Below are 144,179 nucleotides of genomic sequence, written 5' to 3'. Positions count from 1 at the left end.
AGGCACCATGAGCCTTGGAGAGAACCTGTCAATCATCCCCAAAGATGCCCAACGGAGAACATGCAGTTGCTAAACACCACCCAATTTCCGCCCCTAACCTACCTACCCAAATGACCAAAGGTAAGCCAATTTAGACTAATCGGGGAGCGAAGCACCCCCTAACCATCCATCCGTCACCACAGTGTGGAATAGGTGAAAAAATGGTCGCAGAAAATACCGAGACCACCAAAAATTCCTATTCGGCCCCCAAAGGGCTACCCACAGTGGCACACTGAAAGATAGGGAGGACGGGTGGGTGTTCGCTTGCTTGTCGTCGGGTCAAAAAGGAGGCCCCGAGCCTGCACAGCCTCTTATATAGGGCTGGCAGGCTCTGCCCCCCGACAACATCATCGGCCAAGGCCAATGTCCAGAAAATGGCCGGGATCTCGTGAAATTTCACGAGATCCCGGCCTACAAGATGGCGGCTGCGCCGGGGCTGTGTCTCCCTGGCCCAGCAGCAAATCCGGGCCAGGGATAAGTCACTGGCCGCGCATTATATTATACACATATTTATTGTGTATATGAATGATTCAAACATGACGCTTTGCTATGAGGGTAACACATTTTATACAGTGACCACAGGTAGTTGTTTTTATTCCACGGAGTGAAAAAATTCTACTGATTGTGACTTCTTTGGTCACAAGTAACTTCTAATTAATAGCAAAATGTATCCATGTAAATATATTTTTCTACAACAAAATTGAAAATAATTTCCAACCAAAACTAAAATGATCTGTTAATGAGGTAAAGAATACTGTTTTAAAAATGAAATGGATTTGTATGTACATGTGCCTGTTGTATAAAGAGAATATAAAAATTCAGTTCACCTTTTGGCTCTTTAGTAATATTTTTTCTAGAAAAAAATATAGTCCCCAAATGGAAATACTATTGGTTTACTATGAAGAAACCTAAGGTAATTTCTAATTGAATACAAAAGCAAACAAACAATGACAAATAATTGAGCTAGGACCCTGATTTGAACAGCATGGTCTCATATTTCAAATTCAGTCAATCAGATGCAATATACAAATAACAACAGAGGCAAATATTAGGACCTCCACCTGAAACATCTGCATAAGTACTAACTACTGGTTAAGAGCAGGTCATATCATTATGCCAATGGCAATCAAGCATCTGATCCAAGGATGAAATTCAAAATTTTCCCTTACTGGTTCTGTGGGCGTGGCTTGATGGTCATGGCAGGGGAAGGATATTGCAAAATCTCCATTGCCACCCAACTCTGGGACCAGCCAAAAGTGGCATTTGCCGATTCTCCGAACTACTCAAAATTTCTGCTACAGGTTCTCCAGGACCTTTCAGAACCTGTTGAATTTCTTCCTGATCTGAACCCAAAATATCCAGAATCCGTATGCCTAGATTTTAACCCCTTAACCAACGAATTGGCTTTTTATTACCAGGAATTATTATCTCCATTTCATCCCAAGAACAGAGACAATTCATAGTGCTAGCCTCTGTCTTTTTCAGTTGTCCAATAATAAGCTGGTTAAATGACAGAAGCTCATTAAACTTCAGTTTTTTCTAGTCTTCACTGGAAGATGAACTGCTAGCAGATGGATTCCGTTGCCATCAGAAAAGAGGATGCTTGCATTGCATAACATGAGTATAAGTTAACTGGGGCGATTTGGGAATATAGTAAGTCCAATCAAGGGTACATATAAACTGCAACATGCCTAGAATCTCCTATAAAACACAAAGATTTCACAGCACAGCTGTCAAATTTGGGATTCCCTGTCTTAAATGCATAGTTTTAAACCACTATTCTGAAATAGTATTCTATGCCCAATAAAAAGCTGAAGAACCATATGCTACCTACGAATCATTTCATACAGTGCAAGAAACAGCAAAGAAGTAAATGCAGGGGACATGCCTGGTGTACCAAAAATTATTGCGCAATTCCCCCATGCTGAAATGAGCATACACCCTACTATAGAAGTACCTTGTGAGGACTGCAACTTCACATTATGCTACTAATGCAAAGCCATTCATAGCCCCACTGTAACGGAGAAATGTTTAGGATTCCTTGCCTGGCCTTCTATACTGAACCTCCTTGCCCTTACTTGCCTCTTATGCCAAGCTGAAACCCTTGAAACTCATCCTACCTTTCTATTTTATTTAGCCAAAACTAATTGGACCCACCTGTTAACATGATTCAGGAATAATTATACTGCATCCTAAATGAGGAGATTTAGTATCCAACTCAAGGGTGACTCAATAGAAAATCTCTGTTATTACATCCATGTAATTTTATAACCAAGTTAAACAACTCCTGTTATCCTGCAGATAAATATTTTAAGACATTTCTAATAGAGAGTACATTTTAGTGAATTAATCCCAAAATTGATGAAAGGGAGAAAAATTCAAATGCAAGTTCACTGGAACATTTGGGGAGGGGGAGAAAAGAAAGGAGACTCTTCAGAGCTGTGATGGCAAAACTATGACACATGGAGCCATATCTGAAGGTACGCCAAGTGTTGCCCTATGTCAGCTCCAGTGCGCCTGCACGCTGGCCAGCTGATTTTCAGCATTGTGGAAGGTGGGATAGGCCATTTTCACCCTCCCCAGGTTTCAGGAAAACCTGGTGAAAAACAGAGCCAACAGGCCAGAAGCGGGCTACCATTCCCGGCCCTACCAGAATGGGCCGGGAGCGTGACCCTGCTTCCCCCCCTTGCACGTACATGCGTGTGTGCACGCGAGCATGATTTACCCAGAAACGGGCAAACAAGTAAGTGCCCGCTTGCCACTGCCTGCTGCCATTTGCCCGCCTCACTGCCCGCTTTCCGTGCTCACCTCTCACTCTTGGGGCAAATGGTAGCAGCACCGGTGTGGGGGGAGCCAGCGTGAGAGGCGAGCAAGGGGCAAACAGCGGGGGAAGGCAATGCTTGCAGCGGGGCAGGGCAGGCGTAGGTCCAGGAAACCGCCGGTGCACCTGCACGCACATGCACGTACATACACACCCAGTATCCCCACCAGTGCTAGCCTACGCACTACATGGCCACCACTGGAACAGCATTCCCCACTGTTGAGGCTGGGGCCCACCACTGCAACAGGCCTACCAGAAATTCAGCTGTTTTTTCACCCTCCCCAGGCTTCAGGAAAGCTCCTGAAGCCTGGAGAAGGTGAAAAATGACCCAAAGGCCCAACTAGAAGTTCATTTCAAAACTTCCAGCTGGAACTTACAGACCATTTTTTGCCATCCATAGGCTCCAGAGGATTTCCTGAAGCTTGGGAGGGTGAAAAAAGGCCCAGCAGCCCTACTGGAAGTGCAGAAGCTTCAGTTAGGTCTGCACACATGCACGGGGGGCCAACATTGGGGGGTGTTGTGCACACATGCATGGGGAGAATATTGCATCATGGGTGTGGGCACGCAGTTGTTTTGCACACACATGTGCCCTTTTGGCACCTGAGCAAAGAACGGTTTACCATTAGTGCTTTAGAGTATTAAGCTGAATTCTTGCAAAAAAAAAAGTCATCTCAATTTTGAATCATCATGAAACACTCTTATATGGTGCCTGCTGTTACACACATATGTAACTTTGAAAGATTCAGATATATCTTTGCATCGACTTTTTAACTATAGATATTTTTTGCTGGGGAAAAAAAGTGTCAGCATGCCAAGAATGAAACCTGTACTTTGTGATTAATGCATCTTCCTATATTCATTGTAAATGTAAGGAAATGTTCATAGAAATGTTTATCAACCCCCAACCCACTGTGGCTGTTTTATTTGAGGATTTCCTATGTTAAAGACTCCATTGAGATTCCCTCCGTGATATTGTGAGTGCTCCATGAAGAGGGGAAGTGAATAATCAGGTGATTCCTAAAATGCAATATAATTTGTACCCCAACCCTTTTTCTAAATTTAAGAGTTATGATGCAAAATGCCTGCTAAGGTAGTTAATAATGTTCTTTGGTGCAATCAAATGTGAATGGCAGCATCAAAAGTGTGACATTTGCAATTAGTGTTTAAGAACTAAAGGGAAGAGGAAGTGCTGGAGTTCGTACAATAGAACAACTGACATTGGATTGACAGAACGAAGCTAAATTTTAATTGGAATTTCAATTACAGTCATAAACAGTAATTAAAAATAAAAAAGAGAAAACCAGTACATGTACTTCCCACTATGAAAGAGAAAATAATGAAATGTTGCTATCAAAGCAAAAGTTTGCTTGTTGAAGAATAAATGACTTTATTATTTTTTTAATTCACTCTTCTTATACATACATGCATGCATACATACATACATACACACACACACACACACACACATACATACATGTTGTGGTTCAGCCTGAGGCTGCTCAGGGACCAGCTGTGTCTCTGCTGGCTCCATGCCCGGAGGAGGATGACAGCGAAGAGGAGGGGGCTGAGCAGTCGGACGGGGGAGGGGACAGCCAGGAATGGGATGAGGATGAACAGCATGAGAGCCCCGGGGGGGGGGGGCTCTCCCCAGCCAGTAGCTTGGAATCATTAGGGGATGACACACAAGCTGTCATTGACATGCGACAGAGACGTTCAGAGCAAAGAAAGGAGCAGTTAAAGAAATATTATCACCATTGAATTAGAAACAGCTGGGTTTGGGTGTGGTCCTCATCAGCAGGGTTTAAAAGGCAGGCAAGCCCTTGAAGCCATGTGGAGTGTTATCAATTGGAGTTACAGTGTCCTGCTTTGTTCTCCGCGTCTCTGTTCCTGGCTTGTGGCCCAGCACTTTGGAAGACCCGTGGGAGGTGTAGGTCTGCTATCTACAGCCTCGGCTTGGCAGCAAGAATCCTGTATTGCTGCATGGACTTTTGCCTTCGTGGATATATCTGAAGATACAGCATTTTCCTGTTTGTAAGGAAATTTTCTGTTACCTGTGTTTTTCTTGAATTTTATAAACTGCCTTTGCCTTTTACCGGTGTGTCTGGCTTCTCTTTTTGGGTTGGTATTGGCTTCCGGAGTGACCCAGACAGAACACATACATACATAGAAACAAATAATAACTCAATCACTTCTCTTCTCCTGACATTGCTCTACTGAGTGAATTTATCCAAAATTTGTGTAACTGTCCGATATATTCCTTTTATATCATGCTTTCCATTATTCTCAAGCCTTGTTGATTGGGCCTCCATTTCAGCCTGCAAAATGAAATTACATTGCTTCCTAAGGAAACTTAAAGCTCTAGAGTCTTCCTATAAATCTGCTGCTAACTACTAGTGCAGGCTTGCAAGTTTTCTTCCTAATAGTGGGGCTTGAATATAATGGGCACTCATGTAAAAAGATGGTACTTTTTTAAAAATTGGCAGAACCAAGGCAGGTGTAGTCTATAAACATTTACCATCTGCAGCAGCGGCTGCTCAGATTTTGTTTGTTTGTTTTTTTTGTAATTTTAGGAACTCCTCTGACCCCAGCTAATATGTAGAAAATAACATATAAATTGTAATTAAAATTTCTTTAAAACCTCATAATTTTGTCTCAAGTCCATGCTTTTTTCTTTAATGGAAAATCTGCCTTTGAAATGTGGATATTTTCTATTGCTGTGTATAAGTAAGAATAATTCTTCATTAATCCAAATAAATATATAACACCAAATTATATAGTATCAGTGTACAGAGGAGATCCCATGCAATACATTTAGATTTTGAAATTGTTTCCTTATACAAAGCAAAACTGTGGTTCCTGCTTAAGTAGTCTTCTTTTCAAGAAACCTTGCCTAGAGTAGTTTTGTGCCTATATGAATTAGGGATTATGGTGAAGAATTTAGTTTTAAAAATATACAGTACTGTGTTTCAAAGAATTTGACTTACATGTCATTTCAGAAACATGTGCCTTTTTAGAAAACATTTCCTTTTTTACTTGTTACATGTTCCCTTAAAAAAACTTTTGATTTTTGTTTCTTGCTTCTTGATTTTTCTGTTTGTTTGTTTGTTTGTTTGTTTGTTTGTTTTATTTAATTTATTTGGATTTCTAGGCCACCCTTCTCCAGGGGACTCAGGGCGGCTTACAGCATAAAAAGAATACAAAATAGACAGTTATAAGATTCAACTATAAACGCTACATTTGGAAATCCAAACATTTAAAACCTAATCTTAAAAACCCAAAACATTTAAAACCATTCAACCAACTTCATCCCATCACAGTCATACTATTCAGCCACAGCAGAATGTCAGCACTCAATGTCCACTCTGCCAGAAAAGGTGTGTTTTTAAAATCTTTCGAAAGGCTGGGAGGGTGGGGGCAGTGTGAATCTCTGGGGGGAGTTGGTTCCAAAGGACAAGAGCCACCACAAGAAGGCCCTTCCCCTAGGCCCCACCAGGCAACATTGCTTGGCTGATAGCACCTAGAAAAGGCCAACTCTGACCGGCCGGTGAACGCTGAGATACATAAGGCAGTCTCGTAGGTTTATGTATTCATTTAAAAAATTATGTTTACACTGTACATCAAATTTAGAAATCACTTATCTCATTATAGGGTGAATTATCCTTTCATATTTATTGACATTTTATTGTAATTTATGAAAAAAAATCATCCAACAGATTAGGAAAAGGAGTACACTGCTAATTTTTGATTATTTGTCTACAATAAATAGTCATTCAATGAACTCATGGCTTTTTCTCCTTGCTGGAAAGCAGTAGATATTTTCCTCTGACCACCATGTAAGAATGTAAATGCTGGTGAAGATATACTTGTGGTTTACATTTTATTTTATCTGTATCTTAATAACTTATATTTCCCGTTTTTTAGATTTTAGTAGTTCTGCTGGGCTCTCTGGTAGGAGCCTCCCGAAAATTCAAGGGTACAAATTTCAGACACACACATGTTTGAAAATTCAAAACAATGTTCTTTATCACAAAATTCAAAATAAACTAAGCACTCTTTTTGTATTGCAAAGAGTACTCATCCCCAAACAACCGGGTAGTCTGTACAATTTCCCTTAAGCAGCCATTAAGTACTTAGCTAACAGCTGTGAAGAAACTTCACACCCCTTCTTCTTCCAACAAAGTGAGACACACACACGCACAGTTGCTCTGCTTTGGTTTCAAAGGGTGAAAAATCAACAAAGTCCAGAAAACAGCAACACAGGATTCCTGAAGAACTGCGATCAGATACTCTTTCACAACGGCCAAACCCACACGCTGCTATTTATAGCAGCAGCCCTAATTACTGGAGCCCCACCCAACCACAGGTGGCTTCATTTTGTCTTGTAATAATCCTTCAGTTGTTGTCTCCTATGCATCACTCTACGCATGCGTGGATGTGTCATTAATTCTTGTTCAGAATCCAAGGATGATACAGATGATTGATCTCTTCCTGGGTTGTCTGCCAAACTCCCCTCTTCCCTGTCACTCATGCTTCCTTGGTCAGAGGAGGCTTCATCGTCAGATTCCATCAGGAGCAAAACAGGCCTGCGGCATGTGGATATCTCCCCCACATCCACCTGCACATTCCTTGGGGCAGGAGCTGAGCCAGAGCTAACGACAACAAGTACTATGATATATAACATTGTCATAATTATCACTTATAGTGAAAATATATAAGTAGTCATCCTATTATTATTTCACTAACATCCATAATCATCAAAAATATTTTATTAAGTTATATCAAATTCGTGAGGTAACCAACATTTACAACAATGATAGCTTAAAAGATTATACTTTCTTCAACCAGTTAATATATTGTTTTTGTCCTCTTGACATAAGAACTCGGGACTGATGAAACATTTTATGAAAATATTGAACAGGCAAGGTGAAGGTTTTCGTTATTTGAGAGAAGTGCGTTCAAGAATAACTGATGTCAAGATTAAAGAAGGCATTTTTATTTTTCCACATACCAGATACATCATCAATTAGAAGTTTGATGCATTCAAGAGATGTCATTGAGAATTTTGTTGGTTACTCCAGATCACCAAAATGAATTCAGCTGGTTGACAAACTTCTTACAGCATAAAAGACCATTTATTTATTTTTATTTGTTTTGTAAAGTACATATTGGTAGTATACAAAGATATAACAATGTTTATATAGATGATACTAGGACATTAGGACAGGAAACAGAAGGCACATTGGTGCACTTATGTCACCATGTGACATGTTAGTGAAGGTTCACTTCTGCATTGATACTTGGATTTCTTTCCCCAAAACCTGGATACAATCAGTGATGAATATGTTGAAAGCTTTCACCAGGACATTGCCACAATGGAAAAACAATTTCAGGGTAATTAGGATCTATCAATGCTGGCCGGCTAGGATATTGCAGGATATTGCAGGGAAATACATAAGATATTGACTACAAGCAAAAATCAGCAGCAAGACACTTTTGCCCCTGTTGAACTCATGCAGCCTGTCAGAAACATTATGCGATTAAATACATAATCACTAAAATTTAATTTTATATTTCTCAAGACTCCAGCAGGATACAGTCATTCTGAAATTTTTCTTACGTTCAGTTTGCAGGGGTCTACCATACTCACCAAACGTTTCAGGAAGCAACATATTTGGGGAAAAAATGTCTAGTTTTGGGTGACCAAAGTGGTTACCCCAAATTATTTGCATAATTGTTTTCTCTTTTGTATAGGGACTACATTTCCCAGTATTTTTAAAATACCTGATACATATGTGGACCGCTTCTCTAACTAATGAACCATACAAGTATTTGCAATGGTACTGTACTTTCATTATTCTCTAATTGCTGCATTTGAAAATGGTTATCATGAGCTTACAGAGTGCATGAGTCAGAGACCTCTCCCTGTCTCCAAAGAAGCCGTCTTGAAGCAGGCTGCCACGCGCCTGCTGCACCTGATTGTCTCATCGGCACATTCCAGCTAACAAAAGCGGACGAGCTGAGGCAAAGCCCAAGACACTGATACACTTGTTCTATCCCCACAGGTGTAGCAGCCTCCTGTTTTGAAAGCTTCTGGGTGTAGGCGTTAAGAGCTGCATTCTTTTTTAATTTGTGCTCCCTCCTTTTCCAAGCGGATGGAAAGGAAGCCAACAGCAACACTTAGAGCAGAAACACAGCCTTAAGTGTCAAAGGATAGAGTGGCATAAAAATCATTGCCCCGAATCAGTGTGTAGCTCTGTATAGCTCCCAATCTGACAGTTTCTTGACAGGTGGTCAGTTGAGGTCCCAATTAGCCCAAAGGAATTCTTCAGAAGAAAAAGGCTAACCTCATGAGTACAGTCAGTTTGGGGAGTGGATGAATCTAAATTGCTTCATTTACCCGTTTTAAATATAACCCAGTCAGATCCGGTGGTGAATGCTAGAGTCCTGTCTCTGTAGTGTTTTTAATTAAATGCTTTTCTCAAGCTGAGTCAAATACATATTTACAAGCATGTCTTGCAATTTATGTACAGGGAGCAGAAAAGGCATGAATCCTTAAAATTATTTAACTCCCAATCAGAATTGGTAGATACTGAAAGAGTAATAGATCCTTGGAACAAACTTCCAGCAGACGTGGTAGATAAATCCACAGTAACTGAATTTAAACATGCCTGGGATAAACATATATCCATCCTAAGATAAAATACAGAAAATAGTATAAGGGCAGACTAGATGGACCATGAGGTCTTTTTCTGCGGTCAAACTTCTATGTCCCTATGTTTCTATTTGGTTGATTAAAGTTGGTAGAGGTATCCCTAATTATTTGTCTGATAGGTTAACTTATCAAACTCATCTGTAGAAATGCTTAAAATTATAAAATTTTGCTTGAGAAATATAATCTATTTAAACTATAAATTCAACTGTTTTAGAGGCATATGTTCAGAAGTCCAGGGATTACTTTTGAATTCTTCCTGACCATGCAATTTTGCTTTAATGAAAATGTTATTATTTTCATGGATCAACTACTTTTATTTATTCTTTGGCACAAAACATCATGTGATTATAATAGTTCCACATCTAGTGCTGCAAAATGATGAGGACTAGTTGAAAATGAATAGAAATTACTATGACACCGTGTTGCAAAAGCATGTTAACACTCAGGCACAAAAATGCAAGCTGCACAGTTGACTCAAGAAATAGATGATATTTACTAAAACCTACTACTTATTTGGAAATCAAGCTGATAGGAATTTGTATATCATCACTTCTGATTTCTTGCTTCAGATTCCTGCATCTTTCTCTCTCTTTTAAATAAGTTCTCCAAAGTTCTTAATTGAACCAGAATGTGCTATAAAACAACATCTATTTAGTGCATAGATATGTTCCACTTACGGTTTAGGTAATTTTGTGTCCTGTCACAATTAATCCAATACTTTGGTGCAAGTTGGTAAGAGTAGAATGAGGAGAAATGGAAAGACAGACATCATAAACAAAATAGCTTATAGTTATAACAAATAACTACAATGCCATTGAAAAGTTTGATATGATATACAGCGTTCCCTCAATGTTCGCTGGTTCGAACTTCGCGAAAAGTCTATACCACGGTTTTTCAAAAATATTAATTAAAAAAATACTTCGTGGGTTTTTTCCAGATACCATGGTTTTTCCCACCCGATGACATCATATGTCATCACCAAACTTTCGTCTGCCTTTAATAAATATTTTTTTAAATAAACTTTAATAAATAAACACAGTGAGTAATAATCTAAATGGTTGCTAAGGGAATGGGAAATTGCAATTTAGGGGTTTAAAGTGTTAAGGGGAGGTTTGTGATACTGTTCATAGCCAAAAATAGTGTATTTACTTCCGCTTCTCTACTTCACGGAAATTTGACTTTCATGGGCGGTCTCGGAATGCATCCCCCGCGAAAATCGAGGGAACAGTGGATATTTAGCCTTTGGTATTAAAACCACACCAGAAGATATGTGTGCTAGAAGTAAGCTTCTATCCCTCAAGATTTTTTCTTCTTCCAGAGAAATAGGAATAAGATAATTCTCTATCTAGCAATGTTTGCTTTATAGCAATTGCTTTTAAACATCCATAACACCAACTAGATTTTTGCAGATTTAAAAAAATTAAATTCACTATTTCTAGATATATTATTTAAAATCATATTAAAATATATAGACATAGTTGGTTTGAAGCATCTTTATTAAATTTCACTATATAACAGTATTTAAGTATAGGAAGATATACATCAAAATATTTAATGTGCTTCTAGTTGTGAAGATAGACAAAACAGGGCAATAATTACACCTGCCTGAAAATTAACTTTAAAGTACACCTTTGACAATTTGGGAAAATACATCATAAATAACTTCTAATTTTCTACAGTCATACCCCTCTTATCTTGTACTCCTTTGATAAGTAACCTTCAGCTCATTTTTGCCTACTCTTGAAAAGAAACAAATCCAGCTTTGCTTCCAATTCAAGTTTAGACAACATGGTTAAATTAACAGCTTGAACATTACCAAAAAAAAAAGAAAAGATTAGGATAATTAATGCCAAGATTATAGAACTGGGAGTGTTTTATATTGTAGGTTGGGCCACTATTTGGGAGGCCAAATTAAACTTTTACCACCAACTCTAAACAGGTTCTGACAGTGAACTATGAAAAAGAAATGCTCTATGTCCTTAAAGGGCTTTTACCAAAGTTCTGAGTATTTTTAAAGGAAGCCTGCAGCTACACAGAAGAGCAGTTCTAGCCGTACTTGTTTAGAAATACAAACCACTGGAAGTAGAAGAATAATTTAATATGGTTCTACAACGAGCACCAGTAATCTTTAATTTATTTATGCATTATTTATTTATTTATTTATTTATTTATTTATTTATTTATTTATTTATTTATTTATTTATTTATTTATTTATTTATTTATTTATTTATTTATTTATTTATTTATTTATTCAATTTCTATGCCAACCAACTCCCCAAGGACTCTAGGCGGCTACTTATTATGAGTAGACGTTACTGCAGGTATATTTTCTAATTATGGTGCTAAATGAAAAACAGTAAGAGCTTCAATATGTTAACATGTTCAAAAATAGGGTCAGAATTGTACAATCTGATTTAATTCCCAAACATAAACTTGAGATTTGTCATTGATTGGGAGAATTAGCCACTTAGAATCAGATAGTAGTAAAAGAGGCAACTACATAAATCGATAAATAAAAAGAAGCAGAACAAAATTAGAAAATTATATAATTTATCCTGATCTTTTGGAAAGCTGGAGTTAGCTCAGTCTTTGGCAAGTGCATTAAAGATACTCTTTTTATCTGCACAAGAAATACTAAATATAATGTATTTTTCTTATAAATTACATTGATTACATTCTGAAAATTATTTTTGTGCATCCATGACTCTAATGTTTTTGACATGTAGACTCAGGGTGCAAAGACAAGCTTATATCTTCCTTGGGGATTCTGAAAGTTCTGATAAATGCTAGTGAAATCAAACTTTTCATCTATTCTTAAGATCAGTGTTTCCCAACCTTGGCAACTTGAAGAGATCTGGACTTCAACTCCCAGAATTCCCCAGCCAGCATTCGCTGGCTGGGGAATTCTGGGAGTTGAAGTCCAAATATCTCCAAGTTGCCACAGTTGGGAAACACTGCTTAAGATTATACAGTATACCATATGGCTGGCTGCAAAAATAAGGTTATATAGCAACTGTCGAAATTAAAGCTTTCCTTGCCAAAATCATTATGTTTTACAAAAAGGCAGCATCAAAGAAAAAGGAGCAAAAACTTAAATAGCCCTTCCATTCACTCCCCATGCCTTTGATTTTAGAAATATACTGGATTGAATGGGATTCCTTCTTACAGCACAACATATATTTATTTTTGCTTTCAACTATTTTCATCCAGGTAAATTTTCAAATTTCAAATGCTGAATCTGAATCTGAAGATGAAATATTATGTTGAAAACCCTGCTTCAAGTGTAACAATATTTCAATGCACAGTTGTTGTTTTTAAAGACTCAGCGTGCTTAATTTTATGGTCCTATTTATTAAAGTTTTGTGCGTAAATGAACTAAATGAAGTTATCAATTAGGTGCCCTACTACTACTAGCCATAATATGAAGCATTCAGATTGACTAGGAATTGCCTTTTATTTGTTGCTTGCGTAACTGCCTCTGTTTTAGGCTGCTCATTGATTGAAATAAAGATTGACTAAAGCTGACCAGGGTTTAATAATAAGGCTTATTGGAATAAGGTTGATGGGCTTTCCTTTCAGCTTTACCTAATGTTGTGGTTAGCTCTGGCCCAGCTCCTGCCCCAAGGAATGTGCAGGTGGATTTGGGGGAGACATCCACATGCCTCAGGCCTGTTTTGCTCCAGATGGAATCTGCTGATGAAGCCTCCTCTGACCAAGGAAGCATGAGTGACAGGGAAGAGGGGAGTTTGGCAGACAGCCCAGCAGGAGATCAATCACCTGTATCATCCTTGGATTCTGAACAAGAATTAATGACACATCCACGCATGCGTAGAGTGATGCATAGGAGACAACAACTGAAGGATTATTATAAGACAAAATGAGGCCACCTGTGGTTGGGTGGGGGTCCAGTAATTAGGGCTACTACTATGAATAGCAGCGTTTGGGTTTGGCCGTTGTGAAAGAGTATCTGATCGCAGTTCTTCAGGAATCATGTGTTGCTGTTTTCTGGACTTTGTTGATTTTTCACGCCTTTGAAACCAAAGCAGAGCAACGTGTGTGTGTGTCTCACTTCATTGGAAGAAGAAGGGGTGTGAAGTTTCTTCACAGCTGCTAGCTAAGTACTTAATGACTGCTTAAGGGGAATTGTACAGGCTACCCGGTTGTTTTGGGACGAATGCTCTTTGCAATACAAAAAGAGTGCTTAGTTTATTTTGAATTTTGTGATAAAGAACATTGTTTTGACTTTTCCAAACGTGTGTGTGTGTGTCTGCAAATTGTACCCTTGAATTTTCGGGAGGCTCCTACCAGAGAGCCCGGCAGAACACCTAATAGGATTGCCAAATATCGAATAGCAGATATTGGAATGACAGTTTCTCTTTCAGAAGGCTATTCAGAAGTAAAGAAGATATAATCATTTGGGTAAAGCAGGATATAGAGCAGGCCAGGGCCTGCCGCGAAGCACATTCACCCAGTGATTTCACTGACAGACAGAGACACTTGCCTATGGCAGGTGCAAAATTCAGGCAGTGCTCTGATTGCCTCAAGAAAAGAAAAAACCTGCGGTGAGTGTTGGGACACGTTCTAAGCTTCTCAACAATTATGCGTTGCTTTGTCTCTCTTCTCCCTGCACCTACCTCTCCCAGAAATGCTTTCAGGTTTGTCTTATTTTTTTTGGCCTGGAAGCACAGTTGTGGTTTACAAGGATGTGAGTAGTGGTGGCAATGGTAAAGAACAAAGTGAAGTTATAGAAAATCTTAAATGTTAGTCAATATTCCGCTTTCATAAAGTAGCTTCCATAACTTTGGAGATATGCTTGCATCTGTTAACTTTGGGCGGAGATGTTTAGAGGAGGGCAGGGAACTTTGAAAATGTAATACAGTGATCCCTCGATTATCGCGAGGGTTCCGTTCCAAGACCCCTCGCGATAATCGATTTTTCGCGATGTAGGGTTGCGGAAGTAAAAACACCATCTGCGCATGCACGCCCTTTTTCCATGGCCGCGCATGCGCAGATGGTGGAGTTTGCGTGGGCGGCGGGGAAACCCGGATCTTCGTCTGCTCGCTGCTGCTGCGGCCACCCAGCAGCTGATCTGCTCGGCGGCAGCAGCGAGGAGCCGAAGATCGGGGTTTCCCCGCCGCCCACGCAAAGGGGAAACCCCGGCTCCTCGCTGATGCCCCCGCTCGCCCACCCGCCCGCCCGCCGCCCGCCGCCCGCCAGCAAGAGGGGGAGAGATAGAGAAAGAGAGAGAAGGAAAGAAAGAGATGAGAGAGGGAGGAAGAGAGTGTGAGAGAGGAAGAAGCAAGATAGAGAAAGAGAGAGAGAAAGAAAGATGAGAAAGGAAGGAAGAGAGTGACGTCATCGGGTGGGAAAAATTGCGATATAGCGTTTCGCGAAGATCGAGATCGCGAAAATCGAGGGATCACTGTATCCTTATTTTCTTAAGCATTTCTGATAACCCAAGTATTGTTTTCTCTAACTTCTTGGTCTACACGTTCCAAAAGTGGGCACGATCTCCTTGAAAAATGGCATCGTACAACCGCACAGCATACCATGAAGGTAGGGAAGAGAATAGGCACAACTCAGCTTTTTCTTAACAACCACGTCCAAGTGCAATTTCAGTTAGCACACTAATATGCTAGAAATTTATAGTGAAATCTAATAAGCATTTTGTATTCCATATCTTCAAACTATTATTTGCCTTTGCTCTAAAAGTTAATATTAGTTACCTGGATATTTCAGAGCAATGGGAGTCCTCGAGTCCTCGAATAGGGGTGGCATAGAAATCCAATTAATAAATAAAATCTCTTGTTCAGTCCTGGTAAGAGAATGAGAAAATGTCCAATCTAAAGGGATAACTAATAAAAGGGCCCAATCCTTTTCTTGAAGTATTAAATTCAGTGGTGAACAATATGTGGTTTGAACAGGTGGTGTCCAAATATGCCCTTTCAAAGAACTCTTAAATGTCAGACATGGATTTTGGTTCTTTAGAAGCATCATATCCAGAGAGAATGCCAATAATTACCCTGGGACAATCTTGTCATACTAATCTATGCTGTACAGAACATCATTCAAGCTAATGTAAGGGGGTTGCAGGATTCTAACAATGGCCATGCTGGTTGGGGAAAACTGGAAAACAATATATCTGAAGATCATCCAAATGAAGAAAATATTTATTTATTAATTAATCAGATTTGTATGCCGCCCCTCTCCGCAGACTCGGGGCGGCTAACAGCAATAATAATACAAATCTAAACAAATCTAATATTTAAGTTAATTTAAAACCCCAATTTAGAAACCAATCATACATACTAACATACCATGCATAAATTTTATAAGCCTAGGGGGAGGGAAAGTCTCAATTCCCCCATGCCTGACGACAGAGGTGGGTTTTAAGGAGCTTACGAAAGGCAAGGAGGGTGGGGGCAACTCTGATATCTCAGGGGAGTTGGTTCCAAAGGGTCAGGGCCGCCACAGAGAAGGCTCTTCCCCTGTGTCCCGCCAAACGACATTGTTTAGTTGACAGGACCCGGAGAAGGCCAACTCTGTGGGACCTAACTGGTCGCTGGGATTCGTGCAGCAGAAGGCGGTCCCGGAGATATTCTAATTCTAGAATTGGTCTAATTCTAGCCAAGGGTTCCCTCTGTGCTAGTTATGCTTCTTACTTTTGGGCTGAGTCTGCTTTCAATTCTTCAACAGACTTTGCCCATCATATTTATTTCTTGCCGATATACTTGGGCTGCTGCTTTTGTCCACCTCTTCCTCCATGCCTACCACAATAAACTGTCTGAAATTCTTCTGCCTGAGACAAATAATGAAATAGCTGGCTCTCCTGTTCTGTATATGCTATCTGATTGGAGTAATACTTGAATCGTGTATCAACAGTGAGTAGGGGATAGTATCCACATTCATCAAAAAAAAATGAGTCAGAGAGGCTGAGGAGCCTCCATGGCTTTGCCTTCCGGCACCTGCCACTTGACACATTTGCCTCACCCTAACAATAGGGCCAATTCTTCCTCTTACCAATCCTTTCCTGTCATCTAAGACATAACAACACTTACTGTTTAAGCTGCTCATCTCCAGTACTCATATCAGCTTACTCCAAGCTGGTTTAAGAAAATCCTGTCCAGACTGAAGTACGGTGGCAATAGCTAGCAAGATATCCCTCCAGACAGAAGAATCCCATGTCTTCCTACTGAATAGTTCCCCCATCTGCTTTGCCTTTCCATCATTCTGTTCTGGAAAATGAATTATCAATCTCTCTTATTCCTTGGGAGGCTCTTCCTAGACATGTAACTTTATTTGTGCATATTTATGAGAATTTGTGTTCGTATATGTGTGTGTGTGCTTAGTTACAGTACCTGTTCTGTCAAGCTCTCTGGTAGAATCCTCCCAAAAATGCACAGATACAATTTCAGACACACACACGTTTGAAAATTCAAAACAATGTTCTTTATAATGAAAATTCACTTAAACCAAGCCCTCTTTTGGTATAGCAAAGAGCACTCGTCTCCAAACAAACTGGTAATTTGTACAAGTCCCTTATCAGTTCTGTGATACTTAGATTGCAGCTGTGAGGCAATTCACAGTCCTTCTTCTTTCACAAAGTGAAACGCACTTTGCTCTGTTTTAGTTTCAAAGCGGGGAAAAATCAGCACACAAAAGGTCAAAGTCATTAAAGCAGTCACAAAACACCACGATCAGATAATCCTCCACAATGGCCAAACCCACAGGCTGCTATTTATAGCAGCCTCACTAATTACCACAGTCACACCCAACCACAGGTGGCCTCATTTTCTTTGATAATAATCACTCAGTTGAAGGAGAATTCTTCTAAAATGGCCTTTGTGAAATAGTCAGTGAACTGCTAGGTTAACTTGCAACAAGTTGTTGTTGCCTATGCATCGCTCTCCACATGTGGCTGTATCATTAACTCTTGTTCTGAATCCAAGGAGTAGCTAGATAATTGATCTCCTTCTGAGCTGTCTGCCACACTCTCCTCCTCCCTGTCACTCATGTCTTTTTGGTCAGAGGAGCCTTCATCATCAGATTCCACCGGGGGCAAAACAGGCCTGCAGCATGTGGATGTCTCCCCCACATCCACAGTCCTTGGAGCAGGAGCTGGGCCAGAGCTAACCACAACAGTACCTAGATTACTTTGTGGGGGAAAGAGATGATATTGGTATAATAAGCTGAACAGCACATTGTTTTCTTTCTTTCTTTTTTCCTATATAAGAGGCTATTCAGTTTCATCTCCTAAATAGACAGGGAGTTGGGTGAAGTATGAAATCTTTCTTCTTCAAATAACTGGAAAAATAAAATAACTGGACATTAAAAAGAATAGAAGTGGGGAAAAATAGAAAAATTAAAACAAAAATAGTCAATAAAGAACATTATTGCTGTGTGCAACAGCAACCTTCTCTTTGCAAAGAAGGTGTTATTGTTGTCATGGTAAACTCTAAAAGGAGTAAGTGATCATGTTAAGTGTTGACTCAGTTGAAGGAGAATTCTTCTAAAATGGCCTTTGTGAAATAGTCAGTGAACTGCTAGGTTAACTTGCAACAAACTCAAGTATGCCTATGGAGATTTTCATACATCCTGGTCACGGTTGTCCCAAAGATGCTTTTTCAAATGGCAACTGAATTTTGTTTTTCCTTGAAGTTGTTTAGGCTTTTCATTCAAGAAGTGGGGGGGGGGGTTATTGAAGGTAATATCATTTGTTTTGGGGTGGTTTTTTATTTTTTGGTTTGGTTGCTGCCTCAATCTAGTGATTAAGCAACCAGGCAGTATGTATAAGTCTTTTGCATCGCAATAAAGAAGTGATGAAGCAGCATTGGTTGCATATCATATTAATACTGCAGAGCACACAAGAAGAACAACTGTAGATCTGGAATAAGTGCTTGGGCCATTTGCCAGCACAGCACCTTTCTTCTATTCCTTAAAAACAGCCACACCCTTTTAAGCAAGCTTGAAAAAAAAGATACTGCTGCTGCTATTTCAGTGAATAGCAGAGAGATGCTTTGATTGCCCAGGACAAAAGCACTTCTTCCGAATCACATTAAAATAGTCACCATCCTAATAAAAAACAGCACTCTACACATTTGAATTTAATACTCATTTTGTTTTTTAGAATACAGATATCATTAAGTACAAGGTTGTTAAGTACCATGTCTCACCTTTCTTTCCACCCAGTAGTGTTATCTAAGTCACTCAATGCACTTTTATTCTGAAATAGTATTATCACTGATAATCCATTCACAAACTCTGTTTTCCCCATTTCCAAGTACTCACTACAGTTTTCCCCCAGTTTCATCTCCATACTTTATTTATTTATGTATTAGATAAATTAGACAAACAAAAACAAGAGCAAGAATAAAAGAATAAAAATACAGTGATAGGGATGATAGGCAGATTAGTGCACTTAACCACTTAAGTATGACCCACGGAAGTCAATTTGTGACTCAAACTGTGAAAATTTATAGCTGAAACACTGAATCAAGTAAAGCATTCCAGACCTTGACAACTCTATTACAAAAATCAAATTTTTCTATGGTCAGGTTTAGAACAATTTGCATTAAATTTAAAGCAGTTGTTAGCATGCGTATTACAGTGTTCCCTCGATTTTCGCGGGTTCAAACTTTGCGAATAGCCTATACCACGGTTTTTTAAAAAAAATATTAATTAAAAATACTTCGCAGGGATTTTTCTATACCACGGTTTTTCCCGCCCGATGACGTCATACGTCATCGCCAAACTAATAATTTTTGCAAATAAATAACAAAAAAAAAATTTATTGTTAATAAATAATTATGTTTATAAATATCAGAATCACTAAGGGTCTTATTCCATGGTGAGTGCCAGTAAGAATGGTGAGTAAATGGTTGTTAAGGGAATGGGAAATGGTAATTTAGGGGTTTAAAGTGTTAAGAAATGGCTTGTGATACTGTCCATAGCCAAAAATAGTGTATTTACTTCCGCATCTCTACTTCGCGGAAATTCGACTTTCGGGGGCGGTCTCGGAACGCATTCCCTGAGAAAATCGAGGGAACACTGTATTGCAATTAAAACAAAAAAGGTCATTTACCTGTAAAACATTACTATATATATTTTTGTACGCAATACCTAAGTCTGACCACAAGCGACACAGTTCAAAGTTATTCAAACTGAGAATTTCAAGCCTAGTGGCCTAGGGAATTTTATTGTGTAAGGAAGAGTGCAAGACTTTTGTCATGAAATATTTCTGAACCCGCTCAATTGTACTGATGTCAGATATATAGTGGTAGATTTGTTCAAACAGTTGAACAATACTCTAGGATTGGTCTAGTGTAAATGTATAACTCTAATTAGCAATATGTCCATGTTTCTCAAGCACTCCGCGAGCTGCATTGGCTGCCGATTGGTCTCTGAACACAATTCAAAGTGTTGATTATGACCTATAAAGCCCTACATGGTGTTCTGCCAGGATCTCTGTTAGGAGCCTCCCAAAAATTCAAGGGTACAAATTGCAGACACACACATGTTTGAAAAGTCAAAACAATGTTCTTTATCACAAAATTCAAAATAAACTAAGCACTCTTTTTGTATTGCAAAGAGCACTCATCCCAAAACAACCGGGTAGTCTGTACAATTTCCCTTAAGCAGTCATTAAGTACTTAGCTAGTAGTTGTGAAGAAACTTCACACACCTTCTTCTTCCAACGAAGTGAGACACACACATTGCTCTGCTTTGGTTTCAAAGGCATGAAAAATCAACAAACAAAGTCCAGAAAACAGCAACACGGGATTCCTGAAGAACTGCAATCAGATACTCTTTCACAACGGCCAAACCCACACGCTGCTATTTATAGCAGCAGCCCTAATTACTGGAGCCCCACCCAATCACAGGTGGCCTCATTTTCTCTTGTAATAATCCTTCAGTTGTTGTCTCCTATGCATCACTCTACGCATGCGTGGATGTGTCATTAATTCTTGTTCAGAATCCAAGGATGATACAGATGATTGATCTCCTCCTGGGCTGTCTGCCAAACTCCCCTCTTCCCTGTCACTCATGCTTCCTTGGCCAGAGGAGGCTTCATCGGCAGATTCCATCGGGAGCAAAACAGGCCTGCGGCATGTGGATGTTTCCACCACATCCACCTGCACATTCCTTGGGGCAGGAGCTGGGGCAGAGCTAACCACAACACATGGTATGGGACCAGATTACCTAGGGGACCGTCTTCTGCCTTACATATCCCAGCAACTGGTCAGGTCCCACAGAGTTGGCCTTCTCCAGGTCCCATCAGCCAGGCAATGCAGTCTGGTGGGACCTAGGGGAGAGCCTTCTCTGTGGCGGCCTCAGCCCTCTGGAATCAACTTCCCCAGAAATTCGTACCACCCTCACCCTCTCAGTCTTTCATAATGCCTTGAAAACGCATTTCTGCTGACAGGCCTGGGGCCACCAAAGTTTTAACATCTACCCTGGCATATGAGTGAAGAATGATAGGATGAATGTGGACGATTGTTTAAAAATATATAGGGTTTTGGAATACAACTTAAGTTAGATTTCTATGTGCATTTACTATTGAGATTTTTAGAGTATTTTAATATTAGATTTCTTCGTGTTTTGTATTTGTTTACTGTGAGCCACCCTCAGTCCCAGGAGAAGGGCGGTATAGAAATCTGATTAATAAATAAAATAAATCTGATTAATAAATACAATGTTTTAAAAAAAAAACACCTCCTACACAAAATTAAATTTACAACTCTTAATGATTTTCTAACAATCCCACCTAGCATATGCTTGACATTCTGGTTATGTTTACCAATATGTAAAACAGAGCATTTTTGGATCAAAATTTGAAGTTGCCAAATAGATGACCATTCAGACACATAGATGAGATCATTTTGCAAAACAACAGAATTATCTGTATTGAATAATTTTACACCATCGACAAAAAAAAGGACCCAATTGCTTTTAAGTTGATCAGATAAATCATTGATATAGAGCAAGAAAAGCATGGGACCTAAGACACTGCCTTGTTAACTGATGCAGGATTGGACAGCGAGTTCAGTACTGATCTGTGAGGTAAATTTGTTTACTCATAATGGCACTGCATGCTGACCTCCCAGTAAAGTGTTGTCTTTCCTCCAAGAAAGAGTTATAGGGTTTGAGCTGTCTGCACTAGGCATGAGGGCTTAGTGCCAGGTCACACTGTGGTGCCTCTCAAGATGATTTGCCAGTTTGCCTACACAGAGATAAAGTAGCTAGATAATATGTTTGCTCTTATACTCACTGAGATACTATGAAAATTGTTCTGATGAAATAACTGTTAATAGTTGGGCTTTTCCCAACTATTTCATCAATTCATTAACAAGAAAGAAAGAACTTTTCCATATCAGCTGTAACTCTAATAATTATCAGCTTTTTCAGTGTTGGTAATGACCTTTAAAGCCCTTCATGGCATTGGACCAGAATATCTCCGGAACTGCCTTCTACCGCACGAATCCCAGTGTCCGATAAGGTCCCACAGAGTTGGCCTTCTCCGGGTCCCTTCGACCAAACAATGTCGTTTGGCGGGCCCCAAGGGAAGAGCCTTCTCTGTGGCGGCCCCACCCATCTGGAATCAACTCCCCCCAGAGATTAGAACGGCCCCCACCCTCCTTGTCTTTCGCAAGTTACTTAAGAACCATCTATATCGCCAGGCATGGGGAATTAAGACATCTCCGCCAGGCTTTCTTATATTTTATATTTGGTATGTATGTGTTGTATGGTTTTTAAATTGTTGGGGTTTTTTAATGTAATTTTATTATTAGATTTGTTCCATTGTTATAGTACTGTTTTTATTGTTGTTGTGAGCCGCCCCGAGTCTTCGGAGAGGGGCGGCATACAAATCTAATAAATTGAATTGAATTGAATAGATCTATTTGTATTTTTAAAAATATAGCTGCAGTGAATATGTTGGGTAATTTGTGCCTTACAAATTAATGTTAGTTATCTAATGATTATATAATGCCGCATTTCTATGAAGAAGGGGATGCATAGAAAAGAGGGAAAAGAAAACCCCCAGATCGTTTTACTGAAATGTACCCAGAAACATGTTTTCTACGATCTCACAAAAAGAAAAAAAAACGTGCATCTAAATTTGAGATATGTATTATTGCTCAAGCTCATCAGCACCTTGAGGCAGGCACTGACCTGCACACATATTTTCAGTCACTGCCCTTGCCAGCATGAGCAACAGACAGGAAAACAGATCTTTTCAAGTAAAGCAAAAAGTTGAAGGTTCAGTGGTTCAAAATGTGGCTGAATCATTATTGTCGGAAAACTGATAAATGTTTAGAATTCTATTCCTCATAAAAACTCTAAGCAAATTTATTCCCCTGTAATAAAGTGCCCTCAAGGTGTTAGCATTTCTTTGCTAGCAGCTTCAGACATTCTTATTAATGCACCTGTCTTTTCTTTTCTTTTCTCTCTCTCTCTCTCTCTCTCTCACACATACACACACACAGAGGGAGAGACAGAGACAGAGACACTAAGCACTAAGCAGAGAGTCTTTAGTAAAATACTGGTTCTGCCTAAAAACATCTTTCATGTCTACATTCACTCATCATTTCCTAGAATAATTTTAGATCATTCCAGCAGCTGTTCACAATTGATTGAAAACACATATCCACATACGTATCCTCCCTGGTGGGTATGGTTTTCATCCAGGAAGAGTACGCCTCAGAAACAAACACATCTTTGTTAGAGGCTCTTGAGTAGAGGCTAGATTCCTACCCAACAGGGATGCTGGAACAGTTAATTTCTTGCATCAGTAATAACTTGACGTGACTATTTCTGCAATCCCATCTAATTCATGAGAAATGTAATATCAAGCTACGGAACACTAAATGAACTGAAGCGAGAAGGTGAGACATCACATACTTCTCTGCTTTTATTATTTGTTAAAGTTTTTTCAGCCCTTAGATATACAAATGGTCCTTAGTTTTACATCCACTCATTTAAAATTAATTGTTCAAACTTGTGAAGACACTGAACAAGGAGGAGTTATGACTGTTCCTTGGAGTTCTAGCCGTTGCAAAATCTCACAGTCATTTAATCACAATCCAGGCTCTTGGTGCTTTGGTCACAATTACAACATCGCAACAGCACAGTCACATTATTGCAATTTGCAACCTTCCCAGCCAACTTCCCACAAACGTAGTCAACGTGGAAGCTGACAGGAGGTTGGGAATCAGAAGCCACAGTCATGTGAGGTTCCTGGTTAATGATCCACGCAGTCCTTGGTTAATGCCAGCAACCAGGACTACTAGAACAAGGAGCAATGGGTGGAAACTAAACAAGGAGAGAAGGAACTTAGAACTAAGGAGAAATTTCCTGACAGTCAGAACGGTTGATCAGTGGAACAACTTGCCTCCAGAAGTTGTGAATGCCCCAACACTGGAAGTTTTTAAGCAGATGTTGGATAACCATCTGTCTGAAGTAGTGTAGGGTTTCCTGCCTAAGCAGGGGGTTGGACTAGAAGACCTCCAAGGTCCCTTCCGACTCTGTTGTTGTTGTTATTGTTATTGTTATCCTTATCCTTATCCTATCCTTATCCTTATCCTTATCCTTATCCTTATCCTATCCTTATCCTTATCCTTATCCTTATCCTTTCCTTATCCTTTCCTTATCCTTGTCCTTATAGAATAGAATAGAATTTTATTGGCCAAGTGTGATTGGACACACAAGGAATTTGTCTTGGTGCATATGCTCTCAGCGTACATAAAATAAAATATACATTTGTCAAGAATCATGTGGTACGACACTTAATGATTGTCATAGGGATCAAATAAGCAATGAAGAAGCAATATTAATAAAAATCTTAGGATACAAGCATCAAGTTACAGTCATACAGTCCTAAGTGGGAGGAAAAGGATGATAGGAATGATGAGAAAAACTAGTAGAAATAGAAGTGCAGATTTAGTAGAAAGTCTGACAGTGTTGAGGGAATTATTTGTTTAGTAGAGTGATGGCGTTCGGGAAAAAACTGTTCTTGTTTCTAGTTGTCTTGGTGTGCAGTGCTCTGTAGCGACGTTTTGAGGGTAGGAGTTGAAACAGTTTGTGTCCAGGATGTGAGGAGTCAGTAAATATTTTCCCCGCCCTCTTTTTGACTCGTGCAGTATACAGGTCCTCAATGGAAGACAGGTTGGCAGCAATTGTTTTTTTTCTGCAGTTCTGATTGTCCTCTGAAGTCTGTGTCGGTCCTGTTGGGTTGCAGCACCAAACCAGACAGTTATAGAGGTGCAGATGACAGACTCAATGATTCCTCTGTAGAACTGTATCAGCAGCTCCTTGGGCAGTTTGAGCTTCCTGAGCTGGCGCAGAAAGAACATTCTTATTATCCTTATCCTTATCATTATCATTATCATTATTATTATTACTGCTGTCACTGAGCAGCATGGCCATGTGACAAAAGGAGGGAAAAGTTCATTTGCAACGTTTATTTATATAATGTATACTCTTTTCTTTTCAGAAGTTCAAGTCAGTGAGCATACAACTTCCTCCTTCAAGGTTTCTATGCAAGCCTTTTGTGAGACAGGTTAGACTGGGAATATAGATTGACCCTAAATGAACCTTCAGTGACTTTCCACTGCTGGTAATCTTGAATCTTGAATGTGAGTCCCACTAGGCCTAATCCAGCAGCTTAACCACTACTGCATACTGGATATCTGGGTCATTCGGTCTTCTGGAATGATCTTTGCCCCTTTTCTCCTTTAAGCTACCAGTATTTGGACTACAAAAATACAGTCATCAAATAGATGATAGAAAATGGATACCTTTATGCTGCCATCAAATATCCCTATTCTCTATTATAAAGCAAAAGCATGACCATTATTAAATATATTATTGAATCCACTGGGCTAGGGAAGTGTGAGAAAGTGATTCAGGCTTAACTCTGCCTTAATCATACAAAGCAAGAGAATTACTTTGAGAGGTTTTCAAGATTCTGTTTCAATCAATAAAGTTATTTCTAGAAATCTAAATGGTTCCTGTTTCCTGAGCTTCTCAGCTTGTGTGACTTCTCAATGAGTGATTTTTTTTTTTTTAGTGCCTGAAGAAGACTGGACATAAGATGAAATCTGTGAAGGGTCCTTAGTGTTCTCTGAGCAATAGCATTTAGACATATACTTCTTTACATTGCTTTCCCAGCCCTCTCTAAGTTGTTTACAGAGTCAGCATGTTTCCCCCAACAATTTGGGTCCTCATTTTACCCACCTGGGAAGGATGGAAGGCTTAGTCAATCTTGAGCCTGGTGAGATTTGAACTGCCAAATTGCAGCAGCCGGCAATCAGGAGAAGTAACCTTAAGAACTACTGTACATTCTAACCACTGCACCACTGTGGCTCCTGAGTTCGGTTGGTTTTTTGCAGATGTTTCATTGCCCAAACTACTGAAGGTAATATCGTCAGTACTAGTCAATGAACTGAAATCTGTCTGGCAATCTGACAATGAAATTTGCAGATTTTGTGTGTGTTTAGCACAAATATGTCTGAGTGCTCATGATTATTTAACTAAAGCAGTGTCATACCATTACTCTTGTTCCTACAAATAAATGTTCAATTGGCTACATTTGCTATTGTCACTGATATCCAAAAGAGGAATAACTGATCCCATCAGGTATAATGGGGGCCCCAGCCCTCTGGAATCAGTTCCCCCACAGTGATTCGTACTGCCCCCCCCTCCTCACCTTCCATAAGAGTCTGAAGACTCATTTATGCTGCCAGGCCTGGGGCCATTAGATCTTGCCCCCTGTCCAATGAATGTGTTGAGAGATTTGGAGTGAATGGAATGATTGTTTTTTATGGGGGGTGGGGGGTGGGGAGGGGGGTTAGATTTTTAATTAGCTAATTGGATTCAATATTGTATAGTGTGCATTTGTGAGCCACCCGAGTCCTCGGAAAGGGGTGACATAGAAATCCAATTATAAATAAGTAAGTAAGTAAGTAAGTAAGTAAGTAAGTAAGTAAGTAAGTAAGTAAGCAAGTAAGTAAGTAAGTAAGTAAGCAAGCTCACATTAGAGAAACATCTTTCAGCTGTGTTGAGGGGGGCGTTTGCCCAGGTTCCCCTGGTGCACCAGTTGCGGTCCTATTTGGACCAGGAGTCACTGCTCACAGTCACTCATGCCCTCATCACCTCAAGGCTCGACTACTGTAACGCTCTCTACATGGGGCTACCTTTGAAGAGTGTTCGGAAACTTCAGATCGTGCAGAATGCAGCTGCGAGAGCAATCATGGGCTTCCCCAGGTATGCCCATGTTACACCAACACTCCGCAGTCTGCATTGGTTGCCGATCAGTTTCCGGTCACAATTCAAAGTGTTGGTTATGACCTATAAAGCCCTTCATGGCATCAGACCAGAATACATCTGGGTCCGCCTTCTGCCACACGAATCCCAGCGACCGGTTAGGTCCCACAGAGTCGGGCTTCTCCAGGTACTGTCGACTAAACAATGTCGTCTGGCGGGACCCAGGGGAAGAGCCTTCTCTGTGGTGGCCCTGACCCTCTGGAACCAGCTTCCCCTGGAGATTAGAATTGCCCCCACCCTCCTTGCCTTTCATAAGCTCCTTAAAACCTACTTCTGTCGTCAGGATTGGGGGAACTGAACTACCCTTTCCCCCCTAGGCCTATACAATTTATGCATGGTATGTTTGTGTGTATGTTTGGTTTTAAATAAGGGTTTTTAATTATTTTAAACATTAGATTTGTTATATGCTGTTTACTACTGTTGTTAGCCGCCCCGAGTCTACGGAGAGGGGCAGCATACATATCAAACAAATAAATAAGTAAGTAAGTAAGTAAGTAAGTAAGTAAGTAAGTAAGTAAGTAAGTAAGCAAGCTCACATTAGAGAAACATCTTTCAGCTGTGTTGAGGGGGGCGTTTGCCCAGGTTCCCCTGGTGCACCAGTTGCAGTCCTATTTGGACCAGGAGTCACTGCTCACAGTCACTCATGCCCTCATCACCTCAAGGCTCGACTACTGTAACGCTCTCTACATGGGGCTACCTTTGAAGAGTGTTCGGAAACTTCAGATCGTGCAGAATGCAGCTGCGAGAGCAATATGGGCTTCCCCAGGTATGCCCATGTTACACCAACACTCCGCAGTCTGCATTGGTTGCCGATCAGCTTCCGGTCACAATTCAAAGTGTTGGTTTTGACCTATAAAGCCCTTCATGGCATCGGACCAGAATACATCTGGGTCCGCCTTCTGCCACACGAATCCCAGCGACCGGTTAGGTCCCACAGAGTCGGGCTTCTCCAGGTACTGTCGACTAAACAATGTCGTCTGGCGGGACCCAGGGGAAGAGCCTTCTCTGTGGTGGCCCTGACCCTCTGGAACCAGCTTCCCCTGGAGATTAGAATTGCCCCCACCCTCCTTGCCTTTCGTAAGCTCCTTAAAACCTACTTCTGTCGTCAGGCTTGGGGGAACTGAACTACCCTTTCCCCCCTAGGCCTATACAATTTATGCATGGTATGTTTGTGTGTATGTTTGGTTTTAAATAAGGGTTTTTAATTATTTTAAACATTAGATTTGTTATATGCTGTTTACTACTGTTGTTAGCCGCCCCGAGTCTATGGAGAGGGGCAGCATACATATCTAATAAATAAATAAATAAATAAATAAATAAATAAATAAATAAATAAATAAATAAATAAATAAATAAATAGGTAGGTAGGTAGGTAGGTAGGTAGGTAGGTAGGTAGGTAAGTAAGTAAGTAAGTAAGTAAGTAAGTAATTAAATGCAGTACTGTAGGCTAACTCACTGCGCACTCCAGGAGTTCAATTCTAACCGTGACTCAAGATTTACTAGCTTTCCATTCTTCTTAGGTCAGTAAAATGAAAAGCCAGTTTGTAGGGGGCAATATGTTGACTATGTAAACTGCTTAGAAAGGGCTATAAAGTACTCTGAAGTGGTATATACGGTAAGTCTAAGTAGTATTGCTATATGTAGAGGTTCCTTTTTGTTTTCTATTTTTCTACTTTTCTTTCACTATTTTATCTTTTTTAAGGATTAGCTTCCAAACATTTGGTCCCCTCACAATACATTTGGAATCTGCATCATTTTTGTAAACAGCATCAGAACACAGGCCTGCAATCTAGTCTAACTGCGAACAATACCTTCCAGACCATCTCCTGATATTACAAGGATGGGCTGAAATATCCTTGAACGGGCCAAAGCATAACAAAAGTGTTTTGCAATAATCTTGGACTTGGCAGCACATCTGCTGCAATTATGAGGAAATTGCACTTAACCACATGTTTTATAAGATTTTTTTTTTCAATTAACACAACTGTTTTGCATTAGTTTTTAAAATACTTTAAAATACTTCCATTGAAAGAGACAAAAGAAGCTAAGCAGATTATTTTTTGAAGCATATTGAAAGCTATGAACATTTGAACACTGAGGAATTCTTTATTAAACTATCCATTTTGGTGATCATAATTGGATCCTGCATCAGTTCATGGCACCTGTACATTCTGATATGTTGTCATAACCCTCAGAGCTATGTAAACAAGCAAGTCCTGTCGTGTTGTTGGCTGCCTGCAGTAATCAGACACAGACAAAGTTATTTCTGAGGGAGTCAGGAATATGTACATGAATTTGCGGGTGGTGGTAATAAAGCTGAAAAAACAATCTTTTAAAGGAAATCTTGAGGAGAACCTTAAACTTTAGCCTACGTAGTAACTTTAGCACTGATAATATAGAGGTGTTATTTTCAGAGTTGTCTTGATTCGGAATTAATGCATCACAGCAAAACATGATAGGCTTCTTCAAAATGTGCATGTAACAGAATGGATGTTGGCAAGTGATCTGACTTTGCCACACTGCACTGATGCTTCCTGGGTAGGAAGCTATTCCCACATCTGCCTGTCAAAAGAATATTGCACTAGATAAAGTTTACCATAGGAGGATGCTTCAGAACTTCTCTTACTATATTTTCTTCTACAGCTTTCCAAGGTGAAACAGGTGGATAAATAAAATGTAATAGAAAAAGCAGGTAAGGATAAATACAATTTACAATCATATGTGGTATGCAAATACTTTTTGTTTCATTCAGACACATAGGAATTTTGGATAATCCTCGTTTATGAATACAGGCTTTAATTGTATCGTTGTTACTGATGCAAGCCACTACAATTCTTCTATAAGCCAATGTTTCTCAACTTTGGAAACTTTAAGATGTGTAGCCAGATTTTTACATGCTGAAACATAGAAAGACTGACAAACACCTATCATGGATAAATGGTTGGTGAAGTTAATGGAACAGGTGGAGATAGTGAAATTGTCAACATTGATGAAAGAAGGATTTAACCAATTTTATTTCTGTGTGGAAACCATTTTTGGACTTTTTACAAGAAAATGAAAAAAATGAAAAGTTAATTTTGAGATTTGATGATTAAAATTATATGGGATTATGGAAATAACGTTAACAAATATTAACCCCACAGTATGAGTTTGATGTATTTTATATCTTTAACAAACAAAGTTAAAAGTCATTTTTCCTATTTTTCTTTTCTCTCTTTTGTTCTTTCATTTTCACCTTTCACTCCTTCTTTTTTTTAAATATTTTTCTCTTTTTTTAAACTTTTAACTTTGTACTTAAAAAAAAATAAGATCATATTTAAAAATGACTTCCTCAATCAGAACTGAAGTCTAACATCTTAATATTGTCCAGATTGAGAAACAATGCTATACATAAAAGAACTCTAGTCGTAATCAGAATAAAATTAATATACCATATTTTTGGAGTATAAGATGCACTAGAGTATGAGACGCACCTTAATTATGGGGGAGCATAATAGGGGGGGAAATCTGGCTAGCATCCTTAGTCCCTTCAGCATTAGCACAATATTTTATCCCCTGGTTAGGGCTGAAAAAGTCTTTTTAGAGGGAGTAGGAATTAAAGCAAGCCTGCGAAGACTTAGGACAGGAAAAAAGCTGCTTCAGAGGGAGTAGGCATAAAAAAATGCTGCAAGTCAAAAAGATCATTAGCACCATGTTAGGGCTGAAAAAGCCTTTTTTATAGGGAGTAAGAATGAAAACAAGTCTGCAAAGACTTAGGGCAGGAAAATACCTTCTTTGGAAGGAATAGGAAATCTGGAAGATCGTTAGCACCTGTTCTGCCAGCGTGTCTCAACCGCCCGTAATTACAGGGTAATTAGTCAAGGAAGACACACACCACACGATAAAAGGAAAACCCAAAAGTTTTTATAAACAGAAAAACAGAAACAGTTCCCTTTTTAAATGTCAAAGGGATTTTCTGGTACACACAAGGCACAGGTTAAATGCAATCCAATTGCTCACCCAATAACTGGGAAATTGAGTCCAATGCTAAAGTCCAGAGAGTCCCCACACAATCTTGAACAGCACAAAAACCACGATCTTGATTAAACAATGAATCAGATAAATTGCCATGAGGCTAAAACACCAAGCTGCACTTTTATCTGTAGCACTAATTACAGCAGCCCCACCCAACCACAGGTGGCCTCATTTTCTCTTGTAATAATCCTTCAGTTGTTGTGTCCTATGCATCACTCTACACATGCGTGGATGTGTCATTAATTCTTGTTCAGAATCCAGGGATGATAAAGATGATTGATCTCCTCCTGGACTGTCTGCCAAACTCCCCTCTTCCCTGTCACTCACGCTTCCTTGGTCAGAGTGGGCTTCGTCGGAGATTCCATCGGGAGCAAAGCAGGTCTGCGGCATGTGAATGTTTCCCCCACATCCACCTGCACATTCCTTGGGGCAGGAGCTGGCCCAGAGCTAACCACAACAGAACCTAGTTAGGGCTGGAAAAAAGCTTTGAAAAAGCTACATTTGTAGTATAAGATGCACCCAAATTTTTAGCCTATTTTAAGGAGGGAAAAGGTGTGTCTTATACTTCAAAAAATATGGTAACTAATATTTAAGTTCATTATTTAATATATACAATTATTGATCATTGAGATTATGGGACAATGAATTTATATTATTTTAAATAAGGCATATGTTTGAAATTTTTGTTAACTCTTTTCCATTTCATTCATTTTAGCACTGCCAAAGATATTCTTCAGCATACCACAACATGTCAAAGATATCCCCAGATGATTTATAAAAATTCAGCATCTTCTATAAAACATAGATGATCTAAATCTTCCTTTTAATTAAAAAAAGCAAAGGAAGAGAGAGTATATTTGCTTTCCAGATCTGATTTATATATTAGATTTATAATGGGTTCTCCAACAGCATCACTCAACCTTAAGTTTCCTTTGTTAATGTGGAAATATATAGCATAGGACCCTGATGGTGAACCTATGACAGGTGGTATGGGGAGCCATATCTGCCGGCACATGAACAGTTGCCCTAGCTCAGGTCCAGCATGCATGTGCACACTGACAAGCTGATTTTTGGCTTGTGTGGATGTTTGGCTTGTGTGGGCATTTTCAGCCTCCAGAGGAGATCTGGAGGGCAGAGGATGACAAGAAAACCTCTGAAACCTGGGAAGAGCAAAAAAATGGGCCTTCTGAGAAGGGCAAAAAACAGGCCTACTGGGCCCACAAGAAGTCAGAAAATGGGGTAGTTGGGGGATCATGCGTGTGGAACGGGGCATCATGGGGGGGTCCCATACTCATGCATAAGGGGATGGGGCACATGGGGGCATTGAATTATTGGTGTGGGCATGCTTGTCTGTGAGATAGCATATGTGCGCACACTTTCGGCACCTGAGGGGAGAAAGGTTCACCATCACTGGCACAGGAGGTATAATATTTGGTTTCCTAGCATTGAGATGACCATCCTATACCTCAGTGATTCTTAGCCATAGCCACATTAAGTATGCTGGTTGGAGAATTCCAGGAATTGAGATCTATCCATTTTAAAGTGGTTGAGGTTGACAAAAGCTGCTGTATGTGACTGTCTCTATTTAGACTAAATTTTAAATTAAATTAAATTTTAAAAAGACATAGCCAACCTATAGTCATAAGTTACATGTTGCTCTCTGTATCCTCTCCTGGTTTCATTTCAAAAGGCTTCCAGCCAATTTAGTTTTGTAATTGAAAACATTTTATTTATCTATCTTCAATGTTAAAATATTCCAATTTATTAAGCTATTTAATTATTCAAATCAAATTTAAATTTAATCATTTGATTCCCCCCCCCCACTCCACCCTTTTTGGCATAGGCCACAAGTATCAAGTTAGGTCGTAACAAACAAGGGGTTGCCCAGATTACACAACAGACCAATTTTCTGGAAGGCCTATTATAGTACTTATAATTATTCAAGAAACAGTATTTGCAATTACTCAAGAAACACCCTCCAACAATTACATTGCTAACACAATCAGAAGCCCTAGGATAGAATAAACCTCCCCAAAGCTTTTGGAAATGGCCTTAAGCCTCCCTAAAATTTGCTGCTAAAAGGATAGTTCTATCCTTTTTTTAAAAAAATCAGGAAAAGGAAAATATACAATTTATTTATTTATTTATTAGATTTGTATGCCGCTCCTCTCCGCAGATTCGGGGCGGCTCACAGCAAAACAAAACAATTCATGACAAATCTAATAAGTATAATTTAAAATATTTAAAAAACCCCATTTACTAAGCAAACATATCATGCATAAATTGTATATGCCCGGGGGAGATGTCTCAGTTCCCCCATGCCTGACGACAAAGGTGGGTTTTAAGGAGCTTACAGAAGGCAAGGAGAGTAGGGGCAGTTCTAATCTCTGGGGGGAGCTGGTTCCAGAGAGTCGGGGCCACCACAGAGAAGGCTCTTCCCCTGGGGCCCGCCAACCAACATTGTTTAGTTGACGGGACCCGGAGAAGGCCCACTCTGTGGGACCCAATCGGTTGCTGGGTTTCGTGCGGCAGAAGGCGGTCTCGGGGATATTCTGATCCGATGCCATGAAGGGCTTTAAAGGTCATAACCAACACTTGCCTAGGGATTAACAGTATTAGCTGTACACAATTAATTTGATTTCATTTACCTTAGTTTTATGCCAGCCTGAATACTAATCTATTCCACCTAGCTCATTTTATTTAAGTTTTGTGAGTATAGCCAGCAGCATAGCATTCAAAAGCTAAGTGCAGTTCCTAGTTGAATGAAAAATGACACCTTTGACAAAGTTAGGTATCTGTGTTTGGCCCATGACTATTTGCTATATGGGTCCAAAACCTCTCATGGGTTTACATCAATAAAATATAATTCAAAAGCCAACATCCACATTGGTGATTGTCTTTATCTATCTATTTTGACCTCATGGTCTCAGGTGCAAGTCTTGCCACACCCTAACTGGCAACCAGAGATAGAACTTAGCATAAACAAAGCAGATGCTCTCCACTGGGCTATGCTAACAAAGATGGGTGCAGTTTAATTTTTTTTTTAAATTGAAATTATCTTTATGTACTGTTCAGTTGCCAACTCCTAAGAAGATCCTGGCCTCAGCGTTGCATCAGGACTGATGACTAGTCATTGAAGGATGGCATTGTTTATGTATTACCCACATTATAAGAGTGAATAAATACATTATTTGTATAAAGGCAGTGACATTGCTTTAGAAAACAGATTGATATCTAAAGAAACAAAATGTACTGAGGATTACAGAGGAACAGAAACATATTATGAACAGACCTATAACAATAAGGAAACTTTCTTTTATATATATATTTATATATATATTATGAAAACAAATATATATATATATATATATATATATATATATATATATATATATATATACTGTATATATATTTATATATATGTTTTCGTAGCAAAAGAATTGTTTTCGCAGCAAAAGAATAATCATGGAAGCAATCGAGATAGAAAAACATCCCCAAAATATGAACAAGCGGGATGATACCTCTCGCTTACCAGACATCTGGAAACCAGCCCTCAAACATATCCCAGCCCTCAAACATATCCCAGCCATAGAAACCAGACTCAGAACACACATTGTAAAGCAATCAAGCAGCCTGCAAGTTCCAACTACTCAGGATATCACGCCCAATCTACAACCATTAACTAATCAGCATACCTCAGCTACATCAACGACCCCAATTGTTACCCCACTGACTCACCAGGAAGTTTCTACACAGCAGGCAATTGCTGAGCTATCAAACCACACCCAGCCACCAGTATTTATAGAAGGAATGCAGCTCAGGTCTCGCAGTGTTCGCCTGAGAACAAGGACAGAAACACCAGCCTGAAGATGACGAGTGAGACCTCGTCGAAACGTCGCCAGAAATTTCCAAATCCTACACGGGAAGAAACCCGAATATACCAAGACCGTCATATATATATATATATATATATATATATATATATATATATATATATATATATATATATATATATATATATTTTCTTATGTCCTGGTCTCCCTTAATTTTAAAATTCCAGCTATAAACATTTAACATATATATATATATATATATATATATATATATATATATATATATATACTTTATTTATAAATATAAAGAAGGGAAGTAGGGGGGGTAGGGAAGGATGAACAGAAGAAAAAGAAAAAAAGGGGGAAATGGGGAAGGGGAATACACAATCAAGAGGTTTGGGTAAGTAATAACATTGTACATTGTAGATTATAAATCATAGCACGTATATTTCTTAGTGTCATTATTGTGTTTCTTAAACAATGTAAATGAACAATATCCTTACTATTATCAAAGTTATCTTAAATTGTAATAATGAATCTTACACCTCGTTTCAATAATCTATCAATTTCTAATATTCGTATACAGTATATCTATATATGTTAGGTGATAGCAAAGGAATGAAAATATTTTATAAGGAAACTTTCTGAAGCCATATAAAAATGTAAACTAGAAAAGTGCATGGATGGTTGGATAATAAATTTTTTATTATAAATGTTTTGATAATGAACTTTTGCAAACTTGTGAAACATGATGAAGGCTATCCTACAGGGAGGAAAGATGCCAGAGTTGGAAAGAGACCAATATAACATTAATACCCAAAGAGGATCACGTTTTGACTTCAACAAGAAATTGTGGGCTGATATCATTACTGAATAAGTTGTTCACAATTTAACTTATAGACTGAAAATAATTTTGCAAGTGTTTATTCTTGGATATTAATGTGGGTTGTTACATACAAAAGACAATCAAAGGATAGCAGTAGAAAAGTGTTGAATATTTTAGAATATTTGCAGCAAATAATGAAAAAAAAAGTCACATTAGTCTTTTTAGATGCAGAGAAGATTTTGACAAGTTGAACTGGAGTTTTTTGTTCAAGATTTTGGAAGATAAGAATTTTCATGAGAATTTTATAAAATGGATAAGATTAATGTACAGAAGTAATGTACAGTTCACAGACAGCACAAATAATCGTTAGTGGAAATTTAACTATGTGAGATACAAAAAGGAATAAGAGAGGGATGCCCACTATCCCATTCTTGCTTATTCTGTTTGTCTAAAAATTGAATAAATGTATAAGACAACATAGGTGGAAAAGAAACTTATCAATTAAGGACTTTGTGCACATGGCTTGGTGTTGTTTCTGAAAGATCCTTTAAACATTGAATTGTTTTAAAATTTGTTGCATTAGCAAGTCCAAAATTTAATAAACAGAATTGATGGAAAAAATGTGTTTTAAGAGGTATATACAATGGTACCTCTACTTACGAACTTAATTCATTCCGTGACCACGTTCTTAAGTAAAAAAATTTGTAAGAAGCCATTTTTCCCATAGGAATCAATGTAAAAGCAATTAATGCATGCAATTGGGGAAACCACAGGGATGGTGGAGGTCCTGTTTCCTCCCAGGAGATTCCTAGAGAGGCCCCATAGAGGCTTCTCCCTGCCTTTTCTGGTTACAGTTTTGGAGGCTCAGGTTTGTAAGTGGAAAATGGTTCTTGAGAAGAGGCAAAAAAATATTGAACACCTGTTTCTTATTTAGAAAAGTTCATAAGTAGAGGAGTTTGTAGGTAGAGGTACCACTGTATAGGTATCACTATGCAAATACAAATTGTATGTTATTTCAAAATAACTGTGTTAAGACGTTGAGTGAAACTAAAAAGATATATTAAGATGGGAGAAATTACATCTATCACTGCTGGTAAGATTTTCTGTGCTAAAAATTAATGTCTTTTTTAGTATGGTGCTTTTTGATCCAGACAATACCTGATTTGACTCGTGTCATGCACCATTTAAACAATGACAGAAGGATATATCTTTATGCATTTATGGTATTATCTACTTACTTCATTTACTTGTGATAAAATATCTGTCTAAATCTCTGATTACTTGAAAATTCAGTGGTTTGCATGTCATTTCCATATCACACATTTGCTCCATGACCACTCACAACTGGAGACTTCTTTGGAATCACAAATCAGACAAGCTTTTGCAAAATATTGTCACTGAGCCTTGATGCACCTATCGGATTTTCACAGTAGGCAGGCATTCTAGTAGGCAAGCCGCCCCGAGTTTACGGAGAGGGGTGGCATACAAATCTAATAAATAAAATAGGGTTGATATTCCTGGAGGCATCTGTAATATGGTAAATGATTTAGCTTTACTAGATAAATGGTCAAAGCAATGGAAACTGCAGTTTAATGTTTCCAAATGTAAAATAATGCACTTGGGGAAAAGGAATCCTCAATCTGAGTATTGTATTGGCAGTTCTGTGTTAGCAAAAACTTCAGAAGAAAAGGATTTAGGGGTAGTGATTTCTGACAGTCTCAAAATGGGTGAACAGTGCAGTCAGGTGGTAGGGAAAGCAAGTAGGATGCTTGGCTGCATAGCTAGAGATATAACAAGCAGGAAGAGGGAGATTATGATCCCGCTATATAGAGTGCTGGTGAGACCACATTTGGAATACTGTGTTCAGTTCTGGAGACCTCACCTACAAAAAGATATTGACAAAATTGAACAGGTCCAAAGACGGGCTACAAGAATGGTGGAAAGTCTTAAGCATAAAACATATCAGGAAAGACTTCATGAACTTAATCTGTATAGTCTGGAGGACAGAAGGAAAAGGGGGGACATGATCGAAACATTTAAATATGTTAAAGGGTTAAATAAGGTCCAGGAGGGAAGTGTTTTTAATAGGAAAGTGAACACAAGGACAAGGGGACACAATCTGAAGTTAGTTGAGGGAAAGATCAAAAGCAACATGAGAAAATATTACTTTACTGAAAGAGTAGTAGATCTTTGGAACAAACTTCCAGCAGACGTGGTAGATAAATCAACAGTAACTGAATTTAAACATGCCTGGGATAAACATATATCCATCCTAAGATAAAATACAGAAAATAGTATAAGGGCAGACTAGATGGACCATGAGGTCTTTTTCTGCTGTCAGACTTCTATGTTTCTATGTTTCTAATAAATAAAAATAAATAAATTCAGAAGAGTGCAACCAGGATGGACATTCCAGCAACACATTTTCTGTAGATTTATCAAATGATAAAGCCATCTTCTGATGACTTTCTTTTTAACTAAGTACTGCTTAATCTTCAGATCAAATAATTTAAAAATGACAAATAGTTTTGATTGTTTGAATTTCTTAGAGAGCCATATTATTGGGTGTGCCATCAACAGCATACCTGGAAAAGATATGCTATTGGCAGCATTTGTTAATACGAGTGCCCCCCTGTGGCCCTGCTCATTTTTTCTGGAGAAAAATGCATGAATCTGCAAAAAGGGATCTGGTTTCGCAGCAAGGTAGCTTCCCTGTACAATATATGTAAAGTAATTAAAGTAAGCTGTTGGAATCACCCTTGATGAAGTAAAGCTGGAAATCCTACTAAAGGCATGGGAACGAAGCAGCAAAGCTCTTCACAGTGACTCTGACTAAAAAGTTAACAATGCTATTATAAGGATGGATTTAGGGTCTGCAGTGAATTCGTGATGGTTTACTTACTGTCAGTATTGTCTTGCAAGAGCTTTGAGGTGTGTGAGTTCGTGTATAAAATGACAATGCCTGAATTAATGTGGCTTTTCCTGTTTAATTCAAGTTCAGCTGAGGTTGCATCTTGTGCAAAGCTCTGTGTTCAAGAAATTCATTGATGTCTATGGCTCCCAACCACTTTGAAAGTGATTGCCTCCTTTAAGAACCATAGTTGCAGACAAAGTATAGCTAGCTGCGATGATTGTATATCTAATAATATGAAAACCTAGGTCCTGGCTTCTGCCATATTCATGAAGTTTCCACATTCACCTTGATTGGAGGCATAATGTTAGTAATACTATATGTATCAAAAATACTGTTAAACATTAAAACCATTAAAGAAAACAGCTTAAGAGAAATCTTTTTCCAACTTTGCCTTTGCTTTATTGATTAGTTGTAGAAAGCCTTCATAAAGACACTTGGCATACAGCATTAAAATCAGCACTAATCCTAATAATAAAAGAATAATGATGATACACCTGCAGAAGAAAAGCATTCAAACTAACATGCGGAATCCTATAAAAAGCTCACCTCCAAAACCAAAACAGAGATTATAAAATACTGTCAAGGCCTGAGCTTTTTGGATCTCTAGTGATGTTGTTCCAGAGAGCAGCACTGTGATACATCCTAATAGGTGATATTTTTTGATATATGGAGCTTGGAGGGTACTTGCTCTGTCTGAAAATATAGGGCCATGATGGGGAACTTATGGCATGCATGCCACAAGTCACAGTGGCATGCAAATCCATATCTTATGGCACTCGAGGCATTGCCCTATGTCAGATCAGCATGCATGTGCATGCTGACCAGCAATTTTTCAGCCTTTTGGAGGGTGGGAAAAGCCACGTGCTGCCCCCTCCCCACCTACATATGCTCAGGCCTCACTGAAGCCCATGGACTTCTGGTAGGCCCATTGGGCCATTTTTCGCCCTCCCCAGGCTTCAGGAAAGCCTCCAGAGCCTGTGGCATGCAAAACAAATGGCCCAGTGGGCCAACTATAAGTTAATTTCCATTGGGCCCATTTTTCACCAAACAGGGACTTTCCTGAAGCCTGGGGAAGGTAAAAAATGGCCCAACTGGCTACCAGAGGTCCGGAGGCTTCAATGAGGCCTGAGCGCATGTGGAGCGAGGCAGCACGTGGTAGTGGTTATGTATGCACATATGGTGGGAGAGCATTGCATTATGGGTGTGGGCACACACACGTGCGTCCTTTTGTCACCCAAGCAAAAAAAGGTTCACCATCACTAATACAGAGAATGTAGAAATATCGGACATCAATAGTCCTCAAATTGCACTGGAGTTCTCATGACTTTCATACAGAAAAATCAATAGTTCAGCAGCTGAACTATTAAAGATATTGTATTTATTGCAGTAGTGATAAGATATAATCAATGTGGCTGTCAGGCCTGGAAACCATCTTGGGCACTGGATCTCCAGGCCTGCTACATTTTGTGCTATGGGAAACTGGGAGGGGGGGTTTGTGTGAGTGGGGATATATAGTCAAAATAACATTACTTTCTTCGAGAGTCAAGGCCACACTGCTCTGCACCTTGAGGGATGTTCCTGGGAGGAATCCCCAGTTGGCACAGTGCATTGATTGGGTAATGTGATGGACATGTGGGTGCTGGAGCAGGGACTTGAACTTTCTTTTGGGTGTGGAAAACCAGAAGCTTTCAGATCTGGATTTTTCCAGGTATGCCAATATGACATCTCTAATAAAATGGAACTTTGAGGAAACTCAAGCCTCAGAGTTTTCTTTCACTGGGGGGGGGGGGGTGTTGCTTGGAACCCTGACATTAACCCGAAACAGAGATTTAATGTGCTGCTAATATTATGTTCAAAGATCCACATGAATTGTAGTGTAATGGTTTAAAATATTAAATGTAGACCATGGAGATTCAAGTTTAAGTCTCCATCTGATCAAGGATTTCAAGGATGGTTTGGGGGGAACTCTCTATCCTACAGGGTTGTTCTGGATGTTTAAAATTAGAAGAGACATTTATGCATGCGGTCTTAAATTTTCAAGCAAAAATAAGATATAAATCTAGTGACAAGGTAAAGAAAAATAACTCCTATGCAAATGAAATAAATTAATAATATGTATCTTTATCTTTAAAAAATGCCATTTGCTTCCACAACCGAAGTTAATGCATGTGAGCAGAAGAATTAACACACAGACTGACTTTCTTGAAGGATTTACTGTTTGACTTGGATATCTTCCTTCACCCAAAGTGGATCGTGTGGTTGTGATTTTAAAAAAAATAAGTCCCTTATGCCTTTTTGAATTTTTTCATTAAGGATGCAGATGGAAGATATCAAAATAAAACAATTGTTTTTGTTTTGCTTTCCCCCTTACTAAGATTTGTTTTTAGAAAAATTATCTCTGCATTCTCCCAAATCATCAGGAATGAAGTGACTAGGACATGAATAATTATCTGGATTATCTTGGCAAGGATGGAGAGGTTAAAAAAATAGTTTAGCATAGCTCATGTAGAAGAAAGAAGGCTTGTACCTAAGACACTAGAGAAATTGTTCAAGGACAGTTAATATATCTAAAATACAACTCTTGCAACTATGCCAAGGTCAATGAGAATTAGAATGACCTACCACAAAAATGGTGTTTTCATATGTTCATTTGAGCCAGCATCTCCCCCAACCCCAATTTCTCCACAATATTTCAGAGATACAGTCCATCCTCAACTCCAGGATATAATCAACTCCTCCACTTCCAAAATATTTGGCATTTCCTCAAAGATGTTCACAAAGGTCTAAAAGCAAAATACAGACATTACATAGAGGACAAAATGTTCCTTAACTCATAGAGTTGTGGGATTGATTTCATTTAACAGCATTCCATATTTTAAGAAGAAATGCAGCTTGGTTTTATATGCTCATTTCCAGAACCAAAATATGCTGATAAAAGGTTTCGCTTTTCAAAAGCTGAAATATTGTTAGTTGATGAAGTTCAAACTGTTCAAATGATTGTTTTTCAATTCAATTTTATATTTCGAGACCCAGCTATGTTCCTTTCAAATACTTATCTATTACGGCACTTCAAGGTAACTTATTAACAAATAACTGAATTCACCACTTACTGTAGCAGTCCTCATAGTCCAATACCACCAAATCTATAAAATAATATATGTTTTCCTTCTCCTGTCATTTCAGAAACAAGAAACGCATTCCTTTAAATTTAATTTTTGCTGTTGTTTAATAGCCAATGGAAGAATCCATTTTGCACTAAATTTTTGCCATGACCCATAGTATCCTTTATTAGTTTGTTTATTTATTACATGTATTAGTTTGCCACCTTTTGAAGTCTCTTAGTGGCTTATAAAAGACATTTCATAGACTTCTAAAAATAGTATGGCTTTGCTTCAGCAAAATGGGAATTTGAAGGAACATTGTGCTCCTTGATGTGAGAATCTGCACCCATCATTTTGGTCTTCTGTAGTACCTTAAAACCTGACTCATCAATCTAGAACAGTATTTCCCAACCTTGGCAACTTGAAGAGATCTGGACTTCAACTCCCAGAATTCCCCAGCTAGCATTCACTGGCTGGGGAATTCTGGGAGTTGAAGTCCAGATTTCTTCAAGTTGCCAAGGTAGTCCAGATTTCTTCAAGTTGCCAAGATAGTCCAGATCTCTTCAAGTTGCCAAAGTTGGGAAACACTGATCTAGAACACTGAAACCACGTTTCATCCAGCTATTTCAAGTGTTAGTCAAGTAGCATGAAGTAAAAATGCATAATCGCTTCATGGTTCTCAGAAGGAAAAGGTCTATATTGCTTTATGAAGCAGCTATGAAGAAGCTACTTGCACATCCCTACCATTTCGTGGTTAATCAGGGCATCTAAAGGATCTGCTATTTGCTTCCAGTGCCCTCTTGTACGGGGCATTTTGTTTAGGACTTATCTTACCCTGTTACTAAACATTTTAGTAACATGTTTAAAAACATGGCTCATATCAATTTAGAAAACTTTATAGAAGCATCTAAAATGCCATAATAACATGCTCCCATTATGTTGGGGCAGCAAATCTTACTATGAAGTAAGTAAATAAGTAACTAGTCAAGCAAACTCAGAGGTTTTGTACTCCAACTTGATCAGATCAAATTGTATTAATTTTTTTATTAAGACTACTAATCCAAATATTATATGGTTGGACTGAGAAGTTACACAAGAAAAAAAAAGATTAAACTAAATATAGAAAACAGCAATGGGGGAGCACAATTTCCAAACTTGGAATAACATCATAAAGTAGCCTTTAGATGCTCGTCTTATAGTTATTATTAAGAATTATTGCTTGTCTATATAAACTGATCTCTTCTATGCTTGCCCAGAAAAAAAATCATTTGAACTAACAAGGGCAATTTGTTTAGACAGCTATTTTATTTTATTTTATTTTATTTTTATTGCAACTTTTGGCCATCTGCTTTTATTACTTTAATATGTGTGTGTTACATGCTAAATATGTTGCAACATCCTCTCTTTATATTCATTCTATAAAAACAGCACTCAGAAAGAGGTTTGATTGGAAAACATTAATGTCTTACCACTCCTTGAAAAAAATATTCTATGTTTCAGCTCGAACTGCAATAAAAATGGTTAATAGAGATACACACTTCTGGGATTAGGATTTTGCAAAAATCTGTCCAATGCTTGTGCAGGGGCTTGGATTAGAAGACCTCCATTTCCCTACCAAGTCTGTTATTCTGTTATTCTACAAATAGGGATTAATAATCAACAAAAGCAGGAAAGCAGGAACAAGGAAATTTACAGTACAGTGTTCCCTCGATTTTCGCGGGTTCAAACTTCGCAAAAAGTCTATACCACGGTTTTTCAAAAATATTAATTAAAAAATATTTCATGTTTTTTCCCCTTATACCATGGTTTTTCCCACCCGATGACGTCATATGTCATCAACAAACTTTTGTCCCCCTTTAATAAATATTTTTTTAAATAAACTTTAATAAATAACCCTGGTGAGTAATAATCTAAATGGTTGCTAAGGGAATGGGAAATTGCAATTTAGGGGTTTAAAGTGTTAAGGGAAGGCTTGTGATACTGTTCATAGCCAAAAATAGTGTATTTACTTCCGCATTTCTACTTCACGGAAATTCGACTTTTGCGGGCGGTCTCGGAACGCATCCCCCGCGAAAATCGAGGGAACACTGTATTGCATGTTGAATAGTCATAAACACAGCAAGTAGAGATCACTTCAGCAGCTTGGCATCTTATAATTTGTGTCCTGTCCTTCTCCTAAAAATAAACATACAGGTACTGAGATTATGCAGTACTGTTGGTATTAATCATTCATCTTTTCTCTACTTTTGAAAGAAAGTACAGATTAATTCAAATCTGATTTAAAAGTACAAATAAACAGGGCATCTAAATAACAAGCCACACAGTGTACATAAGTGCACTAGTGTGCCTTTCGTCCCCTGTCCAATTGTCTTTCCTTTATCTCATATATCATATATATTTTCTTTCTTTCATATATCTTCTCCTCTATTTTTACATATTATCTTAATATATATCACTTCATGTCTATTCTCTTCCATATGTATTGTGTATTGGACAAATGAATAAATAAATAAATAATAAATCTTCTGTAGCTATTTACTGCAGGCAATGAAAGAATTTTTATACATGGGGGACATTAGATCCATTTTTGAACAAAGTAGTGCCTGTGGAAGAACACAGGCTTTGAATTATCTTTGCTTTATATCCTATTAATTAGCAGTAGGGAACATATGGAATTTTGAAGTTTCGAGCAAGGGATTAAGTTTCTCCCTTCTTACCCTGAGACACTTATTCATGTCTTCTCCTTGCAACATCATAAATCTGTTCCCAGTATTATCTTGTAACACGAACCCTTGCAATAGCTTTTGCTATACAGTATAAGGTGAAGATCCTTTTGTTTTGAACAGACTTTAGGGTGTAGGGTTTGTGCTTTATTTCTTGGACACTCTTTTGATGAATTTTTCTATTGGTTATTAATTACTGATTATTTTGCTTTACTTGGCATTAGAACCTAGGACAGTGATGGCAAACCTTTTTTTCCTCAGGTGCCGAAAGAGCGTGGGTACATGCTATCATGCATGTGTGAGTGCCCACACCCATAATTCAATGCCTGGGGAGGACAAAAACAGCTTCCCTGGCTCCCCTGGGGACCCTCTGAAGGCCGGAAATGGTCTGTTTCCAAATTTTTGGTGGACCCAGTAGGTTTGTGTTTCGCCCTCCCCAGGCTCCAAATGCTTCCCTGGAGCCAGTGGAGGTAAAAACACCCTCCTCCATCCCCCCAGAGGCTTTCTGGAAGCCAAAAATACCCTCCCAGAACCTCTGTGTAAGCCAAAAATCAGCTGGATGGCATACATGTGCACGTTGGAGCTGAGCTAGGGCAACAGCTCGCATGCCAGCAGATATGGCTCTGCGTGCCACCTGTGCCACCTGTGCCATAGGTTCACCATCACTGACCTAGGATAACAGGATTGTAAGGGCCTTCTAGTCCAACCCCCTACTCAAGAAGAAGACCCTATAAAGGGGATGGTGAAGCTTTTTTGGCTTGAGTGCCAAAAGGGTGTGTGGTATGTGCAATAGCACGTATGTGTGTGCCCACACCCATAATGCAATGCCATCCCTTCATGCATGCACACAACCCTCATGTTGCCCCTCAAACATGTGCACAACACCTCTCCCCAGCACATGTGCATTTAATTCTAACCTGTGACTGTTTATTTTAAATATTTAGTTTTTCAAATAAAACTAGACATAGTATGAAACCACTGTACAAAAAGGGTTCTAAAGCTTATCCCAAGAAATTCTCAGAAGTAGTAACATGTTGAACTCCCCTTTGTCCCACTTTGGCTCTCTGATTCTTTTACATTTATTGGATGGCAAATGCCATTGCAACTTTCTGGTGCAATGGATTAAGGGAGACTGACCGTGAGAGAATTTCTTTTTTGTTTTCATTGCTAATTGCCATAAAACAAATATTTGGACACCAGCCATTCATCTGGAAATACTTGTGTGTCAGAAACATGTTAAGATACAAACCATAAACACAGAGAAAACCAACTCGTGAAACCAAAGTGTTGCCTTTCAAAAAACAGATCCAGGAAACCATAGACCTATCAGCCTGACCTCAATACCAGGGAAGATTTTGGAAAAGATAATCAGGCAATGAATCAATGAACACATAGAAGCACACAAAATAATAACCCAAAGCCATCATGGGTTTGTCAAAAACAGATCATGCCAGACTAATCTTATTGCGTTATTTGACAAAGTGACAGAATTAGTGGACCAGAGGAATGCTGTCATGTGGTTTACTTGGACTTCAGTAAGGCATTTGACAAAGTAGACCATAACCTACTACAAGATAAAATAGAAAAATGTGGGATGGACAGCACCACCACCAGATGGATTCAAAACTGGCTAACCAACTGCACTCAACATGTAGTGCTCAATGGAACTGCATCTACATGGAGGAATGTATGCAGTAGAGTATCCCAAGGCTGTTTTAGGCCCAGTAGTCTTCAACATCTTCATCAATGACTTGGATGAGGGGATAGGTGGGGAACTCATTAAATTTGCAGATGACACCAAACTAGCAGGAATAACCAACACTCCAGAAGATAGGCTCAAAATACAGAAGGATCTTGACAAACATGAACATTGGGCGCTGTCTAACAAAATGAAATTCAATGGTGAAAAAAAGTAAAGTTCTACATTTAGGCAAGAAAAACAAAACACACAGGTACATTATATGTGGTACATTGCTCAATAGTAGTAACCATAGGAGGGATCTTGGAGTCCTAGTGGACAACTATTTAAATGTGAGCCAGCAGTTCTAGGCTGCATTAACAGAGGGATAGAATCAAGGTCACATGAAGTGTTAATACCACTTTATAATGCCTTTGTAAGGCCACACTTGGAATACTGAATGAAGTTTTGGTCGCCATGATGTAAAAAGGATATTGAGAATCTATAAAAAGTACAGAAAAGAGCAACAAAGAAGATTAGGGGATAGGAAGCTAAACATATGGAGAACGGTTGCAGGAACTGGGTATGTCTAGTTTAATGAAAAGAAGGACTAGGGGAGACATGATAGCAGTGTTCCAATATCTCAGGGGTTGCCACAAAAAGAGGGAATCAACCTATTCTCCAAAGCACCTGAGGGTAGAACAAGAAGCAATGGGTGGAAACTAAACAAGGAGAGAAGTTACTTAGAACTAAGGAGAAATTTCCTGACAGTTAGAACAATTAATCAGGGAACAGCTTGCCTCCAGAAGTTGTGAATGCTCCAACACTGGAAGTTTTTAAGAAGAGGTTGGATAACCATTTGTCGGAAGTAGTGTAGGGTTTCCTGACTAAGCACGGGGTTGGATTAGAAGACCTGCAAGATCCCTTCCAACTCTGTTGTTGTTGTTGTTGTTGTTGTTGTTGTTGTTGTTGTTGTTGTTGTCTAAGAGACAATCTAAGAGGCACAGATCTTATGTGATTGTTCCAATGCCTCTTGCCTATAATACTGCTTTGGAAAGTGCAGGAACTGTGCCAAACAATATTTCAGGCAATATCTGAAGCAACAGATACTTTCCATTCCCAGAATAGCCAAGATAAAGATTTCTCAGAATCTACTATAGCTTAAATGTACAAAACTATATATGGTGTATTAGAAAAGAAAGTAAAATATCTGTCCATTCCATGCATCTATTTTTTTCGTGAAATATAATGAGATATGTTTGTGTGCACATATATGTGTGATAAAAAGTTGCCAATACCTAAATGTTTTAGAATAATCCAACACTTCATGAAGGCTCCAGGCTGGAGAACTGGTTTAGGATTTCTCACAACTCACGCTGAGAGCTTTCCAGCTATGTTTTAGTTCATATGTCTCTTAGATTTACCGACTGACTCACAATCCATTTAACTCAAAATACTTGGAACCAAAAGCAATGGCACAAAATAGTCATTTATGGATCAAAACTAAATTTCAACACTTCCCTTTGAGAGGCAGGCTGCAATTCTAAATATAGTGCATTAGGAATAGCCTTTTCCTGTATGTCTATTAACAAAGAAGTTAGATTAACGTATGCAGATTAAACTTTTTATATTCTCTCTTTCCAATTGATAAGTAACGCAAGTACAAACTAGAAGATACTGTATGTCTAAAGATTTTCTAATTAGATTTGTAATCTAATTAGATGCATAATTGCGCTCAATCCCACACTTGCATTCCAGAACCACAGAGCTGGATGCAATTAGCCATTACAGCAGCAGCCCATCTCTGGGTATTGATGACCAATTATTAAGTTGTTGTCTGTTGTTTCCTTGTGGCAAGTTTTGGCAAGTTCTCAACTCTTAAGTACCTGATAAGATAGTAAATCAGCATTTATGTTGACTGACTCGGGGCCCATTTCAGTGGTGGGTTTCTATCGGTTTGGACTGGTTCGCATGAGCTGGTGGCAGAAATTTGGCCCAATCCATCAAATTAGTACTGATGGCCCACTTGACATGCCCCCAAACAGGCTCCCTGGTCGCTGCTGCTTGAAAGCGGATGGTAACAAATCCTCTGCGCATATGCACAGGAAGGCAAATGCTGATACAAAGATTTTATAAGACAGATATTAAGACGGATAGATGGGTATTGGACTGCAAAAGGCTCCAAAAGGGCCTTCCTTAAATAAATTAAATAAATACTTAAATAAACTGGGGACAGATTAGATTGGAACCATATGGTCTCAGATCCATACACCAATTTTGCTTTTCTAGAAAACCATTTGTTTCTCCTTAGTTCTAGGTTGCTTCTCTCCTTATTTAATTTCCAACCACTGTTTCTTTTCTTGCCTTCATTCACAGATGCCTATGCCAGCTCAATAGATATTTTGAATATATTTTGATTTTAATACAAAATAACTCAGTAGATATTTTGAATATACCTTGATTTAAATAAAAATACCAGAGATGCTGGTACCATCTCCAACCCAAACTATACGATGATTAGTGTGTTGAAAGTTAGAGAAACGGTTGTTCCTAAAATCAGTGTTCTTATCCATGCTAAATTGCAGCAAGAGTTTTTTGCAATTAAAGATTAAATTAAATAAAGATTATAAAGATTCCCAATGAAATGTTGACAAGATTCTGAATGCAATGATGCCCCTTTAAGTATATACTATCCATCGTGAATAGTAGGTACTTTTGCTTCTTTTCTTTCTAACAGACATTCTGTATTCACAAAGAGTTGTTTTCTTATGCTAGCAAATCTTTTCTACTTATTTTTACTACATGTGAAAGTAGCCCCTAGCTTTTAGAAAAATAAATAACTTTTTATAAAGAGCAAATCTGACAGCCCCGCAATAGCTCAAGGGCTACTTGCAAGAGCTGCCTCATACAGGATGTGACAAATTATTCTCCGTAAACAAAAGAAAGAAGAATTGAATGTTTAAGAATAGTTGTGTCAATCTGCTAATGAAGGTTCCCAAGGAAAGTGATTGCTTAATTGTGATGAGTAATGACAGGGATTTCCTAGTCTTCCATGGTAGTCTTAGAACAAGGATATGTATGGTCACAAATATGCCTGACAGCACTATTATTGTCTATTGCAAAAGATGCTAAATTGTTTTCTGTATATTACACCAAGGCATATACATATGCAGTGAAATCTGTTGTTGTTGTGCTATGATGCATTGTGCACATTGATGTAGCTGGCTAAAATATTTATCATAATGAATGAAACTCTTGAGGCCTGAATCAGAATAGAATCAGAAAGTCAAAGCAATCAGACATAGAAAACTCTGGATATACAATTCCACCAAAGCAGCTTGAGAGACATGAATTGTTATTTGCTGGCACATCAAGAGATGACTGCTCATTATTTCAAATCAGGGGTGGGATTCAGTCAGTTCAGATCGATTCGTGTGAACTGGATGTTAATTTTATATCTGTTTTGCTGAACCGGTAGTTGCAAGTACTGGCTGATCCACCCACCCTGCTCCGCCCCTTCCAAGAGTCTTTACACAGCCCATTTTGTATGTGAGGTAAGTGCAGGGCCTGTGTGAAGGCTCTGGGAGGGTGATAAACGGCTTACAGAAGTACCAAAAGTCTAGAAAATAGTACATTTCCGGCCTTCGGAGAGCCTCCAGAGCCCGGAAGAGGCCATTTTTGCTCTCCCGGAGGCTCAAAGATAGCCTCTGGAGCATGAGCAAAAACTGGGCCTACTGAAAGTACCAAACATCGAGAAATGGGCTCATTTCTGGCCTCTGGAGGTCCTCTGTAGCCCAGGAAAGGCCATTTATGCCTCCTGGGAGGCTCTAGGAAAGCCTCCAGTGCCTGGAGACGGTGAAAAACAAGCCTAGCGGAAGTACCAGAAGTCCGGAAACAAGCCCATTTCTGACCTCCAGAGGGCCTCTGGAACCCAGGAAGGCCATTTTTGCCCTCCCAGACGCTCATAAAACAGCCATGATGCAGGAGGCCAAGTACAAATCTTTTCTTTTTCATTTGTGATCAGAATTTTTAAATGTATTATTATTTGTACTGACCATTGACTGAATAAACTCCGACCAAAGATATGGCCAGCATGCACTGTGATAGCTCATGCAGGGCTGAGATTTCCCCTTCGCAAAATGTGGATATATTCACATTGAATACCTTTCTCTCTACCCTGAAGAAAGATTTGTGAGAAAGAACCAATCACCATCCTTACCAGCATAAAATAAATATTAACTGTGACAGTTGCGGACCACTACTATAAAGGACTGTCTAATACAGGGGTCAGCAAACTTGGCAAAGTTAATACTTGTGGACTTTCACTCTCAGAATTCTCCAGCCAGCTATACTGGCTGGAAAATTCTGGGAGTTGGGAGTCCGCAAGTCTTAAAGTTTCCAAGTTTGAAAATCTCTAGACTCTAACATAAATCCACATTAAAGATAATGAGCCATCAAAAAGGGAGGAAAAGTTTGAACTTATCCAAGTTATTGTTAACACCAGTGTAACAGATTGTCTATTCATCTAAACCTTCCATACAATGAGATGTATTTTTTTAAGGAAGTATAGTTATAGTTAAATAACTATCTTTCATTTGACACTAAGCACATATTTAAGAAATGTAAATTACCCCACAAACCTGAACCCCCAAATCTATGATATAAATTTACTTAGTTTGAGAATTTGTTTATGCCAATTGCATGAAAGTTAGACATAATTGGAAACAATCTGGGTCAGTCAAAGCCCATTTATTCAAATGAAAATAGACACATGACCAAAAAAAAGTCATGTTACTATATATGTTACATTTATCCAAAATTCCATCTTCTCCTAAATATGGTCCTGCCAAGCCACAGAAAAGATTAAGTATTCTATGAGGTCAGAATAGGTCTTATATACTGTAGATAGGATAACAAAATAAAAACATACTTATGGCACCAATGTTCTTTTTATATAGCTGACTCACAAATGCATGAATTCTTATCAAAAAGCCTCCATTTGAAATGAATGAACTGCCTCTTGTTTTGTTCAACATATGAGCCAGTGTGTAATCATTATGGCACCTGTATTATGGCACATGCAAAACAGATCTAATATAAGCATATATTTTTTTGGTCTGATAGATGTCTGAATATGGATTGTCACTGAAAACAGGAAGCAAATGTTGTAATTTGAAGAATGCTGGCAACCAATCCATTAAAAGAAGACTGATTCAAGCTTTAAAAATAAAACAACCTAAAAACCTATATTTGGAAGCATCCAAATAAGGTTTCCCAGCTACTTTTCTTAAACAGAACAGCAGGGTTAAAAAAAGTTACAAATCTTCTGTTCCCGGGTCACCCTGACCCGGACCGAAAACTCTTCATTTGCAGTGCTTATGTTTGGTCAATTTGAATACTTTTTTCACTTGGAAAGTAGTCTGAACATTTCTGCACACAATGATATGAAAATTGAACTGAAGAAATTAATCCTTATTGGTTTATTTTGCACATAAATATGCCCCCCCCCGTTTTTGTGAATTTTTTTTAGGTTTATTGATAATTATGCCTGCAAAATACATTCTATTTTACTAAAGTTGGTGTGGGATTGGTAGCTTGAACATTTCTGAACATAATGATATGAAAATTGAACTGGAAAAATTGATGCATACTGGTTTATTTTGTTGATGAAATGCACGCCCCCCCCCCCGTTTTTTAAAAAATAGTCTTCACTTTATGGATAGTTTTGCTAGCAAAATACATTCTATTTTACTAAAATTGGTGTGGGATTGGTAGCTTGAACATTTCTGAACATAATGATATGAAAATTGAACTGGAAAAATTGATGCATATTGGTTTATTTTGCACATAAATGTATGCCTCCCCCCGTGTTCAATTATTTCAATTTATATAAAAATTATGCTGTTAATTTCAAACTTACATACTTTTTTTTAGTAAAATGGATTTGTTTCATAAAATTAGTTCTCTGGCTACAATGTGGTTGATTTTCAAAAGGATATTCCAAATATTTCTAGACAAATATGTATAAACAGTGACAATAATGGCACATAGCAAGGCCGGGGGGGGTGGCCCCTTTGTGGCAAAAATAAACCAATAAGAACCATTTTTTTCAGTTCATTTATATTTTTCTTATATTCAGAAATGTTCAATTTAGTATATCAAACCTTTTGGGGGGAAATTCCTTAGGGATTTGTAGCCTTAAAAAATAGAAATTGACACGAAATTCAAAAAGGATGGGGGGAGGGGCTTTTTGATCAAAATAAAAATATAAGTCTCAATTTTTCCAGTTCAATTTTCATATCATTATGTTCATAAATGTTCAAACTAGTTTTCCAGTTGAAAAAGTTTTCAAAAAAATCAAATTCAAGTACCTAAAAAAAATATTTTTGGTCCGGTCATATACGAACAGAAACAGACTCGAAGTTATAATTTTTTTTTGCCCAGAAAACAATTAGCCATCACCCCAAAAATATTTTTTGATGATCAGCATTGTTAAATTGAGTAAATGAATGCCTAAGATTTTAAAGAATATTTCGGATTTGGAGCATAAAAAAATAAAAAGTGAAAATGGTTGCAAGCAGCCGAGGGGGGGGGGAGGCCTTATTTCTGATATTAAAAAACCAATAAGAATCATTTTTTTCAGTTCCTTTATATTTTTCTTATATTCAGAAATGTTCAAGCTACCAATCCCACACCAACTTTAGTAAAATAGAATGCATTTTGCAAGCAAAACTATCCATAAATTGAAAAAAATTTCACAAAAATGGGGGGGGCGTGCATTATATCCGCAAAATAAACCAATAAGATTTACTTTTTTCATTTCAATTTTCATATCATTGTGTGCAGAAATGTTCATACTACTTTCCAAGTGAAAAAAGCTTTCAAAAAGACCAAACATAAGCACTTCAAATGAAGAGTTTTCGGTCCGGGTCAGGGTGACCCGGGAACAGAAGATTTGTAACATTTTTTGCCCAGCAAAAACTAAGCCCCCCACCCCCCAAAAAAAATTCTCATAGAGAGAACCCCCGAAATGATGAAAAGTCATGAAATTTCAAGTTTCAGATATGCAGGGAAAAATTTTTACAGGGACTCAAACTTGGCTTCGGGTCACATACGACCCGAACAGAACAGCAGGGTTTTAAATTTCTCAAAAGGCTGGACTAAAAATGAGCACAAGAGGCATTCAAGAATTTAAACACAGTTGATAACCAGTTAAATTGTAGAAATGGTAATCCATTATGAATGAATGCTAATGACTTCTGTATTAAACACAATTTACTCAAGATTTAATTCTTGTGTCTGTTTCTCAATCCCATGCAGTGTAATGGGTATGAAACTACAAAAGTCTTCTTGGACAGCCAGAATATTTTTTTATCTGTCCCTTGGTAATGTAATGCAGTGATTTTCAACCTTTTTTGAGCAGCGGCACATTTTTTACATTTACAAAATCTTGGGGCACCCCACCAACCAAAATGACACTCTAACACAATACATATTATACAACATAGATAACATTGTAATGCATTGTATATCACTCTCTGCGGGGATCTCTTATAAAAAGAAAAAGGTCAAATATCTATATACACCATCAGGATAGACATAACCAGCTGAGGCTGAGGCTTTATCTAGTGGTGGCAACATTTACCTCCAGTTCTGACCAGGATTAGAAATCAGGACCATAGGAAGGAGTAGCAGCTTCAACTACTTGCCGCGGCCACACAATGACAAGTGCACGGCAGCCTGAGCGGGGACCTTCCTGGGTGTGGATGAGAGGCGGCCTGCTATTGGTTCATCGCTAGTGAACCTAGAAAGTGATTGGTCAGTGAGCGTTCCCTGTGCCTCCACTCTCCCTGTTGCTGATAGCTGGAAGGATTGTGAGGGGAATGTTTATGTTCAGATGGCGGCAGATGGCGGCGGACCGGATAAATGGCCTCCATGGGCTGTATCCATCAGGCGGGTTGTAGTTTGGGGACCAATGTTTAATTTTCCCACGGCACATCTGACCATGTCTCACGGCACACTAGTGTGCCATGGCACACTGGTTGAAAAACACTGATGTAATGTAGTGGTCTGGTTTCAGGCTGTTGTCTACTGAAACTATGAGAACTATATTCTACAACTTTCTGCACATTGAGCTTGAAATCTGAATTTAGACAAGAAGAAGATGACAATTTCCCTCTGGTCCAACCTTTATTGCTACTGCCCTTCTAGAAAAGTTGACAGTAACTAACAAAATTACTGAACATTTGGGGTGAAACTGTAAGGCAAGAAGAAATCTGACAGAATTTAAGTCTCAAAATAAAGTTTCTATACTTACTAGGATTTAAAAAACAGTAAAAAGTTATACCATGAAAAATCATGTTTATCCATGAATCAAAATTGGATTGAGACCATATACTTTTCATAACCAAAATACCTTGGGGGCTTTGTGAATGGCAGACATCTATGGCCAATGCATGGAAGATATTAGGCAAGGAATCAAGGAATCAAGCCATATCAGAAAAAATGGAAAAATACATCCCTGTGCCCCTTCATGTGATCAATGTTTTCAAAAGCAAGAGACATTTCACAGACAATTCATACAACTGCATGGAAAAGTTTAGGCACTTTAGTCAAATTGCACATTCAGTTAATCATGAAAAGTGAACAGATGTTGACATATCATCTCTGCAGAGTACAAAGTTAAACACAATTTCCTTACACTTAATAGTTATATGTAGTTCTCTACAAATTCAAAATAAGAAAACTATGATTGGCAGGTGCTTCTTGCTTCAGAATTTTTTTCTACGCTTCTAAAAAGTATTCTGAAGTGTCATCAAAAGCTGTGCTTCTTGAGATCTCCTGATATGCATTAAATAATATTCAGCTGTAGGTACTGTAAAAACCCATTACAAAATGTGTAACTATCTTTCTGGTAAACACTGCTTGATTGAAATGTATGTTTCAAGTTGTTGAATTGCTGAAATATTCAAGCTCCTTTCAGTTCTGGTTTCCTAACAGACTATGGGTTGTTAGTTAGTAACTTCCATTTCTTAAGATTTCTCACAGTTGAAACTGTTCACTGGAAGTATTTATATTCTTTTTATAACGTCCTTTATTTTTAATTATCTTCATTTTCATCATGCACAGTAATACTAAAGAACTTAAAGGACTTAAGTTAGCCTCAACTTTTGCATGCAACTTTGTGATCTCAAAAGCAATGCATGGTTTATGAGCTGTTACTAGCTGTTTATCTGAGTAATCAATCAATTGCACAATAGACGTTTGGTTCTTTTCATGTTTAGTAACTTTAATAGGAGATTCCAACATGGAAGTCACATTCTGGACTTCTAGAGACCAATGTGATAGATTTTAACATGATTTCATTCATCTCAATTCATTCCTATATTACTTGTTTGGTTTGCCTATAGTTAATGGGTAGATTATGGGATGGAGAGTTTTTTGTTTGTCAGCTAAGAGGAAAATAGATTATGGAATTGTCTTATATTTGCCATGATCAGTATTGAAAGTTGATTTGGGGGGATGGATGATTTATACTGTTTTGTTTTTTTCTCTAATCCATACTATCTTTTATTGCCCTATTCATAATTTTTAATATTTTTTTTAAAGTGATGCAGTGTTAGGTCTGTTTGTATTGCAAATTAGCTTTGGAACAGTCATTTTTCTTTAATTTGCCTTCATGAGCCGAAAGCAAGTATCAAGTTTTCTAGAATTTTCTAGAAAAGGTTTCTCAGTTTGACAGCAAAAGGGCATGCACAACATACTCCTCTAGTAAAAAAAAGCAGATAAATGCATGGATTTCTTGAAGCATAAATAGATCATTTATGGGGTAGAAAATGGACTTGATATGCTTAATTGGAAGGGCTGGCTTTCAAGCCTATCTGGAAAACAGCCAATTCAGAACGCAGGAGGAAAAAACCTAGAGTTTAAACTGTAGGTCAGTGATGGCGGACATTTTTTCCCTTGGGTGCCTAAACAGAGTGGGCATGCACTATCGCACATATGTGAGTGCCCACACCCATAATTCAATGTCTGGGGAGGGAGTCCTCGGAGAGGGGCGGCATACAAATCCAATAAATAAATAAATAATAAAATAGCTTCCCCCGCCCCTCCTGGAGGCCCTCTGGAGCCAGAAATGGCCGGTTTCCCAATTTCTGATGGGCCCAGTAGGGTCATGTTTCACCCTCCCCAGGTTCCAAAGGCTTCCCTGGTGGTGGGGGAGGATAAAAGCGCCTTCCCCAATCCCCCCGGACGCTCTCTGGAAGCCAAAAATGCCCTTCCAGAGCCTCTGTGCAAGCCGAAAATCAGCTGGCTGGCACACACATTGATGTTGGAGCTGAGCTAGGGCAAGAGCTTGTGTGCCAGCTGATATGGCTCCGCGTGCCACCTGTGGCACCCATGCCATTGGTTTGCCATCACTGCTCTAGGTCATAGACCTATACTAAAGGTTTAATTTGGCACTCTAGGAAAACGCGAGTCAAGTTTTATTTAACTCTTCTGCCAACTTAAGCAATTGTTGAATAAGGGGTTAGATGCATGAGATTTACTGCTGAGTTTTTGTTTGAAGCCTAACATATAAATGTGTGTTATTTTATTTCTGTTGAAGCAATATGATTAGTAAGGCCAAGAGCCAGGGGTACTCGTTGCATCCAAAAATAGTCTCATTATTTGGATTGCAAAGTGATTATAAGAAAAAAGCAGACTGAGGTTCCTTCAGCTTTTATCATTAATATGTAGATTATATGCACAGTATATGATCAGAAATTTTTATAACTAATTCAATAATAATGAAGTACAATCAACACTTAATCCCCCCCTCCCCATTCTCCTTTAAAAGTCAGCTAAAACTCAAAAAAGTTTACCATCTTTGCCAACAGCCAAATCTACTCACTCAGCTAAGGTGGAGTAACTTTAACCACCCAAGAAGTATAATTATCACCCTGAAATTCACTGTCTGGAATGTATTATTTCTGTCATGAAATGGAATTTTTACATAATCGTGAAAACAGTTAGATATATGGATTTACCAGGCTTTATTGGCACTAAGAATAACCAATGGGAAGGTTTAAGAAAAAGTTTAGCTTTTCCAAACAAATCCTAATTCTGCAGAATTTTTACACAGATAAAAGTCTGTGAGAAAGACTGGGAAGCAGTCCTTTATTCCTATTTCTAGGGGTTCCTAATGTAACAAATACTCATTTTCTCCATGAGTTCTTGGTACAGTCTGAGCTGGTTTTTATGTGGGGAAATGTGGGTGGTTATTAATCTGTCTTTTCTCCTGCTTATGAGTTGAAAATTGTAGGGATGGCTCAATACTACAGCTTTATGGCCAAATACAATCATTCCAATCGTTGTTGTTGCAGTGAAGAGTATCTATGTATGGGGGTGGGTGGGAACTAATGGTCCTTAGCACATAATCTGGAAAGTAGATGGAGAATTTGATGTATGGTATTTATAATAAGCAGAATATATTTAGCTTGACGGTTCCCTTTTAAAATAGGATCATGAAATTGCCTAGAAATAAACTAGAAAGATTAAAATCAGACTCATTGATAAAGTTCCCTGTGAAGTCTTACTAGAGAGCTCTGATTTCAAGCAGCTGGAGGCAAGGTGAGAAAAATGGAAAAATTGTCCACTCCCAGACTCCATGGAATGCAAATACTACAAATTATAAAAGAGAAATGTTGCAATTTAAGCTATGGTGAGGTTGAATCCAAAAATAAAATTAGTTTGTCTGCCCAAGCAAAACAAGATTATGGGAACTTAGGGTATCTGCAGGGAACAGTAAAATAAAAGTTAACATGGGGCCACAATGATGCAATCAAAGATGTGCTTGTTTTTAGGTGTATTGTGCATAAAACATAATGCACATAAATGCCAGGTGGGTATCAGGATACCCCTGATGTGAATGTAATAGAATACTGTCAATTTTGGAGCAGCATTAAAATCACAGATGGATGTTCTTCACTGATGTTCCCTCAGGCACTTTGTTCTCCAATTTTTCATTTTTTTTTCCTCTCTCTCTAACATTGAACTTTATTCCTATATTTCAAACTTGATCTCTGATAGAATAGAATAGAATTTTATTGGCCAAGTGTGATTGGACACACAAAGAATTTGTCTTGCTGCATATGCTCTCAGCGTACATAAAATAAAATATACATTTGTCAAGAATCATGTAGTATGACACTTAATGATTGTCATAGGGGTCAAATAAGCAATGAAGAAGCAATATTAATAAAAATCTTAGGATATAAGCAACAAGTTATAGTCATACAGTCAACATGGGAAGAATTTAGGTCCCACAGAGTGGATCTTCTCTGGGTCCCGTCAACTAAGCAATGTCGCTTGGCGGGACCCAGGGGAAGAGCCTTCTCTGTGGTGGCCCTGGCCCTCTGGAACCAACTCCCCCCAGAGATTAGAATTGCCCCCACCCTCCTTGCCTTTCGTAAGCTACTTAAAACCTACCTCTGCCATCATGCATGGGGGAATTGATATCCTCTTTCCCCCTAGGCCTTTACAATTCTATGCATGGTATGTATGTATGTATGTTTGGTTTTTATATTAATGGGTTTTTAATCGTTTTTAGTATTAGATTACTATTGTACATTGTTTTATTGTTGCTGTTAGCCACCCCAAGTCTCCAGAGAGGGGCGGCATACAAATTAATTAAATAAATAAATAAATAAACAAACAAACAAACAAACAAATAAATAAATAAATAAATAAATGGGTGATAGGAATGATGAGAAAAACTAGTAGAATATAAGTGCAGATTTAGTAGAAAGTCTGACAGTGTTGAGGGAATTATTTGTTTAGTAGAGTGATGGCGTTCGGGGGGAAAAACTGTTCTTGTGTCTAGTTGTCATGGTGTGCAGTGCTCTGTAGCGACATTTTGAGGGTAGGAATTGAAACAGTTTGTGTCCAGGATGTGAGGGGTCAGTAAATATTTTCCCTGCCCTCTTTTTGACTTGTGCAGTATACAGGTCCTCAATGGAAGGCAGGTTGGCAGCAATTGTTTTTTCTGCAGTTTCTGATGTAGGATTAAATAACCTGAATCTTGATTCCTCTTCTTATTACTGCTTTCTATAATGGATATTGCTGAGATGTGTTGCGTGTAACAAAAACCTACAACAAATTAACCAACCAAACTAGAGAGGATGTCATTTTATTGTCTAAAACTATATCAGTACCTTCCTGGTAAGAAGTGTCAATATTTGAGTGAGTTGTCAAAAAAACATATATATACATTGTAAGACAGTTGAATTGCTTTTTTAGTAGTTCTCTGCTTTTATATGTTGTTAATTCAAAATATTTATCTTCAAACATCTGCCTTATTTATTACTTTGCATTATGAATTCTATTTGCTAATATAAGACATGTATTGATCTGAGATAATGAACAATAGTTTTCAAAATTTAAAAACTTGTCATGGGATAGTTATGATAATGTTTTCTATTAAAATGGAAAATGCTAAGAATAAGTTGCAATTATCAAGAATTTCTGGTAATTATTAGCCCTAAATTATGTGGCTTTTTTTTTGTCCACTTCATCTCTGGCTGGCAGCTTGTCCTATTTCCTTTCTTTAGTTTTAAGAAAAGGTGAGAGGGCATTTTGCATTGTCTGGCAAGAAACACTTGTCCCATGAGATAGGCAATGCCTTCCTACAGACAGGAAGAGAGTTTCACCAGACGGCATGCATTGTTCTCTCCCAACTCAAAAGTACATTTTGTTGTCATCAGATAAGATTAAGAGAGTCCATACCTGAAGATATTATTGAACTTGACACAATACACACTGATGAGGACACATCCCTGTATAGAAAAGGATGACTAATGGAAAGCCTCACATAGTTATTGCCTTCTGACACAAGATATTCTTCTTACATGGAGCCTCAGCAGCGTCCTACAATTTGCTGATTATCTGGCCTTGAAAACTCAGCAGAACTGGAGTTGCCTGAATTTCTTTCACCTAACCTAGATGAAATGTTGTTGTTTTTTTAAAAAAACTGTATTAATAATATTGGAAGAAGGCAGAGTGCTTCTGAATTTCTGTCAAGAAAAATAACAGATATATTCATGAAGTTCACAGAAATCACTTGGAGAATACCTTATTTCACAAACTTGTAACTCTGTGTCACACACAGTAGCAATTAAATTTTGAAATTGTGCACATTTGAAGTGAATCTTTAGCATGAATATACCTGCTTTGAAATAATAGATTAAAGGTTGTATTTTTTTAAAAATCTCCAAATTGTTTTTAATTTCAAAGCTAAAACTGTCTCCAGGTGGCAAATTGAAAGTTACATTTGAAAGTCAAACATTTCTTGGGATTTGAAGATTATTTAGTATGAGATTATTATTATTACTTTTAATTATGATTTGAAAGAATCGGTGACAAAGCGGTAGATGTTTTTCAAGCCTCTTATGCAAATTCTGGAGTTAATTCTAAAAAAGCTCCCATGAATACATAAAAAAGAAGGGAAATTCACTTGTAGATTCAGATATTTCAACCAGAAAGATCTTATGTTTGCAATAGGGATTCTTTAAAGCTTGAAAGACAGGAATTATTTGCTCAAAGCCTGACTTCAGATAGAGTGTAATAATAATAATAATAATAATTATTATTATTATTATTATTATTATTATTATTATTATTATTTATTAGAGTTGTATGCTGCCCCTCTCCGAAGACTTGGGGCGGCTCACAACAACAAATACAGTAACGATGAAAAAAATCCAATTAATAAAAAGTAGAATTAAAACCCCTTAATATTTAAAACAATCAATGTGACACAGTCATACCATTCTCAAGTGCTACAGAATATCAGAATATCTCCGGGACCGCCTTCTGCCGCACGAATCCCAGCGACCGATTAGGTCCCACAGAGTTGGCCTTCTCCAGGTCCCATCGACTAAACAATGTCATTGGCGCGTCCCAGGGGAAGAGCCTTCTCTGTGGTGGCACCGACTCTCTGGAACCAGCTCCCCCCAGAGATTAGAACTGCCCCCACCCTCCTTGTCTTCCGTAAACTCCTTAAAACTCACCTCTGCCATCAGGCATGGAGGAATTGCGGCATTCCCCCCTCCCCCGGGCCTATACAATTTATGTATGGTATGTCTGTGTGTATGTCTGGTTTAATAATGGGTTTTTTTAAAAAAATTAATTTATTAGATTTGTTGTGAATTGTTTTATTATATGTTGTGAGCCGCCCCGAGTCTACGGAGAGGGGCGGCATACAAATCTAATTAATAAATAAATAAATAAATAAATAAATAATATAGTTGAAAGAATAATATAAATTCAATCCTCACAGTGTTTTTTCATATATTTGCATATGTACACCTAGAATCATGCCCTATACTTCTATTACTGGATCTTTCAGTTATAAATAGCATTTGATTTAGTCTGCTAATTACTAAAAGGAGTGATACCCTTTTCAGAAGAAAAAATTGACACTGCTTACATTGGGAAGGAAGTTTAGAGTTGCCTTCTAGTCATTGTAGAAACAACAATTCAGAACAAAATCCTAGACATGTTAAAAAAGAATCCATAGCTTGGAAATCTCCAACTCTTCAGAGAGGGGCAGCATACAAATCTAATAAATTAGTAGTAGTAGTAGTAGTAGTAGTAGTAGTAGTAGTAGTAGTAGTAGTAATAGTAGTAGTAGTAGTAGTAGTAGTAGTAGTAGTAGTAGTAGTAGTAATCTAACTGAGCTTCAGGGTAGAGCAGGGCTGTCAAACTCACGGCCCATGGGCGGAATGTGTCACACTCTGGCCACACCCACACCTGGTTTAGTGAAGAGGAAAAAGTCCTGATACATCACACCATGATAATGTGAGTTTGACACCCCTGGGCTAGAGTTATATTTGCATGACCATACCCCTGAAGCAGAGGTGGGTTCCTCTTGGTTTGCACTGGTTCTATAGAAGTGGTAGCAAACTACTGGTGATGTCATTATGATGTCACAGAGCTGGTTTTGTTGGTGCTGGTCCATGGATGCCACCATCTCTTTTGGGGGGGGGTATTTTTTTTTAATTCTGCACATACACAGAAGCCAGGTTTCAGCATTATTCATGCATCGCCATCTTATTTTTGGCTTTAAAAAAAAACCATTTTCAGCACATGCCCATGAGGCACAGCCAAGTGGCTTGAGAGGAAGCGAAGTGATAGAGAGGTAAGTTAGAACCCACCCTTGCCTAAACTTCCCTTATCTGTTTGATAAGATAGATTTTGCTAAGAATTGTAATTTGATGCAGACAGTAGCTGGAAGCACTAGGCGGATTTTGCTTGAAAATAGCTAAGAAGAGTCAGGTCTGGGTAATACTTGAAGGGGAGATCTCCAGGGAAACCCAGGTCCATAGGCAAGATTGGGGAGTTGTAAAGCCACTTCAAAAGGAGATTATGGCAAATGAGTCCTGTAATACCATCAGGAAAATGACAGGACATGTCCACATGATCATCAGTATTCTAGCTCAATTTGAGAGATCTTCACCTACCATTATTTATTTATTTTTTTAAAAAAAAATAGTTTATTGATTTTTTTAAGAGAAGAAGAAAAAGAAAAAAGGGGGGGAAATAGGGATACAAAAAGTAAGGGCGATACAGAACAATAGACATATTTCAGCATAAGATATATAACTTATTATGTATCAGTTTTAAACATTTAACTGTACATTTTCATGTTATACTTAATATTTAACGTTTTATGGTTTCGTATCTATAGATTTACTTTGCAACATATTAGTATGGTTAGATCAGATAAGATAGGATTTGGGTGGGGAAAGGGAAAGGGGTGGTACCTGCGATATAGCAGGCGTATGTAGTTTAACGACATATTTTTACATTATAATGTTGTGGCTGTGCGTGTGTATATTGAGGATGGTTGCATGTTACATTGTTAGTAGGTTATAGATAGATATCAGAGGTATTGAACTCAGACAGAACATCTAGTTTGTATTTGGTCTTTTTTTTTTGTATTTGTTTTTCCACCTACCATTATTTAAAGCTTCTAATTTCTCTTTAGTTAGGATATAGTTGGAAAAGGATATAGTTGCTCCTTATCAAGGCAAATCGTTTTAACAGTGCTAATATTGAAAGTCATTGTCTAGATACCCCAGAGATTTTTTCCCTAAAGTGAGAATAATTCAGAGAGGGGAAACACAGTATAAATAATGTAATAAATAAAAGCCCACCAATTAAATAACTGCTATAATAACAACTAAAAAATCCATACTTAAAGCTGGAAAAAATGTTCCTGTGGAAAATAAAAAGCAGAGTGGTTTGAATTCAGAAAAAGATGCCAACTGTAGCTCTGAGTTTCCAGGCTCTGTGTCAGATTCTGTCAATGTTAGCATTATCTACAGAGAGCTTTATGGGTTTAGTCTTTAATATGACTATTTTAAGAGAAACAGTAAAAAAAAATGACTTTTTTATCCATGGGTAAAACATGCGTGTATTGACCTAAAATAAGACAATGGGAAAACGTGGAGAAATTATTGGATCCATATTTCTGCCTGATTAACATATGCAGGTTAAAAAGACATATTTGGTATAGAATGTTTTAACAAGTATAATTTAAGTCTGCCTAATCTGATCATTCTGAAGTAAATTCTAGGGAACTACCTTCTAGTAACCATATAAACTCCAAAGCAATTCGTCGATGCAATTTCACAATGACTTGTGTAACTCTTGCAACTCTTATATACAGTGAATATATTCAGAATAGGAATTTTTTTCCCTTATCAGTAGAGAAAACTCAAACTTGATATCCCCTTTCTATTCAGGAGGCTCTTCTCAAAGTCACTCAGAGGTCACCTTCTGAATGGCCTATTGCAATGCATTCTATGTGGGGTTAGTTTGAAGAGCATCCAAAAGCTACAACTGGTGAAGAATACAGCTGAATGGGCAGTTATGGGTGTTCTGTATAGGGCATATGTTAGACCTCTGATCCATGAGCTGCATTGCTTGCCAGTATGTTTCCAGGTTCAATTCAAGATGCTGGTAAGTAACTATAAAGTCTTTCCTGGCAATAGATTATTTGTAGGACCACATTCCTTGGTTACACCTATCTACCCCATTAAATGTAGCAGGAGAGACATGATCTGGGTCCCATCAGCTAGAAATGTCATCTGGCAGGGCTCAGGAAGAATGCCATTTCTGTCATGGCACACACCCTGTGGAACATCATTCCCCAGAGATCAGATTAGCCTCAATCTTACCAGCATGTTAAAGACTAAACCCATAAAGCCCTCTGTAGATAATGCTAACATTGGCTTTAAGAATATGGGTACATGATCAAGCATGGGAATCTACGGTAAATGTGCAGTAGAATCAATACGATAATTTAGAATTAGAATAACAGATGAAAGGAACCTTGGAGGTCTTTTAGCCCAACTTCTTGATCAAGCAGGAGACCTTAACCCCTAGTCTCGATAAATGACTGTCCAATCTCTTTTTGAAAACTTCCAGGGATGGAGCACCTACAGCAGTGATGGTGAACCTTTTTTGGTTCACATACCAAGAGGAGAGTGCAGGGGGATCACACATGCACATGGCCACACCCATAATTCCACACAGGGGATCCTGTTCATGTGCACGTGATCCACACACACTCCCGGCACACAATGGTGCATCCATTTTTGCTTCCCTCAGCTTTACAGCATTTCTAGGAGCCTGGGGAGGGTGAAAATGGCCATCCTCACCCCTCAGAGGTTCTCTGAAATATCTGGAATCAAACACCAAAGCTCAGAGAGCAACAATGAATCCACAGATTGATTTTTAGATTTGGCTGCTGATTCTATTATTTAGTTTGTTTTGGGTTTTGTTTGCTTTTGTATATGTTTTAAGACTGTACTTTGTTCTTTTTGTAGCTTTTAATTGTTGTAAGCCACCCATGTATCTGAGATGGTCTATATAAATTGAATAAATAAATATATAAATTTGATTTGATTGATTTGATTTATTGGATTTGTATGCCGCCCCTCTCCGCAGACTCGGGGCGGCTAACAACAGTAACAAAACAGTATAATCCAATACTAAAAACAGTTAAAACCCATTATATAAAAACCAATCATACATACAGACATACCATACATAAAATTTTAAAGGCCTAGGGGGAAAGCGTATCTCAATTTCCCCATGCCTGGCGGCAGATGTGGGTTTTAAGCAGCTTACGAAAGGCAAGGAGGGTGGGTGCAATTCTAATCTCTGGGGGGAGTTGGTCCCACTCTGTGGGACCTAACTGGTCACTGGGATTCGTGCAGCAGAAGGCGGTCCCTGAAATATTCTGGTCCGGTGCCATGAAGGGCTTTATAGGTCATAACCAACACTTTGAATTGTGACCGGAAACTGATCGGCAACCAATGCAGACTGCAGAGTGTTGGTGTGATATGGGCATATTTGGGAAAGCTCATGATTGCTCTCGCAGCTGCATTCTGCACGATCTGAAGTTTCCGAACACTTTTCAAAGGTAGCCCCATGTAGAGAGCGTTACAGTAGTCGAGCCTCGAGGTGATGAGGGCATGAATGACTGTGAGCAGTGACTCTCGATCCAAATAGGGTCGCAACTGGTGCACCAGGCGAACCTGGGCGAATGCCCCCCTCGCCACAGCTGAAAGGTGTTTCTCTAATGTGAGCTGTGGATTGAGGAGGATGCGAACCCTCTCTGAGGGGGTCAATGATTCTCCCCCCAGGGTAATGGACGGACAGATGGAATTGTCCTTGGGAGGCAAGACCCACAGCCACTCCGTATTGTCTGGGTTGAGTTTGAGTTTGTTGACACCCATCCAGGCCCCAACAGCCTCCAGGCACCGGCACATCACTTCCACTGCTTCGTTGACTGGACATGTTTTGCCCCCACGTTCAACAGTCGAACATTTTATCTGAGTTGCAAAAGTCAGACCACCGTTTGATGGCAGTGAAAAATTCTATTTGCTACTGTGTCAAGTGGTTGTCCTGATGTGTGCAACCCAAAGATGAGAACTGAAGATCAGAGTCCAAATTGAAGCTGTACTATGGCATAACAGCCCATGAATATCTATGAATATAAAAAGATTGGATGAAAAGTAATGCCTCCAGAGATATAAGTTACCAAAATATGGCTGTACTTACATACTAGATGACAGCTCTGATGTGTTCTTTAGAATCTCTTCTTTTATTTCAGTTGGTGAGAAAGCACTGTGGAAATTTTTTTAAAAAATTATTTGTCAAGTACCTATTGGTAATATACACAGATATAACATTTATATACATAAGATGGGTACTGATAAGAGGGAATATTAGGACAGGGGTGGTAGGCATGCTGCTGTACTTATGCACACCCCTTACTGACCTCTTAGGAATCAGGTCAGGTCAACAGTGGACAGTCTAAAGATAAAGTTTTGGGGGTTTGGTGATGAAACTACAGAGCCAGGAAGTGAATTCCAGGCATTAACCACTCAGTTGCTAAAGTATGTGTTGAATATGTATTGAGTATGTAGAATATGTGTTGCTGTTTGCAGAATGGAAGCTTGCAGTGAGTAAGTGCAGTTTAAGCAACATTGCACTGAATTCTGACTGTCAAAGAAATCCTTCCAGTTTGTTTGTAGCATTGATGTTAGTTCTGTGTGTTGCTAGGCCAAAAGAGGCAAAGATAGTGAATCAGGAAAGGTTTATTTGTGTGAGCAAACTTTTAATTAAACAATTTTTATTTATTTTATTTATTTATTTATTAGATTTGTATGCCGCCCCTCTCCGAAGACTCGGGGCGGCTAACAACAATGAAAAGACAATGAAAACAAATCTAATATTAAAAATAATCTAAAAAACCCCAATTTAAAGAACCACTCATACATACAAGCATACCATGAATAAATTCTATAAGCCTAGGGGGAAGTGAAATTTCACTTCCCCCATGCCTGACGACAGAGGTGGGTTTTGAGGAACTTGCAAAAGGCAAGGAGGGTGGGGGCAACTCTGATATCTGGGGGGAGCTGGTTCCAGAGGGTCGGGGCTGCCACAGAAAAGGCTCTTCTCCTGTGTCCCACCAAACCACATTGCTTAGTCGATGGGACCCAGAGAAGGCCAACTCTGTGGGACCTAACCGGTCGCTGGGATTCGTGCGGCAGAAGGCGGTCCTGGAGATATTGTGACAGCAAGCAACAAATTTCCAATGAGAAAAGCTGATAAACTGATCAAGAACAATCAATAAATTACTCAAAGGAATATTGCCATCAAAGTAGATGCTTCATGTAAACATGCAGGTCACATTCGACGTTATGCAGCTTCAGAAGGTTATGCAACACCAGTTACTGTCAAACTGACAGCACAATTAAAAATGTCAAGATTGAATTAAATATCAATTGTGCTACAGAAACCAAGACAAAATTTCTTATTGTGACAGCTGACAATATGAATTCATCATCATTACCCAGAAATGAAGCAAATGAAGTCCATGAAATATCCTCACAAAGCTTCACATTTAAAAACTTAATAAATTCAAATTTTGTGCTTTAACTGGAAAGTTCATGGTTACAATTTTGGGAAATAGATACAGTAGTGTTTTTCACATGGATTTCATTGACCCTAGCACTACTATCAAGGCATATCACTATATCACAACACTTAAAACTATGATAATTTAAAAAGAGTTCAGTACTACAAAAGAAATTTTGCTACAACATAACACTAGATCTCAAACCTCACTAACTACCCAAAGGACAGAAGGGAAAGGGGGGACATGATCGAAACATTTAAATATGTTAAAGAGTTAAATATGATTCAGGAGGGAAGTGTTTTTAATAGGAAAGTGAACACAAGAACAAGGGGGCACAATCTGAGGTTAGTTGGGGAAAGATCAGAAGCAATGTGAGATAATATTATTTTACTGAAAGAGTAGTAGATGCTTGGAACAAGCTTCCAGCAGACGTGGTTGGTAAATTCACAGTCACTGAATTTAAACATGCCTGGGATAAACATAGATCCATCCTAAGATAAAATACAGGAAATAGTATAAGAGCAGACTAGATGGACCATGGTCTCATTTTCTGCTGTCAATCTTCTATGTTTCTACATTTTAGCAGAATTCCCCATGCTTCTGGGTCTTCTAAGAAATTGGCAAACAGGAATTTCCCGGGCACATTTTAGGCTTTCTTTCTTTCTTTCTTTCTTTCTTTCTTTCTTTCTTTCTTTCTTTCTTTCTTTCTGATAGATTTGATTTGATTTGTATGCCGCCCCTCTCCGTAGACTCGGGGCAGCTCGCAACAGCAATAGAACAATTCATAACAAATCTAATAATTTAAAAACATTTTTAAAACCCCATTATTAAAAAAACCCATTATTTAATCAGTTTAGAACTCCTGCTTCCATATAAAATGCTAAAGGGGGGCTAAAAACATTTTTAACATATAGAAACAGAAGAAAATCAATGTTTTGCCGTTGTTGTTTTCTCCGCTGTGGCCACTCACATTAATCTACACCAAACAAAATCTAATTAGTCCACAAGTAGGATGTGAGATGTCATCTAACGATTTAGAAAAAAAGAAATAGTGTTACATTACAGCCATGATGAGCATCTGATGAGACCATGAAGTAGACAGTGTCAGAAACACACTTCTTTGGCTTTAAAATGTTGTTTCCAAATAAAAAAAAATCACTTGTAGAATCAGTGCAAAAGGTAGAAAACCAGCTGTCCTTGACACAAGAACTAGCAACACCTGTCAATAGAATTCAAACCACCTGTTTGGTCTTCCTTGGGGGATTTGGTCTGCAGCTGGCGTTGTGCACTCCAGTCTTTTGCCTATATCTTTTTTATAACAAGAGAAAAGAATGTGCTGAATATATAACACTGGTTAGATATTTCATGCAGAACAAGAGAGACTACAATCGTTTTAGGGTGATGTTGTCTTAGCGATTTTAAGATATGAATTTCTATTCCCATTTGATTTACAGGTTTGTGTTAATTCAATGAAGGTGTAAAAAGCTAATACCCTGTAGTAAGAGAATTTTGTTGTGAATTCTCCTGGAAGCATATCGGGCCATTCTGTTCCCACTGATTTTGCAATGGAGCAAAGATTAGTATCAAATGCTAGCAATCTTTTAATTTTTATTATAAAAAATCAGCCCTTACTCCCATTCACCCTCCCAAAGAAAAAACATTTTAAAAAAAGAAAAGGGCTAAAAAGATACCCAACTAACAGGTGAATGAAATCAGTGCTAATTTTTACGTTGGGAGAAATATCATCTTAAAAAGTTACATTACCTAAGCAGGAGTGGATTCCACATATCTTTGCCAATGGTTCGCATTGTAATATTTCACATGCATGCATCCTGTTCTGACGGTGTGTCCCAACCACCTACAATTACAGGGTAATTGGTCCAGAAAGACACACACCACACACGGCTCATGCAAGATAGATAGATAGATAGATAGATAGATAGATAGATAGATAGATAGATAGATAGATAGATAGATAGATAGATAGATAGATAGATAGATAGATAGTACCTTTACCTCAACAGGTTCTAATAAGTGTACAATTATAATACAATAATAATATGATAAAACAGTATGCAATTTATATTATCTTTCATACCAGTAACAAAGAAAGAGTTATCAAATATGGAAGGGGATTTGGAGGTGAAGGAAAACAGATATCACTGTGGCAATGTGTGACATTTCTTGAGATAATTACATTGAGACTAACTGGTCAAATAAAGTCTTCTGCCAGACTATTAAATTTACGGTAGGTTTAAAGTTACCTAGTTGTATCATGCCTGAGAGCAGCACACTGGATTAATATTTAGCTCAGTGACATGTCTATTAAAGGATCAGAGGTAGTTGTAGACAAAAAAAGGTCTAATTACCTTTCCAATTACAATGAGGGAACCCTCAGAACGTGGTAGAACAATAAATCACATTTAATGAAGAAGAGTGATACAAGTCCTTTATAGCAAGAAACTCAATAGAAAAGGAGAAAATATCCCAGGAGAAAAGGTTGGGGAGTATATTCTGGGGAGTATATTCTGTACATGAGTAATTTAGATATCCATCATTTGGATAAAATGATAATACAGATTGTGCAGATAATCAGAAACTTCAGAGAAGCTATGGGTTTGTTAGAGAGAGATAATAGATAATAGTCATAGCTTAGCAAGTCTGTTGAAAGAATGAGTGTTTTCTCAACTGTGTAAAGGGAGAGTTTTGGAAGTGCCCAATTATGAGAGATTGATTAGCATTATGGATTAAGGATATGTTACAAGGTTTCTCTTATAAGTACTTCTTTTAAATTTCACATACACCAAACATTGATAACAATAGAATAGACTGCGTATACATAATACTATCTTTTAGAAGTTGGTATCAAAACTACAAGATGAAATAATGTGATGTGCTTCTTTGCTCATGACTTTAGGTTCAGCAATCAAACATAATGTATACATAAAAGAAGTATTCACACCTACTAGAACTAAAACTTATTACTATCTTCTAATCATAGAATTTGGGGGACAAGTAATATGTATTTTTATTTATTAACAGGGAATGGGATTGGTTTTTAGAGAATTTGGAAGTTGGAAGACAATAATGTTTTGTATTATTAGTCTTCTTGGCTGTTCTGAACGAATTGGGAGGTCTGAGAGATAATGTTGAGAATATTTCAAATTGACATACTGGAACATTTAATGAGATCCTGGGATAGCAATAGTCCCCTGATAAAATAATGTGTGACAACATTTTTAACAGTGCTTTCAAAGCATTTATAACTAGAAAAAATGCTTGCTCTTGAATTTTGTCCTTTATTTACTGTTCTGTGCACTTTTCACCATGCCCTCAAGAATACTAGTTATAAATGTCTATTGTTTATAAGTGGAGATTGATTCAGTATTAAAGGAAAGTTAGTAAAATGCAGACCAAATAAAACTGGAAGTAACACAACTAAAGTCTATTAACATTGCTGCCCCAGAGACTTCTAAAAATGGTATACAATATTTGTCTAGCAAAATCCCTTCCTTAAATCTAAACCTGAACCTGGAGTGAGTGTATTGCAAATTGAGAATATTTCACAATACATCTGGTTCTCAGTAAATACATTCCTAGTTTTTAGCATTTGGTAAATTTCCAGTTAAAAGTTATCCTGGCTGAGTTCCTCTCAGAATTCTGATCCATTTCAAGGCAATGTTTAATTTGGTAGAGAGGAGCTAACTATGAATTACTAGTGCAGTTCTATGAACTGTATGTGTACTCAAATGATAGCTCTATAGGCTTTATTTCTACTTAGTGTATATAGGATTGAAAATTATAAGTATATTCAGACAAACCACACATTAAAGAACATTTGCTTTTGCTAAAACTGTGGTCAAGTTGTGTTTAGCAGGTCTCAGAAGCATCCCAAATCTTATAGTATAGAATTACTATCTTCTATACCTGCAAATGGGAAATTGTTAAGACAATTTTCATGTCAAATAGGTCTGAATACTATTTACAATTTTCCTAAATAAAGGTTGTATCTTTATTATAAATGCAGAAAGATTTTGTTTGATATTTTTAACTCATTATTTTCTACCTAAAAATTTAAGTATTCTTTTATGTATAAAAATGAAGATCTTTTGTATTTCTTTTATGTCATCTCTATTTTTTCTCTCTACAGGTCACAGAATACAAGTCCTTCTGTGTAGGCTTACAACACATTATTTCTCCCAGTTTTCCCAATTATGTCTTATACTTTTGTTAAATCTTTTGCTTCTCAGCACTCTTAACCATTTTTTCTTCCTTATATACAGCCATAGATCTCTCAGTATTAAAAATACAAATAAGTTTTACATACTGTAAAATAATAAAAATATCCAGGCCTTTCTTCATAGACCTTATAGTTGTTGCTTCTTTAACATATGCACGAAGAGTCAATTCCTTGCTGGTAGATGGGGGATTGAACATGGGATTGCAAGACTGGCTGGGAAGCTGTCACAGAAGTTTGAAAATGAAGATCATGTGATTGCAGCAGCATTAAAGCAATAGCTGGTAGTACTTAGGCAGCGACAACTTCCTCAAGTTTCATTCCCTTGGGAATAATTGATCCCAAATAATATTTACATTTTTTTTTGCTGTTATAATAGTCTGTCTTCATCATGGTAACACACAGGGCCGCCATCAGGAATTTTGGGGCCCCATACAGCCTAAGTGTCTGGGCCCCCCACCATTTTAAAACTACTTTAAGTCACCGAGCCACTCCATCCCCCAGGGATCATTTCCCGCTTTACACCAAGCGAGGCGGTCCCATAGGCCAGTGTTTCCCAACCTTGGCAACCTGAAGATATCTGGACTTCAACTCCCAGAATTCCCCAGCCAGATATCTTCAAGCAGTGTTCCCTCTAATTTTTTTTCGGTGTGAGCAGAAAAGTATAATGTCTGAGCGGCACATTTCCATGCCTGGGCGTGGATCGGTTAGAAACAAAAGGGGGTCACGTGACCTCAGGACACACAGCAACGGTCATAAAAATGAAACGGCAGCAAAGTTTTGATCCTCCGATCATCGGGCTGCTGCGAAGGTGCTAAGTGTTAAAAAGGGCCATGTCACTTTATTCAGGGCCGTTGCGACTTTGAACCATCAGTAAATGAACCAATGAGGCCAATGTTTCTATCTCCTGAGTAAGACGGTTGTTAAGTGAGTTCTGCCTCACTTTACCACCTTTCTTGCCACAGTCGTTAAGTGAATCCTTGCAGCTGCTTGAACATCCCAAAAGATGTTCACATAACCCTGGGACATGGCCACCATCATAACTAACTTGTCAAGTGTCCAAAGTTTGATCCAATAACCCCTTTATTTTTCTAACAAAATCCTTTCTTCCTAGAAGGAAGAATAGAAAGAATAAAATGGAAAAGGGGATTAAAAGGGGATACAAAAAATAAAAAAAAGGGTTTGGTTCAAAGTTCTGCTCAGATTGAAGAAATTGGAGTTTGAGAAGGGTTGATTAAGCTTAGAGTATTGTTTTGTTTGCTCTTTTTTAACTTCTATTTTTCTATTTAGATATATGAATTTAGGAATTGCTGATCTGTTTTAATAAAGTTAGAAGTATTGATTATAATATGATATGCAGTAGGTGATACTGATTTGGATTAATGCATAAATGGAATTGAATTTAGCACTTTGGCATACTGGTTAATAAGTTAGAAATATTTTTTGAAGGAACATTAAGGAGGGAATTTAACTAAAAGAAAATGTATGTAACTGGATGACAAAATTAGAAAAAAACCTTTTGCAACTTTTGGGATGATTGATACTAAGAAAATACAGCATTTTATTCGTGGAAAATTAGATGGTGCATTATATTATTTGAATGTTGAGAGAGAAAGAAATTACCCCCCAAAGGTCCTTCCACCCTCTTTCCCTCCATTCATTTCATTCTTCATTCTTCCTCCCTCCATTTCTCTCTTTTCTTTCTCTCTCATTCTCTCCTTCCAGGTCTCTTCATTCCTGCATCCTCTCCCTCTGTCTCCCCTTCACTCTCTCATATGTTTATCTCTCCTCCCTTGTGTATCCAATCATACTTGGCCAATAAAGAAATAAAGGAAGGATCGTCCCGGAACAGATCCCAATGGCTCCAAAACCGGGGGGGGGGCGGTCGGTCATGTTGGAGGGAAACGGGGTGGGGAAGAGACGTGCTGCCAGGCACTCGACTCCAGCCCCTCCTGCCTTTTCATCCTCCCTCTCCGAAGCTTCGTCCTCTACCAAACCCCCACCCATCTCTCCGACGTTTTACAACTCTGTCTCAGCACTCACAATGATCAGCTCTCATCTCTTTTGACTGCTGGATTCTCCCTTTCAAAATGCGGGGGGGAGGCAATCTTCCAGCCCTGCTTTAAACCCCCTGAGGAGGCTTTTGAGACGCCTTCCCAGCAATCGGGTGGTTGCTATCAGCAGCATTGCTGGCCGTCGCGAGCAGATGCTTGCTTCCCTCGTTGGCGAGCCACCTCCTGCAAGACGGAGCCATGGTGCCCTGGCTCTTTTGTTGTCTTGGTGCGGGCCGCGGTCGGAGAAGCTCCGCAGTGGCAGAGTTTGTCTCAATCGGGGTTGGGGAGTTTTTGGCGGGCGCCGGGCCTCCCCTTGGCCCGGGCCCGTGACACCACTCCCAGTAATACCCGTCTATCGGCGGCCCTGGTAACACATATCATATATTTATACCACTATGGTTTGTCCTGTTGATCTACATAACCATCCCCATAGAAGAATTACTCCATATAGAAGATCTGGGTAAATAGCATTCTTTATAGAAAATAGCATTCTTTATGCCAGAAGTCAACATATTACTATGACATATAAATCAGACTCAGGAGTAAATGAATTTTCATTTCAAGCCAAAAGTTAAGGAGGATCCTTTTGAATAACTTCTCAGTTTTTTTATAAAAAAAAGTTTTGTCAAAAGACAAAGAGAATTATAGAGACTGATTGTAGCCCAATTATTTTCTTGTGGACATTTTCTATTTTCAAGGAACACAAAAGAGAGCATTCCAAAACATCAGTCCAAAATATAAATATAACAAGTTGAGACCATACCAAATAAATGCTAAAGACCTTGTATAACAATAAAGTATTATTTATTAAAGTAGCAGAGTAAAGTGATCTGCTTATAATCAAAGCACAAATGATATTTAACCAAATGGTCCATATTAGTCTACTAGAAATGCTGGCTCTGTTCAGTTTCCCCGACAAGAAGTAAAGCTTGCTATTTCTTCCTTTAATAGGAATGTCCAGAAGATACTGAACTGCTTTCTCCTATGTATTATCAATACTTCTATCTCATCTGAATTAAGCTTCAGTACGTCCCCCTTTACTAATTTCAGACACTGCTTTCTACTCTCATCCCTAGAAATCCAATACAGCGAAGGGCTGCAAAACATTTTACTACCACACTGTGGGTGTGCCTTATTTTGTGGGTGTGGCTTGCCATCCATGTGACCAGTTGGGAGTGGCTTGACAATCATGTCACCAGGGGGATGGCTTAAAGGTCATGTGACTGGCTTAAAGGTGGCCAACTTGACGTCACTCATGTCAAAGGTTAATCCTCGCCTCAAAGTGACACAATTTCCATATCTATTTACTATTACTGAACATCCAAAATATACTATTTAATTCTATATATATATATGCCATGTGTATACATACATATTACACACAGGCATACAAAAATATACATTATCTACTGTATAAACTGTATGTGTCTGTACATACACACATGCATGCACAGCTCTTCTAAAATTATACACATTCAACCTCATTTACTGCAATAAAGAGACCGCCTCCTGCCGCACGAATCCCAGCGACCGATTAGGTCCCACAGAGTGGGCCTTCTCCGGGTCCCGTCAACTAAACAATGTCGGTTGGCGGGCCCCAGGGGAAGAGCCTTCTCTGTGGCGGCACCAGCCCTCTGGAACCAACTCCCCGCGGAGATTAGAACTGCCCCTACTCTTCCTGCCTTCCGTAAACTCCTTAAAACCCACCTTTGATGTCAGGCATGGGGGAACTGAAACATCTTCCCCTGGGCATGTCTAATTTATGTATGGTATGCTTGTGTGTATGTCTGTTAGTCTATGGGGTCTTTTTTAAATCTTTAATATTTTAAATTGTCAGATTATTTATGATTTGTTTCCACGTGTTGTGAGCCGCCCCGAGTCTTCGGAGAGGGGCGGCATACAAATCTAAGTAATAAATAAATAAATAAATAAATAAATAAATAAATAAATAAATAGGAAAAACATATCCAGAGCCCAGAAGGGAAAAAAAGAAAAAAAAAGAAAAAATTTTCTACCAGTTCTGCGTACCTGACTGTACCCATAGTAGCCCATCGCTGGGATAGACCAAGAGTTATGGACAGTATGATCCCAAAATATCCAGAGGGCATCTAGCTAAAGAAAGTCAAAAATACATATAACAAGGCTGAAAAAAACCAGAAATTGTATCATGACTAAATACGTGAAGCGATAACAACAATCTGACAAAACCAAAATAGTTAGCTGGGAATAAATAAATAGTTAGCTACAATAAATGGAAATATTAATCTTAACATAATAAACAATATTTTATTATTTATTTTATTTATTTATTTTATTAGATTTGTATGCCGCCCCTCTCCGAAGACTCGGGGCGGCTCACAACAACAATGAAAAACAGTATAAACAATGGAACAAATCTAATAATAAGAATTATATTAAAAAAACCAACTGTTAAAAAACCATACAACATTAATCACTCCTATATAGTTATTAGCAATGTTATTTATACTTTTCATTTCATTCACTTTAAAAAGTTATTATTTCCATTCTGTAATATATGTAGCAACAGTTGGATATTTCACAAGAAATATCATGTTCCAAAACTGAAATGAGGCATGAATTATTTAATCCAAGATTCAGCTACAGTTTCAAATAAGGTCTCCTCATTTTGAATCTCAAACTGACATCTCTGGGAAATACTAATTTTAATACAGATGTTTTTTTAACAAAAATAGAAGATAATTAATTAGGGAATATTAATCTAGAAGAGAGATCATATGATCTTTTTACTGAAATAATATTTTGAGCTCCCCATGGCAAATATTCATATAATTCCATAAAAGAGTTGAAGAAAATATGCTCTTGGAAACAATATTATACATTTTAATCCCTAAAGCAAATATATGTTGCAACAAATTACAACATATTTCCAAATTTTAAAAAACCCTCTTGAACGTCCAAATGTGTTCATCTCCTAAGCAAGACAGAGGTGAAGAACATATATTTCTTCCCAACTCTGAAACCCTAGAGACAATGAGAAGTGAAAAGATAATAGTAAAAAAGGCCAGGGAAGAAAAGTATTATTGGTCTTCATCCAAACAATGTGGAAGTAATTGAAACTTACAATTTTTATAGTAATAGCAGATATAAAAGAGCAGAATAGAGCGAAGCCACAGAATTCTAAGCACTAGGACCCATGGACGCATTTCATTCATAAAGCTGAAATAGTTCTCATTTTCCAGTGTTCTTTTGATGTTCTTATAACTGTTTCTTATAGATGTAATTGATCTGCAATGAATTTCCTATTGGTATTAGATCATCTGTGTTACATTTTTGTTACATTTCTAACTTATCTATTTAGAAAAGATGAGTCAGATTCAGCATATAGCTATTCAATTTTCTTTGAACAAATGTTAGTAAAATCATCCAACTCCTTATAACATCTATGCCTTATGCTGAACAAAACTGATTCTTAGCATTGGCCTCCTATGCCAGAAGAATTAAAGCAAATTAAAACCACAGTAAATATAGAATGCAAAAGTTCTGCAATACATCTTATTAACTTTCCCTCTGTCTCCAAACCTCCAAGCAGCTACATCTCATGACCAAGATAAAGGAGGAACATGTTGACATTTGCCAATAACCTTTTTGGTTGACCCTTCTTTCTTGATAAAGAGCCATGGAACATGATGATATTGTTCTTCATGCTCCCAATACATGCAAATTGAAGGTGGGTTAAAGGAAACCAGAAAGTATTACTATAACTAAGCTATATCTAGCTCAACATGTGTTGATGATATCAATGAACCAAATGTATTATAAAAGAATTATAGAAAACGTCCCTCATACATCAATGGGCTTTTGTGGAAAAGAAAATTAAAGATGCTATTATAGTGGCACAATGCAATATAAAACAGTATGTGTTCGGGTCAAAGCGTTATTTTTACAAGTAACCCCAACATGATCTATGAAATATGTTCTCAGTTTGAATCACCTGACTTTAAGTTTTTAATGTCTGTATACAGTATGTACTTGTGTCTTGAAAGAAATAAAAGGTAAAGATAAAGATGTCCCTGCAGATTTTATTCCGCTAATCATAGCCTACTTTTGGGGCGATGCTCACCTCCATTACTATAAATCATTGAACCAACATTTTTCCAAGGTCATGTGGTCAGCATGTCATCATGCTGCAGTGCAAGGCAGACAGCAAAACATGGAACACTTTGTTTTCTTCCCACCAAAGTGGTTCCTATTTATCTACTTGCGTTTACATACTTTCAAACTGCTAGGCTCACAAGACCTGAGGAAAGTGACAGAGGCGCACGCTGTCACAAAATGGTAGAACTGCCAAAGTATAAACCTTCTCCAGCATCTAAGCCACCATGCCTCCCTTGAAGAAAACAAGATAATCTTTTTGTTACAGTGTCAAAGTATAATTCCATTAAGTTAAGTAGTAACTATAAATACTGAGCCCTTGCTGGGCAATATGTTTACATTTTCTATTTCTGGTGCTTCACAAAATACATACTCTATTACTCTCCCAAATTATGGTATTTGATGGATTTATCCATATTTAAGCACAGAATCCAGCTGCTGAAATCTTGCTAATGTAAGGGATATTCCATGGTGCTGAATCAGATCTACTGGCTGGTATTGAAAAGACATTTTATTCTTGAGCATCCAATTCAACAACCTGATAGGATTTACATACAGTACAATTTTTGCCTTGCAGACATTTAAAATGAAGTTCACCGTGTTTGGGTGATTTTAACTGAGTAATTTAGTTAGCATTTTAGAGCTTCTTGTGGCCTTTACTGAACTTTGAAGAGTTAGCACAAGTATTCATTAAAAATACCCATAAATGTGGGAATGAGTCTGCTTCTTTTTAAGGCTCCCCATCCAAGTGCCAGATGTATTTGGCCTATCTCTTTTCCAAAAACCACACTTTGAATTAGGAGAAGAGGGTTTTTTTAATGTTCAAAGAAATAGAGGCACAATAGGTGATAAATTTTCCTATATCAATCTTCTTAGTCCTATATGGGAATACACCATCAGAACAAGGATAAATTTTCCTATATCAATCTTCTTAGTCCTATATGGGAATACACCATCAGAACAAGGATGTTGCACAAGCCTATTTTATCTTTGACATGTAAAGATCAGTATAACAGAGGAATCTTAAGATGCCATTGACATAAAAGTAAAACATCATTCTGGCCAAGATGCCTCTTTGATCAACATCTTTATAAGTGGTTATTCTTTACCCTAATAAAGAGAAGGGTTGGGGGAACATGGTAACTGCCTGAGGGGTCATCACAGACTGACTTATCTTCTAAGGCACCAGAGGGCAGGAAAAGAAGTAAGAATGAAAGTTTGTTCAACAAAGATCCAACCTAGAAGTAAGGACAGTGAGGACATGTAATTAATGGAATAGCGTGCTTCCCAGGGCGGTGGGTGCTCCATCACTGAAGGCATGCCACATTGGGACAAGTTTATTTTAATTTGGAATGGGGTGTGGCAGAAAAGAGTCAAATTTTGGTAGCCCTTCACTGTACAAGAGGGTGACAATTCAAACAAATATTGAATAAGCGTTATATAAACTAAAGTAAAACATACACTAATAACTTTCTAATAAGTAATATACACAGTTGACTTATCTTTAAGAATTTATGAAGTTCATTTATTTATTCATTTATTCAATTTTTAATACTAAATAATACTAAAACCTTTAAAAACAGTTTAAAAGCAATTTAAATACAACAATTAAACCCATGCATACCATTTATGGCTTGATCTCGATGGTTACCATCAGCAGATCAACAGCCCCAGGCCTGCTGGAAAAGGCCAGTAGGGTGGGGGGTAATCCAGACCTCAGGAAGTAACTGGTTCCAGAGAATCAGAGCAGCCACTGAGAACCCCCACCCCACAGACCCGGCAGTCAACCCTGTTTAGCTGACGGGACCCAGAGAAGACCAACTCTATGGGCCCTTACCAGTCACTTGGAGCTATGTGGTAGAAGGCAGTCTCGAAGATAGTCTGGCCCTAATCCATGTAGAGCTTTAAAGGTAATGATTAACACCTTGAATTGCATCCGGAGACCAATCAGGAGCCAGAGGATTGGTATCCTCCACGGCTGCATTCTGAACCAACTGTATTCTCCGAACTGTCTTCAGGGGTAGCTCCATGTAGAGCACGTTGCAATAATCTAGCCGTGAGGTGACAAGGGAATGAATGAATGATTGTGAGAAGAGCTTCCTGATCCAATTAGGTTTGCAATTGGTACAACCTGTGCAAAAGTTCCCCTAGCTACAGCTGTCAGATGTTGGTCTAATCTTAGCTATGAGTCTAGGAAGACACCCAAATTGTGAACCTGTTCTGAGGGGAGTAATTTCCCACTCCCCCAACCAAGGATGGACAGTCGATATAGTCTTTCAGAGGCAACACCTGCAGCCACTCAGTCTTGTCAGGGTAAGGTCTGAGCCTGTTAACTCCCATCACAGCCTCAAGGCACCAGCACATCATATCTACTGCTTCACTGAAGTGACACGGGGTGGAGATATATTACTGGGTGTTATCAGCATATTGCTGGAACCTCACCCCGTGTCATCAGATGGTTTCATGTAGATATTGAAGAGGAGAGGAGAGGAGGACTCAACTCTGAAGCACCCTGCAAAAAAAAGGGTCTGGGGAGTCATCCTCTATCCTCCTATCAACACCGACTGTGGCCAGCCATAGAGATAAGAGGAAAACCACCGTATCACATTGCCTCCCACTCCCAGCTCCCTTAGTCATCGCAAAAGGATACCATGGTCAATGGTATCGAAAGCAGCTGAGAGTCAAGTAGCACCAATAGTTCAAGTTCATAGAATTATCTGAAACTTTTTAAAAACAAAACAGGTCAACATAGTCTTGAAAATAACACAAAGCACATTTAAAAATATAAGAAGCTGAACTCAACGTTCCTTAAAATGTTTCATTATGCAATGGAAATGGAAAAAGTGGTATACATTCTTAGCAAATTCCAGGAACACAAAAAAATGGGTTCAGGAGGCAGGGTGTATATCATTAAAGTGAGGGCACATGATTTAATTATGGAGACACACTCCATTAACAAAATTGAATAAGCTATTTAAAAAAACAAACATACAAATTATTTCTGCATTAAATAAATAAAATAGGAACTATTTGTGTTCACGTCAGGATAGGCTTGCTTTGGATATGATCCAATTCTTGGTTACTTCAAGGATATAGACTGTATCAAGAATATACTAGATGCAAAACTGCACTTCTCAGAAAGTTCATCATAATTTTTAGGATCTACTCCAGGGGTGAGATGCTCCCAGTTTACTCATTCCTGTCAGTCATCTGAGAGCCGGTCGTGAAGGGAGTGGGAAGAACGGCCAACTGCCCGGACACCACCATTTGGGTTCTTTTACCCTCTGTGCATGCACAGAATGCTTTGTGCATGCATAGAGGGTAAAAGAACCCATTGGTGGCATCCAAGCAGGTGAATAGAGCCTCGTGCTTCCTTTGCAACCAGCTCTCCAACGACTGACAGGCACGAGTAAACTGGGAGTCTTCGGAGAGGGGCGGCATACAAATCTAATAAATTAAAATTAAATTAAATTAAATTTCACCCCTGTTCTACTCTTAACTCTTCTACTATTCTCTGCTACTGTACTCTTCTATGTATGGTTTGTTTGGGTTGTATGAGTGTTTTTAATCAAGGTTTTTTTAACTGTTTTGCTTTTTTAATCATTGGATTTGTATTTTGTATTATGCTGCTCCGAGTCTTTGGAGAGGGGCAGCATACAAATCAATCAAACAAACAAATAAATAAATAAATAAATCGATATCAGCTTTTGGTAAACCACAAATAGAAGTATATTTGTGGTTATACAGAATATATTAAAAGTATAGTAGCAACTAAAGTTGTTATATAGAATATTTTAAAAATATGATACCAACTAAATAAGGTGCGAGAGATATAATCCTACAGAGGTTGCTTACTGTAGCAGTCCCCAACCTTTAAGGCTTGGTGGTCCAATTGGGAGGGGGAGGAGAACCAGCCTGTGTAAATAGAGAACTAACATGCTCGTATACACTGGGCCACTGTTCATGCACATTGAGCTGATGCACACACACCTATGCCAGTTAGCTGCTCATGCAGCTCCAGTTCTGAACAGGTCACAGTCCAGTAGTGGGCCATGGATTGGGGACCCCTCTATTACTGCAAGTTCCAATACCTCTTCCTTTTGGTTAAACTGGTAAACAGTGCTGACACTGTAATTGTCCAAAATCAAGCTTTTAAGCTCACTATGTTGGTCAGCATCAGTCACAAGAGCTTATTCAAAATTTTTACTGATAGCTCTAGTATTTGGCACAATTCTGGCTCATTTCATGTATTATATTTTTAAAAATAATTTAAAAAAAATTGCAATATGTCAACCATATTGCATATTTTGGTTTTGGTTTTTTAAAAAATATGATACATAAAACATCAGAGTTTTAATGCAAAATTTGCATTAAATAACATGGATTTGTGAGCATTACTGTGAGATATAGATGCCTACTTTTGTGACTATATTTTGAAACTGACCATTATTTCTACTTGTTACTCTCTCTTATTATTTTAAAATTATTCCCCTGTGTGTATTTTTCCACATTTATAAAGAATCAACCACAACAACACAAGAGCACACAACAGATTCAAGCTTAATATTAACCGCTCCAAACTTGACTGTAAAAAATATGACTTTAGTAATCGGGTTGTCGAAGCGTGGAAATCCTTACAGGACTCTATAGTATCATCCCCTAGCTCCCAACATTTTACCCTTAGACTATCCACGGTTGACCTCTCCATATTCCTAAGAGGTCAGTAAGGGGCGTACATAAGCGCACTAGAGTGCCTTCCATCCCCTGTCCTATAGTCTCTCCTATATCTCGTATTTCTTCTCTACTATATCCTCTATAACCTTCATTGTGTATTATTGTGTATTGGACAAAATAAATAAATAAATAATAAATAAATAAATAAATTCCCTGAGAAATTGGGTAATATTTCTAGCAATAAATTAACCAAGATAATGGGCTTTTCAGCTTTAAATAAATTGACTAAATAAAAAATAACTATTTGTAGACTGAAATTGCTGAATATTAATTAAGCTGTGTTTGCTGTAGCATTATTAAGTAGATGAATTAAGTGTCTCATTCTCCTGAGTTCTGATTAACAATTTCCATCAAGGTTTAGTTTTTTTTCTTTGCAACTGTAAATCTATGTAGAAGTCAGAAAGTAGAGAGGATCAGGGTTCCTGTTGGTTCAGACCAGATCACTAGAACCGGTAGTAACCCGCTGGTGATATCACAATGACATCACAGATCCAGTTTGGTTGCTGCCGGTCTGTGGGCGCCCCCATATTTTTTTTCAGAATTTTTTCCTAATTTTTGTTTTGAAGCTTTTCCCTCTGCTGCTGCTTGAAAAAGGACCCTCCTGCCTGTCCCCAGATTTATCCTTACCTTTATCCCTTTGCCCGAAGCACAGCTGATTAACTCCACAGCTGATCAGCTCCTCAGCTGTGTTACTGAGCATGTGCAGAAGCAGAATTGCATGATGGGATGTGCCCAAAACGTCACAAAGGCAAGTGGAACCCACCCTGGAGAGGATGCATCTTCAGAGAGACATTCAGAATGAAAGAGACATCAAATTATGATATGAGGGCACAAGTATGAATTGTAACCGGCTTTCTGACTAATATTTCATTAAGAAAGCATACAGGAAGTCAGGCAAAGTCAGGAAGGACACTGCCCTGGTGCGTCCGTTCTATTGCTTCAAAAATATCAACTCACAGACCTATTCAAAGAGCCCTTTGGCCAGACCACAAATTAGCACTTGGCCTTTGCCTTCTATTATGTTGCGGAAAAACAGATAGAAAGAACAAGTGTAGTCTAACAGTAATCATAGCAGACCATTGGTCTGAGTGGAAAACATTTCATGAATGACTGTATCTGGGGAATTCAAAACTGAAGTGTTTTGAATATGAATTTTCAATATTGATGGGATGAAGCACAAACCATTCCAAGGTCTCTCACACACATTTATTGTAAGCCGCCCAGAGTCCATTTTGGAACTGGGTGGCATATAAATATAAATATAAAAAATATAAAGGTAAATATAAATATAAATAATATAAATAATATAAATAATATAAATAATATAAATAATATAAATAATATAAATAATATAAATAATATAAATAATATAAATAATATAAATACAAATACAAATACAAATACAAATACAAATACAAATACAAATACAAATATAAATAATTTTAGTCAGAGCATCCTAGTAAGTGGATTATTTCTATGGAGATGAAATGGAATCACTGATCGGTCACAGCCATATGTGGCCCATTTGATTGACATCAGGGATACTTATATCAGCTTCATCCCTAAATACCTTGTTATTCAAAACAAAAGATAAAATTGCATGAGCAACCTGTAACATCTGTTAACCCTATGTAAACTACTATGAATTCCTAAACTAATCCAGACAATATAGCCTCCAAACAAATATTCTAGTCATTCAGTTTGGAGGTTCCCAACATTAATTCCTACCACAAGATTAATCTAATTTTTTTATTTTTTTTATTTTGTCCAATACACCAGTGTTTTTCAACCGGTGTGCCGCGGCACACTAGTGTGCCGCGAGACATGGTCAGGTGTGCCGCAAGGCAGTTCGCCCCCCCCGCTATTGCCCCCCCGCCGCCGCCGCCACTATTGGCACCCTCCCACGGGAGGCCGACAAAGGTTGCTTTGAAAGTCGGCCCCCTCGCGCCCATGGCTTCTCGTCGCTTCCCCAAAGCACCGTCGCTTCCCCGAAAGCGCGGTCCTCATCTCCCTGCCAGCCCGCGGGGGGGGAGGCGCCGGCAGCAGAAGGGAAGGGAGCCGCGGCCGCCCCTGCCTCCCCACGGTGCCTCCAGCCCCCTCGGCCTTTCGGCGCTGCCCCCCGCCCGCCCCCTCTCCTCCTCCGCTGTCTCCTGCCTTTCAGCGTGGCTCCTCCCACACCCGGAACGCAGGAGACAAAAAATGGCCCAACTCTCGTTCTCTCTCCGTTCTCAGCGGAGGCCAGCGAAGGTGATATTCAATGTCGGGAGCGCGCGGGCGGTTGCGCGTGCTCCCTACCCCCCTGCTAGCCGCTCAGAATATTCAAAATAAGAAAAACCTTCGCCGGTGAAGGCTTTTCTTATTTTGAATATTCCGAGCGGCTAGCAGGGGGGTAGGGAGCACGCGCAACCGCCCGCGCGCTCCCGACATTGAATATCACCTTCGCTGGCCTCCGCTGAGAAGAACGGAGAGAGAACGAGAGTGAGTGACAGCAACAGACAGCAAGATAGAGAGAAAGTGAGAAAGAGAGAGAGAGAAAGGGGGGAGAGAAAGAGATAGCAAGAGAGAGAACAAGAGAGAGAAAGAGTGTGAGAAAGAAAACAAGAGAGAGAGAGAAAGCAAGAGAGAGAGAGAAAACAAGAGAGAAAGTGAGAAAAAGAGAGAAAGAGGGAGGGAGAGAGAAAGAGAGAGAGAGAAAGAACAAGAGAGAGAGAAAGAAAATAAGAGAGAACGAGAGAGAGAGAGAAAATAAGAGAAAAAGAGATAGCAAGAGAGAGAGAAAGCAAGAGAGACAGATAGGGAGAGGAAAGGAGAGAGAAATGAGAACAAAAAGGGGAGAAAAAAGGAGAAATGATTGAGGCAGAGAATGAGAGGAGAGAGAAACAAAAGAGAGAGAGAGGGGTGATTCTTGAAGCATATGGTAAAAAGCACCCAAATAATAAGAAATGCCCCCCAGCCCACACCTCTTTTTGAAAAGAATAAAAGAGAAAAAACCCCAGCCCTCAACTGGTTTTGGAAATGGTTCCAGTGTGTATACACACACACACATAAGGGGGGGAGAGAGACAGGGATGGAAAAAGAGGAGAAGTGAGAGGGAAAAGGAATGAGGGAAAAAGGGAGGAAGAGAGAGAAATGACAAACATGAGAGAGAAAAGGGGGAAAGACAGGAGAAGTACCCAGAAATGAGATATAAATTTGAGTAGGGATGATTGATGATTGACTGTATTTATAAGGGGATGTTACATGGGATTGTATATACGAGGGGGTTATGTATGTATGTATGTATGTATGTATGTATGTATGTATGTATTTATTTATTTATTTAATTTGTGTCATTTTGGTTGGTGGTGTGCCCCAGGATTTTGTAAATGTAAAAAATGTGCCGCGGCTCAAAAAAGGTTGAAAATCACTGCAATACACAATGAGGGTTTTAGTGGGTATATATCTATATACACATAGTAAAATACATGATGAAGGTTATAGAGGAGATACTCATAGTAAAACATATCTAAGAAATAATAGAAAAGAAGATATAGTAATAGAATATATCAATGAAAGAATAGAAGAAGAGATATAGGAATAGCCAATTAATTGGCTTTCTCATATATTACCAAATTGGGATGATCAATGTTTTGAGCCCAAATAGTACTACAAAGGAGCTTCTTTCAGAGATTAAAAATATTCTCATAATTTGACCAAAATATATATTTAAAATGTTTAGCCTCCTTTTCTCTGTATAATAATCATTGCTATCATTTCACAAAAAGGCTAAATTGGATTTAGATCACCTCTCCCAGATGCTCTTAGGTTTAAAAAAGTAGTAATAACATCTGTGTTGAGAGTTTTCAATTCGTTTAAATGTATACTTTGGAAATATTGCATGCATACATTGTCACTGTATCTATATCAGAGTCGTGGTGAGTAGAATAGTCATTTAATATTCAATCCTTTTAATGTATAGCCTTCTACAGCCTTTTTTTAGTTCTATTCTAATTGGTTTGATCCAACAAGCCTCTTTTTACGTTCTTTTGTACTTAATGTAAGAAGTGAAACAGCTTTTCCTGTTTCTCACATCAGGGCCATCTGGAAATATCTCTGGCTCCATAGTTCAGTTTCAACTGTTTCTAGGAAGCTTGTTTCAATATCATTGTGATTGTTTATCTGCATGGTGTAATAAACTGAAAGAGAGGCAATAATTCTAAATATGATGCAATAGACAGACAATTGCTAAAGGTAACTTCCAGGTTACAACGCCTTGGTCTCTTCAGCCTTAAAAGACGGCATTTAAGGGGTGACTTGATCGAAGTGTATAAAATCATGCATGGGGTAGAAAAGGTGGATAGAGAAAAATTATTTTCTATATCACACATTACTAGGACAAGGGGCACTCCCTAAAGCTCATAGGTAAGAAAGTGAGGACATATCAAGGGAAATATTTATTCACCCAGAGGGTTGTTGGTTTATGGAATTCACTTCCAGAAGAGGTCGTGACAGCTGTCAGCCTTGATAGCTTCAAGGCAGGATTAGACAGATTCATGGATGCCAAACATATAGTTGGTTATTGAAATGGATGTCCACGTGCTGCCTCTATGTTGGTTGAGACAGGCAGGATTCCCTTGAGTACCACTTGTTGGGGGTCAAAGGAAAGGGACGGTCTTGCCTTCTCTTTCTGCTCAAGATCCCCATGGACAATTGATGGGCCACTGTGTGACACAGAATGCTGGACTCGATGGGCTTTGGCCTGATTCAGCATGGCTCTTCTTATGTTCTTGTGTTCCCTTTAATCATGCAAATGAGAACCATCTTAAGAACTTTTAAAAAAATAATTGGGTATTAAACTGCAAAAAAAATGAATGAACATGTTGGCATGTGTACTTGCTGTAGCAAACTTACTCAGATTTAGAAAGAACAAAATTTACTCTTGAAAAGGAATTGTTAATTTGTATTTTTAGGGGCTCTCTCCTCCCAATTCTCCTCCTGTCTTCCAAGTTCTGATTCTAATGAATCAGAATCATAGTTAGCAACAAGCTTACATGGCTAGTGATTCTTCATCAGGCAGTTTAATTGACTTATTTTTTTAAAGGAACATACAGAGTGAAAGTTTGACAAGGTATTGCTATACAATATAATTTGATATAAAAACTCCCAAATGATCTCACACTCTGCCCCAGAAGTTAGGTTGGAGAAGTCATTGCCCCATGGAAAGAACAATAATAGGAGCTTCCCAGGATGATAGATTTTACTGCTGGTAAAAATAAATAGGAACAATATCATATGTTCTGGGAGAGGGGGGCTGTTTGTCTCCCAGAAAGATTGCTTTGAGTTGTGGTTGTGGTCTGTGCCTCCTTCCCCCTTTTTTTTTCTTGTATGAGTGAAAAATCTCAGAGCTAATAGAGTCCTACCGAAAAATCCAGATTAAAACGGTCTGCAGACCATCATTATCTGCAAATCATGGGATAACCTTTTGGCAGAAGTGTTTATGAATAAATATTTCTGTCAGAAACATCCGTCTTTTCATGCTCTGAAACCAAGGAACTTGCTGTTCTTCTCTTCCCTGCAGCCTCCTCTGAGTCGGCTCCTGCTCTCTCTCGCTCTCTCCCTGCCTGCCTGCCCGCCTGCCTATCATCTTGCTGTAATTGTTTCCAGATTTGTGTGGGAGGTCAGGGCCTGGGAGTGCTGCTTCATGCCAAGTTTATAAACAGAGCAGTGTTTCCAGATGGCCACTGGCTCCAGCCTGGCGAGCAGGTTGATTGGGACCAGAATAACAACAGGTGGAGGACAGACAATGAATTCCTTAACACTTATTTTATTCTTTCGGGTCTCCTTCCTCTTCCCCCCCTCGCTCAGACACAATTTAACAATCACCGACGCCGTTATTAGCAGCCTCACCAACAAGCTCAAATATATATTAGCCAACAGAGGGAATGGCGCATTTAAGGAAAACAAGCCACTTTGTACGTAGAAATGAAATAAAGGAACATGGAGATTAAGCCTTACTTATTTTACTGACACAAATCACTTCTTGCTGCTTTTTATTAAAACTGACAGAAGAGTTTTGTTAAAGGTGTGAAGAGGGAGCTTAGCTTCAAATATGTTTTTAATAGGAAAGTGAACACAAGAACAAGGGGACACAATCTGAGGTTAGTTGGGGGAAAGATCAAAAGCAACGTGAGAAAATATTATTTTACTGAAACAGTAGTAGATCCTTGGAACAAACTTCCAGCAGACGTGGTTGGTAAATCCACAGTAACTGAATTTAAACATGCCTGGGATAAACATATATCCATTGTAAGATAAAATAGTATAAGGGCAGACTAGATGGACCATAAGGTCTTTTTCTGCTGTCAGTCGTCTATGTTTCTATGTTTCTATGTGAAACACATCACACACACACACACACACACACACACACACAAGTATGATGACAAACTCAGATAATGATGCTTCTTTAGCAAACCCCTTCCATTCATTAACATATTCTCCTCAGAAATATCTTTATATACGGGAAACTAGTATTTTCCTGTTATTTCTTCCACATAGATAAATAGGAGCTTTAAGTAGTTTGCATAGAAGTTTCTTGCATCCGCCAATGGTCTCCTGAATGTTGAGTCAGAGGCAGAACCGACAGACCATCAGCCTGAGGAGCCAGCAGGCAATCAGACACCTGCAGCAGCTCCAGGAGACGATGGGCAGATCTGCACTTTTTGCTGGGCCCATTGCCAGTATGGGCCCCTCACCACTTCCTGAGTGCAAGAATGGATGACATCACCCTCCTTACTCCCAACCCATTACAAATGTACTCCATGCCATGTTTTCCAGCTTAAATTTAAAACTGCTGTTTTCTGGCCAAAGGCCTTTAGAGCAGATGATGTCTAGTGCTTTGTCCATTCTTATAACATATCCCGCTCCTCCTCAAGCAATTGATTTGATTTGATTTGATTTGATTTGATTTGATTTGATTTGATTTGATTTGATTTGATTTGATTTGATTTGATTTGATTTGATTTGATTTGATTTGATTTGATTTGATTTGATTTGATTTGATTTGATTTGATTTGATTTGATTTGATTTGATTTGATTTGATTTGATTTGATTTGTATGCCGCCCCTCTCCGTAGACTCGGGGCAGCTAACAACAATAATAAAACAGCATATGACAAATAGAATATTTAAAATAACTAAAAACTCTTATTAAAAGCCAAACATACACACAAGCATACCATGCATAAATTGTATAGGCCTGGGGGGAAAGGAATATCTCAATTCCCCCACGCCTGACGACAGAGGTCGGTTTTAAGGAGCTTACGAAAGGCGAGAAGGCAATTCTGATCTCTGGGGGGAGCTGGTTCCAGAGGGTCGGGGCCATCACAAAGAAGGCTCTTCCCCTGGGTCCCGCCAGACGACATTGTTTAGTCAATGGGACCTTGAGAAGACCTAACTGGTCGCTGGGATTCGTGCAGCAGAAGGCGGTCCCGGAGATATTCTGGTCCGATGCCATGAAGGGCTTTATAGGTCATAACCAATGCTTTGAATTGTGACCGGAAACTAATCGGCAACCAATGCAGACTGAGGAGTGTTGGTGTAACATGGGCATACTTAGGGAAGCCCATGATTGTTCTCGCAGCTGCATTCTGCACGATCTGAAGTTTCCGAACACTTTTCAAAGGTAGCCCCATGTAGAGAGCATTGATGTCTGCCCTAGACAACCATTTGATCCTGGGCTACCAGACTGCTAAGTTCTCTGCTCATCAGTAGTTGCTGGCATGTGTGTGTTTATAATATTGCCACTGTCAGTTAATTATCCTTAGTATTAGATGCCCACTGCTTTCCATCTTTGCCTTTTCCAATAGGAAAGCTTTCATTTCCTGTGAACGAAGCACAGTCCCCAGGCCAGTGATGGTGAACCTTTTTGTACATGTGTGCTATTGTGCATAATTCAATGCCTGAGGAGGGTGAAAACAGCTTCCCCCACCCACCGGAGGCCCTCTGGAGGCTGGAAATGGCCTGTTTCCCAACTTCTGGTGGATCCAGTAGGCTCATGTTTTGCCCTCCCCAGGCTCCAAAGGCTTCCCTGGAGCCAGGGGAGGGTAAAAATGCCCTCCCCCATCTCTACAGAGGCTCTCTGGAAGCCAAAAATACCCTCCCAGAGCCTCTGTGCGAGCCAAAGATTAGCTGGCCAGATACACATGCATGTTGGAGCTGAGCTAGGGCAACGGCTTGCGTGCCAGCAGATATAGCTCCATGTGCCATCTATGGCATCCATGCCATAGGTTCACCACCACTGCCCTAGGCTTTCCAACTTCTGCCCATAGTAATGCAAAGCTTCCTTCTGTTCACTTTTGTTTTATAAAACATATCTACACTTCAAGGTAAGGTTATTGCTATTTTGCTTCCATGAAATGGACCAGTTTTTCCTTACTATAAAATTTATATGGACTATAGAGGACGTTTGGTAGCAAAGAACCTGTTACTTTGTTTATTATGTAAACTCAACCATGCCACAATAAAGAGAAAAAGACCAAAAGGGTCTGTTTTAGTGTAAACAGAAATAATGCGGAAAAGTGGTTGCAGTTATCCATCTGTGCAAACATCTAGGGGGAAAATGAAAGACACAGGGACTAATGAGTGACAATATCTAAAAGAGCAAAGCTGGTATTTCAGGCAATCTGGCCAGTGCTGCTTGCTTTTACCGCAAAGGGTGGATGGATAAAAAGCAAGAATAAAGCACTAAGGTCTTGTGATGGCCGCAGTCTATAGCACAAGTAAAATTTGCGGTGTCACATTGTTGTTACATGATGTTTCATGACTTTGTAGAGCTGGGGTAGGTGTGGCTTTGGTGACACATCCGACCTACGGGCCACCAGTTTGACACCCCTGGTATAGTGAGCCGGGGTGGCGCAGCAGGTAGAGTGCTGTACTGCAGGTCACTGAAGCTGACTTGTAGATCTGAAGGTCAGCGGTTCAAATCTCATCACCAGCTCAAGGTTGACTCAGCCTTCCATCCTTCTGAGGTGGGTAAAATGAGGACCCGAATTGTGGGGGCAATAGCCTACCTCTGTTAAAAAAAGTGCTATTGTTACATGTTGTAAGCCGCCCTGAGTCTAAGGAGAAGGGCAGCATAAAAATTGAATAAATAAATAAATAGTGATCAACAGCTCAGCCTTCTCACCAACCCATTGCAATCCAGAGTGGAAGTTTTTGAATTGGCTTAAGAAGCATCTGGAAGTAGAAGGGAAAGCAAACAATGTAAAGTGCAGTGCAGTATTGCCCTATGAGTCCATTTAGGTAAGATTGTCCCAGATAGTAAAAAGCCGGTTTCTAACAGAACAGGTAACTCAAGGACACAGCAATTATTAAGAGCAGAGCAAAGGGGATCAATTAGTCTCATTTATTTATAAAACTTACATGGGCAGCTATCTTATACATGGTAAAAAGACAATGAGGGGACAGTACAGCAATACAGGTAGTCCTCATTTAGCAACTATCTGGGATAGCAACTACTCACTGATGAATACTAACTTTGCAACCAATCCTCTAGGACAGTGTTTCCCAACCTTGGCAACTTGAAGATATTTGGACTTCAACTCCCAGAATTCCCCAGCCAGCAAATGCTGGCTGGGGAATACTGGGAGTTGAAGTCCAGATATCTTCAAGTTGCCAAGGTTGGGAAACACTGCTCTAGGACTACAAAAGGCTTCAATATGAAACTGATTAACATCTGGTCAATTTCAAGCAACAGTTGCTAGGTAATCAAGGGTTCTAATCAACCAATTAAGGTCACAGAACTCAGCTTGTTAACTCAGCCATTTGGGGGGAGCTGTTGTGCTGGGGAAGGCAGCTAAGAAAAAGATGGCTGCTATAAGCCGTCTCTTCACCCTGTGGATGTGGGAGGGGAAAATGGGTCAGGCACAGACAGGGCCGCCATCAGGAATTTTGGGGCCCCATACAGCCTAAGTGTCTACCACCCACCCACCCCCGCCATTTTAAAACTACTTTATTTTGCGACATACCAATTATGTATTAAACCGCCCCGCCCCCATTTTTCAATTTGGCCGGACCCCTGACGCCAGTAGCAGTAATACTGGCCTATCGGCGGCCCTGGGCACAGAACAATGTAGCAGACAATTTTAGTAGCAACCAGTAATATTTGTAATATCTCTCAGCCATCAGGTTTGCATTGTGACCGTATAGCTGCTATTTCACCCAAACCAATTGCAATCATTAAACAAGGACTACCTGTTGGCTAATCAAGCCATGCTAGTTGAGGGTATATAATAGCAAATCAATAATAATTAATAATAATAATTTATTAGATTTGTATGCCGCCCCTCTCTGAAGACTAGGGGCGGCTCACAACATTAACGGCAATACAATACAGTACAAATCTAATGTTAAAAAATTAAAAAGCTAATTTAAAATACATTATCATAAAAATCATCCACTACACAGTCATACACACTCAATCCAACTAGTCATAATACAGAAGTCAGCAAAGGGGGGGGCATTAATCCCCCCACGCCTGGCGACTGAAATTACAAGGATCTTATCCTTCCATTGGAACAGGTTTTCCTAATCCAGATTTATGTTTCTTTTATTTTTCTTTTTTTCCCTGCATGCAGGTTGACATTTGGACCGACATGCAATTTACTGTTAAAACCCTGGAGTGGCATTGAACTGTGTAGGTTAGAAATATCATTTATGCCAACAAACACTCAATTTCAAAAGCACGAAATCCAAGGCAATTGGTCTATTGAGACTTGATTACTGTGAGAAAAGAAGCAATGGGTTTAAATTGCTGTTGGGGAACTACACTCTGACACCGAGAGAGGACAACTTTCCTTTTAATGTCATCTCATTCTAGCTCATCATAAATGTTTTTGGTAATATTGTGCTTGCGTCTGTAAGACTTCAGATGAATCCAAGCCTAGCAGCCAAGTTAAGCTGTGTGAAATTAGGGAATCAAGATTTTCTGTTAGGGTCTGGAAAACTTGACAGCAAGTACTGTCTAAAATGTTGTATCACTTTGTCTTAAACTGAGATAGAAAATATAGATCTTAAAGCGAGTTTCTGCCTTCAGGTCACATAAATTTTGTTATCAGTCCACAGAAACAAAAATCAGAATCTGTTTGGTTCTTTGAAGTTGCAGGCTGGTATGAACTGAGGGGGGAAGGAAGTACAAAAAGCATTTCTACAGTTTTGTCTTCCTGATTCTGCATTGTATTCTAAACTGTAAAAACCAATGGAAAGTAGTGTGGAATGAGGAAGCCATTCCCTCCATTTTTCTGATTCTCATATTTTATATGGACAGAGAATATCATTAAGTAACTTATAGTCTAGTCCAGTGTTTCCCAATCTTGGCAACTTGAAGGTATCTGGACTTCAATTCCCAGAATTCCCCAGCCAGCATTTGCTGGCTGGGGAATTCTGGGAGTTGAAGTCCAAATAGCTTCAAGTTGCCAAGGTTGGGAAACACTGGTCTAGTCAGCTACTGTTCAGGTGAAAACAACGTACTTTTTAATATAAATTGTCCATTGTTGATGCACAAACAATTTTAAGTAGATGATGCCACAAAAACACAATAACTTTAAAAATTGTCTGATTTTTTTTTTGCCACATTGTTATATAGAAATACATTTTAAATATATATGAATATAGAGGAGCCATAAATCAGATCTGACATAAGACAAGAGGACAACAGAGAAAATGTTAGAGTACAACAGTTTTGTGGATCTTTGGGGGTTTCCAGACAAGGATTTTATCATACATTAGCCATGTCTCTTCTGGAATTTTATAGGACTCCAGGTATAATAATCTTTGTAAATATTTTTCCTTGTTGTAGGAAAGTGAACACAAGAACAAGGGGGCACAATCTGAGGTTAGTTGGGGGAAAGATTAGAAGTAACGTGAGAAAATATTTTGAAAGAGTAGTAGATGCTTGGAACAAGCTTCCAGCAGACGTGGTTGGTAAATCCACAGTAACTGAATTTAAACATGCCTGGGATAAACATATATCCATCCTAAGATAAAATACAAGAAATAGTATAAGGGCAGACTAGATGGACCACGAGGTCTTTTTCTGCCATCAATCTTCTATGTTTCTATGTTGTTTCTCCAGCATAGTTTTTACTTACTTTCTTTTTTGAATCAGAAAAATTCCGCCATAATTTATTCAACTGGTGACACTAGGACAATGATGACGAACCTATGGCACATGGAGCCATATTGGAGGACACACGACACTTTTCCCTATATCAGCTCAAGCATACATGCTCACATTGGCCAGCTGATTTTTGGCTTTGGGGAAGGCCATTTTGCCCTCCAGGGGAACTTCCCGAAGCCCCAGAGTGCAAAAAACAACCCAGAGGACAAACCACAAATTTGAGAAAATGGACTTCCAGTTTGCCCATTGTGGGTTTTTTTCGCACTCCAGAGCTTCAGGAAGGGGCAGCACAGGGGGGGGGGGGATACAGATTCATGGGAGGGGGAGGGAATGGGTGCGGGCACGTGCACATGCACTAGCATGCACACAAACACCACTTTGGCACACAAACCAAAAAAGGTTCACCATCACTGCTTAGGAGAAACAGATTCCATATAAGAGGTATAAAAAGCTACTGTGAAAGTGTTCTGCCGGCATGTCTCAACCCCCCCTTAATTACAGGGTAATTAGTCCAGGAAGACACACACAACACGATAAAAGGAAAACCCAAAAGTTTTTATAAACAGAAAAACAGAAACAGCTCCCTTTTTAAATGTCAAAGGGATTTTCTGGTACACACAAGGCACAGGTTAAATGCAGTCCAATTTATTTATTTTATTTATTTATTATTTGGATTTGTATGCCGCCCCTCTCCGAAGACTCGGGGCGGCTCACAACAAGTGATACAATCATGAAAATCCAATTAATTAAAATATTTAAAGATTTAAGAAAAACCCCATATTCTAACAGACACACACACAAGCATACCATGTATAAATTAAACGTGCCCAGGGGAGATGTTTAATTTCCCCATGCCTGATGGCAAAGGTGGGTCTTAAGGAGTTTACGGAAGGCAGGAAGAGTAGGGGCAGTTCTAATCTCCGGGGGGAGTTGGTTCCAGAGAGTCGGGGCCGCCACAGAGAAGGCTCTTCCCCTGGGGCCCGCCAACCGACATTGTTTAGTTGACGGGACCCGGAGAAGGCCAACTCTGTGGGACCTAATCGGTCGCTGGGATTCGTGCGGCAGGAGGCGGTCTCGGAGATATTCTGGTCCAATGCCATGAAGGGCTTTAAAGGTCATAACCAACACTTTGAATTGTGACCGGAAATTGATCGGCAGCCAATGCAGACTGCGGAGTGATGGTGAAACATGGGCATACCTAGGTAAGCCCATGACTGCTCTCGCAGCTGCATTCTGCACGATCTGAAGTTTCCGAACACTTTTCAAAGGTAGCCCCATGTAGAGAGCATTACAGTAGTCGAACCTCGAGGTGATGAGGGCATGAGTGACTGTGAGCAATGAGTCCCGGTCCAGATAGGGCCGCAACTGGTGCACCAGGCGAACTTGGGCAAACGCCCCCCTCGCCACAGCTGAGAGATGGTTTTCTAATGTGAGCTGTGGATCGAGGAGGACGCCCAAGTTGCGGACCCTCTCTGAGGGGGTCAATAATTCCCCCCCCCCAGGGTGATGGACGGACAGATGGGGTTGTCCTTGGGAGGCAGAACCCACAGCCACTCCGTCTTATCCGGGTTGAGTTTGAGTCTGTTGACACCCATCCAGGCCCCAACAGCCTCCAGGCACCGGCACATCACTTCCACCGCTTCGTTGACTGGGCATGGGGTGGAGATGTAAAGCTGGGTATCATCGGCATATTGATGATACCTCACCCCATGTCCTTGGATGATCTCTCCCAGCAGTTTCATGTAGATGTTGAATAGCAAGGGGGAGAGGACCGACCCCTGAGGCACCCCACAAGGGAGAGACCTCAGAGCCGACCTCTGACCCCCCACTAACACCGACTGCGACCGGCCAGAGAGGTAGGAGGAGAACCCCTGGAGAACAGTGCCTCCCACCCCCAGCCCCTCCAACCGGTGCAGAAGGATACCATGGTCGATGGTATCGAAAGCCGCTGAGAGATCGAGGAGCACCAGGACAGAGGATAAACCCCTGTCCCGGGCCCGCCAGAGATCATCCATCAACGCGACCAAAGCGGTTTCCGTGCTGTAACCGGGCCTGAAACCCAACTGTCGGGGACCTAGATAATCGGCTTCTTCCAAGGACCGCTGGAGCTGGAGTGCCACCACCTTCTCGACAACCTTCCCCATAAAGGGAAGGTTGGAGACTGGACGATAGTTATTAAGTACGACTGGGTCCAGGGAAGGCTTCTTGAGGAGGGGGCGCATGAGCGCTTCTTTATAGAGTGTTGGAAAGACTCCCCTCCCCAAGGAAGCATTGGTAATCTCCTGGGCCCAGCTCCGTGTCACCTCCCTGCTGGCCGAGACCAACCAGGAGGGACACGGATCCAGTAGACAGGTGGCGGAACTCACAGCTCCAATGGCCTTGTCCACTTCATCAGGTGTCACCAGATCAAACTCTTCCCAGACAGGTGGACAAGTACGTGCCCCAGTCACCTCGACTGACTCGTTGTCAGTCGACTCTGTTTTACAATTGGAGTCGAGGTCGGCCCGGATCTGAGCGACTTTATCAGCGAAAAACGTGTTAAACTCCTCTGCACTACTCTGCAAGGGCTCCCCAACTCCCCCCTGATTAAGAAGGGAGCGGGTCACCCTAAACAGAGCAGCCGGGCGGGATTCCGCTGATGCAATCAAGGCGGCATGGTACGCGCATCTTGCCGCCTTGAGCGCCACTTTGTAAGTCTTAATAAAAGCTCTTCCAAGTGTTCGATCAGATTCAGACCTACTCTTCCTCCATCGCTTCTCTAGACGTCTCTTTTGGCGTTTCAACTCCCGGAGCTCCTCGTTGAACCATGGGGCTCTATGGGGTCTAGTGCCACGGAGAGGTCGCAAAGGCGCAATCCGGTCAAGAGCCTCCGCAGCAGCCGTATTCCAGGCCTCCGCAAGAGACTCCGCCGAACTGTGGATGAGTGCCTCTGGAATAACCCTAAACGCCGTCTGAAAGCCCTCTGGGTCCATCAGGCATCTGGGGCGGAACATCTTCATTGGTTCCGCCTCTCTGCGGGGAAGGATTGGAGCCAGGAAGTCAAGCCGTAGTAGAAAATGGTCTGACCATGACAAAGGCAATGCTTCTAAGCCCCTTAGTCTCAGACCATTTCTCAATTGCTCGGAAAGGAATACCATGTCAGGTGCGTGCCCTCCCTCGTGAGTCGGATCCTGTATTACTTGAGTCAGGTCCATGGCTGTCATGGTGGCCATGAACTCCTGTGCCAGCCCCAAGGTTTCGCCGAGTGACGGCAGATTGAGGTCCCCCAGGACAATGAGTCCGGGGAACTCCACCGCCAACCCGGCTACCTCCTCGAGTAGCACAGGCAGGGCTTTTGACACGCAGCTGGGAGGCAGGTACGTGAGAAATAAGCCCACCTGAACCCCTAAGTCCAACTTCAGCAAGAGAGACTCGCAACCCGCAATTTCCAGAGCAATGAGTCCACGCAGGCAAAGGCTCTCCCTGCTCACCCAATAACTGGGAAATTGAGTCCAATTCTAAAGTCCAGAGAGTCCACACACACAGTCAAAACCACGATCTTGACGAAACAATGAATCAGATAAACTGCCTTGAGGCTAAAACACCAGGCTGCCCTTTTATCTGTAGCACTAATTACAGCAGCCCCACCCAATCACAGGTGGCCTCATTTTCTCTTGTAATAATCCTTCAGTTGTTGTCTCCTATGCATCACTCTACGCATGCGTGGATGTGTCATTAATTCTTGTTCAGTATCCAGTGATGATACAGATGACTGATCTCCTCCTGGGCTGTCTGCCAAACTCCCCTCTTCACTGTCACTCACGCTTCCTTGGTCAGAGGAGACTTCGTCATCAGATTCTACTGGGAGCAAAACAGGCCTGCGGCATGTGGATGTTTCCCCCACATCCACCTCCACATTCCTTGGGGCAGGAGCTGGGCCAGAGCTAACCACAACAGCAAGTATCCTAGTTTTTGCCTTGTAAAATAGATTTCCATTTATAGCCCCAAATGTTCCTACCACCACGGGGACCATTTTGGCTTCCCTTTCCAGATTCTTTCTAGTTCCCCCTTTAGGTCCTGGTATGTCTTTAACTTCTCATACTCCTCCTTCCTGATGTCGCTGCCACTTGGCACTGCGACATCTATAGTCATTGCTGTTTTCTGGCCCTTGCCTACTCCACAAAGTCCACCTTATTAATTAGGTCTAAACAAATTTGAGGTGACTGGATTCCTTTAAATTTATATCCAAAAGCTGGGGACATACCTGAAGTTTATTCTTATAATTTTCAATGGTCCACTCAGAGCTATATCTACTCCTGCTCTTTTCTTTCTTGCTTGCTAAATTTATCTGCTTCGTCTTTGGGTGCTATTTTTACTTAGCATTCAATTTTCCCTGGTTGCATAGCTAGCACATTATTATTATTATTATTATTATTATTATTATTATTATTATTATTATTATTATTATTATTATTTGTGGTTCCGTCTGAGGCCCCTCCGGGAACGGCTGACCTTCTGTCGGTTTCCAGCTCAGAGGGAGAGGCTGAGGAACAGGAGGTGCAGACAGACGAGGAGGAGGAATCCCAGGCTGAAGAAGAGGGAGGATAGCCAGAGTCCCACCAGGGGGAGCTCTCCCCAGCAAGCAGCCTGGATTCCTTAGAGGAAAGTGCACAAGCCATAATTGATCTGCGACAACGAAGAGCTACTCAGAGACGGAATCAATTGGCTAAATACTTTCAGCATTAAAGTGGCAACAGCTGGGTTTGGGTGTGGTGCTCTTGGGAAAGGCTAAAAGGCAGACCCACCCTTCCTGGCTTGTGGAGTTTTATCTTTGAGAGTCGTGGGACCTGACTGTGAACTTTGGCGTCTTGGAATCCTGGTTTGTGCCTTTGACTATTGAAACCTTGGGGGGGGGGGTGCCAGCAAGAAGCTTGCTGTATTGACTGGACATCAGGACCCTGCTGTACCGTATTATATCCTGTCTGTTGGGAAGAACAGGTTTTCCTCTGTGCTTATTTTTTCCAGTTATAAAATACTTTTGGCTTTTACCAGAGTGTCTGGCTGTTTTTTCCAGTTGGTGTTGAGGTCTGGGGGAACCCAGACAGAACAATTATTATTATTATTATTATTATTATTATTATTATTATTATTATTATTATTATTATTATTTGGATTTGTAGCCACCCCTCTCCGCAGACTTGGGGTGGCTAACAACAATGATAAAAAACAGCATGTAACTTCATAGTGATAGCCCCTTTTACTTATATTTGGCAAAATGCTTTATTCCCATTTTTTATCTTTCTCTAAAATAATGTTACTGCATTGAATACAGATGTCTACATTAACATAGAATCATTACTGTCCAACATAAACTTTGTGTTTAAAGTAAACATAACATTTGAATTATAATTTGAATTATTATCCACATTGCTCATTTGAATGAACCTTTATACTAATACTTTTCTATTTAGAAGTAACTATTTCCCAAATGAATGAAACATGTATCTAAATCTAATATAGGTGTGCCAAATTCTTTGAAAAAAATTCTTGTTGAAGAATCTGGCCAAATAGATAAAAACATGCAGCACTATAAACAGAATGCACCCAGTAATAGTTGTGGAGTTTTTCTCTATTAATTTCCAGGAATCATAGTCTTAGTCCACCACAGAATCAGTCTTATTATTCCAAGTCTGATTTAGTTCATATGAAAATAGAATATGACTCATATAAGAAGGATTATTACATCTAACATTGGACAGTTAATTTGTGGTATTTTAATTCTTTCTTTTCATCTATTTGTACTCTGCAGCCTACTATGCTTACTCAGCAGATTATTAAATCTTTGCCATTTTCCCCATTTTTGTGGTTTCTTTCCTAATGTTTCTGACTTTTTTCTAGTGGATCTCTCAATTTTGTTTAGTTTGTGCTTATTCCTAAACTGTACTGTGGTTGATTTTGGGATAATTTTATACTTGGGATGAAATGATACTCTGAAAATTTATGCAATAAGTATATATTTTTGTTGGGAAAATAATATTTGTCTGGTTTGTTTTAAGATGTTATTTACAATTGATAAATGTATTCTATTTTTTTACTGTTAACCAGGCTGGCAAACTAAATTGTAAAAATCAATCTTATGCAAGTCTACTCAGAAATAAGTCACACTGGCTTATCTTTTGACGAGTGTACATAAGATTACAGCCTAGTTATATTGGAAACATTTTACATTTAGAGGTTAAAGCTGCCACCTCATTAATATTAGGGACAAAAATGGAACTAAATCCATGATTGGGAATATTTATGGAGATCAATATCCTTCTCATGAAATACTTTTGACTCTGGCTGAAGTCAATAAGAAGTTCAGTGAAACTAGCAACATTTTATATAGAATTGCTTGCCCAGCTTATTACTGAAACTTATACTTTAAAAATAGAGACCTTTGAGGTTCTCCTTGTTTTCTTCTTTTCTAAAGAAAAGTTTTCAAATCCCTTACACATAAGCAAGAGGATATATGGGAAAGAAAAATCCGCATAATAATCAGGATGACTACTAAGGATAGAAATCAGTCTTGTCTTTGGGTTTCTTATATAGGTTTCATATATAGGTGTCACTGAGATTTCTGTTGCCCCTTCATGGTTATAAATGCACATCATAAGAGTTTTATGAATGCATTGCAATTGGGGATATGCTTGTGAGAATGTCCCTTTGAAAGACTTGAATCCTTTTCATTAAACATAGCTGAATTAGTGTGGGGCACTCATTTTAAATGGGGTGAAGTGTTGGCGAATAAAACTCTGTACACTATTGGGCCTGTTTTCTATTTAGCTTGCTGTTCTGGATGATAGATGACCAACTGTCTTCAATGGAATAGTTATCACTCACTCCAATTGCTGAGTATGAATTGAGGAGAGTTACCAACCTGGTGCAACATTTCAATAGAACAGCAAACATTTTATCTGTATTACTCTTAATCTTTTCGATACATTTACATGTGCTTTTTTTTTTTAGAATCCCTTCCTATAGATAGCTGCATTTACATAATTCCTTGCCATTGAAATAAAATTTTTGAAAAATTTTCACTCCAGAATAAACCTGCTCACTTCAATATTGGAGATGTGCTTCACAAAGTATTTCCTTGGCTTTAAGCCTAAAACTAATGTGAATACATATAATTTTGGTACACTTGCTGAGTTAAGACTGCATTCAAAACATTTCACAGATTGGAAGTTTTACACTAAAATCATATAGTGGATTTATACATTTCTAAAACAATGGCTCCATAGTGTCTGTGATATTACAGTACTTCCATATTATGTGTCTGGAAGAGAAATTAAGTATCTGTTCCTGAATGGCTGACACAACTTTTCAGAACTGTTCTATATTCACCCGTGTGGAATAATCATAGTTGCCTGTCTCTACTATTTTTGTCTTACAGTTTTCCTGTTCAACCTTTTATGTTACATGCATTATAAATATCAATTCTAAACTGCCTACTCAAAGAAAAGGAGTATAAATGGCTATTCTCCAGGTTGTTCGCAAATATTATTCACATAGGCCAAAATAAAAAAAAGGAGGCCAGCAACAGACTAAACCTATGGTTTGGATTTAAAGATAGGTAATTAATCTAATTATATATAAAATAAATGAACTGTAATTTATGAACAAAAATATTTCTTCTTGATGTAGAATCCCTGGAATGCCTGGGCTTTAGAGAGAAGCCTAAACTGACTTTTTCAGAGTATAAACTCAAGGAAGATAAAATTAGATCATTAGATACTAATCAATCAGTACAATACTTTATCTGGGGAAATTCCATATAACCCTCTAAATCTGGAGCCATATGATTTATTTCCTTTTTAGAGCTTAAGAAAAAGTATTTATAGGGAGGAAGTACATAAGATCATTACAAAGGAGTTCTTAGAGAAATATTTGATCTAATAAATGTTTATATTTATTTATCATTGCATCCTATGTTTCATTCCCAAGAATCTTACCATATAAATATTTAATATACACTTTTCTAAGTTGAATGTTAAATTTGCCTAATCATAAGTCCAACATAACATGACATAAATATAAATAATAAACATAAGTGTGTTCTCCCAGCTGTTTCTATGGCTCCAATTTGGTCAGACAGGTTAGGTTTGTTATGAATCCTACTGCCAAGGAATGGTCCCTACCATATTACTTCCTGTCCTCTGGAACATTCTTCCTTCATGGATCTGTTGTGTTTCCTAAGACAGTAAAGACTTGGTTATATGCTTGGGACCCCAGGTATGTTAAAAGCCTTGTTTCTTGACTATACTAACATGTTTAACAATACTTTTACTTAGCAACCATATATATTCTGCATAGCTTAATTACTTCATGTTTCTCTGCTGTACACCATTTAGATTGATTCATGGAGATGGGTGGCTATAGAAATTAAATAAATAAATTTGAGAATGACAATAAACCCACTAGTATTATATAGAGATTTCTTAATTTTTCATTTTGTAACTACTTCCATCAGTTGTTGTTTTCTAGCATTTTTCTTAGCCGGGAAGAAAGTAAAGTAACTAAAAAATAATTTAAAATGTTATTTATTTAGCCTCATTGTTTTAAATGTGATAGCTTCAAGTTTAGAGAGAAAACTAAATAAACACTTTAATTGAGATGATGTTGCCAGTACCTACTGTTTATCTAGCAAGTGTACAAACTCAGAGTTTGCTGCTCCTTCAAAAATGTGAACATCTCTGAGTTTGATCTACGTGCACATCCTTGAATTAACTACATACGTTTTCCTTTCAATGTAGCACAATACAGGCAACAGACCCATAAAGAAAATAAATTCTTAAACGTTGGTGAGGATATTCATGAGCTATGTAGGCCTTTTTAATACAATCAGTGTAATGCATCCTCCAGATGTTTTAGACTACAATTCCATAATTACCTGCCATAAACTAATAAGAGCTGAAATCCAAAAATCCGGAGTGCATATTCTGACTATGCATGTTTTAATATTATCTTTGGTGGGTTATTTATTTATTTTATTTATTTATTTATTTAATTTGACTTCTATGCCACCCAATACCAAAGGACTCAGGGAAGCTCACAACAATATAAAATTACAATAACAATAAAAAGAAGTCAAGGCAAAAAATGAACAATGTTCTAAAATCCAAATTAAAACTTAAAAACAGTTTAAACAACACACATACTACTCACTTATACCAATTCATATATATGGACAAGCTAGTGGTTGGTTTAGGGCCCCCAGGTCTGCTGGCATAGCCAGGTCTTTGTGACCTTACAAAAAGCCAGCAGGGTGGGGGACATATGGACCTTGAGGGGGAGTTGATTTCATAAAGTCGGGGCAGCAAAAGAGAAGGCCCTCCCCCGCGGTCCCGCCAACCTGCATTTTTCAGCTGACGGGACCTGGAGGAAGCCACCTCTGTGTGCTCTAATTGGTCTCTGGGATATATGTGGCAGGAGACGGTCCCATAAATAGCCTGGTCCTGAGCCATATAGAGTTACCATTGGAACTGAAAATTGCAGCATTTTGAAAATTCCATCCAGGTAATTATAGTAATTCTGAAATACGAAAGTTTATTATAATTGTTCTTTCTGTCCATAGTTCCCATATTTTAATTAATTTTATCTACAAAACAAGATTTAATTCTCCATTCTACGTTAAATCTAGTTTTAAAAAGAACAAATCATAATTTGTTGGCAAATAGCATATTCCTGGGGGCTGGGGGGATCTATCCACTTCTTTTGCCACAAGAATATACAAGCTGCTTGCTAATTGGTTAAATGAAGCATTTATCCCTTTTCTTTCTGTTTGTAATCTATGTTAGCTTTTAGGAGAAACCCCCCCATCCTTATTTTATATTCTGTGGTGGATTTGTGCATGTACCACCCCATTAACACAATAGAGCTATAAGGAAAAAGAAATTGCATGCTGTTTGTGGTTTAAAGTGTTCTCCTATAGATTAAATAAAACAAAAAAAGTTTGTTTGTAATTTAGCTCCAGAAGATGATGAAATTAGCCACTAAATAATAACAAAAGAGAACAAATAAACACTAAAGTGTCATTCTTTTCCATTTTATTTGATATTTTAAAAGAAAAATCTACAGTAATATGCAGGGTTTTAGTTATTTAGATGAAAAGCAGTGCTTCTGTTTTTCTAAGGCTCTATTCTGACCTCAAGTAGATAAGGAACATTAAACAACAAACATTCTGCAAAGAGTTACTGTGTTCTCCCCCCCCCCCCCCTTCAGTTCTGTTTACATTAGGAAATCTACCCGGGGATGAGGGGAAGGAGAAGACGGGAAAGCTGCTTTTCATCGGCTGCTCTCAGTTCCACTGGCTCCAGTTAAAGCTGGCCCCTGTTTCTCGGTAAGTTTACTCCACTCCAGATGTGCCTCGGCTCCAGAGTGGCTGCCATGTACAGTAAATCGGCATCTGAGGGCTCGTCAATCTGTGAAGTAGAGCAATTGCGGTCTCGCCAGGCCACCCCACTGGCACAAACAGAAATTTGTGCTGCTCACTGGTGGAGGAGGAGGGAATGGGAAAGAACTAGTGAGAGAAAGGTTGGAGGCTGGGAGGAGGGGAAGGAGGCCAGGAGAATTGGTGCAGAAAATGGAGAGACATGGAGCTCTTTAATAACGTTTGCAAACTTGCTTGAAAATGTTTTATGCATTAAAGGCCAAAGGAATGCTCTCTGGCCCTTATAAACATGGGCTTTCCTTAGGTCCCCATAGAGGCACACATTTAGTACTACAACTAGTAATCAAAGTGAGAATAATACAAAGTAGATGGGGAAACTAAGCTAATTATTACATATAAAATCATGAGTGACTAATGGCTTTAAGCTATTCACATATTGGTAGCTCATTGCCCACCCAGGACCAAAATGCTGTAGAAACTCATGTCACTGAAGTTAAGTGGCAGAAGTGAAGTTAGCATTAGATTTGACATTTAAGGAATATTTTGATTTTTCTACCTTTTCGATGTTTGTATGTTTACTTAGCATAAACTTCTGAAGTATTCAGCTTGCTTTCCTTGAGATAACATAGGTACATTGCCATTTATGTCCATCTTACTTCAAATATAGTAAAATAAAAAATAAATTATTTTACATTTTGCTACTATTCAATTGTTTTACTCTACACTGGAGGTTGTAATATCCACTGTAAGAAATTTAGAAATGAAAAATATAGATAGATGGTTGGTTGGTAGGTAGGTAGGTAGGTAGGTAGAAAGAAAGAAAGAAAGAAAGAAAGAAAGAGGATGATGGATGATGGAGGAATGGATGGATGGATGGATGACATCCTGTTAACATATTCAGCTTTCAGTTAAATAAAGAATTTAAGTACAAAAAATCTTCAAGTCTAATGAAAATGTGATCATAACATTATTTCATGTGCCAAACCACAAAACTAAAAACCACTACAAGTTGTCATACAATACATCCTCTCATCTATCTGAATATATATATATATATATATATACATTACTAAAGGTTAGCATATTTTTCAGTGTATAACATGCACTTCCCTCCCACCCACCCCAAAAAAGTGGGTGGAAATGTTTGTATGTCTTATAGCATGAATGCTGCCAAAGCCCCACCCACCTACCAGCTCCCACCTTCTGGCCTCTGCCTACCAGCAATTTCTTCCTTGCAGCAAGGAAGAAACAGACTGGTCAGCCTTAGGACAGCCTGATTTAGCATGAGCAGGACGCGAGAGGTCAGTAAATATTTTCACAGCCCTCTTTTTGACTCGTAAAGTATACAGGTCCTCAATGGAAGGCACATTGGCAGCAATTGTTTTTTCTGCAGTTCTGATTATCTTCTGAAATCTGTGTCAGCCTTGTTGGGTTGTAGAACCAAATCAGGTAATTATGGAGGTGCAATATTCAGTGATTCCTCTGTAAAACTGTATCAGCAGCTCCTTGGGCAGTTTGAGCTTCCTGAGTTGGCGCAGAAAAAACATTCTTTGTTGTGCTTTTTTAATGATGATTTTGATGTTAGGTGACCATTATAGGTCTTGAGATATGAACGTTTCTAACACAACCATTGTAGCATCGCCATGGTCACGTGATCAGAAATTAGATGCTTGGCAATTGACTCATATTTATAAAGGTTGCAATGTCCAGGGGTCATGTAATCACCTTTTGCAAACCTCTGACAAGCAAAGTCAATGGGGAAGCCAGATTTACTTAATAGCCATGTTACTAACTAACTGTGGTGATGCAATTAAAAGCTGTGACAAGAAAGGTTGTAAAATGGGGCAAAACTCAACAACTGTCTCATTAGCAACATAAATTTTGGGCTGAATTGTAGTTGTAATTCAAGGATTGTATTTTGTCTTTTGAAGAAATTTAATAAAGTACATTTTAAAAAATAATAAGTATTTTAAAAAAAAAACAGAATTCCTGGGAGAAGATAGGTGAACATGTTTAGCAAAACATGAGCTCAGTTCAGGAAAATAAAGTGTTAGAATGAACTTAACATTGCTTCATCGCGACACTTTTTGATATAAAATGGAAAGAAAGTGAAAGACTGTCAGCTTTCAAGATTCTTTTAGTACAACTTACATAAATAGAATTCTAGTATTTCTTATGGGGTTTGTTTACTGACCTGGCCTATCTCAGAGAGTTGACATTTTTTCCAGAATGGTCTATCCCCAGCCAGACCTTTCAGGTCATCCAACAATTTGGATACTCTCCTTCAGATCGCACATAATGCGGCCGCAAGAGCTATCGTGGGGCTTCCCAGATTCGCCCACGTTTCTACAACACTCCATGGCCTGCACTGGCTGCCGATCAGTTTCTGGTCACAATTCAAAGTGTTGGTAATGATCTTTAAAGCCCTACATTGCATTGGACCAGAATACCTCTGGAACCGCCTTCTACCACAAGAATCCCATCGATCGATAAGGTCCCACAGAGTTGGCCTTCTCCGGGTCCCATCGACCAAACAATGTCATCTGGTGGGCCCCAGGGGAAGAGCCTTCTCTGTGGTGACCCCGGCCCTCTGGAATCAACTCCCCCCAGAGATTAGAACAGCCCCCGCCCTCCTTGTCTTTTGCAAATTACTCAAGACCCACCTATATCGCCAGGCATGGGGGAACTGAGACACCTCCCCCAGGCTTTTATATTTTATGTTTGGTATGTATGTGTTGTATGGTTTTTTAATTGTTGGGGTTTTATATATCTATTTTTTAATATTAGATTTGTCTTACTATTTTATTGTCTTTTACTATTGTTGTGAGACGCCCCGAGTCTTCGGAGAGGGGCAGCATACAAATCTAATAAATTATTATTAATTATTATTATAATAATAATCTTGTTCCACTAAAAAATGTCCTACAGAAAAGAAACTAGCTGTCAAAGATTATTCTAGCATAGTGATCCCCCCTTAAAATGCTTACATTTGTACACATACGTAGGCTTCTATCATGTCAGTTCCTTCCATAATTGTTTAAAAGGTAGGGGAAATGTGCATGGTATGGTTTCTAAAAATCTTTCCACCTCATTTGCTTCCAGCAGCATAACAGACATCTGTATTTTGTTACGTGTAGTGAAGAGACATGTGGTATGTTTCTGCTTCCCCCTCATGTTTCATCTATATCTCTTTGAATGGACTGGACAACTCAGGGCAGACTGTATTTGCTCCACTTTCAGTCACAATCGTGTGTAGCCTGCAGGTTGCAGCAGGTTCAGAGCTGGATAATCAATAATATTCTATTTTTTGAAGTGAATTGAGGATCTCAACAATTTTTTTAAAAAAACTTTTTTTTACAAACTTCATGCAGAACAGGGGTTACTAATCTTTCTTCCACATGCAAGGAGGACATTACAGTTGCCCCATATACACATTCCTGCAAGTGAATTGTCTTCAGTTCAGACCTGAATTCTTGGTTAGTATTTAGGGGGGGGGGGGGGGCATTTGAAAATAGCAATAGCATTAGCATTTAGACTTATATACCGCTTCATACTGTTTTTACAGCCCTCTCTAAGTGGTTTACAGAATCAGCATATTGGCCCCCAAAATCTGTATCCTCATTTTACCCACATCGGAAGAATGGAAGGCTGAGTCAACCTTGAGTTGGTGGTGAGATTTGAACTGCTGAACTACAGCTAGCAGTTAGCTGAAGTAGCCTGCAGTGCTGCACACCAACCACTGCGCCACCCCAGCTCTTGTGAGTGAATAAAGTGAATGGAAGAATTTAAAAAGAGCCAGACATATTAAGTATTTCAAGGATCAGAGCCTCCAAGAGACAAATGGTAAATAAAAATTAAAAGTATAGTATGCTCCCATAAGCCTCTATTTATTAAGATAAGCTTGCAAGTGACTGTCCTTGACTTAATGGCCACAGTTGAGCCCAAAGTTTCCATTGCTAAGCAAGCTAGGTGATTTTTCCCCCATTTAGGATCCACAGCTTATTAAGTTACTAACATGGTTGTTAAGGAATTCCAGCTTCCTCGTTGACTTTGCTTATCACAACATCACAAATGGTGATCACATGACCCCAGCACACTGCAACCACCATAAATATGAGTCAATTGTAATTTAGATCATATGACCATGGGTATGCTGTAATGGTCGTACATGTGGAAACAAATCATAAACATCTTAATTTTTTCACTGCTATTGTAACTTTGAACGTACAATAAATAAATGGTTGTAAATCAACTTCTGTACTTATATCGCCTTATTTATCAATATTAAATCTGATATCAGCTATTGTCATTAAATTATAAATTAAAAATCAAATCATAGATAGAGTCCAAAGATACACACACTGCTATTAAATGACATAAAATGTGCATCAACAATATCAAGTAATATGGCAAAGTTAGAAAATATCTAGTTGGTTGTACTCTTTAGGATGTAAACTAAATATGTTTAAAATATTAGAAGTTGTTGAGGATGTGCCAGTAATTTTACATTTGCTGATTTGCCTTTTTTTAAAACTGTGAGCGATAATTTTTTAAATAAGATCGGTTATTTATAAAAATAAAGTATTGAATCAATGTATCGAAACTGAAAATCAGCTTCTTGACAAAAACAAAAACATAAAATCAACTAGTAGTTTAAGTAAAATGTTCAAACTTTAAAGTTCATCATATAAATTACAAGTAGAAATTTGGAATGTCTATGGAGATTCTCAGTCTTCTAGTTCATGGTTGTTCCAAAGGTGCTTTTTCAAGTCAATTGGCTCTTTTTTATTCTCTTTAAAGAAAAACAAGAAAGTTCAATTGCCTCTTGAAAAAACACCTAGAGGATAGAAATTTGAAAAGAAGTGTAATGACTTTTAATTAACTGGTGCCAAGGCATTTTCAATGATAATTTTCAGTAGACTGGCTATTCATTAGAATTCTGGATAATATAACAGGTTTTGAGTCTGCACTGGCCAGTGCAATCTGAAGTAGAGTTTAGTATTTACAGATTATTAGGATTATTGTCATTATATCAAGATATATATTCTTTAAAACCTTTATTTTGACAAGCCTACCAATCACAGACTTTTCCTTTTGAGTAAGGCTTGATCGATACAGCATTTTTTAACTGCTCAAGAATGATGACTCTGTGCCCTTGTTTGTTGATTAACTCAATCCTCAGGATGCTTAATTAAGGAAAGAATTATGCTGTGCTTTACATGGAACCATGAAAGCCCTCTCAATCAATTAGATATGCCTTCTGGAGTGTATTCTCCAAGCCAATATCTCTCTTTTGCACTCTCCAACCCTCACTCTCTAACACATACACCTTTTTACCCAGCCTGAGGGCTAAAAATCTATTTTCTGGTCACCTTCTCTCTCTCTGAAAACACAGGAGAGCTTGTAAACACCATGACCCCTCACACTGAGTCCCAATATATCATGTGAGTACTGTTGAGAGAATATGTAAAGGAATTTCTTCTGCACAGAGGGAGGCTAACCAACAAAGTGACCTCCTGCAATGACAATATGAATCCATTGTCTTTGACAGACTTCTTCCTTTAAAAGATATCTATAGCTGCAATCTGTTCTGTAAAACATTGCAGAGAGATGCTCTTAAATCTACATCACTGACTAAATCAAAGTACCCTGGTGCCTTTCATTCTGTTTTATATAGGGAACTGAGCCACCAAGGAAAGCTAGTTAAACATAGGTAGTTGCATACTCCAAAACCCGTTGAGAATATTTTGGCCGTACATTATCAACCTGGTGCTAGCTGCCATGACTTCTTGATAGTTCCAATAAATGTAAAGAGAGATAGAGAAGAAATTAATTTTCATTCTTTTATGTCCCTAGAAAAGTAACTAAAGAGAAGAGAAAGTATACCGATGATGGTCTTGTCTAATCTTCCCATTTTTTTGTAAAAGCAAGCACAAATCATCACTATTACACAAGAAATTCTTCTGAAATTTAGCTTAATCTAAACAAAATATAATACATTTGTGATCCATACATTCTCTTCCACCTGTCCAGCTTCTATATTCAGGAATAAATCCAGATTTTGAAGACATAGATTTTCCAATTCAGATAATTTTTCCAATTTGCATAGCCAGTGCTTCCCGATATTACTTATGTTTATTTTTCTAAATTTAATTAGTTGTACTTCAATAAAGGCATACTATCAAATTCTTAAACTCAATTTTTGTTTCATAAGATTGTGTGCAAAAGTGTTCACTAAATCATATTTAGTTGGGTTATATAAAATTTATTTCATGCTTTGAAACAATCATTAAAATCCTGAATAAAAACATTTAACACATTGTATTCTATAAGCACTTATAGATGCCATAGTTCCTTCATATATTTATTTTTTAAAATTTATTTTTTATTGGACTTATATGCCGTCCCTCTCTGTGGATTTATATATGTAGTTATTTGTTTTTCGTTACCCTACTGTTCAAGGCTGTTTACTGGCAAGGTTTTGAGAATATGGTAGGATCCAAAATAGGCAAAACAATTAAATGCAAAATATAACCAGATTAACATTTCAATTATATAGGAGACATGATCCAATTCATGGGAAATATATTGCCCTTTCTACTTCAATTACTAAGAAGACATTTTAATAGTACGGTAGAATTTCAACCAAGGTTACATTTTGGTGGCCCAGATTCAAGCATCTCTATTTCCCAAAAGTGATAGAGTTTAATGTTACATTAAAAGCTGTTGTTAAAATTACATTGCAATATATTTCTTAACTGATTTGATTAAATTCTTTATATTTTATTACAAGGAAAATTTAGATGTTTTAATTTATTGTTAAATCTATCTATATAAAAGCGAAAACCACTCACACATTAATCATGAAATCTCCAGAACCATAAAGCCTATAAACTTGAAATTTGGCGCACCTCTTGCTTTCTAGGTATTCACTAAGAAAGGATTTTTCAAAATGACCATCAGAACATGAACATGAGTATTTCTTATATTATTATTAAAAAGTTCTGATGCTAAGGAGTTCTACTCCCCCCTCCCTACCTGAAAAGAAATCTGATCCAAATGCAAAACACAAGTAGAGGAGTTTCAGTTTTGCTTTTGCTTTCACAGTAGCAAGCAGCTTAACTACAGAACAGTTGAGCCAAGCCCCATACAGACTCCTTCCTGTCTCCTTCTTGCTCACACAGCAAATACTGTTTGAGTTTCCAAAGACCCCTCAACTGTCTCACACACTTACAGGATGCTAGCCAGATGAATACCAATGGATGCTGGTAGACAGTGACAGATTTTTTTTGCTTGTTTTCCTCCTCAGTTCAGACAAATCTGTTCCTTCTACTGCAAAACCAGTTAAAGGGGAAATAGGCAAAAATGCAGGAAAAGATTTACAGATGCAATTAGGAAAAAATAACTGAGGGAAGCTGTCTGTTTCTCTCATTGCCAGTTCAATGTGGTATGCTCCAGAGTCGGTTCACCTGACAGCTTGGTCATCCTCCAGTCAGAGAGAAAAACCAGGAAGATTGTTTACAGGGAGGCCCTGAGCAATTCATCTGAGGGACAAATTGAAAGTGTATGCTATGCAAATAATGTCTGTAACAGAAACCTAGCTTACCATCTTTAACAAAATAATCCAGTCCCTTTTTTAACTACTCATTATTTTTCAAGCTTTAAGTGTCAATTTATCAAGCCCCATCACATAGTTTCATAGGGAAGCACAGGTATTTAGCTATTATTCATATAGCCTGCCCTGCTCTTGCTTTTACTCATGGGAACCCTTATGCAGTTTTTTATATACAGTGATCCCTCGATTTTCACGGGGGTTACGTTCCAAGACCTCCCGCAAAAATCAATTATCCGCGATATAGTGGTGCGGAAGTAAAAACACCATCTGTGCATGCGCGCCCTTTTTTCCATGGCCGCGCATGCGCAGATGGTGGAGCCGGGGAGCGAAGAAAGTGCAACTACTGTAATACACATCTATCTAAATAAATAAAATAAACATCTCGCTGCTCGTCCGTTCGCCCGCCTGCCGCTTGCCGCTCGCCCGCTCGCCGCTTGTCCGTTCACCCGCTCGCCACTCGTCCATTCGCCCGCTCGCCGCTTGTCCGTTCGCCCGCTTGCCGCTCGTCCGTTCGCCCGCTCGCCGCTTGTCCGTTCGCCCGCCTGCCGCTCACCGCTTGTCCGTTCGCCCGCCCGCCGCCCGCCGCTCGTCCGTTCGCCCGCCCGCCGCTCGCCGCTCGTCCTTTTGCCCGCCCACTCCACCTCTCTTTCTCCTCTGCTGCAAGAAAGGCGGGACAGGCATTCTCCGGAGGCTGGTGGGTGCACAAGAGAGGGAAAGTGAGAAAAAGAGAGAGAGCAAGAGGGGGAGAGATAGAGAAAGAGAGAGAAGGAAAGAAAGAAAGAAAGAAAGAAAGAAAGAGATGAGAAAGGAAGTAAGAGAGTGAGAGAGAGGAAGAAAGAGAGAGAGAGAAGAGTGGAAGGAAGAGAGAGAGAAATGATAGAAAAAAGGGGAGAAAAAAAGAGAAATGAGAAAATGATTGAAGCAGAGAATGACAGGAAAGAAAGAGAAAGAGACAGAGAAGTGACTCTAGGTGATGATGTATGACGTCATCGGGTAGGAAAAACCGTGGAATAGGGAAAAAAACCGTGGAGTATTTTTAAATTATTATTTTTTTGAAAAACCGTGGTATAGCGTTTCGCAAAAATCGAGACCGCGAAAATCGAGGGATCACTGTATATATTTGAAGACCAAAAGTTTGATTAATACTTCAGCAGAGAAAGAAGGAGAAGCAGCTCAACTCTGCTCAAATTTTCAAATACTTTTTGAAAAATAAAAATATAATATGCAGCTTAGCTGTTCTTCTGGTACAAAGAAGTCAAAGCTTTGTGTTTTTTAAGAAGGAGATTATCGAAGTGAATACTTTCAGCATTTGTTGTAATACAAATGAGTAAAGCCACCCCTATGGGAAGATGTACCTAGGAAACAGATGTAATCTATCTACATAAAAGGAATGGAACAAATGAAACTACCTTATTCTGAGTCAGACCAATGGCAGACAAAGCACAGAGTTGTCTGCTGACAGGCAGGGGAAAAAAATCTCCTGGGTTATTCCTGGTCTTCCTGCCTAATACAGACTCCTCTTAAATAAAAATGCCAGAATTGAATTAGGAAGATCTACAGGACAGTAATGGGCTCTAGCAAAAGATATCATCTCAAACATTTTTAGTAAAGAAATACAGACTCAAATAAAAGCTATTACTTCAATGCTTTAAAAACTGGCTTTCACCTATATGCAGCAGTGGGCTACGAGCCAGAATGCTAAATTGCGCTTGCCACCGCGGCTCATAAGTTCTTGCAGGGCCAGCGCGATTTTGCTGTTGCACCTGTGGTGGTAGCAAAATCCCACATAGAGCTGCAGGTGTGCCTGTGTTTTGGCATGCACAGAAGCAAAAAACCCTCACCAAAATAGGGGCACACCTGTGGTTCCATGCACAATTTTGCAACCTCCACAGGTGCAGCAGCAAAATCGCACTGGCCCTGCAAGAACTTACGAGCCGCGGAGGCGAGCACAATTCAGCGTTCCGGCTTGTAGCCCACCGCTGCCTAGATGCCTTTATATAGAGAGCTACTATGATGTCATAACCTGTTCATTTTCCACTTGTTGGTCAAAGAAAGAAGTATAGATCTTGAAGTTTTTGAATGAAGAATAAATATGCTGCGAACAGAAAGATTCAGTATTGCTGTTTATATCTAGACCCAAATCTGTTGACCTATCTATAGCTAGTACATAGTATCATGTGGATCAGAAAAATCTTGTGGTAAAAGAAGAAAGGGAAAACTGAAGGCTAGATTAGAGTGTGACAGGAGCCTAGGAAAAACAATCAGGAAAAGATTAAGAAGGCAAGGAAATTTATATTTATGTACATGTAAAGGAAGGTATTTTTGAAGCGGCTCAAAGGTAAAAAATATTCCTAAAGGGGAGTTCTGGAAAAAATCTTACAGAAAACTTATGGAAGAGTTAGGGCAAATTTAATCTAATCCAAAGATTTCAGGAAAAGTAAAGGACTAAAAAAAAGTATGGGAACTCTTAGTCTATAACAGTAGTGGTGGTCTAGAAAGAAGAGCCCTCTGAGGACCACAGATCCTCAAAATCCTGGAGACTGTAGTATAAGGAGAAAATAAAATGCAATTTCATATGTGAATCTGACGTATCTGCTTTTATTGGCTGATAGTCACAACAGCTTGGACAAATATCACATGATTTTTTTTTTTCTTTAGAGTGGCAAATTAAAAGATTAGGTGAAATATTTCCTTGGCACAAGGAGTCTGGAATCTATTCTTCTGAGTATCAATTAATATATTAACTCTTTGCTAGGTCCTGAAGTGCATGGCAATTCATTTGAGAGAAGCATGACTTTCCTTTAATTGGCACTAATGCTACTAAGATACCCAGTGCATTGGGGCCAGGTTTTGCTTGTTTTCAACTAGTATCTTCTTTCAGTCAGTGCATTCTTTAAAAAAAATACTGAATTTTGAGATAGGAATTCTTGATTGGAGCCAGAGACCTGCACCTTTCATGAATTAATCCTGTGTTCTTAAGATGCATGGTTTTGTTTAATGTGGAACATCTGACAATAGAGTCTGCATATCTCTTTGTTCACATGTAGCATATTAAAAGGAAATGCTGTGTAATCATTTTAATCAGGTCACAGGGGGAGAAATCAGTACATTCATTTATTGGCAAAATCCTAGGCTCAGTGGGTACAATCCAACAAAGACAATTTGGATATCCTATATATGCATTTTGTTTCATATTGAATGACTTAATTCTATTTGGCTGACTATACTGGGACTAAAAGAATAGGCATGGCTTTACACAAATCTCATTCTTCACCTGTTCTTTTCACTTTGTTCTTTCTGCCTCCCAGTTCATAAAGTTCAAAAAGACAATTGAAGAATGTGGGTAATCATCACCTATGGTGCTATTTAAACCAAATAATTTATTAATTTACAATAAGTCAATGACTAATGATGTGGGTTGAAAAAAATCTACATGTAAAAATCACCATGAAAGAATTGCAGCTTATTTCCTATTGTTAAAGGTATTTATATTCATGAGTAAAATTGAATTTTTAATCTTTCTATAACAGGCAGTGGAGAAGAATTAAGGTAATCTAAGCTGGTGCTTAGAATGATGTTCAGCCTTTCCTGTGACCGGTCAGGTGCACTGCTTCTAAAAATGCAACTTCTGAAACTTGCATGTGACAACAGATAACACATGTGAAGGACAACTGTAGGGCAGAGCACCAACAAATGACTGATAACTAGTCAGTTCCATCATCAGAGCCTCAAGAGAACCATAGGGCTGGCAGTAAATGACCAAAGAGTTCGTTTCAGACAGAACTAATTCATGGATGGTCATGCATAATAATGAAAATCACCACCATATGCTGGCAAATTGAGAAAGAAATAAGCCAAATGACTTTCTCCCAGCCCCAAGTAAAAAACATATGTGGTAGAAAATGGTTACATGTAACCCCTTGTTGACCAAAGCAACATGAAGTCTATAATGTTCCCAATAGTGACAATACCAGCCATATACAACTATAGGTCCCAGAAGAGGATATACTTGTTTGCCTCCAGAAGTTGTGAATGCTCCAACACTGGAAGTTTTAAAGAAGATAGTGGATAACCATTTGTCTGATGTATTATTATTGTTGTTGTTGTTGTTGTTGTTGTTGTTGTTATTATTATTATTATTATTATTATTATTATTATTATTATGTCAGTACAACACAGCTAACGAGATCACTATGCTGGATTTCATATTTCATCACCAGTCGGGCGCTTCCCAAGCACCTAGGACTGCGTGATGTAGCGGCGAATTATGTTTGCCGATCCCAGTAAAGCAGCCTTTTGCAATTGACAGATGGAGATTTTGTCAATTCCGATGGTTTTTAAATGTCCGCTGAGATCCTTTGGTACTGCGCCCAGCATGCCAAGTACCACTGGGACCACTTTCACTGGCTTATGCCAGAGTCGTTGCAGCTCGATTTTTAGATCTTCATATTTCACTAATTTCTCTAGCTGCTTGTCCTCAAATCTGCTGTCTCCTGGGATTGCGATGTCGATGATCCATGCTTTCTTTTTCTCCACAATCAGGATGTCTGGTGTGTTATGCTTCAGAATTCGGTCAGTCTGAAGTCGGAAGTCCCACAGTAGTTTTGCTTGCTCATTTTTGACCACTTTTTTGGGCTTATGATCCCACCAGTTCTTTGCCACTGGTAATTATTATTATTATTATTATTATTATTATTATTATTATTATTATTATTATTTAGATTTGTATGCCACCCTTCTCCAAAGACTCAGTTTCCTGCCTAAGCAGGGGGTTGGACTAGAAGACCTCCAAAGTCCCTTCCAACTCTATTGTTGTTGCTGCTGCTGCTGCTGCTGTTATTTAGCAGCTCTAAATCCCATAAACTACTACAAAACACTCTTTCCCTATCAACACAGAAATGTGCAAGAAATACCAAAAGATTCAGACTAAAACAATGGATATTTACCATTCAAAGTGGAAAATTTGCTTTGACTATGAAATGTTTCTTTAAATACAATTAAACAGTAAAGCTAACCGCATTAGTATAAATTATGTATGTTTTTAAATACAGTTTATAATGAAGTTTAAAAAGTTTGTTGTTGTTGTTGTTTTCACCCTTCAGCTTAGTTTTTTGTTCCCATTACTTCTTTTTGGTGAAGGCATCTGACTTTTACTCCAAAAGGGAAAAGCTCAGACTGCTGGATGGGGAGAAGAAAGGGAATGTGGTTTCCTGAAACATTTCCAGAAATGACATGGGAAAATAACTCTTGAAAGAGATGCAGCGGTAGAAACACTTCCTTTCGGAGCAGCATTTCCACAGTATTCTTGGTTGAGCCAAATGTAATAACAGTTCGGCTATTATTGTTGCAAGGAGGGTGGGCATCAAGGAGAAGAAGTAATTCATGCAAACAGCAGTTTGTAATTTCTGGGATTACAAACCATGTCTACAGAGACTTGGTATTCATGTGGTTTTAACATGCATTTAAAGAAAAAGAGACAGAGAGAGAGGCAAGAAAGAAAAGTGGATTTTTTTTTCTAATGTACCAAAAGCTATAAAAATTAGCATTTCCAAGAATGTTTTAGACAGCAATTTAAAACATGCTTCTATTGTTTGCTTTTTAGTTCCTTCATCCTCAGTTTTTCTACATTCCTTTTAAGAGAGCTGCAGTTGATTCTGACTCAGTTATAGTATAATTCTTTACATATCTACTCAAAGTTAGCTGTACTACATTTAGTGTGCCTTACTCCTAGTAATTAGGTATCGCACTGCAGTCTTAATTAAATCACCATGGGCATGAATATTCCATCCAACAGAGCATTCTGGCTTTCAGTACAGTATCTATATGCTGGAAAAGGATATGTTCCATTTATTTTCTTATTCTTTTTTCCTTTTTTTAGAAACAAAAATCCCCAACATCTTATAACTATCATGTTTGAAGAGTGGTGGGAAGTGCTGGTATATTTTTAGAAAGCAGAGAAGGCTCAGGGGAGCCTTGGGAAGACAGGAAAGAGCCCTTAGTGTATTTCTCACTCTTTCATATTTGAAACTTTCTTTATATACTTGGTGACATGAAAATAATAATTATAACAGTAACAATAATAACAACCATATGCTTTAAATTTCCGTAATCAGTGGAAAGTAGTACAATAAACTTCGCAACGTTTCCATCATTTACATTGTTATATGTATGTGTGAAGGGCCCCATTTACTGTTTACTGTGCTTTACTGTTAACTAACCAAGTATCTCCACTGCTAGGTATATTTACTGTAATCCGGATGATTTTGATTGCATTTTTTTTTTAAAAGAATATTGTTTTCACCATATATTTTTGAATTCTGGGCAGCCCAGCATCATTTGGACACTATAGTGAGTGAGTGAGTGAGTGAGTGAGTGAGTGAGTGAGTGAGTGAGTGAGTGAGTGAATGAATGAATGAATGAACGATCAAACGCACGAACGAACGAATGAACGAATGAATGAATGAACGAATGAACGATTAAAAATTACAGTAAAAAGGAAAGTGGAGCTTCATATCTGACCTGCAAAAATATGGATGGCCACCAGATGGCAGGAAAGAGTTTACTATCATCTTGTTTGTCTGTCTGTCTGTCTGTCCGTCCGTCCGTCCGTCCGTCCGTCCGTCCGTCCGTTTATTTATTTATTTATTTATTTATTTATTTATTTATTTATTTATTTATTTATTTATTTATTTATTTATTTATTTATTTATTTATTTATTTATTTATTTATTATTTGATTTCTATGCCGCCCCTCTCCAGAGACTCGGAGCGTAGTTGACTGGAATTTTACACCCTAATAAAGTGAAATGTTTTTATTTTGACATTTAATAATACCGGTAGATTAAATTATTTGAATAGGCAAGTCATTTCAGAAGACAAATAGTAAAAAATGTTCTTTATCTTGTATCAAGTTTCACTTTCAAAAGTAGTTTTACTTAGTTTCCCTTCCATCAAGAAAACCTTTTAGCTTACTGGCAGGTTCTTAAAAGAAATCTCACAACTCCACTGGCCTTTTTCTAATAAAAAAAAACAAAAACAAATTCAATTACAAATTGAAATGCTTATTAAATTATAAAGGTTATTTTCCTTTCCAAATGAAAGTACAACCAATGTTCCCATGCTCTGTGTTCCTTGCTAGCTTGGCTTCCCTCACAGTAATTTATATCAAGGAGAAATTACCTCATTCTAGAAGCCAGCAAAGAATTTAAGAGATAGGGGTAGAGTTTAAAACACAGCTAATATCCTCTGTGTCGTTGACACAGAATTCATAAAGTTATTTTTTTTTCCCTAAATGTTAAAGTTGGTGTTTAATTTCATGATGTTTTTTTATGTGACAAGAGTGGTTTTTGCCTTCCTGCTATACTGAGAAACTATGACCTCTCCTGAGGTAACTGACTAAACTTTGACAAAGTTTAAAGAAATAAGACACCCACCCAAAAAAATCACTATAAATTTTAAATATGTACTCTTCTTTGTGTTTCAGCAATGTTTTTCCTGCAGTGCTAATATGGCTACACAGTCTGATTTACATTATAGGTCACCAACTTTTTAAAAAACTGAGATACGGTAATTAAATCTTTTTTGGGGAGGCAGCAAAATCAACTCTTTCCTAACAGTTTCTTGATGTACGTTTGGGTAGATGGATATCACTGGCAGTTTGTAGCAAAAGATTACATTGTTGCTTCCTTTCTTTCCATCCCCAAACATTCTAATTTTTTACTTTATATGATCATTATTAGTGTTCTGTCGGGTTCTCTGGTAGAATCCTCCCAAAAATTCACAGGTACAAATTTCAGACTCACACACGTTTGAAAAGTCAAAACAATGTTCTTTATAATAAAAATTCACTTAAACCAAGCCCTCTTTTGGTATAGCAAAGAGCACTGATCTCCAAACAAACTGGTAATTTATACAAGTCCCTTATCAGTCCTGTGATACTTAGCTTGCAGCTGTGAGGCGTTTCACAGTCCTTCTTCTTTCACAAAGTGAAACACACTTTGCTCTGGTTTAGTTTCAAAGCAGCGAAAAATCAGCACACAAAAAATCAGTCAGTAAAGCAGTCATGAAACACAACGATCAGATAATCCTCCACAATGGCCAAACCCATAGGCTGCTATTTATAGCAGCCTCACTAATTACCACAGCCCCACCCAACCACAGGTGGCCTCATTTTCTTTGATAATAATCTCTCAGTTGTTGTTGCCTATGCATCGCTCTCCGCATGCGTGGCTGTATCATTAATTCTTGTTCTGAATCCAAGGAGGAGCTAGATAATTAATCTCCTTCTGAGCTGTCTGCCACACTCTCCTCCTCCCTGTCACTCATGTCTTCTTGGTCAGAGAAGCCTTCATCATCAGATTCCACCGGGGGCAAAATAGGCCTGCAGCATGTGGATGTCTCCCCCACATCCACAGTCCTTGGGGCAGGAGCTGGGCCAGAGCTAACCACAACAATTAGGAACTAGGTTTTTAGTATATTATTCCACATCATGAGAAATACAGTCTTTGTATTTAAATATTTTTTAAAATATTTCAAACATTAGCAAGTTGCCTTCTTCTTAACATAGGTAAGAGTTCAAACTTGAAGAGCCATAACCAAAATTTATAAAGGATAAAAAACAAGACACCAGTCTATTCCTTTCTTTCTCTACATAGCAAGGAAACTTGTACTTGACCTTTTTTAAAGTTAACACTTTAAAATAAATAGTGTTTTGCTTTTATCGTTTTGGAAAATAGCTTAGACGCTAATCATAACACTCTACATATTTTTATTTTCTTTAGCCTGATACTTATTTGGCATTATTTCAGCTTCTCATCTATGCATTGCAATTTGCAATGGTCTTATGAACATTTTTTAGTCCTCACATGATGTACCAAAATCTCTCTTGTGACATTTTTACTACATTTTAAACTGATATCCTCAAATGCTTTAGTTTTGCTTCCTACGTAAGTACAGTGATACCTCGTCTTACAAACCCCTCTTCATACAAACTTTTCGTGATACGAACCCGGTCCTTAAGATTTTTTTGCCTCTTCTTCTGAACTATTTTCACCTTACAAACCCCAGCCTCCGCCACTGGGATGCCTCACCTCCAGACTTCCGTTGCCAGCTGAAGCGCTGGGATTCTCCTGAGGCTCCCGTCACTGGGAAACTCCCCCCTCCGGACTTCTGTTGCCAGCCGAAGTGCTGGGATTCCCCTGAAGCTCCCCTCGCTGGGATTCAAAACAGCACCAGCAAAAATGAAGGGAAGGGTTGCTTCAAGGAAGAGATCCAAAGTGTATCATCATACTATACAGTGGGGTATGGTCAGATACCATCAGGACAGGGATTCCCACAAAACACCTAATTCCACATATGCATTAATACTCTAATAATGAATGTACACAGCAGCCTCATCAGTCATATCAGTTCATTGAATACTGGATATAGCTAGGTGTGCCAATAACTACCTGCATCACTGTATTCCAAGTATAGCTTCCAGAAGGTCTTCATGAGTTACTTAATCTAGAGTGAATTGCAATGATCCAAGAAAGAACTACCACATGAATACAGCAAGTAAAGTTTTCTGATCCAAGAATAGATCCAATTGGTATATAAAACAAAGTTCTACAAAGGCAGCTGCCATCCTAACCCAAGTTGCATATTGGCTTGGAGGGACAGAATGCTATCTCTCCCAGAGTCAAAGATGAACAATCTCTAGTGAGATTGTCTCCCAGGGGACATAAATCTACACCTGCCATGTTTTGCTAAGGTTGCTTGGAATCCTGTTCTTCCCATTCCAATACACATGACCTCCAGACAGCAAAACAGAGTCAATGAGAAAAGTGACAGGACTTAGAAGAAGAAAAGCAAAGTAAATATATACTTCATTTTTAGATAAACATTATATGTTCTGGGGAAAATTTTAGCACTGTACTAGACAGTTGTTAACTATTTCATTGTTAAACTTCCTCTATCTTTTTTACCAATAGTAAATGCTGGAGTGGAATTATTTTGAAAGGGTTGATAAAGAATTAAGAAGCAGTTACTGCAAGTTTCACCTAATAATTTTTCTGGCCACTACAGAGTAACATGGACATCAGTTGTATAAGTAGTTTACTGTTTCACAAATAGTTAAATGCTATTAAATTCATGTGCAGCTATGAAATTCACCAATTCTGGTAAATATATGTTGTAAAATTGAGAACATACATTCTGGAACAATAGTTTAAAGATCGGGGGGGTTGGAGCTAGAGGAACTATTTTTTCCAGCTGAAATTTTGACTTTTAGATAATATGTCCAGAGTTATTTATTGTTTGGACTCAGTTGCTCTTCAGTATCTTTTGGAAGTTTCTACTTTTGTTTGCTCTATTACTACAGCTTGTGAAAATGAAGTTGATTAAACTACTCTTAATTCTCCAGGACATTCATCCCAGGTATGAGAACTGCCTCTATATTCACCTGTTATGCTTCAGACAGCAAAATGCCACAGAGACTTAATACAGTGAGTCAGTCTGTGTAAACAGATGAACTTAAGAGAGAAACCGCCAATAACAGTTTGCAATTTTGGTGATTATTCACGGACACAGATTTTTATTTTTATTTTTGGTTGGAATCAGTTCAATACAGGATCAGCCTGATTGACAATTAGCTTGCAAATCATGCCAAATTTGATGCCAGGTTTATCTGTTGGGAAACAAATACAGACTTGATGGAAATCAACTTGTTTTTGCACGTTATGTGTAAGAGAGTGAGCAGGTGTTTTCACAACATGTTTATATGCTCCTATTGATGCTTTTCTTAGATTTAAATATATAATACATGTGTCACAAGCTGCAGCTTATTGACATATTTTAAAACTATGGCCTTGCTAAAAAGCCAAAAAAATTACTGCTAATGAAGTTTATACTGGATTTTTCTTAGATCAAACAATGTTATACTTTATACACATGGTCCCATATAAATTTGATGTGGGGAATAGTATAGCTTCACTGGTTATTAGTAAAATTAAATTGAAGCAGCAAAAGATCTCAGAATTAAATAAATAAACAATACTGCTGGATGTAAGAGTTCTTTTATAAGAACTTTATAAGAAACAATCATATCCTCATCAACTGAATTAATGATATCCATCATTTTTCAGAAACACCAATTGTATTCGTTGTCTCAAAAATATTTATTTGGAATGAGAAATGCATTCACTATCAACACCAATAGTTTCAGGGATGGGTTCTGGCTTACCTCGCTGCTAGTTTGCTTCCTGATGCGCCATGCAGGCATGCTGTGCATGCGCAGTGCTAAAAACCCAACTTTTGCACATGCATGGAAGAAAAAAAACAAAAGAGAGGTCCCATTCTGGGGCGTGGAAGGCCTGGGTCGCTGCCGGCCTCCAGGTTACTACTGGTTCCACACTTCAGATCGTGCAGAATGCAGCTGCGAGAGTAATCATGGGCTTTCCCAAATATGCTCATGTTACTCCAACACTCCGTAGTCTGCATTGGTTGCCGATCAGTTTCCAGTCACAATTCAAAGTGTTGGTCATCATCTATAAAGCCCTTCATGGCACCGGACCAGGTTATCTACAACAGGGGTCCCCAACCACCGGGCCGCGGACCAGTACCGGGCCGCGGGGCATGTTGCACCGGTCCGTGGAGTCAGCAGCTGCCGGCCCTCATGCCGCCACCCCCTCCCTCCAGTGCTTCGCCTCCCGCCGGGCAAGAGGCCTCAGGAGGCAGGTTCTGCCGGCCACAGGACGATGGACGGGACAGAGGGGCGGGAAGGACCGAGAGGCTCAAGCCTCTTTTGGCTTCTGCTGCAGGGCGCTTTTGCATTTTTGGCTGGGGAGAGGCAGGAGGGCCAGCCTGACCCCCTCTCTCCAGCGCTTAGCTCCTGCTGGGCAAGAGGGCTTGGGAGGCAGGTTCTGCCAGCCATAGAGCGATGGCGGTAAAGAGGGGTGGGGAGGACCAGCACCCCCATGCTTAATCCCGCCCCCAACCACACCCCTTTCCGCTCCCACCGGGCCATAGAAAAATTGTCTTGCTGAAACTGGTCCCTGGTGGAAAAAACGTTGGGGACCACTGATCTACAAGACCGCCTTCTGCAGCACGAATCCCAGCGACCAGTTAGGTCTCACAGAGTTGGTCTCCTTCAGGTCCCGTCAACTAAACAATGTCATTTGGCGGGACCCAGAGGAAGAGCCTTCTCTGTGGTGGCTCTGACCTTCTGGAGTCAGCTCCCTCCAGAGATTAGAACTGCCCCCACCCTCCTTGCCTTTCGTAAACTCCTTAAAACCCACCTCTGTCATCAAGCGTGGGGGAACTGAAACATCTCCCCCTGCCTATGTAGTTTTTTTTCTGTATGATATGACTGTATGTATGTTTTTTATATATTGGGGTTTCTTGTTTTTTAGACTTTTAAATGTATTATTGTTATTTTAGATTCTAACTATTAGATTTGTCATTGTATATTGTTTTTATCATTGTTTTGAGCCGCCCCGAGTCTACGGAGAGGGGCGGCATACAAATGTAATTAATAATAATAATAATAATAATAATAATAATAATAATAATAATAAGAAGAAGAAGAAGAAGAAGAAGAAGAAGAAGAAGAAGAAGAAGAAGAAGAATTCGTGGAGAAAAAAAAAGTATGGATCATCGACATCGCAATCCCAGGAGATAGCAGAATTGAGGAGAAGCAGCTAGAGAAATTAGTGAAATACGAAGATCTAAAAATCGAGCTGCAACGACTCTGGCATAAGCCAGTGAAAGTGGTCCCAGTGGTACTTGGCACACTGGGCGCAGTACCAAAGGATCTCAGCGGACATTTGAAAACCATCGGAATTGACAAAATCTCCATCTGTCAATTGCAAAAGGCCGCTTTACTGGGATCAGCACACATAATTCGCCGCTACATCACGCAGTCCTAGGTGCTTGGGAAGCACCCGACTGGTGATGAAATACGAAATCCAGCATGGTGATCTCGTTTGCTGTGTTGCACTGACATAATAATAATAATAATAATAATAATAATAATAATAACAGCAACAACAACAACAACAACAACAACCTGGAGGAACCCACTTCCGAATAGTTTGCTTCGCAATGTAGTGCACTGTATATTAAACTGAATAACTACATTAATATGACATGCTAAAAATGGAAATCCACCAGAATATGTAGGAAAACAAACAAAACTGAAATCATATTAAAGATCACTCATTCTCAAATCAGCCATGCCATTTACCCTGAGAGCCGGGTATACAAATTTAAATATAGGCAATTCTTTTACATATTTTTTTTTTAAAAAAACACTTCCTGGGTCTATCTCCTTATGTCATGTTCCAAGTATTTACATGATTTTTAAAATAAGTTTTTAATGCTGACTATTTGCAGAGATGACTTGTAGGGTTAGTGATGGTTAGGTGAACAATCCTTCCCTAGGCACCCATAATTTTTTCATTGTTTCTTTCCCTATTTCAAGCCCAGGTGAAATTCATCATGCCTGAATGGGTTTGAGAGGGTAAAGAAGAGAAAGGAAAGATGCAGGAGAAAATATCTTGAAACGACTATTGGGAAGAAAATGAAAACAGATGCACGGAATGGGAAGATCCTGCTGGGAACAATATGAAAGTAAAGCACATTTTTTCCGAAGGGATGACAGCCTTGTGCAATCCCTCAAGGCTTCCTTCCCACACAGACGTCTCCACTGCAAAGGTTCTCAGGAGGAGGCACAACATAACCTCTGGGAAGAGGCGTAAATGGGGAAATGTGTCACAACCCTGGAAGAAATATTTCACATCAACCTGGTGCTGTGCTGCTTCGTTTTTTATGGAGCGGGGAGGAGGGGGGGAATACTTTCAACGCCTCCAGGAGAAAAGCAGCCTCTGCAATTTAGAAAACAGAAAGAAACGCCTTGTCTTAACCTTGTTTATTTGAAGAGGCTCAGCCAACAGCGGCCTGGCTTTCCAGCAGGGTGATCCCAGCCTGCTCTAAACTGACACACTGACATGATGACTAGGCTTTGAAGATAGAGTAGCAGTGTTTATGTGGAGAGCAGTCGTGGTGGAGAGGGGAAGGAGTGGGGGTGAGGTGCAGGCCGGGAGACTGGGAAACTGTAAGTCATTGTGGATGGGATGGGCCGGCCTGGCCTGGGCTGGCCTGGGTGGCAAGCTCTTAAAGCTCAGCCCATTCATCAACCTGCCTAGTGGGCCCGACATGCTGGAGCCACAAGCTGCTCTCTCCCTCTCTCGCTGTGTCAAGCGTGATCTAGTCCAACTGTGTGGAGACAGCACAGCCCCAGCCAGACAAGCTCTAGTCAGTGCAAATAATCACAGTTCTGACTTCTTGCTCTGTTACTCAGCAAAGCCTGGCCACCGAACACAGAGTTCTCACAGGAAGTTTACGTCAATTTTCTTACAGACACACATGCGCGCACACATACACACGCACATACACAAAGTTCAATTCATATTTAAAAGCATTCAAAACTCTCATATTACACCCAAAGCTCCATTTCACACACACCCCATCTTAACTCTTCACCAATTTTTTTTTTAAAAAAAGGTTTCTTACACATTTTTTCACATACGCAAGCCATTTCAGTTCTATGGAAATGTTCTCCAACTCGGTGCCCTCTAGATCTCTCCAACTATAAATTTCCATTACCTCCAATCCAACGTATCTGTGGGGCACTGAGTTCCCAGAGACTTTTCTATAGTGTTGTTTTGCTCTTTAAAGCAGGAATATACTTGCCATTTTTTAGAACTAAAAACAAACTTGTCATTATTTACAATATTTTTTTGTATAAAGTTAATAAAAGTTAAGATAAGTAAATGGACCACTTAGATTCATATCAAGGGATCTGAAAGTTCAAACCAACCACTACTATTAAGCTGAATGAAACCATCAACCATCAAATGTTTGTTTCCCTTTTCAAAAAAAACCCCCAAAACCCAGCATTCTAATGTAGTGTTTAAAGTAACTTTGAGGGAGATGGGCATTATAGAAATGTGAAAAATACATAAAAATTGAACTGGGCATATGGGTACCAGTTCTAGTTCATCTTTAGCCACAGAAGCAAACCGAGTGTTTCTCAGTCCAAGCCAGCCCACAGCATTCTAGTCACAACTTAGAATGGCTAGTGAATGGTCAAGTACTAACCATCTATACCTTCCATTTATATATCCCATCCTCCTTACGTTGGTCTATGACCATAGTAAAGATTTGTTCAGATTTCTTTTTAATAATGCAGTTAAGAACATAGGAAGGGCCATGCCGGGATGGCGCAGCAGGTAGAGTGCTGTACTGCAGGCCACTGAAGCTGACTGTAGATTTGTAGGTCAGCGGTTCAAATCTCATCACCGGCTCAAGGTTGACTCAGCCTTCCAGCCTTCCGAGGTGGGTAAAATGAGGGCCCGGATTGTGGGGGCAATACGCTGGCTCTGTTGAAAAGTGCTATTGCTAACATGTTGTAAGCCGCCCTGAGTCTAAGGAGAAGGGCGGCATAAAAGTTGACTTAATTAATTAATTAATTAATTAAACAAACAAACAAACAAACAAATAAATAAATGCTGAATCAGGCCAAAGCCCATCGAGTTAAGCATTCTGTGTCACACAGTGGCTCACCAATTGTCCATGGGGATCTTGAGCAGAAAGAGAATGCAAAAGCGTCCCTTTCCCTTGACCCGCAACAAATAGTACTCAAGGGAATCCTGCTTGCCTCAACCAACATAGAGGCAGCACTTGGACATCTGTTTCAATAACCACCAATACACTTGGCATCCATGAATCTGTCTAATCCTGCCTTGAAGCTATCCAGGCTGACAGCTGTCACGACCTCTTCTGGAAGTGAATTCCATAAACCAATGACCCTCCAGGTAAAAAACTATTTCCCTTTATTTGTCCTCACTTTCTTACCTATGAGCTTTAGGGAGTTCCCCCTCGTTCTAGTATTTTGTGACAGAGAAAAGATTTTTTTCTGTAGCCACCTTTTCTATCCCATGCATGATTTTATACTCTTTGATCAAGTCAGCTCTCACTTTAATCATGGTTTCAGGAGATAATGTAATTATTGATGGTAAATAATTTATTGAGTACTTGTATTACGATATATTGCATTATATCGTAATACAGAAGTGATACGGAAGTGAATACAAAAGAATCACCGGAATTCTCCCAAAGTGATAGAAAGTCCATCCTCTAGGACAGTGTTTCCCAACCTTAGCCATTTGAAGATATCTGGACTTCACCTCCCAGAATGCCCCAGCCAGCATTCGCTGGCGGGGGAATTCTGGGAGTTGAAGTCCAGATATCTTCAAGTGGCCAAGGTTGGGAAACACTGCTCTAGGACACTGGCGGTGAATCTATGAAACAGGGGTCAAAGGTGACAGGGCACGACATTTTGGATGACATTTTCTTCCTCTATTTTTCTACATTACCTCTTCATTTGTAGTCACGACAGAGGAGAAACAAAGCAGAATTATATATCTTCAGGTTTCTCTTTGGACTAAGCATGGAAGTGGATAGCATAAGGTGAAGAGAAGCAGCCCACTGATAATAACTAGCTATGTAGATATGGAATTTGCATTTCTCACAGTGAAAAATGACTTTTTTTATCTTAGGTAACAGTTCTGATTTTCCAGCCAGGAGGATCTGGCTGTATCTTCATCTCGTTTTAGTGTGCTTCCTAGTCATCATTATCTGTTTCCAACTTTTAAAGACGCTCTTGAGAAAGAGCAACATTCAAATATGGATTTTGGCATAGGTCACTTACTAATTTAAATTTGGCAGCAGTGTCTTGAAGTTTCCCACCCTTGCAGCAATAGCTAATAAGAACCAATAATACATCACAAAGGGAGTTTGAAAGTCCCAGCCCCAAAAATAATATGTACAATATGTTCAACAGTTTCTCACATAATCAACATGGGAATCCCATAGATATAATCCCAAATTTAGGGTTTTTTTTTAATGATTCATGTTTACTGTATCACAGTTTCGCCAATCTATTCCAAGTTCATGATGTCTGTCTATGGAACTAAAGCACTTTTGCAGATCTCTCTATAAAATGTTCGAAGGCATCAGAAACAGCAGAATGCTCCTGAACAGAAAAAACGTAAGCAGCCCTGTAATAGGACAGTTGTATTCGATAAAAAGAACGTGCTATTTATTCTGTGTGGATAAAGCACTCAAATACTGTATATATCTTATAAAAGCTGCATTTTTAAGGAAAAAACAGATGACTTGATTCCAAGTATGTTTACTCAGAGTAAGGTCCACTGATTACAGTGGAATTTATTATCCTGTATATACAGTTATGCTTATAATCTTAGCTTCTGATAATAATAATAACAGAGTTGGAAGGGACCTTGGAGGTCTTCTAGTCCAACCCCCTGATTAGGCAGAAAAGTCTACACTACTTCAGACAGATGGTTATCCAACCTCTTCTTAAAAACTTTCAGTGTTGGAGCATTCACAACTTCTGGAGGCAAGCTGTTTCACTGATTAATTGTTCTAAGCAGTGAAGGACTACCAACATTTTTACTATCACGCTGTGGGCGTGGCTTATGCAGGACACCCTGAATTTTCTTTCAACATCTTTCAGTGCAAATTGGGTGCTCTGGTGTGGAGCTCCATTTTTACTACCCCACTGTGTCCCGTCCCCCAGTAGCCCACCCCTGGTTCTATGTGTCAGGAAATTTCTCCTTTGTTCTAAATTACTTCTTTTCTCTCCATTGCTTCTTGTTCTACCCTCAGGTGCTTTTGAGAATAGGTTGACTCCCTCTTCTTTGTGGCAACCCCTGAGATATTGGAACACTGATGAAAAAAAAGACCTGGTGGTCTATCGAGTCTACGTTTGAATATAATTTTTTTGTTTTCTGTTTGATTTATTATTTTTAATTATTATTTTTATATTTTCTTTATTTTATTTTAATTCTGCATTTTAAATTTTTGTTGGATGATGGACATGTGTTTATTTTAAGCATGTTTAAATTCAGTAACTGATGATTGAGCCACTACTTCAGTAACTGATGATTGACCCACTACAAGTCTGCGGAGAGGGGCGGCATACAAATCTAATAAATAAATAAATAAATAAATAAATAAATAAATAAATAAATAAATAAATAAATAAATAAATAAATAAATAAATAAATAAATACTTCCACTGGAAGATTGTTCCAAGATTCCACTACTCTTTCGGTGAAGTAATACTTTCTAACATTGCTTTGGAACTTTTCTTCTATCAGTTTGAGTTTATGCTCCCATGTTCCTGATTATTGCTTAATATTGAAAATACTGCCTTCTAGAACCATATTTGCACCCTTAATAGGTTTCACTCATGTCACTCCTTTCCCTTCTGTCCTCCGATTATATATATTCAGTTCTTCCAATCTCTCCTAACATGCAGGGTCCCCCAAACCTTGCATCATTTTTGTTGCCCATCTCTGGAGTCGCTCAATCTTATGAATATGTCTTATGAGTGAGATCTCCAGAACTGAACACAGTATTCCAAGTGAGGTCTGACTAAGGTCCCATATAGAAAGATTAGAAACTCCCTTTTCCTGGTGATCCCCCTATCTCCGAATTTTGTTTGCATTCAGTAGCCTGACCACACTATTTATTCATTTTGCTGTCATCTGCTCTGAGTGCACCTACACCTTTTTCTTCTTTTCTTCTTTTATTTACCCTCCAATACTAAAATATGCAGATGATTTAATGTGCGGTAAGATTTCTGGGATATCTGGATCCTTTCTTATTTTGAGGGGCATTTCATTAAATTCACCTTTATAACATACATTACCATCTTCACAAATCTACATCTTTAACTAGCATTGCTTACCGGATCTCCACAATTATTTTCTCTTTTTGAAAAAACATTCTGTGGCAATTGAATAGCAATAAATGCAATTTATATTTTTAGAGTCAAATAAATTTAAATTGATTGGATTTTTAATGTAACTTAAGATGATATAATGTCATTTCTTGTTTAAAAGTTTTTTTAAACATATCTTACCATGACTTATTTAATTTTGTAAACATGGTGGTTCTGCTCAATTGTAAAGGAAGGAGAAGGGTAAGAATAAAGATGAATAAGAAATTTAATTCATCACGATTTTCAAACCTGTGTATCAATAAAAGTTCTCATCCATCTTTATGTCCAAGGATAAAACAACACCCATACCAATACAGAGAAGGCAAGCAATTGCATATAAAGAGAGAGCAAACTCCCTTCTAGCACTAAAAATGTTACCTAGCCAGGTAATGAAACACCTTCAGTCAAGTAATTGCAACAAAGAGAGCACCAGGGACTCCACAATTCAATACTGAGCTATATATACAGTATTGTGGACTTCAGTTCAGCATTCAATACCATCGTACCGGACATTCTCTTAACCAAACTAAATCAGCTAGCGGTACCTGAACACACTTGTAAGTGGATCACAAGCTTCCTAACAGACAGGAAGCAGAAGGTGAAGCTAGGAAAAATCACATCAGATATATGTACAATTAGCACAGGTGCCCCCCAAGGCTGTGTACTCTCACCACTTCTCTTCTCTCTATACACTAATGACTGCATCTCATACGATCCATCTGTTAAACTACTGAAGTTTGCAGATGATACAACAGTGATCGGACTCATTCGAGACAATGATGAATCCGCATACAGACGGGAAGTTGAACAACTATCCTTGTGGTGTGACCAGAACAATCTAGAACTGAACACACTCAAAACCGTAGAAATGGTGGTAGACTTTAAGAGAAACCCTTCCACCCTTCCACCTCTCACAATACTAGACAACACAGTATCAACAGTAGAGACCTTCAAATTTCTAGGTTCTATCATATCTCAAGACCTAAAATGGTCACCTAACATCAAAAACATCATCAAAAAAGCACAACAAAGAATGTTCTTTCTGCGCCAGCTCAGGAAGCTCAAACTGCCCAAGGAGCTGCTGATTCAGTTCTACAGAGGAATCATTGAGTCTGTCATCTGCACCTCTATAACTGTCTGGTTTGGTGCTGCAACCCAACAGGACCGACACAGACTTCAGAGGATAATCAGAATTGCAGAAAAAACAATTGCTGCCAATCTGCCTTCCATTGAGGACCTGTATACTGCACGAGTCAAAAAGAGGGCGGGTAAAATATTTACTGACCCCTCGCATCCTGGACACAAATTGTTTCAACTCCTACCCTCAAAACGTCGCTACAGAGTACTGCACACCAAGACAACTAGACACAAGAACAGTTTTTTCCCGAACGCCATCACTCTACTAAACAAATAATTCCCTCAAAACTGTCAGACTTTCTACTAAATCTGCACTTCTATTCTACTAGTTTTTCTCATCATTCCTATCACCCATTTCCTCCCATGTTGACTGTATGACTGTAACTTGTTGCGTATATCCTAAGATTTTTATTAATATTGCTTCTTCATTGCTTATTTGACCCCTATGACAATCATTAAGTGTTGTATCACATGATTCTTGACAAATGTATATTTTATTTTATGTACGTTGAGAGCATATGCACCAAGACAAATTCCTTGTGTGTCCAATCACACTTGGCCAATAAAAATTCTATTCTATTCTATTATTGTATATTGTTATCTTATGAAACCTACTCATGGGATGGTTTCTAATTCTACTAACTGCATTTTCCAGACCCTTTTCAAATCCATATGAAATATGCTGCTCAAAAAAAATAAAGGGAACACTCAAATAACACATCCTAGATCTGAATTAATGAAATATTCTCATTGAATACTTTGTTCTGTACAAAGTTGAATGTGCACAACAGCATGTGAAATTGATTGTCAATCAGTATTGCTTCCTATATGGACAGTTTGATTTCACAGAAGTTTGATTTACTTGGATTTATATTGTGTTGTTTAAGTGTTCCTTTTATTTTTTGAGAAGTGTACATTGCAGAAGGTGTATCAAAAATGTGAATAACTTTATTTATTTATTTATTTTTATTTATTTATTTTGTCCAATACATAATACACATTGAAGAGAATAGATATGTAGTAATATAAATAAAAAAAGGATAGAAGAAAAGATATAAAAGTATAGGAGATCATATATGAAAGGAAGAAAAGATAAATGAGATAAGGAGAGACACTTGGACAGGGGACGGAAGGCACATAGGTGCACTTATGCATGCCCCTTACTGACCTCTTAGGAACCTGGAGAGGTCAATCGTGGATAGTCTAAGGGGGAAATGTTGGGGGTTAGGGATTGACACTACTGAGTCAGGTAATGAGTTCCACGCTTTGACAACTCAGTTGCTGAAGTCATATTTTTTGCAGTCTAGTTTGGAGCGGTTAATATTAAGTTTGAATCTGTTGCGTGCTCTTGTGTTGTTGCAATTGAAGCTGAAGTAGTCATTGACAGGTAGAACGTTGCAGCATATGATCTTGTGGGCAATACTTAGATCCTGTTTTAGGCATCGTAGTTCTAAGGTTTCTAGATTTAGGATTAATAGTCTGCTTTCGTAGGGTATTCTGTTTCAAGTGGAGGAGTGAAGGGCTCTTCTGGTAAAGTATCTTTGGACATTTTCAAGGGTGTTGATGTCCGAGATGTGGTATGGGTTCCAGACAGATGAACTGTATTCAAGAATAGGTCTGGCAAAAGTTTTGTAGGCTCTGGTGAGTAGTGTGAGATAGAAGCTGCGTAGGATCAGGTTAACAACTCTAGAAGCCTTTTTGGCGATATTGTTGCAGTGGGCTTTGGCAATATGGAAGTATGGGCAGCTGTTACAATATCCATAATTGTGCTAACATAATCCTTGGCAAAGCTTCAATCTAGTGACAGCTGGAGATCAGGAGCACACCCAAACATGCAAGCCTTTTGTTTATTGGTGAGTATAAATCCATTATCAACATTAGGAAACAATCAAGACTATCAGTCCTTATCTCCTTGGAATGTATTAAAGCAGTAGAGCTGGGTGTCTTCAGCATACTGAAGGCATGGCATCTCACACCAAAATTCTGAAAGATGTCCATTTGAAATGGATCTATAAAAACTGTTTCAGCCTACTACACTATTGCTAAATTGCCACAAACATTGTGACAATGTAACAATATTTGACATGGTAGCTATAATTTGAAACATTTACAAAGTAAAGAGAAATCTTTTTGATGAAAATTTTGTAATCTCTGTGTAATCAATTTGATTCTGCTGGGTAGACTCCCTCTTTTAAGCATGAAGAGCACATCTTTCCCTTGCATAAATGATCATTTCCCTTAATCCTGGACTTAATCCTATTTGATCAGTGAGAGGTACATGGATCTGGCAATCAAGTAGTGGCATTCATTTATCTACACACTTGGTTTACATCCTCCAAATCTATAAGGGAAACTCTGAGCAAAAGCAAAATAATGACAAAATTGCTGCTGCTGTAGTTAAAAGAGCTTGTACATAACTCTTTTGTCTATAATATTGTTAGGTTGCACTCAAAAATATAGATTGAATTGACAAAGATGCCAAAATTATACAAAACAACAATAGCTATTGCTATTTCTAAAAAGGATCTGCATCTAAGCCCCAGAGCATGGCCTAATGTACTGCCCATGAGACAAAATATGAGCTTTTTCACTTTTCAGCTTCATTCAGATAAAGAGCTAATGGTAATTTCATAATTCCTTTTCAAACACATATCTGGTTCTATAAATAGTCATCATGTCATATCATTGTGCTACTATAAACACTTCTCGGGGGGGGGGAGCTAAACCAGCAGAATCCCAGCATCTTAGCAAAAAGAGCTTTAAGTATCAAAGAATTAGATATGAATTCTATTAAAAGACCTGGCAAAGCTAAACAAAATACCCTATTTTTCTATTTTTAATTGCAAATTGAAAGGAAACATAAACTTCTAAATCATTTCAAGTATTGGCCTGATGACATATTTTTGAATGGCTTGCTTTTAAAAGCATCTAGTGAATGTTTCTTCCAACTTAAGTACTTTCTGGCATGTGAAGCAAAAACAGCTCTTTCCATCATATGTCCTCAATTTTGTCCAGTTGCCTTTTGAAAAAACACCTTTGAGACAACTATCCCCTGGATGACTAAGAATCCACAAAGACATTCTCCAATCACACTTTCACCCTGACTGTAAAAACCTGAAATTCTTTGATTTTAACACATTTGGTAATTTTTATTGATTTCTTTTAATATATTACAGAGAATCTCAGCATCTGCAGGACAAATTTATACTAAATATTTACTCATTCATTTATTCATTAATTAATTCATTAATTCATTCATTTGTTTATTTGTTTGATTGTTTGTTTGGATTTCTAGGCCACCCTTTTCCATATACTCAGGACAGCTTACAAAACAAACATGTATTTTTTTGTTTCATATCAATTAACTCAGTACAACAGCTTTGTAACCATTTTTCACCCTGCATTATCAGATTATTCTTGGTTTCATAGCAATCGGACTATATTAGAAATGGCTATTTTTCAGTGTATTTGTTTTCAAAAACATAAAAGGTTAGCAGAATTGTATTTTTACATTGACTTTTTATAAGTGAAAGGAATTAAGCATTGTGTTGCTTATGAAACTCAAAACTTCCCGCCAAGAATTTATCAAGAAAAAATAATTGATTAAATTAAATTTCTTAAATTTGTAAGACCACCCAATTCAAAACCCCTCTGGGTTTATACTCTGTGTAATATTAAAAGCAGATCAAAAACAATAATTATCCAAAAATGAAGTGAACCAGAAGACTCGGCATATTGCCAAAATAATGTCTTATTTCATCCTGGTGCTTGTTTTGTCACATTTTTAGACAAAATGTTCTACCAAAGTGGAGATGAACTTAAATCCTTTTACATGAAATATATCATTGGTCGGCTAGTTCATTTTTAAACTAGTTCATTGTTTGTTTATTTATAGCCCCAAAATAGTGCTACAGCAACTCCTCCCAGCTTTATCATTAGCACTGCCCCAGGAAAAATTGGTGCACAAGTTATGGTATCTCCTGGACTTGTGCTTCTGTTTGTAGTTGTGTCATCAATTTATCTTGTGCATTAATTACACCATTTCCTGGACTGGGAAGCGTTGGTCACAGACACTTGTGATTGGTCCTTGCTCAAGTAGATTGTACATGGAGTTTGTTTATTTATTTATTTGGTTGGTTGGTTGGTTGGTTGGTTGGTTGGTTGGTTGGTTGGTTGGTTGGTTAATTAGTTAATTAATTAGTTATTGGATTTGTATGGAGTTGGGGAGTTGCCCTTGAATATCACATAGAGGCTGCGACTGATCCAATATGCAGTAGTACAAACAATTATGACAGCACCTTGGTATACCCATATTACATGATTCCTCCATGAGCTGGAATAATGTTCAATACGCTTCCAAATGTAATGTAAAGTGCTGGTTGTTACCTATAAATCTTTTATCTCATCGGTTCCAGTTATCATCTGTCTCCCATTGTTTCTGTCCATCCCAATAGATGCAACAGATCCTGTTTATTAAACAGTGCCATCTAGAGGGGCTTTAGAAAGCCTGGCTTCTGGAAGGTTATATCCCAAGAGGTCTTCTCTGGTCCTGAACCTGCTGGCATTTTGTAAGAACCTGAATAGAGGTTCCTTCAGACATGGGGTCTGGAAGTTGGATAATCTGTTGATGTGGCTTCACATCTTTTTATGGGTTGAGGTAGGTTCATTCTTGGGTGGTATTATTTAAGTATTGGATTTAATATGTGTCTTGTTTGGTCTACACGTCACACATTTCTAATATTCTGTTTTCACTTTGTCATTATTAATCTATATAGAGTGTAGATTAATGAGAAAAAATGAATTTCAGCAACTGTAGAGTCAGGCTGCAGCAAAATTGACAAAAGTCAAGGGGGTCTGAATACTTTATGAATGCACTGTAAATAGCCACAGCAATAGCACCTAGACTTATTTACCACTTCACAGTGCTTTGCAGCTCTCTCTAAATGGTTTACAGTGTCAGCACATTGTCCCCAACAATCTAGGTCCTCATTTACTAACCTCAGAAGGAATGGAAGGCTCAGTCAACCTTGAGCCTGGTCAGATTTGAACTGCTAAATTGCAGGTAGTAGTCAGCAGAAGTAGCTTGCAGTACTCTATTCTAAATCATTCACCATATAGTCAGAAGCGAGGAAGCTTCTTGTATGAGAAGTGAAACATTTTCAAGGAAAAACTCAGAAAGTCAAAATTGCCTTTTGAAAGCATCAATGGGACATTCCCGTGCTCAAGCAGGAGACCCTATATCAGTGATGATGAACCTATGGCACGTGTGCCACAGGTGGCACACGGAGCCATATTTGCTGACATGTGAGCCATTGCCTTACCTCAGCTCCAGTGCACATATGCAGGCTGGCTAGGTGATTTTTGGTTTGCACAGAGGTTCTGGGAGGGAAACAGGCTGTTTCTGGCCTCCAGAGGCTCTCTAGGGTGGCAGGGGAGGCCATTTTCATCCTCTCCAGGCATTGAATTATGGGTGTGAGCACTTGCGTATGCGCAATAGTGCACATTCACATGCTTTCAGCACCCAAGGGAAAAAAAGGTTTGCCGTCACTGCCCTATATTATTTCAGAGAAATGGCTGTCCAGTCTCTTCTTAAAAGCTTCCCGTGGTGAAGCACCCACAATTTATGAAGGCAATTTATGAAGAAGTTATTCTGGTGATTACTTGTTGCTTTCACTATCATATCTATATATATTTGTGTGTATGTATGGGTGGGTGGATGGGTGAACATACATACATACATACACAATATGCATGGGTTATTTCAGTACTATCATTATGAGTACTGGTGGAGTGTGTTTACATTAAATGAATCACTTTGATTTTCTGTTATATTTGCAGACCAGTGTTTAATATATTAGTAGAACAAGCCATATTACATGTATGCATATTACATGCATTATATGCATTTATGCATAACAACATTATCTTCTGTTGTGTGTACACCCTTGCAGCATGAGGAGTTTTCAGATTCGGATGATGAGTGGGATTTAGAGATCATAAATCTCTCTGCTCTACCAACAGTTAGCAATGTTAGTGAAGACCATGGAGCTAATGACATAGACATGAGTTCGAGTGACTCAAATGGGGGAGATCACAGATGGAGGGATGCTCATTTTAGAAGTTTTTAAAAAATGCTAGGAAGAAAGATGGAGGAGATATTAGAGAGTAATTAATTAATGAATTACTTCACATCCGGGTGTAAAACGGAAGAGACGCTGAATACGTTCAATCTTGCAAAATAAGAATGGCCGCATCCCAAACTTGCTCCCAAGTGTAAGCTATCATGTGTGATTTATTACTTGTTTCTTTATGACTCCTGGCTAGCCCTAATTAGCCATAAATTTTAGAAAGACTTGTGGAATGTCTTTTATGTTACTGCCAACCTTATCTACTTAGTTGCTGATATAATAATGATGAGGAAAGAAAACTGGGTGCAGAGTTGAAGGAGAAAGAGGATATGTTTTACAGTGAGATGCATTGAGAATTCCTTCATTTCAAGCATTATATGAATCAGCCTGAAATCAGAACATCTTCTAAACACCAAAACAACCTAAATGGTCAATCTTCAAATCAAATAACCAAGCAGGAAATAAACTTCAACCAGAAAATCTGAAAAGCAGGCCATTAAAGCTGACTATAGATCTGTAGATTAGTGGTTCAAATCTCATCACCACCTCAAGATTGACTCAGCCTTCCATCCTTCCGAGGTGGGTAAAATGAGAACTCGGATAGTGGGGGCAATAGGCTGGCTCTGTTAAAAAGTGCTATTGCTAACATGTTGTAAGCTGCCCTGAGTTTAAAAAGAAGGGCAGCATAAAAATCGAATAAATAAATAAAATCTAAAAACAAGCTAAACATTTTCAGCTCACTTGAGATATAGTGCTGGGCTGGGCATATTCTGAATACTAATGATCAGCTGTTTGGCAAGGATGAGAGTCTTAGGAGACCTATCCAGCTCCCTGATCTTTACCAAGCAGCTGATCAACAATGTACCTCTGTATCTTAAATTAAATTATCTCTGATTAATGATAAATCCCTAGCTTGTGCAATTCCCCATTTAACCAATTATGCAGGCTCAAAATTCCTGCTTCCACATGTACTTAACTTCCAAGTAGAAAAAATTCCTGCTTCCACTTGTACTTAACTTCCAAATAAAAAAAATAGTGAAATAGGAGACTTACACCTTGTTAAAAAAAAATGTAGCAGAACATTTATATAACAAAGAACAACACTGGAGAAAAAAGTGCTTTTTCAAAACTAGTGTACAAAGCTTTATATATTAGAAAAATTACAAATGAAACCAGATGTATATTTTATTAATCTTTTTAAGAACTTTTTTTAAAAAAAAACTCTAATGGACTAGAAAATATTCAGAGAGTAAAATGGGACAATTGAACTGATCCACACATCCACCTGGGGAAACAAGTGCTGATAGCGTGTTATTTGGCCCGACAAGTTTCAAATAAATCCGCTTAGGCATCATATCTGATTGAAATACATAAAGGCTGCCTGGCCACAGGCCCTGGCATTTGCTCTTAGCATGCCAATGTATGCAGTCTTCATCTATTTACATCATACAGATTTAAATAACACATTTAGACTATAACAAAATCTAAATATATATTTCAATGCATAGCATGATGAAAATAGCCCTAAAAAGTTAAAATTAGTTTTAAATGTGACTTGCATTTCTATGCTCTTTCTATGCTCTATGGCCGTGATGGCAAACCTATGTGTTTGGAAAAGTGTTTGGAAACGTCAGATCGTGCAGAATGCAGCTACGAGAGCAATCATGGGCTTTCCCAAATATGCCCATGTTACACCAACACTCTGCAGTCTGCATTGGTTGCCAATCGGTTTCCGGTCACAATTCAAAGTGTTGGTTATGACCTATAAAGCCCTTCATGGCACCGGACCAGATTATCTCAGGGACCGCCTTCTGCTGCACGAATCCCAGCGACCAGTTAGGTCCCACAGAGTGGGTCTTCTCCGGGTCCCGTCAACTAAACAATGTCGCTTGGTGGGACCCAGGCGAGGAGCCTTCTCTGTGGCGGCCCCGGCTCTCTGGAACCAATTCCCCCCCCAGAGATTAGAATTTCCCCCACCCTCCTTGCCTTTCGTAAGCTGCTTAAAACCCACCTCTGCCGCCAGGCATGGGGGAATTGAGATACTCTTTCCCCTAGGCCTCTACAATTTTATGCATGGTATATCTGTATGTATGTTTGATTTTTATAATAATGGGTTTTTAACTGTTTTTAGTATTGGATTATTATTATATGCTGTTTTATTACTGTTGTTAGCCACCCCGAGTCTGCAGAGAGGGGCGGCATATAAATAAATAAATAAATAAATAAACGAACGAACGAACGAACGAACGAACAAAGAAAGAAAGAAAGAAAGAAAGAAAGAAAGAAAGAAAGAAAGAAAGAAAGAAAGAAAGAAAGAAAGAAAGCTACAGGGAGCACGTGGAGCCATTTCAGAGGGCATGGGAGACCTTGTCCTATGTCAGCTCCAGCGTGCATGGGTATGCTGGCCAGCTGATTTTTGGCCTTGGAAAAGGCCGTTTCCATCTCTGGACACTTCAGGAAAGCTTCCCTGAAGCCCCAGAGTGCAAAAAAACCCACCAAAAAGACAAACTGGAAGTTTGGAAAATGGAGTTTCGGTTTGCCTATTGTGCTGTTTTTTTGCACTCCAGCGGGTTCAGGGAAGCTTCCTGAAGCCCCAGAGTGCAAACAACAGCACAATGGGCAAACCGGAAGTTTGGAAAATACGCTTCTGGTTTGTCCTTTGTGCTGTTTTTTGCACTCCAGAGGGTGCAAAAGGAAAGGGGTGTGGGCACATTCATGCATATTAGCCCCCACACAAACACCCTTTAGCACATGAACCAAAAAAGGTTCGACATTACTGCTATATGGGATCACAGAATTTCTGATCACATGGAAAATTCTACACTTATCAAATAGGCTGAGTAGCATGGCCATCATTCCACTCATCAGATTTTACCACTCAATTAGAGAAGAAAATTAAGTGTAGATCTAGGTATCTGTGGTATATGATTAACATGTTCATTGAACCTTGTACACTTTAGATATAATAATAATATTCATCATCATCAACAACAACAACAACAACAACAACAACAACAGAATTGGAAGGGACCTTGGAGATGTTCTAGTCCAACCCCCTGCTTAGGCAGGAAACCCTACACTACTTCAGACAAATGGTTATCCAACATCTTCTTTAAAAAAATCAAGTGTTGGGGAATCCACAACTTCTGGAGGCAAGCTGTTCCACTGATTAATTGTTCTAACTGTCAGCAAATTTCTCTTTAGTTGCTTGTCTCCTTGTTTAGTTTTCATCCATTGCTTCTTGTTCTACCCTCAGGTGCTTTGGAGAATAGTTTGACTCCCTCATCTCTGTGGCAACCCCTGAGATATTGGACCATTGCTATCATGTCTCCCCAAGTTGTTCTTTTCATTAAACTAGTTCTTGCAACCATTCTTCATATATTTTCGCCTCCAGTCCCCTAATCATCTTTATTGTTCTTCTCTGCACTCTTTCTAGAGTCTCAACATCCTTTTTTCATCGTGGCAACCAAACCTGAATGCAGTATTCCAAGTATGGCCTTAATAAGACGTTATAAAGTGCTAATAACACTTCACATGATCTTGATTCTATCCCTCTGTTAATGCAGCCTAGAATTGTGTTGGCTTCTTTGGCAGCTGCTGCACACTGCTGGCTCATATTTAAATGGTTGTCCACTAGGACTCCAAGATCCCTCTCACGTTACTACGATTGAGCAAGGTACCATGTATACTGTACCTGTGCATTTTTTCTTGCCTAAATGTAGAAGCTTACTTTTTTCACCATTGAATTTCATTTTGTTTGATAGCACCCAATGTTCAAGTCTGTCAAGATCTTTCTGTATCTTGAGTCTATCTTCCTTAAACATCCTGTTCATATATAATGCCTGAGCGAAGTTGATGTGAATGGGATATCCCTGCTTTCTTTAATATACTGAAAGCCAAATTTTCTACAAGAGTACATGGAGTTTTTCTAATGATAATAATATTAAAAAGTTATTAACAGCCAACATGGAAGGAAACTTTTGTTTGATACAGACAAATAAGTCTGTCTACAAGACATTTATTTATATTATGTGTATCAAAGGAAGTCAGCCTTAATTTACTATTTAGGATGTTATTCAAATAGTCAGATGTTCAAATATGCTAGTTTGAATTAGTGCAGATACTATCTGTTTAAAACCAAATACTGTACATGCCTGAAATATGATGAACTCAGTCTCAGATTAATTGCTCAATTTAAAGATAAGTGTCTGGACTGGAATAACTAGCAGCCTTGCAGCATAACATCCAGGTAAAATGCCCCTCATGCTTTCTTCAATATTGATGCTAGCCAATATAGGTTTTAAATTAAAATTCGAGGTATGAGAAATGCCCATATGGATATAATTATCACCAGAGAAAATAACTGTAGAAACAACATTGCAGCCAGAACAAACTGTTTCACAATATATGCAGAAAAGAAAGTAGCCACAGACATTTCTCAACTATAAGAATTATACCTTGTAGCAACAACAGACAATTACACAGTGACAATAAAATATTGGGAACCCTACTGCTACCAACACAGTAGTATTCTTCCGAAACGTTAGTTACTTTCTTTGAAACACTGAGAGCCTGCAGAGGGGCGGCTCCACCAACCAGTTGGAGATTTTGCTTAGAAGTCTTGTTCATGCTGTTTATGTTGCTGACAAACCCAGTTTGCCGCAAACCAAATGCTGCCACTTTTTTGTTTACCTATCTCATTTCCAGAACATCACTGCCCTCCCCTACTAATCCAGCTCAGTGTGCAAGGAAAGAGCTCCCTTTTTCTGTGAAGTTTGTTAATTATCTTCCTAGGAGGTGTTCACTCAAACACCACCTGAAGAGACCTCTTACTATCCATATTTAATTAAGGCTCCTATCCCTGAATGAGGAGAGAATTCATCCCAACAAAGCTCTCTTTTTCACAGAGAACAAGGGCAGGATCATCTTTCTGAAGAAAAAGAGGCTTTCAGAACGGTTAGCCTAAGACTGTCACAGAATTATGGGCACTATAGGTTCAGCAACTGTGGAAATTGAAAGTAGCCCCTGGACATAAATAATGTCTAAAAGATATCAGTCTACAATAGACTGTATGACTTATAGATTACACCCTTTCACAAAATTTCCTCAAATTTCTTATGCTTATCAAAAATGGTCATCTTATTTTCCATTCAAAACAAACTGTATGTTTGTTTTGAATGGAAAAAATATTTCTCATTTTGAAAACATTTTGTGAACTTGAGCTGGAAGCTTGTATTTTGTCAGATATTTCTTGATCCAGAGG

This window comes from Erythrolamprus reginae, chromosome 3 (genome assembly GCF_031021105.1).
Source record: "Erythrolamprus reginae isolate rEryReg1 chromosome 3, rEryReg1.hap1, whole genome shotgun sequence".
Lineage (NCBI taxonomy): Eukaryota > Metazoa > Chordata > Lepidosauria > Squamata > Dipsadidae > Erythrolamprus > Erythrolamprus reginae.
This window is presented reverse-complemented; position numbering follows the sequence as displayed.